Source organism: Homo sapiens, chromosome 9 (genome assembly GCF_000001405.40).
Source record: "Homo sapiens chromosome 9, GRCh38.p14 Primary Assembly".
Classification (NCBI taxonomy): Eukaryota; Metazoa; Chordata; class Mammalia; order Primates; family Hominidae; genus Homo; species Homo sapiens.
This window is the reverse complement of record NC_000009.12, coordinates 105689341-105833519: the sequence shown is the minus strand read 5'-3', so window position 1 is coordinate 105833519 and position 144179 is coordinate 105689341. Positions and strand designations below refer to the sequence as shown.

General features: G+C 39.2%; 1 protein-coding gene, 1 long non-coding RNA gene and 2 pseudogenes across 5 annotated transcripts, besides 6 other annotated features; 2 read left to right on the top strand and 2 right to left on the bottom strand.

Annotated features, from left to right (window-relative positions):
- Positions 50122-50772: an enhancer, noted in NCBI's record as "H3K27ac-H3K4me1 hESC enhancer chr9:108545029-108545679 (GRCh37/hg19 assembly coordinates)". NCBI's record gives its function as "activates a minimal SCP1, AML or CMV promoter by ChIP-STARR-seq in naive H9 embryonic stem cells {active_cell/tissue: H9 hESC(naive)}" and the evidence as "EXISTENCE:reporter gene assay evidence [ECO:0000049][PMID:30033119]".
- Positions 50773-51423: an enhancer, noted in NCBI's record as "H3K27ac-H3K4me1 hESC enhancer chr9:108544378-108545028 (GRCh37/hg19 assembly coordinates)". NCBI's record gives its function as "activates a minimal SCP1, AML or CMV promoter by ChIP-STARR-seq in primed H9 embryonic stem cells {active_cell/tissue: H9 hESC(primed)}" and the evidence as "EXISTENCE:reporter gene assay evidence [ECO:0000049][PMID:30033119]".
- Positions 56891-138979, bottom strand: TMEM38B (transmembrane protein 38B). Of its 4 annotated transcripts, XM_011518831.3 has the most exons (7): positions 138748-138979; positions 127767-127923; positions 111799-111983; positions 110899-110986; positions 88881-88908; positions 85330-85447; positions 84409-84444 (listed from the first exon to the last, which is right to left on the bottom strand). In XM_011518831.3, exons 1-6 carry the CDS (start codon positions 138857-138859, stop codon positions 85370-85372), a joined length of 648 nt encoding a protein of 215 aa, XP_011517133.1. In that variant the 5' UTR covers positions 138860-138979; the 3' UTR covers positions 84409-84444; positions 85330-85369. The 4 variants fall into 4 exon arrangements, with proteins under 4 accessions (NP_060582.1, XP_005252132.1, XP_011517134.1 ...); NM_018112.3 differs by lacking the exons at positions 84409-84444; positions 88881-88908 and adding an exon at positions 56891-59655; XM_005252075.3 differs by lacking the exons at positions 84409-84444; positions 88881-88908; positions 138748-138979 and adding exons at positions 56891-59655; positions 131877-132562.
- DEPDC1P2 (DEP domain containing 1 pseudogene 2) lies at positions 71715-75439 on the bottom strand (annotated as a pseudogene).
- Positions 119146-119346: a silencer, noted in NCBI's record as "peak7316 fragment used in MPRA reporter construct". NCBI's record gives its function as "represses an SCP1 promoter by STARR-seq MPRAs in K562 erythroleukemia cells {active_cell/tissue: K562}" and the evidence as "EXISTENCE:reporter gene assay evidence [ECO:0000049][PMID:32103011]".
- Positions 119718-120012: a silencer, noted in NCBI's record as "tiled region #1451; K562 Repressive non-DNase unmatched - State 14:Gen5'". NCBI's record gives its function as "represses a minimal TATA promoter and a strong SV40 promoter by Sharpr-MPRA in K562 cells {active_cell/tissue: K562}" and the evidence as "EXISTENCE:reporter gene assay evidence [ECO:0000049][PMID:27701403]".
- Positions 119718-120012: an enhancer, noted in NCBI's record as "tiled region #1451; HepG2 Activating non-DNase unmatched - State 23:Low". NCBI's record gives its function as "activates a minimal TATA promoter and a strong SV40 promoter by Sharpr-MPRA in HepG2 cells {active_cell/tissue: HepG2}" and the evidence as "EXISTENCE:reporter gene assay evidence [ECO:0000049][PMID:27701403]".
- LOC107987107 (uncharacterized) lies at positions 121538-127221 on the top strand. The gene is made up of 4 exons (XR_001746868.2): positions 121538-121651; positions 125328-125475; positions 126119-126193; positions 127050-127221. It is a non-coding gene; the product is annotated as an uncharacterized LOC107987107 (long non-coding RNA).
- LOC100421293 (serine and arginine rich splicing factor 10 pseudogene) lies at positions 122667-123587 on the top strand (annotated as a pseudogene).
- Positions 138876-139145: a silencer, noted in NCBI's record as "silent region_20154". NCBI's record gives its function as "represses an Ori minimal core promoter by ATAC-STARR-seq in GM12878 lymphoblastoid cells {active_cell/tissue: GM12878}" and the evidence as "EXISTENCE:reporter gene assay evidence [ECO:0000049][PMID:35858748]".

The window sequence follows — 144179 nt, the reverse complement described above, 5'->3', positions numbered from 1 at the left end:
CAGAATGTGTCCTATGAGATCACCGGACATCAGAAATTTGTAACCTGTATCCTAGCATCATTTTAATGTAAACTCTTAAAAGCTAGGAAGTGTGACTAAGGCTGCTTGAGGAAGCCGTAGGTACTAGGATTCAGCCACCCCTCCAACCCTTGCTTCTGAGAAATTAAGCCCTTTGAAGAGCATAACTGGGTGCCCTTCTGGAAAAGAGAGGCCTAAGGAGAATTTCAGCATAAGGACCATCCCCAAACTAACCCAGAGCCAAGCCAAGCAGTTCTAGACACACTGACAATGGAGACCTGGAATGATGTCTTAATGTCAAGGCAAGTCCTCACATGTAAGCCTTTGTCTAAATCTCTGTCCACATTATTGGCCTTCAATATCATCACTAGAACCTGGACTTGAATCTTAGTCCTTGTGATTTAGGTTCAGGAACTCCACCCTACTTCATTCTTGCAATCCCTTTCCCCAGGGCCTGGACATTAACATCCATAACATTCCCACCACCAAAACAATTTCCCACACCTGCAACTGGCTAGGTCTTACTCTAAGCCAGGCAGAACCATTCAAAAGAAAATGCTGCCTCTTGTCTGAATTTCAGCCAAATCTTGTCTTTAGCTCCTGCTGCCCTAATCCAGACAGCACATCACCATCCCTTGGGCACAGACACTGTGTAAGAGATTGCTGTTCCTCATGAAATTTATTTCCTCTTCTTCTTGGGCCTATATCCCAGTCTCCCTGGCAGTTGGATGTGGACATATGATTCAGTTCTACCAAAGGAATATGAGAAGTAGTGTTCCAGGTCTGTCCCATAAAAACCTCCTATGTGACCTCTTTTCCCTTCTAGTGGCTTGGTGTTGTTGTCCAGGGCAACCTTGAAAGTCATGTATTAAAGATGGTAGATCCTGTCAGCCTGGATCCCTGGATTTCTGGGTGAAGCATAGTTATCCACCAACTGGAACTATTTTGGACTGTTCATGAGTCATCATACACTCACGAACCTTAGTTACTGCAGTCGGCCTATCCAATTAATACAAGTGGTTATGCCCCAATTAAATAGTAGTCTTTGAAGTGTCCTTCACAAGGAGCCTCCTCATTGATGAGTTAATCTTCCTGGCTTGTACTCAGCCCCAGCTTGCTTATATTTTCTACCATGCATGGCTGAGATCCCAGCATCTTTCTGCCAATGCCATCTAACTAAGAACAGTAACTATGGGCTCGGGGATGGGAAAGGCAAGATTTCTGGCAAGGAAATGGGAGAGTGTACACAGCCACAGCCCTGAGTCTATTTCTCTCAGTCTGTCCATCCAGAGATGGTTTGACAAGTCTTCCTCAATGAGGGAGGATGTAAGTCTGTAACTTCAGTGCCACCCTATGAAGAGATGAAAGAATCCAAAAGCAGGCTGCGATGTTACTGATTTTCCTTGCTTTTTCTAGAGTAGATTTTTCAAACTGGTTTTTTATAAGACATGGAAATTGCCTTCTTTAAGGTAATTAGGAACTGCTGAAACTAAAACTTCTGTAACCCAGTTTTAAAATGTTGTAAAGGGTGTTCTGAGTCCCTATCTGAAATGTGCTCTTTCTACAACACTTGGGCTTAGGACCTTAGGTCCCTGAATCAGTAAAGAGCAGAGATGAGACACAAGAGAGAAACATGGGGGACATGGTAACACCAGTGAATTTCATGAGCATGGGCCTACTGCTGCACCTTGTTTGCTCTGAAGTGACTTCCCTGATCAGAAACAATGCCATGTGGAATTACACATATAATGGAATATGCATATAAGGCATTCTGTAAGTCCACATGATATGGTTGGCTTATTTCTAACACCCAAATCTCACATTGAAATGCAATCATCAAGGTTGGAGGTGGGGCCTGGTGGGAGGTGTTTCAGTCATGGGGGCAAATCCCTCATGGCTTGGTACTGTCCTTGAGATAATGAGTTCTTGGGAGATCTGGTTGTTTGAAAGTGTGTGGCGCCTTCCCCCTTTCTGTCTTGCCGTGTGATGTGCCTGCTTCCATTTTGCCTTGTGCCATGAGTAAAAGCTCCCTGAGGCCTCCCCAGAAGCCTGTGCCAGAGCCATGCCTCCTGTACACCTGCAGAACCATGAGCCAACTAAACCTTATTTCTTCATAAATTACTCATCCTTGAATATTTATTTATAGCAACAAAAGAATGGCCTAACATAGCACAGACAATAGTTTTGGTAGAAGCATTGCAAGCAAAGATGTCAAATCTTCACTCAGACTAACATCTATTCTGGTAAGAACAAAATGCTGCTCCTTCCATAATGGAAACAATCCAGTGTAATCAACCTGCCACCAGGTAGCTGGCTGATCACCCTGGGGAATGGTGACACAATGGGAACTCAGTATTGTTCTCTGGCTGTTGGCAAATTGGGCACTTGGCAGTGCCTGTAGCCAAGTCAGCCTTGGTGAGTGGATGCCCACGTTACTGAACTCGTGCGTAACCTCCACATGCATTTAGAATAAGCTTTTCAAATTCTGCAAAAGTAATTATTGATATTTTGATAGCAATTTCTTTGAATCTGTAGATTGCCTTTGGAAGTATAATCATTTAAAAAATGGTAAGTCTTGTTATGCATAACCATGGAATATATCTTTTCATTTATTTAGATCTTCTTTAATTTTTTCAGCAATGTTATAATTTTCAAGCACAAATCTTTTACCTTATTCATTAAATTTATTCCTAGGGATTTTATTCTTTTGGATGCTGTATCAGTCAGGGTTCCCCAGAGAAACAGAACTTATAGGATAAATGGATGGATGGATAGATGAATGGATACATACAAACATACATACATAGATTTATTTTAAGGAATTGGCTCACACAGTTATGGAGCTGGCAAGTCTAAAATCTTTAAAGGCCAGGCTAGAAACTCAGGCAGCAGTCGATTTGCAGTGTTAAGGCAGAATTTCTTCTTCTCTGGAAAAATTCAGTTTTTATTCTTAAGCAGTTAACTTGATTGGATGAGGTTCATCCACATTGTCAAGGGTAACCTCTTTTAATTAAAGTCAACTAATTGTAGATGTAACCTACATCTGCAAATTGCCTTCATAGCAACATCTAAATTAGTGTTTGATTAAATTAGTGAATATTATAGTCTAGCCAAGCTGGCACATAAAACTAGCCATATTAACCATCATAGCAGCTGAATTGTGTGAATACCCAAGTATGAGAGCCACTGAGCACACAATTACCATTATTTAATATTGTCCTGGAAGTTCAGGTGAATTTTGTGAATATATTGGTAAAAATGAAAAAAAATCACAAGAGAATCAACTGAAAAACAATCATTGAAAACATAAAAACATGGTTGCCAAAAATGTATATTACTGGAAAGCTACAATAATAAAGAGACCGTACTGGCAAAAAGATAGATGCATATATCAATGGAACAGTATAGAAAGCCCAGAAATAGACCTACACAAATAGAGTCAAATGATCTTTGACAAACAAACAAAGGCAGTTCAATGGACAAAGAATCATCTTTTCCACAAATGCTGCTGGAAAAAAATGGACATACACATGAAAAAATAATAATAATAACAAAGTCACAGACCATACAGCTTTCACAAATATTACTTCGAAATGAACCATAAATCTAAATGTAAAATGCAAAACCATCAAACCTCTAGAAGAAAGCATAAGAGAAAAACTATGTGCCCTTGGGTTTAATTATGTCTTTTTAGATGTAACGCCAAAAGTATAATCCATGAAGGAAAATAATGTTGTTGGAATTTATTAAAGTTTAAAATTTCTGGAGGAAGGCAGAACAAGATGGCCAAATAGAACCCTCCAGAGATCATCTCCACTGCAGGAACACCAAACTGAAAAACTATCCACAGTGGGGGGAAAAAAGTCCCTTCATAAGAACCACAAAACAGGTGAGCGATCACAGTGCCTGGTTTTAACATCATATTTAGGAAGGAGGCACTGAAGAGGGTAGGAAAGGCAGTCTTGAATTGCTTATACCCTCTCCCATCACCTGGCAACAGCCACGTGGTGCAGAGACAGAATCTGTGAACTTGGGGGAGGGAGACAGCACTGATTGCAGGACTTTGCATTGGAACTCAGTGCTGCCCTGTCACAGCAGAAAGCAACACCAGGCAGAGCTCAGCCAGTGCCCAAGGAAGAAGCATTTAGACCAGCCCTAGCCAGAGGGTAATTATCCATCCCAGCAGTCAGAACCTGAGTTCTAGCAAGCCTCTCCATCATAGGCTAAAGTGCTCTGGAATCCTAAATGAACTTGAAAGGCAGCCTAGGCCACAAGTACAATTCCTGGACAAGTCCTTGTGCACTGCTGAGCTCAGAGTCAGTAGACTAGGGATGCATGCGACCTGGTGAGACACCAGCTGTAGCAGCCAAGGGAGTGCTTCTGCCACCCCTCCTCAACCCCAGGCAGTGCACCTTGCAGCTTTGGGAGAAACTCCTTTCTGCTTGAGGAGAGGATGGGAAAAGTAAAGAGAACTTTGTCTTACAACTTGGATACCATCTCATTCACAATAGAATAGGCCATTGGGCACAGTTGTGAGGCCCCTAGCTCCCAGATGACATTTCTAGACATACATTGGGCCAGAAGGGAACTTGTTGCCTTTAAGGCAGAAAGAGAAAAGGAAGGAACCAGTCCTGGCAGGATTCATCACCTGCTGACTAAAGAGCCCTTGGGCCCTGAATCATGAGCAGGGGTAACCATGTAGCACTCACTGTGGGCCTTGGGGGAGACTCAGAGTCATGCCAGTTTCAGGTGTGACCTAGCACATTCCCAGCTGTGAAGTCTGTGGGAAGAGACTCTTCTACTTAAGGAAAGGAGAAGGAAGAGTAAAGGGCACTTTGCCTTGTAGTTTGGATACCAGCTCAGCCACAGTGGGTACAGTACCAAGCAGGCTCCTGGGGTCCTTAATTCCAGGGCTTGGCTCCTGGACAGCATTTGTGGACCTGCCCTGGCACAGAGAGGAGCCCACTCCTCTTAAGGGAGAGCCCCAGGCCTGGCAGCATTTGCTACAAGCTGAATGAAGACCCCTTGGGCCTTGAGTGAACATTGGCAGTAGCCAGGCAGTACTCGCTGTGGGCCTCGGGCAGTGGTGGCCACAGGGAGAGACTCCTCTGCTTGAGGAAAGGGGAGGGGGAAGGCTGGGGAGAACTTTGTCTTGCAGCTTGGGTGGCAGCTCAGTAACAGTATAATAGAGCACCAGATAGATTCTTAAGGTTCCCAATTTCAGGTCCTGGCTGCTGGATGGCATTTCTGAACCCACCTGGGTCTGAGGGGGAACTCTCCACCATGAAAGGAAGGATACAAACCTGGCTAAATTCATGACCTAATGATTGTAGAGCTCCTTGGTCTTGAGTGAATATAGGCAGTAGCCAGGCAGTGGTCACTGTAGGACTTGAGTGAGACCCAGTGTTGTGCTGGCTTTGGGTCTGACTTTGGAAGGCTAAGGTGGGCAGATCACTTGACCCCAGGAGTTCAAGACCAGCCTGGGCAACATGGTGAAACCCCATCTCTACAAAAAAAATGCAAAAATTATCCGAGTATGGTGGCATGTGCCTGTAGCTCCAGCTACTCATGAGGCTGAGGTGGGAGGATCACTTGAGCCCATGAGGTCAAGGCTGCAGTGAGCCATGATCACATCACTGCATTCCAGCCTGGGCAACAGAGCAAGATCCTGCCTGAAACAAAAACAAAAACTGACAAAAGAAAATACACAGTCAGAGGAGACAAAAGAAAAAAAGATTTAAAAAGAAAGAAGCACACCCACAAGATCTAGAAAATAGCTTCAAAAGGACAAATCAAAGACTTATTGGCCTTAAAGTGGAGGTAGGCAGATCTGGGTTCAAAGTTTATTCAAAGGGATGATAACAGAGAACTTCCCAAACCTAGAGAAAGATATCAATATTCAAAGTACAAGAAGGTTATAGAACACCAAGCAGATTTAACCCAAATAAGACTACCTCAAGACGTGTAATAATCAAACTCCCAAATGTCCAAGATAAAGGACCTTAAAAGCAGCAAAAGAAGAAAAACAAATAACATACAAAGGAGTTCCAATACTGGCAGCAGACCTCTCAGTGGAAACCTTATAGGCCAGGAGAAAGTGGCATGACATATTTCAAGTGGTGAAGGAAAAAAACACTTTTATCCTAGATTAGTATATCCAATGAAAATTTCCTTTAAACATGAAAGAGAAATAAAATCTTTCCCAGACAAACAAAAGCTAAGAGATTTCATCAACACCAGACCAGTTCTACAAGAAATGCTAAAGAAAGTTCTTCAATCTAAAGAAAAGAATGTTAATGAAACAATAAAATATCATCTGAAAGTACAAAACTCACTGGTAGTAGTAAGTGCACAGAAAAACACAGAATATTATGACACTGTAATTGTGGTGTGTAAACTACTCATATCTTGAGTAGGAAAGCTAAAAGATGAACCTAACCAAAAATTACAACTACGACAACTTTTCAAGACATAGACAGTACAATAAGACGTGAATAGAAACAACAGAAAGTTAAAAAGCAGAGGGATGAAGTTAAATTTTAGTTTTTATTAGTTTTCTCTTTACTTGTTATTTTCTTTGCTTGTACAATGAGTGTTAAGTTTTCATCAGTCTAAAATAATGGGTTATAAGATATTTGCAAGCCTCCTGGTAATGTCAAATCAAAGAGCACAAAAAGGAAAAGCAAGAAGTTAAAACATACCACCAGAGAAAATCACCTTTACTAAAAGAAAGACAGGAAAAAAGGAAAGAAGGAAGACCACAAAACAACCAGAAATGAATAACAAAATGGCAAGAGTAAGTCCTTACTTATCAATAATAACATTGAATGTAAATGGACTAAACTCTCTGATCAAAAGACATAGAGTGGCTGAAATAGATTTAAAAAAAAAGACCCAATGATCAATTATCTATTGCCTACAAGAAACACATTTCATATACAAAGACACATAGAGACTGAAAACAAAGGGATGAAAAAAGATATTCCATGCCAATGGAAACCAAAAAAGAGCAGCAGTAGCTATACTAACATCAGACAAAATAGATTTCAAGACAAAAACTATAAAAAGAGACCAAAAAAGTCACTATGTAATGATAAAGGGGTCAAGAGGATATAACAATTGTAAATATACATGCACCCAATGCTGGAGCACCCAGATTATAAAGCAATTAGAGCTAAGGAGAAAGAGAAACTCTGATACAATAATAGCTGGAGATTTCAACACCCCACTTTCAGCACTGGGCAGATCATCCAGACAGAAAATCAACAAAGAAACCTCAGACTTAATCTGCACTATAGACCAAATGGATCTAATAGATATTTACAGAATATTTCATCCAACAGCTGCAAAATACACATTCTTCTCCTTAACACATGGATCATTCTCACGAATAGACCATATGTTAGGTCACAAAACAAGTTTTAAAAACTTCAAACAAAATTGAAATTATATCAAATATCTTCATTGACTACAATGGGATAAAACCAGAAATCAATAGCAAGAGAAATTTTGGAAACTACACAAACACATGGAAATTAAACAATATGTTCCTGAATGAGCAGTGGGTCAATGAAGAAATTAAGAAAAAGATTTAAAATTTTTCTGAAACAAATGAAAATGGAAAAAAAAATACCAAAACCTATGGATACAGCAAAAGCAGTACTAAGAGGAAAGTTTATAGCAATAAGTGCCTACATCAAAAAAAGTAGAAAAACTTCAAACAACCCAACAATACATCTTAAAAAACTTAAAAAGCAAAAGAAAACCAAACCCAAAATTAGTAGAAGAAAAGAAATAGGCTGAGTGCAGTGGCATAGGCCTGTGGTCCCAGCACTTTGGGAGGCCAAGGCGGGCAGATCACTTTAGCTCAGGAGTTCAAGACCAGCATGGGGAACTTGGTAAAACCCCATCTCTGCACACACACACACACAAAATACAAAAATATTAGCGAGTCATGGTGGCATGTGCATGTAGTCCCAGCTACTCAAGAGGCTGAGATGGGCAGATTGCTTGAGCCTGGGATGCAAAGGTTGCAGTGAGCTGAAATTGTGTGACTGCACTCCAGCCTGGGCAACAGAGTGAGAACCTGTCTCTAAATAAATAAATAAGAAATAAATAATAAAGATCAGATTCAATGCTGGAATAAAAATTGCAAAAAAAAGGGGGGAGGGAAGAAAAAGAAAAAAGAAAATTAAAAAGATCACAGCAAAAACAAAATTGAAACAAAAAACACAAAATATTAATGAAATGAAAAGTTGTTTTTTGAAAAGATAACAAAATCAACAAATCTTTAGCAATACTAAGAAAAAAAGAGAGAAGACCCAAGTACATAAAATTATAGATGAATAAGGAGACAGTATAAGTGAGGCTGCAGAAATTCAAAGAATCATTAGAGGCTGCTATGAGCAGCTATATGCCAATAATTAAAGAACCTAGAAGAAATGGGTAAATCCCTAAATGCATACAATCTACCAAGATTGAACCATAAAGAAATCCAAAATCTGAAGAGACCAATAACAAGTAATGAGATTGAAGCTGTAATAAAATGTCTCCCAGCAAAGAAAAGCCTGGGACTCAGTGGCTTCACTGCTGAATTTTACCAAACATTTAGAGAATAACTAATAGGAATTCTACTCAAACTATTTCAAAAAAACAGAGGAAGGAATACTTCCAAACTCATTTCTCAAGGCCAGTATTATCCTGATACCACAACCAGACAAAAATACATTAAAAAAAGAAAACTACAGGCCAATATCCCTGATGAATATCAATGCAAAGATCCTGAACAAAATATTAACAACCAGTAGTCAATAATACATTAAAAATGTAATTCATCATGATCAACTGGGATTTTCCCAAGAATGCAAGGATTGTTCAATATATGCAAATCAATCAGTCATAAATCATATAGACACAATGAAGAACAAAACCTACATAATCATTTCAATTGATGCTGAATAGGCATTTGATAAAATTCAACATCCCTGCATGATTAAAACGCTGAAAAAACTGGGTATAGAAGGATATACCTCAACACAATAAAAACCATATATGACAGACCCACAACTGGTATCATACTAAACAGGGAAAAACTGAAAGCCGGTCTGACCATAAGATCTGGAAAAAGACAAGAATGACCATTTTCATCACTGCTATTCAACATAGTACAGGAGGTCCTAGCTAGAGCAAGCAGACAAGAGAAAGAAACAAAGGGCATCCAAATTGGAGAGGAAGAAGGCAAATTATCATTGTTTGCAGATGACATGATCTTATATTAATATTTGGTAAAACCTAAAGACTCCACCAATTCTATCAGAATTGATGAACAAATTCAGTACAGTTGCAGGATACAAAATCAATATACATATATCAGTAGCATGTCTAGATGCCAACAATGAACAATATGAAAAAGAAATCAAGAAACTCATCCCATTTATAATAGCTACAAATAAAATAAGATACCTAGGAATTAGCTAAATGAAAGAAGTAAAAGATTTCTACAATGAAAACTATAGAACATTGATGCAACAAACTGAAAATGACACCAAAAAATGGAAAGATATTCCATGTTCATGGATTGGCAGAATCAATGTTATTAAAATGTTCATCTTACCCAAAGCAATCTACAGATTCAATGCAATCCCTGTCAAAATACCAGTGACATTCTTCAAGAGATAGAAAAAGCTATCCTAAAATTTATATGGAACCGCAGAAGACCCAGAATAGCCAAAGCTATCCTGAACAAAAAGAACAAAACTGATGGAATCACATTACCTGACTTCAAATTGTATTACAGAGTTATGCTAACCAAAATAGCATGATACTGACATAAAAACAAACACATGGACCAATGGAACAGAATAGAGAACCCAGAAATAAATCCATACATCTATGGTGAACTCATTTTCAACAAAGATGCCAAGAACTTACATTAGGGAAAGGACGGTGTCTTCAATAAATGGTGCTGGGAAAACTGGATTCCCATATGCAGAAGAATGAAACTAGACCCCTATCTCTCATCATACACAAAAAGTCAAATCAAAATGGATTAAAGACTTAAATCTAAGACCTCAAACCATGAAACTACTAAAAGAAAGCACTGAGGAAACTCTACAAGACATTAGTCTGGGCAAACATTTTTTCAGTAATACTCCACAAGCACAAGCAACCAAAACAAAAAGGTTCTGCACAGCAAAGCAAAAAAATCCATCAACGAATTGAAGTGACATCTGATAGAATGGGAGGAAATATTTGCAAACTGCCCATCTGATGGGGATTAACAGCCAGGGTGGGAGACGGGGGTGCTATTACTCCCCATATCGCGGGGGGTGCCTAACTCCCCCACGATGTGAATCGTAACAGCCAGCAGGGGAGAGGGGGGTGCTATTACATCCCATATCGCCGGGGGTGCCTCACACCCCCGCGATGTGGATCGTAGCAGCCAGGGGGGCAGAGTGGGGTGCTATTACTCCCCATATCGCAGAGGGGTGCCTCACCCCGCTGAGATGTGGATCGTAACAGCCAGAGGGGGAGAGGGGGGCGCGATTACTCCCCATATCGCAAGAAGTGCCTCACCCTTCTGAGATGTGGATCGTAATAGCCAGGTGGGGAGAGGGGGCTGCTATTACTCCCCATATCGCGGGGGATGAGGCACCCTCCGCGATGTGGAACGTCGATTAATAGCATTCTCTTTCCTCCTGGATATTAGGAACAATTTCACAAGGTGTGTGTACACAGCGTGCGATATTGAAACTAATATCATCCTCTCCACCTTCGTATATTAGGAACAATATTACACAATGGGTGTACACTCTGCGAGATTTGGGGTTTATCATCCTGTGTTTCCCTGAATATTCGGAGAAATATCACAGGCCGGGGGTACACCCACTACTATATTGGGAGGAACATCACACTCTACCTTCTGGAAATTAGGAGCAATATCACAGAAGGGGTGTTACACCCCCTGCTATATTGGGAGTGATATCATCCTCTCCGTCCCTGGATATTAGGAACAATATCACTAGGGAGCGTACACCTCCTGCGATATTGAGACTAATATCATCCTCTCGCCCCCTGGATTTTAGGAACAATATCACAGGGGTGGTGTACACCCCCTGCGAAATTGGAAGAAATATCATCCTCTCCATCTTTGGATATTAGGGACAATATCAGAGGGGAGGTCTACGCCCCCTGCGATATTGGGAGTAATATCATCCTCTCCTACCCAGGGTATTAGGAAGAAGATGACCGAAGGGATGTACACCCACAGCGATATTTTGAGTAATGTCATCCTCTACCCCCTGACTATTAGAAATAACATCATAGAGGGGTGTACACTTTCTGCGATATTGGGAGTAATATCATCCCCTTGCCACCGGGTATCAGGAAGAATAATATTAATTATTAATATTAATAAATATAATAAAAACTAATAGTAATCTTTGATATTAATAATTATAATGATAGTAAAATTAATATTGATTATAAATATTAGTGATTACTATTAATAGCGATATCATTATTAATAAAATAATATCAGTAATTAATGTTACTTAAATCAATAAATAACATTGATAATAAAATAATATTTAATATTAAGATTAATAATTAATGTTTTGATGACTAATATTAATATTTAAAGTCATACAGAATGTAATTAAAATAATTACTAATCATTAATAATATACTAGTAATTAATATTAACATTGATATTATTAAAATTGATCATTGATGGTTAATAATAATAATATTACTCCTAATACTTCAGGGGGTGTACACCTACCAGTGATATTGTTCGTAATATCCAGGGATGGAGAACATGATATTAGTTTTAATATCGCAGTAGGTGTACACTCACCCTGTGACATTGATCCTAATATCCAGGGGATAGAGTATGACATGACTCCCAACATAGCAGTGAATGTACAGCCACCCAGTGATATTGCTCTTAATATTCACGAAAGAAGAGTATGATATTACTCCCAATATTGCAGGGAGTGTTCACCTCTTCTGTGATATTGTTCCTAGTATCCGGAGGGGGAGAGGATGATAATAATTCCACTATTGCAGGCTGTGTTCACCCACCCTGTGATATTGTTATTAATATCCTGGAAGGGAGAGGATGATATTACTCCCCATAGAGCAGGAGGTGTACAACCACCCTGGGATATTGTTCCTAATATGCATGGAGGGAAGAGGCTGATATTACTCCCAATATGGCAGGGGGTGTACATCCACCTGGTGATATTGTTCTTGATAGTCAAAGGCCGAGAGGTTGATATTACTCCCAATATCATAGAAAGTGTACACCCCCGTGTGATATTGTTCCTGATATCCAGAAGGGGAGAAGATGATATTAGTCCTCCTATCACAGGAGGTGAACACCCACTCTGTGATATCTTTCCTAATATGCAGGGGGAGAGAGGATACTATTGTTCCCAATATTGCAGAAGATGTACACCCCCCTGTGATATTGTCCTTAATATTCCAAGGCGGAGAGGATGTTATTACTCCCAATATCCCAGAAAGTATACGCCCCCCAGTGATATTGTTCCCATGATCCAGAGGGCAGAAGGTGTTACTTTCAATATCGCGGGGGGTGTACATGCCTCCAGGGACACTGTTCCTAATTTCAATGTGGGAGAGGATGATATTACTCCCAGTATCTCAGGGGTTATAAACACTCCTTTGATATTATTCCTAATATCCAGGAGGGGAGAGGATGATATTCCTCCCTATATTGCCGAGGGTGTACACCCGTCTTTGATATTGTTCGTAATTTCTAGAGAGGGAGATGATATTACTCACAATATCATAAACACGCTGTGTGTTCACCATGGATCATAATATCCAGGAAGCGATATTACTCCCCACATCGCAGGGCGTGTCATATTGTTTCTTATATCCGGGGGGAGAAGATGATATTACTACCAACATCGAAGAAGTGTACATGCCCCCTGTGATATTGTTCCTAAAATCCACTTTGGGAGAGGATGATATTACTCTCAATATCACAGGGGTTGTACACCCCGCCTGGAATATTATTCCTACTATCCAGAATGAGAGAGAATGAAATTACTCCCAATAGAGCAGGGGGCGTACCCCTCCCATGTGATATTGTTCTTAATAGCTAAAGGAAGAGAAGATAATATTATTCCTTATTCTGCAGGGGGTGTACACCCACCTGTGATATTGTTCCTAATATCCAGGGAGGGAGAGCATGATATTACCCCCAATATCGCCGTGGGTGTACACCCACTTTGTGATATTGCTCCTAATATCCAAGGGGTAGAGTATGACATTACTCCCAATATAACAGTGGGTGTACATCCACCCGGGGATATTGCTCCTAATATTCATGGAAGGCGAAAATGATATTACTCCCAATATCGAAGACAGCGTACAATCCTTCTGTGATATTGTTCCTAATATCCGGAGGGGGACAGGATGATATTACTTTCAATATCGCAGGCTGTGTACACCCACCCTGTGATATTGTTACTAAAATCCAGGAAGGGAGAGGATATTACTTTCCATATAGTAGGAGGTGTACAACCACGCTGGGATTTTGTTCCTAATATCAAGTTGGGGGAGAACATAATATTACTCCCAATATCTCAGGGGGTGTACATCCTCCCTGTGATATTCTTCTTGCCATTCAAAAAAGGAGAGGATGACATTACTCCAGATATCGAAGAAAGTGTAAACCCTAGCGTGATATTGTTCATAATACCCAGAAGGGGAGAAGAGGATATTAATTCCCATATCCCAGGAGGTGTACACTCACTCTGATGTTTTTCCTAATATGCAGGGGGGTGAGAGGATAATAATATTCCCAATATCGCAGGTGTTGTACACCCCCGTGTGAGGTTGTTCTTAATATGCAAAGGCGGAGGGGATTATATTAATACATATATCGCAGCAAGTCTACACGCTCCAGTGATTATTGTTCCCATGATCCAGGAGAGAAGAGGATGATACTACTTTAAATATCACAGAAGGTGTACACGCCCCCAGTGATATTGTTTCTCATTTCAACGTGGGAGAGGAGGATATGACACCAAATATCGCAGGGAGTAGAAATACTCCTGGGATACTGTTCTTAATATTTAGGGAGGGAGAGTATGATATTACTGCCAAAACTACAAAGGGTGTACACCCGTCTGTGAAATAGTTCATAATTTCCAGAGGGGGAGATGATATTACTCGAAATATCGTTAACAGGCAATGAGTCCACCGTGGATCGTAATAGCCAAGGGGGGAGAGGGGGGTGCTATTACTCCCCATATCGCGGGGGGTGCCTCACCCCCCTGCGATGTGGATCGTAATAGCCAGGGAGGGAGAGGGGGTGCTATTACTCCCCATATCGCGGGATGTCCATCTTCTGCGGTATTGGGAGTACTATCATCATCTCTTCCTTTAGATGATAGGAACCATATCACGGGGGGGTGTACACCCCGTGTATTTTTGTAAGCAATGTCATTCTCTCCTCTTCTAGATTTTATGATTCATATCACAGGCGGGGTGTACACTCCTTGTTATATTGGGAGTAATCTCATCCTCTTTCAACCTGTATATTTAGAACGATATCCCATGGGGGGGCTGTACATCTCTTCAATATTGGTAGTAATACCATCTTCTCCTTTCCTGGATATAAGAAACAATATCACGGGTGGGGTGTACACCCCTTGCAATATTGGGAGTAATATCACCTCTCCCCATGTGGTTATTAAGGACAAAATCAAAGGGTGGGTGTACAGTTCCTACGTTATTGGGAGTAATATCATCCACTCACCCCCTGAATATCAGGAACCATATCACTGAAGAGGTGTACACCCCCTTCGATATTGTCAGCAATATCATCCTCTTCCCACCTGGATATTAGGAATAATACCACAGCGGGGGGTGTACACCCACTGCAATATCGAAAGTAATATCAGCCTCTTTCCCACTGGATATTAGGAACTATATCACAGGTGTGTGTGCAACTTCTGCAATATTGGGAGTAATATCAGCCTCTACCCCGCTGCATATTAGGAACAATATACGGGGGGGGGGGGGGTTACACCCCCTACGATATTGAGAGTAATATTATTCTCTTTTCCCTGTACATTAGGAACTATATCACAGGGGTCTGTACACCTTCTGCGATATCGGGATTAGTGTTATCCTCTCCCCCACTGAATATCAAAAACAATATCACAGAAGGGTGTACACCCCCTGCGATATGGCCAGTAATATCATCGTCTCTACCTTTGGATACTAGGAACAACATCACAGAGGGTGTGTACACCCCCTGCAATATTGGGCACAATGTTATCCTCTCTTCTCCTGGATATTAGGAACAATATCCCTGGTGGAGGGAGGTGGAGTACATTAAGAACAATATTAACTGGGTGGCTGTACACCCCCTGCGACATTGGGTGTAGTATCATCCTCTCTTCCCTAGGATATTAAGAACAATATCACAGGGGGGGTGTACAGCTCCTTCGATATTGGGAGTAATATCATCCTCTCCCCCTCTCGATATAAGGAACAATATCTCAGGGTGGGTGTACATCCCCTGCAATATTGGACGTAATGTCATAGTCTCCCAACGTAGATATTGGGAATAATGTCACAGGAGGTTGTACACCCTCTTCGATATTGGGAGTAATATCATCCTCTCCCCTCGGGATTGTAGGCAAAATAACTAAGGGGTTTTACGACTCGTGCGATATGGGCAGTAATATCATCCTCTCCCCACCTAGATATTAGGAACTATATCACAGGAGGCTGTACACTTCTTGCGATATTGGGAGTAATATCATCCTCGCCCATCACGGCTATTAAGAACACTATTACAGAGGAGGTGTACACCCCCTGAGATATTGAGAGTAATATTATGCTCTCCCCTTTGGGATATTAGGAACAATATTGCAGGGGGTGTGTACATGCAGGGGGAGTAATATCATCCTCTCCCCCCGAATATAAGAAACAACATCACAGGAGGATGTACACCCCCTGCGATATTGGGAGTAATATTATTTTCTCCCCCTCTGGATATTCGGAACAATATCACAGTAGGTGTGTACTCCCCCTGCGATATTGCCACTAGTATCATCATCTCCCTCCCAGGATATAAGGAACAATATCACAAGGGGGTGTACACCGCCTGCAATATTGGGGGTAATATCTTCCTTTCCCCCGCTTGCTGTTAGGAACAGTGTCACAGAAGGGGTGTACACCCCCTGCTATATTGGGAGTGATATCATCCTCTCCATCCCTGGATGTTAGGAACAATATCACTAGGGATTGTACAACTCCTGCAGTATTGAGACTGATATCATCCTCTCACCCCCAGGATAATAGGATCGATATCACAGGGGTGTTGTACACCCCCTGCGAAATTGGAAGAAATATCATCCTCTCCACCTTTGGATGTTAGGGACAATATCACGGGGAAGGTCTATGCCCCCTGCTATATTGGGAGTCATATCATCCTCTCCCACCCAGGATATTAGGAACAAGATGACTGAAGGGATGTACACCCACTGCGATATTCTCAATAATGTCATCCTCTACCCCCCCTGGCTATTAGGAATAACATCATAGAGGGGCGTACACTTTCTGTGATGTTGGGAGTAAGATCATCCTATCCTCTCCGGATATCAGGAAAAATTATATTATTAATATTAATAAATATAATAAAAATTAATAGTAACCATTATATTAATAATTGCAATAAACATAGTAAAAATTAATACTGGTTAAAAATATTAATGATTACTATTAATAATAGTCATATCACTATTAAATCACTATTAATAATAAAATAATGATATCAGTAATTAATATTACTTAAATCAATAATAAGTAATGTTGGAAATAAAATAATTAATATCAAGATTAATAGCTAATATTATTGATAAATGACGTTAATATTAATAATTTTATTCATGCATAATAATAAATTTAAAGTAATTATTAATAATTAATAATGTTACAATATTGATTAATATTAACATTGATATTATTAAAATTGATAATTGATGTTTAATAATTAATAATATTATTACTCCTAATACCACAGGGGGTGTATACCTACCTGTGATATTGTTCCTAATACCCAGGGACAGACAGCATGATATTAGTTTTAATATCGCAGTAGGTGTACACTCACCCTGTGACATTGATCCTAATATCCAGGGAGTAGAGAATGACATGACTCCCAACATAGCAGTGAATGTACAGCCACCCAGTTGATATTGCTCCTAATATTCACGGAAGAAGCCTGTGATATTACTCCCAATATTGCAGGGAGTGTACTCCTCTTCTGTGATATTGTTCCTAGTATCCGGAGGGGGAGAGGATGATAATAATTCCAGTATTGCAGGCTGTGTTCACCCACCCTGTGATATTGTTATTAATATCCTGGAAGGGAGAGGATGACACTACTCCCCATAGAGCAGGAGGTGTACAACCACCCTGGGATATTGTTCCTAATATGCATGGAGGGAAGAGGCTGATATTACTCCCAATATGGCAGGGGGTGTACATCCACCCGGTGATATTGTTCCTAATATTCAAAGGCCAAGAGGTTGATATTACTCCCAATATCATAGAAAGTGTACACCCCCGTGTGATACTGTTCCTGATATCCAGAAGGGGAGAGGACGATATTACTCCCCATATCGCAGGAGGTGAACACCCACTCTGTGATATCTTTCCTAATATGCAGGGGGAGAGAGGATAATATTATTCCCAATATTGCAGAAGATGTACACCCCCCCCGTGATATTGTCCTTAATATTCCAAGGCGGAGAAGATGATATTACTCCCAATATCGCAGAAAGCGTACACCCCCCAGTGATATTGTTCCCGATCCAGGAGGGAAGAGGATGATATTACTTTCAATATCGCAGGGGGTGTACACGCCCCCATTGATACTAATTTCAACGTGGGAGAGGATGATATTACTCCCAATATTGCAGAGGTTATAAACACTCCTTTGATATTGTTCCTAATATCCAGGGGAGGAGAGGATGATATTCCTCCTTATATTGCAGAGGGTGTACGCCCGTCTTTGATATTGTTTGTAATTTCTAGAGGGGGAGATATTACTCACAAAATTGTAAACACGCTGTGTGTCCACCATGGATCCTAATATCCAATGTGGGATATTACTCCATATCGCAGGGGGTGTCCACCCCGTCTGTCATATTGTTTCTTATATCCAGGGAGGAGAGGATGATATTACTACCAATATTGAAGAAGTGTACATGCCACCTGTGATATTGTTCCTAATATCCACGTTGGGAGAGGATGATATTACTCTCAATATCACAGGGATTGTACACCCCGCCTGCGATAGTTTTCCTACTATCCAGAATAAGAGAGAATGATATTACTACCAATAGAGCAGGGGGTGTACACCCCCCATGTGATATTGTTCTTAATAGCTAAAGGAAGAGAAGATAATATTATTCTTTGTACTGCAAGGGGTGTACACCCACCTGTGATATTGTTCCTAATATCCAGGGAGGGAGAGCATGATATTACCCCCAATATCGCCATGGGTGTACACCCACTTTGTGATATTGCTCCTAATATCCAAGGGGTAGAGTATGACATTACTCCCAATATAACAGTGGGCGTACTGGGGATATTGCTCCTAATATTCAGGCAAGGCGAACATGATGTTACTCCCAATATCGCAGAGAGTGTACAACCCTTCTGTGATAGTGTTCCTAATATCCAGAGGGGGAGAGGATGATATTATTTTCAATATTGCAGGCTGTGTACGCCCACCCTGTGATATTGTTCCTAAAATTCACGAAGGGAGAGTACGGTATTACTTTCCATGTAGTAGGAGGTGTACACCCACGCTGGGATTTTGCTCCTAATATCAAGAGGGGAAGAGCGTAATATTACTCCCAATATGGCAGGGGGTGTACATCCCTCCTGAGATATTGTTCTTGCCATTCAAACTGGCTAGCCATATGTAGAAAGCTGAAACTGGATCCCTTCCTTACACCTTATACAAAAATTAATTCAAGATGGATTAAAGACTTAAACGTTAGACCTAAAACCATAAAAACCCTAGAAGAAAACCTAGGCATTACCATTCAGGACATAGGCATGGGCAAGGACTTCATGTCTAAAACACCAAAAGCAATGGCAACAAAAGCCAAAGTTGACAAATGGGATCTAATTAAAATAAAGAGCTTCTGCACAGCAGAAGAAACTACCATCAGAGTGAACAGGCAACCTACAAAATGGGAGAAAATTTTTGCAACCTACTCATCTGACAAAGGGCTAATATCCAGAATCTACAATGAACTCAAACAAATTTACAAGAAAAAAACAAACAACCCCATCAAAAATTGGGCGAAGGACATGAACAGACACTTCTCAAAAGAAGACATTTATGCAGCCAAAAAACACATGAAAAAATGCTCATCATCACTGGCCATCAGAGAAATGCAAATCAAAACCACAGTGAGATACCATCTCACACCAGTTAGAATGGCAATCATTAAAAAGGCAGGAAACAACAGGTGCTGGAGAGGATGTGGAGAAATAGGAACACTTTTACACTGTTGTTGGGACTGTAAACTAGTTCAACCATTGTGGAAGTCAGTGTGGCGATTCCTCAGGGATCTAGAACTAGAAATACCATTTGACCCAGCCATCCCATTACTGGGTATATACCCAAAGGACTATAAATCATGCTGCTATAAAGACACATGCACACGTATGTTTATTGCAGAATTATTCACAATAGCAAAGACTTGGAACCAACCCAAATGTGCAACAATGATAGACTGGATTAAGAAAATGTGGCACATATACACCATGGAATACTATGCAGCCATAAAAAATGATGAGTTCATGTCCTTTGTAGGGACATGGATGAAATTGGAAATCATCATTCTCAGTAAACTATCACAAGAACAAAAAACCTAACACCGCATATTCTCACTCATAGGTGGGAATTGAACAATGAGAACACATGGACACCGGAAGGAGAACATCACACCCTGGGGACTGTTGTGGGGTGGGGGGAGGGGGAGGGATAGCATTGGGAGATATACCTAATGCTAGATGACGAGTTAGTGGGTGCAGCGCACCAGCATGGCACATGTATACATATGTAACTAACCTGCACATTGTGCACATGTACCCTAAAACTTAAAGTATAATAATAATATTAAAAAGGAGAAGATGACATTACTCCAGATAGCGAAGAAAGTGTAAACCCCCGTGCGATATTGTTTCTAATATCCAGAAAGGGAGAAGAGGATATTAATCCCCGTATCGCAGGAAGTGTACACTCACTCTGATATTTTTCCAAATAAGCAGGGGGGTGAGAGGATAATCATATTCCCAATACTGCAGGGTTGTACACCCCCGTGTGAGAGGTCCTTAATAATATTCCAAGGCGGAGGGGATGATATTACTACATATATCACAGAAAGTGTACACCCCCCAGGGATATTGTTCCCATGATCCTGGAGGGAAGAGGATGATATTACTTTAAATATCACAGAAGGTGTACATGCCCCCAGTGATACTGCTTCTCATTTCAACGTGAGAGAGGAGGATATGACACCCAATATTGCAGGGAGTAGAAACACTCCTGTGATACTGTTCTTAATATTCAGGGAAGAAGAGGATGATATTACTCCCAATACAGATGGGTGTACACCCTCTTTACACTGAGGGTGTACACCCGTCTGTGAAATAGTTCATGATTTCCAGAGGGGGAGATGATATTACTCAAAATATCATTAACAGGCTATGAGTCCACTGTGGATCATAAAAGCCAGGGTGGAAGAGGGGGGTGCTATTACTCCCCATATCGCAGGGGGTGCCTCACCCCCTGCAAAGTGGATCGTAAAAGCCAGGGCAGGAGAGGGGGTGCTATTACTCCCCATATTGCGGGGGGTGCCTCACCCCCCTGCGATGTGGATCATAATAGCCAAGGGGGAGAGGGGAGTGCTATTACTCCCGGTATCGCGGGAGGTGCCTCATTCCCCTGCGAAAATAGCCAGGGGATATATTAGGAACAATATCTCATGGGGGGTGTACAGCCCATTCCATTTTGGGAGGAATATCGATTTCCTCATTGTTTGAACTAAGAAGCAATATAACAGTGGTGATGAACACACCCTGTGATATGGCCAGTAATATCATAGACTCTCCTCCGGGATATTAGGAACAATATCAAAAAGGGGTGTATACACTAGCGATATTGGGATTAATACCATGCTCTCCTCCCTGGATATTAGGAACAATATCGAAGAAGGGGTGTCCACCCCTGGCTATATTGACAGCAATATCATCCTCTCCCTCCCTGGATATTAAGAACAATACCACAGAGTTGGTGTACACCCACTGTGATATTGGGAGTAATGTAATCCTCTCCCTCCTGGATATTAAATACAACATCACAGAAGGGGTGCACACCCCCTGCCAGTAATATCATCGTCTCACCCACTGGATATTAGGAACAATTTCACAGAGGTGTGTACACCTCCTCCACTATTGGGAGTAATATCATTCTCTCTTTCCCTGGATACTAGGAGTAATACCACAGGTGCAGTGTACAACTCCTGCGATATTGGCAGTAATATAATTCTCTCCCAACCTTGATATTAGGAAGAAAATAACAGGGGGTGTATACCCCCTGCAATATTGGGAGCAATATCATCCTCTCCCCCACTTGATATTAGAAACAATATCCCAGGAAGGGTGTACACCCTCTGAGATATTGAGAGTAATATCATCCTCTCCCCAACCTAAATATTTGGAACAATATCACAGGGGGCTGTACGCCCTCTATGATATTGGGAGTAATATCATTCTAATCCCCCCTGGATATTAGGAACAATATTATGGAGAGGCTGTACACCCCTCGCCTTATTATGAGTCATATTTCTCTTCCCCTGGATATTAGGAACTATATCACAGGGGGTGTGTCTTCTGTGATATTGGAATTAATATCATCCTCTCCCCCACTAAATATTAAAAACAATATCAAAGGGGTATTTTCCACCCCTGCGATAGGGACAGTACTATCATTGTCTTCCCCCCTAAATATTAAGAACAGTATCACAAGATGGGTGTACACCCCCTGTTGGGAGTAATATCATCCTCTTTACCTTTGGATATTAGGAACAATATCACAGTGGGGGTGTACATCCCTTGCAATATTGGGCAAAATGGGCAAAATGTTATCCTCTCTTCCCCTGGATATTAGGAACAATATACCAGGGAGTCAGTACCACCTCTTCGATATCAGAAGTAATAACATCCTTTCCCTTCCTGGACATTAACAACAATATCACTGGGTGGGTGTACACCCCCTGCGATATTGGGTGTAATATCATGCTCTCTTCCCTAGGATATTAGGAACAATATCATAGAAGGGGTGTACAGCTCTTGTGATATTGGGAGTAATATCATCCTCTCCCCCCTCTCTATTAGGAACAATATCCCAGAGTGGGTGTAGATCTCCTGCGATATTGGGCATAATATCATCATCTCCCAACGTGGATACTGGGAACAACGTCATAGAGTGTGTGTACACCTTCTTCAGTATTGGGAGTAATATCATTTTCTCCCCCATGGATTGTAGGGAAAATATCTAAGGGGTTTTACAACTCCTGCGATATTGGGAGTAATATTACCCTCTCCCCACCTAGATATTAGGAACTATATCACAGGAGGCTGTACACTTCTTGCAATATTGGGAATAATATCATCTTCTCCCATTGTTGGGAACAGGCCCCCAAATCTGGCCATAAACTGGCCCCAAAACTGGCCATAAACAAAATCTCTGCAGTACTGTGACATGCTCGTGACGGCCTTGATGCCCACACTGGAAGGTTGTCAGTTTACCAGAATGAGGGCAAGGAACACCTGGCCCACCCAGGGTGGAAAACTGCTTAAGGTGTTCTTAAACCACAAACAATAGCATGAGCGATCTGTGCCTTAAGGACATGTTCATGCTGCAGATAACTAGCCAGAGCCCATCCCTTTATTTTGACCCATCCCTTTATTTCACATGAGGAATATTTTGAGTAAATTTTATGACTGGCTTGCTGTCGATAAATATGTGGGTAAATCTCTGTTCGGGGCTTTCAGTTCTGAAGGCTGTGAGACCCCTGACTTCCCACTCCACACTCTATATTTCTGTGTGTGTGTCTTTAATTCCTCTAGTGCTGCTAGGTTAGGGTCTCTCTGACTGGGCTGGTCTCAGCATCCCATCATGGATATTAAGAACAATATCACAGGGGAGGTGTACACCCCTTGCGACATTGAGAGTAATATTATGCTCTCCCCTCCGGAATATTAGGAACAATATCCCAGGAGGTGTGTACAGCCCCCACAATATTGGCAGAAATATCATCCTTTTCCCCCAAATATAAGAAACAATATAGCAGGAGGATGTACACCCCCTGTGATATTGGGAGCAATATCATATTCTCCCCCTTTGGATATTCAGAATAATATCATGGGGGGGGTACACCCCCTGCGATATTGCCACTAGTATCATCATCTCCCTCCCAGGATATAAGGAACAATATCACAAGGGGGTGTATACCCCCTGTGATATTGGGAGCAATAACTTCCTCTTTCCTGCTGGCTATTAGGAACAATGTCACAGAAGGTGTACACCCCCTGCGATATTGGGAGTAATATCATTCTCTACCCTCCTGGATATTACAAAAAATATCACAGAAGGGGAACACCCTTTGAGATATTGGGAGTAATATCATCCTTCCTACACTGTATATTATCAAAAATATCACAAAGGGTGGTACACCATCTGCAATATTAAAAGTAATACCATCCTCTTCCCCCCAGATATAACAAACAATACCACAGTGGGGTGTTCACTTCCTGCGATATTCACAGGAATATCATCCTCTCCCCATCTGGGTATTATGAAGAATATCTCATGGGAGTGTACACCGTCTGTGATATTGGAAGTAATATTATTCTTTCTCCACTGGACATTACAAACAATGTCATAGTTGGGTGTACACCCCCTATGATATTGCGAGTAATATCATTCTCTCCCTTCCTGGATATTATGAACAATATCACAGGAAAATGTACACCCCCTGTGATATTGGGAGTAATGTTATTCTCTCCCCCCTAGATATTATGAACAATATCACAGGGGGGTGTACACCGACTGTGATATGGGGAGTAATATCATCCCTTCCCTTCTGGATATTATGAGCAATATCACAGGGAAGTAATATCACCCTCTCTCCTTCTGTCTATTTTGAATAATATCACAGGGGGATGTACACCACCTGCGATAAGGGAGTAATATTATCCTCTCCCCTTCTGGACATTATGAACAATATCACAGTGGGGTGAACACCCCCTTCAATATGGGGAGTTATATCCACCTCACCACACCTGGATATTATGAACAATATCACGGGGGGGGTACACCCCCTGCAATATGGGGAGTAATATTATCCTCTTTCTCCCTGGATATTACAAACAATATCAAAGGGTGGTGTGCACCCCCTGCAATATGGGGAGTAATGTTATTCTTTTCCCCCCTGGATATTACAAACAATGTCACTGGAGCGTGTACACACCCTGCGATATGGGAAGTAATATTTTACTCTCCCCCCTGGATATTACAAACAGTATCACTGGAGTGTGTAAGCCTCCTGTGATATGGAGAGTAATATAATCTTCTCCCCCCTGGATATTACGAACAGTATCACCAGGGGGTGTACACCTCCTGCAATTATGGGGAGTAATATTATCTTCTCCTTCCCCGGTTATTACGAACAATATCACAGAAGGGTGTACACCCCCTGCGATATGAGGAGTAATATTATCCTCTCCCCTCCTGGATATTAAGAAAAATATCACAGGGAAGTCTACACCCTCTGCAATACTGAGGAGTAATATCATTTCCTGCCCCGTTGGATATTATGAACAATATCACAGGGGGGTGTACACCCCCTGTGATATGAAGTGTAATATCATCCTTTCCCGCCTGAATATTAGGAACAATACCACAAAGGGGTGTACACCAACATGGGAAGTAATATTATCTTCTCTACCCCTGGATATTACAAACAATATCACCGATGTTGTACACACAGGGTATTTACATTATCAAAAATAATATCTTTTCCCCTGAATATTACGAACAATATCACAGGGTTGTTCACACCCCCTGTGATATTGTTCCTAATATCCAGGGGGAGAGAGGAGGATGTTACTTCCAATATTGCAGGGGGTGTATATCCTCCTTGTAATATTGTTCCTAGTATCACAGGGGAGATGTACACCTCCAGTATTATGGGTAATAGAGATATTACTCCCAATAGCACAGGAGATGTACACTCCCCCTGTGATATTGTTCCTAATATCAAGGTGGGGAGAGAATATTACTCTTAATATTGCAGAGTGTGTACACCACTCCTTTTTATAGTTCTAATATCAATGGAGGAAAAGATGATATAACTCCTAAAATCCCAGGGAGTGTACACCCCTTCTGTGATATTGTTTCCAATATCCAAGGGGGAGAGATGCTGATATTACTACCAATATTGCAGGGGGTGTACACCATTTCTGTGATATTGTTTTTAATATTTAGGGGGGAGAGGATGATATTACTCTCAATATCGCAGGGAATGTACACACCCCCTATGATATTGTTGCCAATATCCAGGTGGGAAGAGGATATTACACCCAATATCTTAGGAGGTGTACATCCCCCTGTGATATTGTTAGTAATATCCAGGTGGGGAGAGGATGAGAGTACTCCCAATATCGAAGGGGGTGTATGCCTCCCGTGTGATATTTCTTCTAATATCCAAGGAGGGAGAAGATGATATTACTGTCCATTTCACGGGGGGTATACAGCCCGCTGATATTTTTACTAATATGCGAGGGTGGAGGAAGGGGATATTACTCTTACTATTGTAGGAGGTGTAAACCCTTCATGTAATATTGTTTCTAATAATCAGAAGGGAGAGAATGCTATTACTCCCAATATCACAGAAGGTGTAAACCCCCTCTGTAATATTGTTCCAACTGCCCCGGGATGGGGGGAGAAGTTGATATTACTCCCAGTATTACAGGGAATGCACATCGCCCCTGTGATATTGTTCGTAATAACCAGGTTGGAAGAGGGTTATATTACGTTCAATATCGCTGGGGGTGTACACTGCCCCGTAATATTGTTCCTAATATTTAGCGGGGGAGAGGATATTACTCCCAATATCACAGGGATTGTACACACTCCCTAAGATATTGTTCCTAATATAGAGAGGGTGAGAGGATGATATTACTCCCAATAGCACAGGAAGTGTACACCTTCCTGTGATATTGTTCCTAATATCCATGGGGGGGGAGACAATGATATTATTCCCAGTATGACAGAGGGGGTACACCCCACCTGCGTTATTGTTTCTAATATCGAGTGGAGGAGAGGAGAATATTATTCTCAATATCAGAGAAACTGTACAGTTCTTCTGTGATACGTTTCAAGATATACAGGAGGAAAGAGGATGACATTACTTCCAATATCGCAGGGGGTGTACACCTCCCCCCTCGTGATTTTGTTTATAATATCCAGGGGGAGAACAAAGGATATTAATTCCACTATCACAGGGTTGTATACCTATTTTGTAATATTGTTCCTAATATCCACGGCTGGAGACGACAATATTATCCCCAATAGCGCAGGAGGTGTACACCCCCTCTGTGATATTGTTCCTAATATCCAGGGGCGGAGAGGATGACATTACTCCCAGTATCACAAGGGGTTTACAGATCCCTATAATAATGTTCCTAGTATCCTATGGGTGAGAGGATAATATTCCCAATATTACGGGCCATGTACACCCTCCCTGTGATATTGTTCCTAATATCGAGGGGGGCAGAGGATAATATTACTCCCAATATCGCAGGATGTGTATGCCCTCTTTGTGATATTGTTCCTAATATCCAGGGCGGAAGATGACAATATTACTGCCAAAATCGCTGGGGGTGGGGGTGTATAAGATATTACTCCCAATACCTCAGGAGGCATACACACCCCTGTGATATTTTTCCTAGTAACAAGTGAGGAAGAAGATGATATTATTCCCAATATCACAGTGTACATCCCCCCTGTGTATTGTTCCTAATATTAAAAATTGAGAGGATAATATTACTCACTATATCGCAGGGAGTGTAAACCTCACTTGTGATATTAGTATTTTTCAATGTGGGAAATGACGATATTACTGTAACTATCACAGGGGGTTTACACCTACCCTGTGATATTGCTCCCAATATTCAGTGGAAGAGAGGATAATATTAATACAAATATCGAAGGGAGTGTAAACCTCACCCCCATGATATTGCTTTTAATATCCAGGCATGGAGAGGATGCTGCTATTCCCAATATAGCAGGGAGTGTTCACCCCCTTTTTCGATATGGTTCCTAATACCCAGGAGGGGAGAGTATGATATTACTCCCAATATCGCAGGGGTGTACACTCCCTTTGTGATATTCTTTTTAATATCCAGGAAGTAGAGGATGATATTACTCCCATCTCGTAGGGGGTAATATTTGTTCTAATATCCAGGTTGGAAGGGGATGATATGTGATATTGTTCCTAATATCCAGATGGGGAGAAAATAATATTTCTCTCAATAGAGCAGGGAGTGTACTCCCTTTATGATATTGTTCCTAATATCCTGGGGAAGAGCGAATTATATTACCTCCAATATCACAAGTGGTGTACAACCCCCAGTGATATTGTTCCTAATATTCAGGGGGTAGAGAATGATATCATTCCCAATATCACAGTTGGTGTACAGCTCTCCTATAATATTGTTTCTAATATTCAGTGGGGGAGAAAAAGATATTACTCTTAACATAGCTGGAATTGTACACCCTCTCTGTGATATTGTTCCTAATATCCAGAGGGGGAGAAGATGATATTACTCCCAATGCCGAGGAAGTGTACACCCCCCCCCGTTATATTGTTCCTAATATTTAGGGGGGAGAGGATGATATTACTCCCAGTATCACAGGGAGTGTACACCCCCCCGTGATATTGTTTTTAATATCCAGGGGAGAGAGGATGATATTATTCCCAGTATCCCAGCAGGTGTACACACCACCTGTGATATTCTACCTAATATCCAGGGGAGGAGACGATGATACTACTTTCAATATCGCAGAGGTTATACACATCCCTGTGATTTTTTTTAATACTCAAGGGGGAGAGGATGATATTACTCTCAATATCACAGGGGCTGTAGATCCTCTTTGTGATATTGTGATATTGTTCTTAATATTTAGGGGCTAGAGGATGATATTACTTCCAATATCAATGGGGGTGTACTGACCCCGTGATATTGTTCCTAATATCCAGGTGGGGAGAGGTTGACATTACTTCCAATATTGAAGGTGGGGTACACAACCCCTGTGATATTGCTCCTAATATCCAAGGGGTAGAGGATGACATTACTCCCAATATTACAGGGATTGTGCATTCCCTTTGGGATATTACTCCTAATATTTAGGGGTGAGAGGATGATACTACTACTAATATCACATTGGGTGTACACCCTTTTGTGATATTGTTCCAAATATCCCAGGAGGTAGAGGATGATATTCCTCCTTATATCACAGGGGGCATACACCCCCTTGTAATATTGTTCCTAACATTTAAAGGGGGAGACTATGATATTACTGTCAATATCGCAGGGGGTGTATAACGCCCTGTGATACTCTTCCTAATATTCCGGGGTAGAGAAAATAATATTACTCCCTATTTTGAAGAGGGTGTACACTTCCCCGTGATATTGTTCCTAATATCCAGTTGGGGACAGGATGATATTACTCCCAATATCGCAGGAGGTGTACACACCGCCTGAGATAGTGTTCCTAATAACTACGGGAAAAGAGGATGATGTTACTTCCAATATGGCAGGTGGTGTACACCTTAAATATGATAGTGTTGCTAATATCCAGGGGAGAGGATGATCCTACTCCCAAATATCACAAAACCCCCTGTGATATAGTCCCTACTGTCCGGGAGGAAGAGAATGCTATTACTCCCAATATTGCAGAGGGTGTACACCTCCCTTGTGACATTGTTCCTACTATCCAGGTTTGGAGAGGATGATACTACACCCAATATTGCAGAGGGTGGACACCACTTCTGCGACATTTTTTCTAATATCCAGGTAGGAGAGGATAATGTTACTCCCAATATCGCAAGCGGTGAGCATCCCTGAAGATATTATTTCTAATATCCAGGGGGGAAAGAGATGACATTACTCCCAGTATCGCAGGGAGTGGACAGTTTTTTGTGCTATTGTTCCTAATATCGAGGCCGAAAGAATACGATATTACACTCAACATCTCAGGGGGTGTACGCCCCTCTTGTGATATTGTTTTTAATATCCAGTAAGAGAGAGGATGATATTAATTCCAATAACACAGAAGGTGTACACGCCCCCTGTGATACTGTTCCTAATATACAGGGGAAGAAAGGATATCACTCCCAATATCTCAGGAGATGTACACACCACCTTGTAATACTGTTCCTAATATCGACGGGGGAAGAGGATGATATTACTTTTAATATCTCAGGGGGTGCACACATCCCTGTGATATTGTTCCTAATATCCATGTGGGGAGAAGATGATATTACTCCCAATATCACAGGGTGTGTACACCCTCTTTGGGATATTGTTACTAATATTTAGGAGGGAGAGAATGATACTACTTCCAGTATTGCAAGGGGTGTACACCACCCCTGTGATATAGTTTCTAATATTTAGGAGGAGAGAGGATAATATTACTCCCAATATCACAGGGGGTGTACACCCCTTTTGTGATATTGTTCCTAATATCAAAGTGGGGAGGCGATGATATTACTATCAATATCGCAGAGGGTGTACACTCCCGCTTTGATATTGTTCCTGCTATTTAGAGGGGCAGAGGATGATATAATTCCCAATATTGCAGGGGCTATACACCCCCCCCGTGATATTGTTTCTAATATTCTGAGGAAGGGAGGACGATATTACTCTCAATATCGCAAGGGGTGTACAGAATCCTTCTGTGATTCTGTTTCTAATATTCAGGTGGGGAGAGCATGATATTATTCCAATATTGCAGGAGGTGTACATTCCCCCTGTGATATTGTTCCTAATATCCAGAGGGGAGAAGGATGATATTACTCCCAATTTCGCAGGAGGTGTACACACCCTGTGATATTGTCCCTAATATGCGTGAGGGGAGAGGATGATATTACTCCCAATATTGCAGAGGGGTACACATTTCCTGTGCTATTGTTTTTAAAATCCAGGGAGGAGAGGATGATATTACTCCCAGTATTACAGACGGTGTACACACCCCTGTGCTATTATTACTAATATCCATGGGGGGAAGAATGATATTACTTTCAATATTGCAGGCGGTGTATTCATCAATGCGATATATTGTTCCTAATATCCAGGAGGGGAGAGGATGATATCACTCCAAATATCACAGGGGGTGTACACCCACCCTGTGATATTCTTCCTCGTATCCAGGGGGAGAGAGAGAAGACGATATTACTCCCAATATTGCAGGGGTGTACACCCACCTGTAATATTGTTTCTAATATCCGGGGGGGGGAGAGGATTATACTATTCTCAATAATGCATGGGGTGTACACCTCCCCTGTGATATTGTTCCTAATATCCAGGGTGAGAGAGGATGATATTACTCCCAAAATCGCATAAGGTGTACCCAAACCCTGTGATATTGTTCCTAATATGCAGGGAGGGAGAAGATAATATTACTCCCAATATCTCAGAGTGTGTACACCCCCCCCGAGATATTGTTCCTAATATTCAAGGGGGGAGAGGATGATATTACTTCCAATATCGCAGGGAGTGTACAAACCCCTGGTATATTGTTCCTAATATTCAAATGGGGAGAAGATGATATTACTTTCAATATCGCAGAGGATGTACACCCCCCAGGTGATATTGTTTTTAATATTTTGGAGGGTAAAAATGATATTACCAGCCGGGCGCGGTGGCTCACGCCTGTAATCCCAGCACTTTGGGAGGCCGAGGCAGGCGGATCATGAAGTCAGGAGATCGAGACCGTCCTGGCTAACACGGTGAAACCCCGTCTCTACTAAAAATACAAAAAATTAGCCGGGTGTGGTTGCAGGTGCCTGTAGTCCCAGCTACTCGGGAGGCTGAGGCAGGAGAATGGCTTGAACCCGGGAGGCGGAGCTCGCAGTGAGCCGAGATCGCGCCACTGCACTCCAGCCTGGGCGACAGAGCGAGTCTCCGTATGAAAAAAAAAAAAAAAAAGATATTACCCCCATTTTCACAGGGGATGTACATGCCTTCTGTGATATTGTTCCTAACATTCAGGGGAGAAGAAGATGATATTACTCCCAGTATCGCAGGGGTTGTAAACCCCCCTGTGTTATTGTTTCTTATGTTCAGGGGAAGACAGGATGACATTACTTTTAATATTGCAGGGGGTGTACAACTTTTCTCGTGATATTGTTCCTAATATGCAGGCGGGGGAGAAGATGATATTACTTCCAATATTGCAGAGGGTGTACAACTCGGTATGATATTGTTCCCAATATCCAAGGTGGGAGAGGATAATATTACACCCAATATTGAAGGAAGTGTACACTTCCCTTGTGATATAGTATTTAATATCCAGGTGGAAATAGGATGATATTACTCCCAATATCGCAGTGTGTGTACACACTCTGATACTGGTCCTAATATCCAGAAGGGAAGAGGTTGATATTACTCCCAATATTGCAGGGGATGTTCACACCCCTTGTGGCATTTTTCATAATATCCAGAGGGGAGAGTATGAGATGACTCCCAGTATCGCAGGGGGTGTACAAACTCTTTGGGATATTGTTCCTAATATTTATAAGGAATGAATGACATTACTCCCAATATTGCAGGGGGTGTACCTTAACCCTGTTATATTGTCCTAATATCCAGGGAAGGAAAGGATGATATTCCTCCCAATATCGAAGAGGGTGTACACCCCCCTTATGATGTTGTTCCTAATCCAAGGGGGAAGAGGATGATATTATTGTCAATATTGCAGGGAATGTACACTCTTCCTGTGATATTGTTCCCGCTATTCAGGGGGGACAGAATGATATTACTCCAATATCGCAGGAGGTGTACAACCCTCCTGTGATATTATTCCTAGAAATATCCAGAGGGGAAGAAGATGATATTACGTCCCTGTGATTTCATCCCTAATATCCAGCGGGTGAGAGGAGGATATTACTCTTAATATCGCAGGAAGGTTTCACACATCCCGTGATACTGTTTTTAATATCCAGGGAGGAGAGGATATTACTCCCAATATCGCAGAAGGTGTACACCAACCTGTGATCTTCTTCGTAATATCCAGGGGGCGGAAAGGATGATATTACTTTCAATATCACAAAGAATGTGCACATCAATGTAATATTGTTCCTACTATTTAGAGGGTGAGAGCATTATATTACTCCTAATATCGCAGTAGGTGTACACCCACCCTGTGATATTCTTCCATATACCCAGGTGGAGAGAAGATGTTATTACTCTTAATATTGCAAGGGGTGTACACGCCCCTGTGATATTGTTCCTAATATCAGGGTGGAAGGGGATGTTATTACTACCAATATGGCAGGGGATGTACACCTCCCTTGTGATAACGTTTTTAATATCCAAGTTGGGAGAGGATGATATTACTCCAAATGTCGCAGAAGATGTACACCACCCTTGTGATATTATTTTTAATATCCAGGGAGGAAGAAGAAAATATTACTCCCAATATCACAGTGGGTGTACACCCCCCGTGTAATATTGTTCCTAATATCCAGAATGAAAAAGAATGATCTTACTCCCAATATCACAGAGGGTGTACACTCCCCTTTTGATATAGTTTGTAATATCCGGGGGAGAAGAAGATAATATTACCCCCAATATCACAGGGTGGGTACACCCTTTTGTGATATTGGTCCAAATATCCAGGGGGGAAGATAATATTACTCCCAATATCGCAGGGGGTGTACACCCTCGTGAGGTATTTTTCCTAATATACAGGGAGGAGAGGATGACATTACTCCCAATATCACAGGGGGTGTACACACCCTTTGTGATACTGTTCCTAATATTTAGGGGGGAGAGGATGATATTACTCTCAATATCAAAGTGGGTGTACACCACCCGTGTGATATTGTTTGTAATATCCAGGTGGAACGAGGTTGACATTACTTCCAATATTGCAGGTGGTGTACACACCCCCTGTGGTATTGTTCCTAATATTTAGGGGGTAGAGCATGACATTGCTTCCAATATCGCAGGGAGTGTACACCCACTTTGTAATTTTGTACCTAATATTTAAGGGTGAGAGGATGATACTACTACCAATATCACAGGGGGTATATACCACTCTGTGATATTCTATCTAGCATTCCAGGGGGAGAGGATGATACTATTCCCAATATCACATGGGATGTACACCACCCCTGTGACATTGTGTCTAATATCCAGGGGGGCAGAGGATAACATTAGCCCCAATATTGCAGGGGGGGTACACACTTCCTGTGATATTTAATATCCAGGGTAGAGAGGATGATATTACTTCCAATATTGCAGAGGTTGTACACACCCCTGTGATATTCCTCTTAATATCCAGTGGGGGAAAGGATGATATTACTTTCAATATGGCAAGGGGTGTACACACCAATGTGATATTGTTCCTAATATCCGGGGGTGTTGATATTACTCCAAATGTGGCAGGGGGTGTTTATCAGCCCTGTGATAATCTTCCTCATATCCAGGGGGAAAGAAGAGGATATTATTCCCAACATTGCAAAATGTTGGGAATAATACATCCCAACTGTAATATTGTGATATTGTGATATTGTTCCTAATATCCAGGTGGGGAGAGGATGTTATTACTCCCAATATCGCAGGGGGTGTACACCTCCCCTGTGCTATTGTTTTTAATATCCAGGTTAAAAGAGGATGATATTACTCCAAATTTAGCAGAAAATGTACACCACCTCTGTGATATTGTTCCTAATATCCAGGGAAAGGGAAGATGATATTACTCCCAACATCTCAGAGGGTGTACACCACCCCCATGATATTGTTTATAATATCCCAGGGGGAGAAGGTAATATTTCTCCCAATATCGCAGGGTGTGTACACCACCTTCGATATTGTTCCTAATATCAAGTAGTAGACAAGATGATGTTATTCCCAATATCGCAGGGGGTGTAAACCCCCTGATATTTTTCCTAATATCCAGGTAAGGAAAGGTTGATATTACTTCCAATATTCCAGGTGGTGTGCACACTTCCTGTGAAATTGTTCCTAATATCTAGGTGGTAGAAGTTGACATTACTCCCAATATCCCAGGAGGTGTACACCCCCTTTGTGATATTGTTTCTAATATTTAGGGTGAGAGGATACTACTACCAATATCTCAGGGGGTGTACACCCCTCTGTGATATTTTTCCTAATATCCCAGGGGGGAGAGGATGATATTGCTTCCAATATCGTAGGGGGCATACACCCCTCTTGTGATATTGTTCCTAATATTCAAGGGGGGAGACGATAATATGACTGTCAATATCGCAAAGGATGTACACCCCCCTGTGATATTGTTTATAATATCCCCGGGGGAAAAGGATGAAATTCCTCCCAATATTGAAGAGGGTGTATACCCCCCCGTGATATTGTTTCTAATATATCCAGGTGGGGACAGGATGATATTATTCCCAATATCGCAGGAGGTGTACACACCGCCTGAGATATTGTTCCTAATAACCATGGGAAGAGAGAATGATGTTACTTCCAGTATGGCAGGGGATGTACACGCCAAATGTGATAGTGTTCCTAATATTCAGGGGTGAGAGGATGTTATCACCCCCAATATCAGAGGGAGTGTACGCCCCTCTGTCATATAGATTGTCCTGTCCAGGGAGAAAAAGGATGATATTACTACCAATACCGCAGGGGGTGTACACCCACCTTGTGATATTGTTCCTAATATCCAGGTTCAGAGAAAGTGATACTACCCCCAATGTCGCAGAATGTGTACACCCCATCTGTGATATTTTTTCTATTATACAGGGGGGCAGAGGATGACATTACTTCCAATATTGCAGAGGGTGTGCACCCCCCTGAGATATTGTTTTTAATATCCAAAGGGGGAGAGGATAATATTACTCCCAATATCGCAGAGAGTCTACACCTCCTCTGTGATATAGATCCTAATATCGAGGTTGAAAGTATATAATATTATTCACAATATCACAGGGGGTGTACACCCCCTACATTCCCTCTGCGATATTGCTTTTAATATCCAGTAAGGGAGATGGTATTAATTCCAATATCGCAGGGGGGGGGGGTACAGGCTTCCTCTGATATTGTTCCTAATATACAGGGAAGGAAAGAATGATATTACACCCAATATCGCAGGGGGGTTACACCCCGTCTTTGGGATATTGTTCCTAATATTCACAATGAAAGACGATAATATTACTTCGAATATCGCAGGGGGTGTACACTCCCCCCCATTATATTGTTTCTTATATCCATGGGGGGAGAAAATGATATTACTCCCAATGGCGCAGAAGGTGTACACATTTCCTGTGATACTGTTCTTAATATCCAGAGGCATAAAGGATAATATTACACCCAATATCACAGGATATGTCCACCCCCGATATTGTTCCTAATATCCAGGGGTTAGAGGATGATATTACTTCTAATATTGTGATATTGTTCCTAATATCCAGGTGGAGAAAGAATGATATTACTCTTTATATCGTAGGGTGTGTACATTACTCCTTTGATACAGTTCCTAATATTTAGAAGAGGAGATGATGATATTACTCCCAGTATCACAAAAGGTGTACACCCCTTCTGTGATATTGTTTCTAATATCAAGTAGGGGAGAGGATGATATTACCACCAATATCGAAGGAGGAGTACACACCCCCTGTGATATTCTTTTTAATATCCAAAAGGGAGAGGGTGATATTACTCTCAATATCGCAGAAGGTGTACATACCCCGTCTGATGTTCTTCTTAATATCCATGGGGGGAGAGAATGATATTACTTTCAATGTCGCAATGGGTGTACACATACCTGTGATATTGTTTCTAATATCCAGGGGGAGAGGGGATAATATTACACCCAATATTGAAGGGGTTGTACACCCGCACTGTGATATTTTTCCTAATATCCAAATAGGGAGAGGATGATATAACTCCCAATATCACAGGGAGTGTACAGCCCCCCTGTGATACTGTTTTTAATATCCAGGTTGGGATGCTATTCCTCCCAATATCGCAGAGTTTGTACACCCCTCTCGTGGTATTGTTCCAAATATCCAAGGATGGAGAAATCATATAACTGTCAATATCACAAGAGGGAATACACCATCCCATGATATTGTTTCTAATATCCAGGGTGGGAAAAAGAATGATATCACTCCCAGTATTGCAGGATGTGTACACCCCCATGTGATATTGCTCTTAATATCCAGAAGGTGGAGTAATATATTACTCCCAATTTTGAATGGAGTGTACACACCCACCCTGCGGTATTGTTCCTACAGTCCGGTGCGGGGAGAAGATGATATTACTCCCAATATCACACAGGGTGTAACTCCTTCCTGATATTTTTTCTAATATTCAAATTGGGAGTTACATTACGCTCAATATCGCAGGGAGTGTACACTCCCCCTGTGATATTGTTCCAAATTCCAGGGTGAAAGAGGATGATATTACTCTTAATATCGCAGGGGTTGTACACCCCCTCGGGACATTGTTCCTAATATCCAGGGAGGGAGAGGATGATATTACTCCCAACCCAATAGCGAAAAGGATGTACACCTTCCTGCGATATTGTTCCTAATATCCGGGGGGGAGAAGATGATGTTACTCCCAATATCGCAGGGGGGCTGTACACCCCCCTGTGATATTGTTTCTAATATTGAGCAGTGGAGAGGATGACTCCCAATTTCCAAGAAGATATACACTTCTTCTGTGATATAGCTTCTAATATTTAGGAAAGGAGAGGATGACATTACTTCCAATATCACAGTGGGTGTACACCTTTTCTGCGATATTGTTCCTAATATCCACGGGGGGAAAGGATGATATTACTTCCAATATCACAGGAGGTGTACACCCACCTTGTGATATTGTTCCTAATAGCCAATGGGGGAAACGATGATATTACTGTGAATACCACAAAGGGTGTACACCACCCCCCATGATATTGTTCCTAATATCCAGGTTGGGAGAGGTTAATATTACACACAATATCGCAAAGTTTGTACACCTCCTTTGTGATATTGTTCTCAATATCCAATGGGTAAGAAGGTGTTATTACTCCCAATATCGCAGGGGTTGTACACACCTCCTGAAATATTGTTTTTAATATCCAGTGGGAAAGAGGATGATATTACTCCCAATAGTGCTGCGGCTGCACACTCCTCCTGTGATATTGTTTTTGATATTCACGGGGGGCAGAGGTTGATATTACTTCCAAGAGCGGAGGCTGTGCACACCACCATTGTGATATTGTTCCTAATATCCAGGGGCGAAAGAAGATTATATTACTCCCAATATCGCAGTGGTTGTACACCCCCGGCCTGATATTGTTCCTAATATCCAGGGAAAGAGAGGGTGATATTACATCCAATATCGCAGGGGGTGTACACCCCCCCGTAATATTGTTCTTAATACCCAGGGAAGAAGAATATGATATTACTTTAAATATCGCGGGGAGTGTACAATCCCCTGTGAAATTGTTTTTAATATTCAGGGCGGAGAAGATGATATTACTCCCAATGTCGCAGAGGATGTACACACACCCCTGTAATATTCTTCCTAACATACAGGGGAGGAGAGGATGATATTACTTACAATATCCGAGGGGTTGTACACATCCCTGTGACTTGTAATTAATAATCACGGGAAGGCGGAGTGGATGTTATTACTTTCAATATTGCAAGGGGTGTACACCACCCCAAAGATATTGTTCCTAATATTTAGGTAAGGACAGGATGATATTAATTTCAATATTGCAGCAGTTGTAAACCACCTCTGTGATATTGTTGCTAATATCCAAGGGGGGAGAAAATGATATTACCCCCAATAACGCTGGGGGTGTACATCCCACCTGTAATATTACACTTAATATTCAAAAACAGAGAGGAGGATAATATTAGTCCCAAAGCTGCAGGGTGTGTACACCCCACCTGCCATATAGTTTGTAATATCCAGCGGTGGAGAGGGGGGTGATATTATTCCCAATATCGCAGGGGAACGTCCACCCCCCGCCATATGGGGAGTAATATCACCCCCCCTCCCCACCCTGAGTATTACGAGCCATATGCCAGGGGGCTGTCCACTCCCTGCCATATGGGGAGTAATATCACCCCTGTCTCTCTCCATGGGTATTAAGAGCCATATGCCAGGGGGGTGTCCACCCCTCACCATATGGGGAGTAACATCAGCCCCCTCTCACCCCCTGGGTATTAAAAGCCATATGCCAGGGGGTGTCCACCCCATCCGTATGGAAAGTAATATCACCCCTCTCTCCCAGCCCTGGTTATTAAAAGCCACATGTGATATTGAGGGTAACATTATCCTTTCCATCCCTAGATATTAGGAACAATATCACAGGGGAATTGTACTCTCCCTGCGATTTTGGAAGTAATATTATCCTCTCCCCCGCCTGGATATTAGAAACAATATCACAGAAGGGGTGTACACTTTCTGCGATATTAGGTGTCATATTACTTTCTCCCCCCATAGATATTAGGAACAATATCACAGGAAGGGTGTAATATCAGTCTCTTCCCCCCTCCCCCCGCTGAATATTAGGAAAAATATCACAGGGGTGTGTACAACCCTTTCCATATTGGGTTTAATATACCCCTGGATATTACGAACAATATCACAGGGAAATGTACACCTCTTGCAACACTGGGAGTAATATCCTCTCCCCCCCTGGATATTAGGAACAATATCAAAGGGGGGCTGTACAACCCCTGCGATATTTGGGGCTATTACTCTCAAAATCGCAGGGGGTGTACACCCCCCCCCCCCGTGATATTGTTTTTAGTATCCAGGGGAGAGAGGATGACATTACTCCCAATATTGATGGGGGTGTACAGACCCCCTGGGATATTGTTTCTAATATCCACGTGGGGACAGGTAGATATTACTTCCAATATTGAAGATGGGGTACAAACCCCCTGTGGTATTGTTCCTAAAATACAGAGGGAAGAGCATGACATTACTCCCAATATCGCAGGGGATGTACACTCCCTTTGTGATATTGCTCCTAATATTTGAGGGAGGGGATGATACTACTCCAATATTGCATTGGGTGTACACACTTTTGTGATATTGTTCCTAATATCCCTGGAGGGAGAGGATGATATTCCTCCTTATATCGCAGGAGGCGTACACCCCCTTGTGATATTGTTTCTAATATTTATAGAGAGAGACTATGATATTACTGTCAATATCGCAGGAGGTGTACAACCCCCTGTGATACTGCTCCTAATATCCCACAGGGGAGAGGATGATATTAATCCCTATATTGAAGAGGGTTTACACCCCCCCGTGATATTGTTCCTAATATCCAGGTGGGGACAGAATGATATTACTCCCAATATCGCAAGAGGTGTAACCACCACCTGAGATATTGTTCCTACTGTCCAGGGGTGCAGAGGATGATATTACCCCCAACATAGCAGGGGGTGTACACCTCCCTTGTGACATTGTTCCTACTATCCAGGTTTGGAGAGGGTGATACTATACCCAATATTGCAGGGGGTGGACATCCCTTCTGTGATATTATTTCTAATATCCAGGGGGGAGAGGATGATATTACTCCCAATATCACTGGGGGAGTGCACCCCCGAAGATATTATTTCTAATATCCAGGGGGGAAGAAATGATATTACTCCCAATATCTCAGGGGGCGTACGCCCCTCCTGTGATATTGTTTTTAGTATCCAGTAAGAGGATGACATTAATTCCAATAACGCAGGGGGTGTACACAACCCCTGTGATATTGTTCCTAAAATAAAGAGGGAGAAAGAATGATATTATTTCCGATATCGCAGGGGATGTACACACCATCTTGTAATACTGTTCCTAATATCCAAGGAGAAAGAGGATGATATTACTCCCAATAGCGAAGGGGGTGTACACCTTCCTGTGATATTGTTCCTAATATCTGGGGTCGGGGCGGAGAAGATAATATTACTCCCAAAATCGCAGGGGGTGTACACCCCCACTCTGCAATATTGTTCCTAACATCGAGCAGTGGAGAGGATGATGTTACTCCCAATTTCCGAGAAGGTGTACACTTATTCTGTGATATAGTTTCTAATATTTAGGAAAGGAGAGGATTATACTACTTCCAGTACCACATGGGGTGTACACCTTTTCTGTGATATTTTTCCTAATATCAATGGGGAAAACGGATGATATTACTCCCAATATCACAAGAGGTGTACACCCCCCTTGTGAAATTGTTCCTAATATCCAATGGGGGAGACAATGATATTACTGTGAATACCACAAGTAGTATTCCTTCTGAAACTATTCCAAAAAACTGAGAATGAGGGACTCCTCCCTTACTCATTCTATGAGGCAAGCATCATTCTGATACCAAAACCCACCAAAAACACACAAAAAAAGAAAACTTTACATCAATATCCATGATGAACACAGATACAAAAATCCTCAACAAAATACTAGCAAAAGGAATCCAGCACCACATCAAAAAGCTAATCCACCATGATCAAGTAGGCTTTATTCCACAGATGCAAGGTTGGTTCAATATAAACAAATCAATAAATGTGACTCGTCACATAAACAGAACTTAAAAAACACATGATCATCTAAACAGACACAGAAAACACTTTCAATAAAATTCAATATACCTTCATGCCAAAAATCCTCAACAAACTAGGCATCGAAAAAACATACCTCAAAATAACAAAAGCCATCTATGACAAACCCACAGCCAACATCACACTAAACAGACAAAAGCTGGAAGCATTCCCCTGAAGAACCAAACAAGACAAGGATGCTTGCTCTCACCATTCCAATTCAACATAGTACTGGAAGTCCTAGACAGAGCAATCAGGCAAAAGAAAGAAATAAAAGACATTTGAATAGGGAAAGAAGAAGTCAAACTGTCTCTCTTTGCAGATGATATGATTTTATACCTAGAAAACCTCAGAGTCTCTGCTGAAAGCCTCCTAGATCTGATAAACAACTACAGAAAAGTTTCAGGCACCAAAATCACATACAAAAATTAGTGGCATTTCTAGATGCCAATAATGTCCAAGTGAGAGCCAAATCAAGAATTCAGTCCCATTTGCAATAGCCACAAAATAACAATAATAAATAATAAAATACCTAGGAATACAGCTAATCAGGAAGGTGAAAGATGTCTACAGTGAGAATTACAAAACACTGCTGAAAGAAATCAGAGACAACACAAATGGAAAAACATTCCATGATCATGGATAGGAAGAATCAATATTGGTAAAATAGCCATGCTGCCCAGAGCAATTTGCAGATTCAATGCTATTCCTATCAAACTACCAACAACATTTTTCACAGCATTAGAAAAAAGTATTCTAAAATTCATATGGAACCAAAATAGAGCCCAAATAGCCAAAGCAATCCTAAGCAAAAACAACAAAGCTGGAGGCATCACGCTATCTAATTTCAAACTATACTACAAAGCTATAGTAACCAAAACAGCATGATACTAGTACAAAAACAGACACACAGACGAATGGAACACATTGGAGAACCCAGAAATAAAGCTGCACACCTACATCCATCTAATCTTAGACAAAGTTGACAAAAACAAACAACGGGGAAAGGACTCCCTATTTAATACATGGTGTCAGGATAACTGGTTAGCCATATCCTAAAGATTAAAACTGGACCCCTTCCTTTTACCATATACAAAAATCAACTCAAGATGGACTAAAGAAGTAAACGTAAAACTGAAAACTAAAAACTCTGGAAGATAACCTAGGAAACACCATTCTGGACATCTGCCTTGGGAAACAAAAGAAACTATCAAGAGAGTAAACAGACAACCTACAGAATGGGAGAAAATATCTGCAAACTATGCATCTGACAAAGGTCTAACATTCAGAATCTACAAGGAACTTAAACAAATTGACAAGCAAAAAACAATAAAGGGTTCCAAGATGGCCGAATAGGAACAGCTCCAGTCTACAGCTCCCAGCATGAGTGATGCAGAAAACGGGTGATTTCTGCATTTCCAACTGAGGTACTGGGTTAATCTCACTGGGGCTCGTTGGACAGTGGGGGCAGGACAGTAGGTGCAGCCCACCGAGTGTGAGCCGAAGCAGGGCGAGGCATCACCTCACCCGGGAAGTGCAAGGGGTCAGGGAATTCCCTTTCCTAGCCAAGGGAAGGGTGACAGACGGCACCTGGAAAATCAGGTCACTTCCACCCTAATACTGTACTTTTCCAATGGTCTTAGCAAACAGCACACCAGGAGATTATATCCCGCACATGGCTCAGAGGGTCCCACACCCATAGAGCCTCGCTCATTGCTAGCACAGCAGTCTGAGATCAAACTGCAAGGCAGCAGCGAAGCTGAGGAGAAGGTCGGCCACCATGGCTGAAGCTTCAGTAGGTAAACAAAGCAGCCTGGAAGCTCGAACTGGGTGGAGCCCACCGCAGCTCAAGGAGGCCTGCCTGCCTCTGTAGACTCCACCTCTGGGGAAAGGGCATAGCCGAACAAAAGGCAGCCGAAACCTCCGCACACTTAAATGCCCGTCTCACAGCTTGGAAGAGAGTAGTGGTACTCCTAGCACGGAGTTTGAGATCTGAAAACGGACAGACTGCCTCTTCAAGTGGGTCCCTGACCCCAGAGTAGCCTAACTGGGAGGAACACCCCAGTAGGGGCAGAATGACACCTCACACTGCCGAGTACCCCTCTGAGATGAAGCTTCCAGAGGAACGATCAGGCACCAACATTTGCTGCTCACCAATATTCGTTGTTCTGCAGCCTCCGCTGCTGATACCCAGGCAAACAGCGTCTGGAGTGGACCTCCAGCAAACTCCAACAGACCTGCAGCTGAGGGTTCTGACTGTTAGAAGGAAAACTAACAAACAGAAAGGACATCCACACCAAAACCCCATCTGTACGTCACCATCATCAAAGACCAAAGGTAGATTAAACCACAAAGATGGGGAAAAACCAGAGCAGAAAAGCTGAAAATTCTTAAAATCAGAGCACCTCTCCCCCTCCAAAGGAACGCAGCTCCTTGCCAGCAACGGAACAAAGCTGGATGGAGAACGACTTTGACGAGTTGAGAGAAGGCATCAGACAATCAAACTTCTCCAAGCTAAAGGAGGAAGTTTGAACTCATTGCAAAGAAGCTAAAAACCTTGAAAAAAGATTAGACGAAAGACTAACTAGAATAACCAGTGTAGAGAAGTCCTTAAATGACCTGATGGAGCTGAAAACCATGGCACAAGAACTACATGACGAATGCGCAAGCTTCAGTAGCCGATTTGATCAACTGGGAGAAAGGGTATCAGTGATTGAAGATTAAATGAATGAAATGAAGCGAGAAGAGAAGTTTAGAGAAAAAAGAGTAAAAAGAAACGAAGAAAGCCTCCAAGAAATATGGGACTATGTGAAAAGACCAAATCTACAACTGATTGGTGTACCTGAAAGTGACAGGGAGAATGGAACCAAGCTGGAAAACACTCTGCAGGATATTATCCAGGAGAACTTCCCCAATCTAGCAAGGCAGGCCAACATTCACATTCAGGAAATACAGAGAACGCTACAAAGATATTCCTCGAGAAGAGCAACTCCAAGACACGTAACTGTCAGATTCACCAAAGTTGAAATGAAGGAAAAAATGTTAAGGGCAGCCAGAGAGAAACGTCGAGTTACCCACAAAGGGAAGCCCATCAGACTAACAGCTGATCTCTCGGCAGAAATTCTACAAGCCAGAACAGAGTGGGGGCCAATATTCAACATTCTTAAAGAAAAGAATTTTCAAACTAGAATTTCATATCCAGCCAAACTAAGCTTCATAAGTGAAGGAGAAATAAAATCCTTTATAGACAAGCAAATGCTGAGAGATTTTGTCACCACCAGGCCTGCCCTAAAAGAGCTCCTGAAGGAAGCACTAAACGTGGAAAGGAACAACCAGTACCAGCCACTGCAAAAACATGCCAAATTGTAAAGACCATTGATGCTAGGAAGAAACTGCATCAACTAACGAGCAAAATCACCAGCTAACATCATAATGACAGTATCATATACACACATAACAATATTAACCTTAAATGTAAATGGACTAAATGCTCCAATTAAAAGACACAGACTGGCAAATTGGACAAAGAGTTAAGACCCATCAGTGTGCTGTATTCAGGAGACCCATCTCATGTGCAGAGATACACATAGGCTCAAAATAAAAGGATGGAGGAAGATCTACCAAGCAAATGGAAAAGAAAAAAAGGCAGGGATTGCAATCCTAGTCTCTGATAAAACAGACTTTAAACCAACAAAGATCAAAAGAGACAAAGAAGGCCATTACATAATGGTAAAGGGATCAATTCAACAAGAAGAGCTAACTATCTTAAATATATATGCACCCAATACAGAAGCACCCAGATTCATAAAGCAAGTCCTTAGAGATCTACAAAGAAACTTAGACTCCCACACAATAATAATGGGAGACTTTAACATCATTAGATGTTATCATTAGACAGATCAACAAGACAGAAAGTTAACAAGGATATCCAGGAATTGAACTCAGCTCTGCACCAAGCGGACCTAATAAACATCTACAGAACTCTCCACCCCAAATCAACAGAATATACATTCTTCACAGCACCACATCACACTTATTCCAAAATTGACCACACAGTTAGAAGTAAAGCACTCCTCAGCAAATGTAAAAGAACAGAAATTATAAGAAACTGTCTCTCAGACCACAGTGCAATCAAACTAGAACTCAGGATTAAGAATCTCACTAAAAACCGCTCAACTACATGGAAACTGAACAACCTGCTCCTGAATGACTACTGGGTACATAATGAAATGAAGGCAGAAATAAAGATGTTCTTTGAAACCAACGAGAACAAAGACACAACATACCAGAATCTCTGGGTCTCACTCAAAGCAGTGTGTAGAGGGAAATTTATAGCACTAAATGCCCACAAGAGAAAGCAGGAAAGATCCAAAATTGACACCATAACATCACAATTAAAAGAACTAGAGAAGCAAGAGCAAACACATTCAAAAGCTAGCAGAAGGCAAGAAATAACTTAAGATCAGAGCAGAACTGAAGGAGACAGAGATATAAAAAACCCTTCAAAAAATCAATGAATCCAGGAGGTGGTTTTTTGAAACGATCAGCAAAATTGATAGACCGCTAGCAAGACTAATAAAGAAGAAAAAGAGAGAAGAATCAAATAGATGCAATAAAAAATGATAAAGAGGATATCACCATCGATCCCACAGAAATACAAACTACCATCAGAGAATACTCTAAACACCTCTATGCAAATGAACTAGAAAATCTAGAAGAATTGGATAAATTCCTGGACACATACACTCTCCCAAGACTAAACCAGGAAGAACTTGAATCCCTGAATAGACCAATAACAGGCTCTGAAATTGAGGCAATAATTAATAGCTTACCAACCAAAAAAAGTCCAGGACCAGATGGATTCACAGCCAAATTCTACCAGAGGTACAAGGAGGAGCTGGTACCATTCCTTCTGAAACTATAGCAATCAATAGAAAAAGAGGGAATCCTCCCTAACTCATTTTTTGAGGCCAGCATCATCCTGATACACCAAAGCCTGGCAGAGACACAACAAAAAAAGAGAATTTTAGACCAACATCTCTGATGAACGCTGATGCAAAAATTCTCAATAAAATACTGTCAAACCGAATCCAGAAGCACATCAAAAAGCTTATCCACCATGATCAAGTGGGCTTCATTCCTGGGATGCAAGGCTGGTTCCACATATGTAAATCAATAAACGTAATCCAGCATATAAACAGAACCAAAGACAAAAAACCACATGATTATCTCAATAGATGCAGAAAAGGCCTTTGACAAAACTCAACAACCCTTCATGCTAAAAACTCTCAATAAATTAGGTATTCATGGGACGTATCTCAAAATAATAAGAGCTATTTATGACAACAAACCCACAGCCAATATCATACTGAATGGGCAAAAACTGGAAGCATTCCCTTTGAAAACTGGCACAAGACAGGGATGCCCTCTCTCACCACTCCTATTCAACATAGTGTTGGAAGTTCTGGCCAGGGCAATTAGGCAGGAGAAAGAAATAAAGGGTATTCAGTTAGGAAAAGAGGAAGTCAAATTGTTCCTGTTTGCAGATGACATGACCGTATATTTAGAAAACGCCATTGTCTCAGCCCAAAATCTCCTTAAGCTGATAAGCAACTTCAGCAAAGTCTCAGGATACAAAATCAACATACAAAAATCACAAGCATTCTTATACACCAATAACAGACAAATAGAGAGCCAAATCATGAGTGAACTGCCATTCACAATTGCTTCAAAGAGAATAAAATACCTAGGAATCCAACTTACAAGGGATGTGAAGGACCTCTTCAAGGAGAACTACAAACCACTGCTCAAGGAAATAAAAGAGGACACAAACAAATGAAAGAACATTCCAGGCTCATGGACAGGAAGAATGGATACCGTGAAAATGGCCATACTGCCCAAGGTAATGTATAGATTCAATGCCATCCCCATCAAGCTACCAATGACTTTCTTCACAGAATTCGAAAAAACTACTTTAAAGTTCATATGGAAACAAAAAAGAGCCCGCATCACCAAGGCAATCCTAAGCCAAAAGAACAAAGCTGGAGGCATCATGCTACCTGACTTCAAACTATATTACAAGGTTACAGTAACCAAAACAGCATGGTACTGGTACCAAAACAGAGATATAGACCAATGGAACAGAACAGAGCCCTCAGAAATAATACCACACATCTACAACTATCTGATCATTGACAAACCTGACAAAAAAAAGAAATGGGGAAAGGATTCCCTACTTAATGGTGCTGGGAAAACTGGCTAGCCATACATAGAAAGCTGAAATTGGATCCCTTCCTTACACCTTATACAAAAATTAATTCAAGATGGATTAAAGACTGAAATGTTAGATCTAAAACCATAAAAACCCTAGAAGAAAATCTAGGCAATACCATTCAGGACATAGGCATGGGCAAGGACTTCATGTCTAAAACACCAAAAGCAATGGCAACAAAAGACAAAATTGACAAATGGGATCTAATTAAACTCAAGAGTTTCTGCACAGCAAAAGAAACTACCATCAGAGTGAACAGGCAACCTACAGAATGGGAGAAAAATTTTGCAATCTACTCATCTGACAAAGGGCTAATATCCAGAATCTACAAAGAACTTAAACAAATTTACAAGAAAAAAACAAACAACCCCATCAAAAAGTATGCAAAGGATATGAACAGACACTTCTCAAAAGAGACATTTATGCAGCCAACAGACACATGAAAAAATGTTCATCATCACCGGCCATCAGAGAAATGCAAATCAAAACCACAATGTGATACCATCTCACACCAGTTAGAATGGCAATCATTAAAAAGTCAGGAAACAACAGGTGCTGGAGAGGATGTGGAGAAATAGGAACACTTTTACACTGTTGGTGGGACTGTAAACTAGTTCAACCATTGTGAAGACAGTGTGGCGATTCCTCAGGGATCTAGAACTAGAAATACCATTTGACCCAGCGATCCCATTACTGGGTATATACCCAAAGGATTATAAATCATGCTGCTATAAAGACACATGCACACGTATGTTTACTGCGGCACTACTCACAATAACAAAGACTTGGAACCAACCCAAATGTCCAACAATGATAGACTGGATTAAGAAAATGTGGCACATATACAGCATGGAATACTATGCAGCCATAAAAAGGATGAGCTCATGTCCTCTGTAGGGGCATGGATGAAGCTAGAAACCATCATTCTCAGCAACCTTTTGCAAGGACAAAAAACCAAACACCACATGTTCTCACTCATAGGTGGGAACTGAACAATGAGAACACTTGGACACAGGAAGGGGAACATCACACACTGGGGCCTGTTGTGGGGTTGGGGGACAGGAGAGGGAAAGCATTAGGAGATATACCTAATGTAAATGACGAGTTAATGGGTGCGGCACACCAACATGGCACACGTATACAAATGTAACAAACCTGCACGTTGTGCACATGTACCCTAGAACTTAAAGTGTAATTAAAAAAAAAGAAAATGTACATATACACCATGGAATACTAAAAAGCAGTAAAAAAGAATGAAATCATGTCCTTTGCAGTAACATGGATGCAGCTTGAGGTCATTATGCTAAGTGAATTAACACAGGAACAGAAAACCAAATATATATACTCACTGATAAGTGGGAGCTAAGCATTTGGTACACATGGACACAAAGATGGGAACAATAGACACTGGGGACTATTAGGGGAGAATTGGAAGTGGGCAAATGCTAAAAAACTACCCTGGGTGATGGGATCAATCATACCCCAAACCCCAGCATCATGCAATATACAAATGTATCAAACATGTACATGTACCTCCTGAACCTAAAATGAAAATATCTATATATCTATATATATAGTTAGATGACAGATACAGATAGAAGTTGAAACATATATATGCATGCATGTATGTATGTTATGTATGTATGTATATATTGATGGCATTAATGAGGAGATTCACCATTGCTTACAGAAAAACTTAAGATTTCCGTTTGGAACACAGTGGCATTAAATGAGCATTTCTCTTAAAAAAAAAAAAATGGCCAAAGGACTGGGTTGGTGGTGGCTCACACCTGTAATCCCAGCACTTTGGGAGGCCGAGGTGGGTGGATTGCTTGAGCCCAGGAGTTCAAGACCAGCCTGGGCAACATGGTGAAACGCCGTCTCTACTAAAAATACAAAAATTAGCCAGGCACGGTGGTGCATGCCTGAAATCGCAACTACTCAGGAGGCTGAGGCACGAGAATCACTTGAACTCGAGAGGCAGAAGTTGCAGTGAGCAAAAATTGTGCCACTGCACCACTGCACTCCAGCCTGGGCAACAGAGTGTGACTCAGTCTCAAAAAAAAAAAAAAGGGGGGGGGGTGCAGGGTGGTGGCAAAGAACTCAACACTTTTCAAAAGACGACAAACACGTGGCAAATATGAAAAAATGCCCAATATCACTAACCATTAGAGAAATAGAAATCAAACCCATAGCGAGATACCATCTCACATCAGTCAGAAAAGCAACTATTGGATGGGTGTGGTGGCTCACGCCTGTAATCACAGCACTTTGGGAGGCCAAGGTGGGTGAATCACCTGAGGTCAGAAGTTCAAGACCAGCCTGGCCAACATGGTGGAACCCCATTTCTATTAAAAATACAAAATTAGCCAGGTGTGGTGGCACACCCTGTAATCCCAGCTACTTGGGAGGCTGAGGCAGGAGAATCGCTTGAACCCGGGAGGCGGAGGTTGCAGTGAGCAGAGATTGTGCCATTGCACTCCAGCCTGGGTGACAGAGTGCGACTCAAAAAAAAAAAAAAGAAAGGCAATTATTAAAAAGTAAAAAAAATAACAGATGCTGGTGAGGCTGCCGAGAAAAGAGAACACTTACATACTGCTGGTAGGAATGTATATTACTACAGCCATTGTGGAAAGCAGTTTGGAGATTTCTCAAAGAACTTATAACTACCATTCAATCCAGCAATCCCATTACTGGGTATGTGCCCAAAGGAATATAAATCATTCACCAAAATGTTCACCAACGACTTATACAAAAATGTTCAGAGTAACCTATTCAGATAACTCCAAACAAGAAACAGAACTGATGTACATCAATGGATAAAAATTGTGGTATATCCATAGAGTAAAACTACTAAGCAATTATAAAGGAATGAACTACTGATAAATGCAACAAGACGGATGATTTCAAAGGCATTATGCTGAGTTGTAAAGAAATCTACACAAAAGAGAACATATTGCATGACTCAGTTATATTAAGTTCAGTTGTAGGGGAGTTAACTGGAAAGGATCTTCCAGAAGTGCTAGTAACATATCTAAGTAGAAGTTTAGGTTATAAAGTTGTATGCATTTTTCAAAACTCATGGTATGCACACTTACTATTTGTGCATTTTATTTATGCAAACCTTACCTCAACAGAAAAAACTGTAAAAAAATAAATTGTTTAAGAAGTATGTCTGTTACAAACTACAGAGTAAAATTGGAGGAGCCAAGATGGCCGAATAGGAACAGCTCTGGTCTACAGCTCCCAGAGTGAGCTACACAGAAGATGGGTGATTTCTGCATTTCCATCTGAGGTACCCGGTTCATCTCACTGGGGAGTGCCAGACAGTGGGTGCTGGACAGTGGGTTCGCGCACCGTGCGCGAGCCGAAGCAGGGCGAGGCACTGCCTCACTTGGGAAGCACAAGGGTCAGGGAGTTCCCTTTCCGAGTCAAAGAAAGGGGTGACGGACGCACCTGGAAAATCGGGTCACTCCCACCCGAATATTGAGCTTTTCGGACAGGCTTAAAAAACGGCGCACCACGAGATTATATCCCACACCTGGCTCGGAGGGTCCTACACCCACGGAGTCTCGCTGATTGCTAGCACAGCAGTCTGAGATCAAACTGCAAGGCGGCAGCGAGGCTGGGGGAGGGGCGCCCACCATTGCCCAGGCTTGCTTAGGTAAACAAAGCAGCCCGGAAGCTCGAACTGGGTGGAGCCCACCACAGCTCAAGGAGGCCTGCCTGCCTCTGTAGGCTCCACCTCTGGGGGCAGGGCACAGACAAACAAAAAGACAGCAGTAACCTCTGCAGACTTAAATGTCCCTGTCTGACAGCTTTGAAGAGAGCAGTGGTTCTCCCAGCACGCAGATGGAGATCTGAGAACGGGCAGACTGCCTCCTCAAGTGGGTCCCTGACCCCTGACCCCCGAGCAGCCTAACTGGGAGGCACCCCCCAGCAGGGGCACACTGACACCTCACACGGCAGGGCATTCCAACAGACCTGCAGCTGAGGGTCCTGTCTGTTAGAAGGAAAACTAACAAACAGAAAGGACAGCCACACCAAAAACCCATCTGAACATCACCATCATCAAAGACCAAAAGTATATAAAACCACAAACATGGGGAAAAAACAGAACAGAAAAACTGGAAACTCTAAAACGCAGAGCGCCTCTCCTCCTCCAAAGGAACGCAGTTCCTCACCAGCAACAGAACAAAGCTGGATGGAGAATGACTTTGACGAGCTGAGAGAAGAAGGCTTCAGAAGATCAAATTACTCTGAGCTACGGGAGGACATTCAAACCAAAGGCAAAGAAGTTGAAAACTTTGAAAAAAATTGAGAAGAATGTATAACTAGAATAACCAATACAGAGAAGTGCTTAAAGGAGCTGATGCAGCTGAAAACCAAGGCTCGAGAACTACGTGAAGAATGCAGAAGCCTCAGGAGCCGATGCGATCAACTGGAAGAAAGGGTATCAGCAATGGAAGATGAAATGAATGAAATGAAGCGAGAAGGGAAGTTTAGAGAAAAAAGAATAAAAAGAAATGAGCAAAGCCTCCAAGAAATATGGGACTATGTGAAAAGACCAAATCTACGTCTGATTGGTGTACCTGAAAGTGATGGGGAGAATGGAACCAAGTTGGAAAACGCTCTGCAGGATATTATCCAGGAGAACTTCCCCAATCTAGCAAGGCAGGCCAACGTTCAGATTCAGGAAATACAGAGAACGCCACAAAGATACTCCTCGAGAAGAGCAACTCCAAGACACATAATTGTCAGATTCACCAAAGTTGAAATGAAGGAAAAAATGTTAAGGGCAGCCAGAGAGAAACGTCGGGTTACCCTCAAAGGGAAGCCCATCAGACTAACAGCGGATCTCTCGGCAGAAACCCTACAAGCCAGAAGAGAGTGGGGGCCAATATTCAACATTCTTAAAGAAAAGAATTTTCAACCCAGAATTTCATATCCAGCCAAACTAAGCTTCATAAGTGAAGGAGAAATTAAATACTTCACAGACAATCAAATGCTGAGAGATTTTGTCACCACCAGGCCTGCCCTAAAAGAGCTCCTGAAGGAAGCGCTAAACGTGGAAAGGAACAACCGGTACCAGCCGCTGCAAAATCATGCCAAAATGTAAAGACCATCGAGACTAGGAAGAAACTGCATCAACTAACGAGCAAAATCACCAGCTAACATCATAATGACAGGATCAAATTCACACATAACAATATTAACTTTAAATGTAAATGGACTAAATGCTCCAATTAAAAGACACAGACTGGCAAATTGGATAAAGAGTCAAGACCCATCAGTGTGCTGTATTCAGGAAACCCATCTCACGTGCAGAGACACACATAGGCTCAAAATAGAAGGATGGAGGAAGATCTACCAAGCAAATGGAAAACTAAAAAAGGCAGGGGTTGCAATCCTAGTTTCTGATAAAACAGACTTTAAACCAACAAAGATCAAAAGAGACAAAGAAGGCCATTACATAATGGTAAAGGGATCAATTCAACAAGAAGAGCTAACTAGCCTAAATATATATGCACCCAATACAGGAGCACCCAGATTCATAAAGCAAGTCCTGAGTGACCTACAAAGAGACTTAGACTCCCACACATTAATAATGGGAGACTTTAACACCCCACTGTCAACATTAGACAGATCAATGAGACAGAAAGTCAACAAGGATACCCAGGAATTGAACTCAGCTCTGCACCAAGCAGACCTAATAGACATCTACAGAACTCTCCACCCCAAATCAACAGAATATACATTTTTTTCAGCACCACACGACACCTATTCCAAAATTGACCACATATTTGGAAGTAAAGCACTCCTCAGCAGATGTAAAAGAACAGAGATTATAACAAACTATCTCTCAGACCACAGTGCAATCAAACTAGAACTCAGGATTAAGAATCTCACTCAAAACCGCTCAACTACATGGAAACTGAACAACCTGCTCCTGAATGACTACTGGATACATAACAAGATGAAGGCAGAAATAAAGATGTTCTTTGAAACCAACGAGAACAAAGACACAACATACCAGTATCTCTGGGACGCATTCAAAGCAGTGTGTAGAGGGAAATTTATAGCAGTAAATGCCCACAAGAGAAAGCAGGAAAGATCCAAAATTGACACCCTAACATCACAATTAAAAGAACTAGAAAAGCAAGACCAAACACATTCAAAAGCTAGCAGAAGGCAAGAAATAACTAAAATCAGAGCAGAACTGAAGGAAATAGAGACACAAAAAACCCTTCAAAAAATTAATGAATCCAGGAGCTGGTTTTTTGAAAGGATCAACAAAATTGATAGACCGCTAGCAAGACTAATGAAGAAAAAAAGAGAGAAGAATCAAATAGACACAATAAAAAATGATAAAGGGGATATAACCACCGATCCCACAGAAATACAAACTACCATCAGAGAATACTACAAACACCTCTACGCAAATAAACTAGAAAATCTAGAAGAAATGGATAAATTCCTCGACACATACACTCTCCCAAGACTAAACCAGGAAGAAGTTGAATCTCTGAATAGACCAATAACAGGAGCTGAAATTGTGGCAATAATCAATAGTTTACCAACCAAAAAGAGTCCAGGACCAGATGGATTCACAGCCGAATTCTACCAGAGGTGCAAGGAGGAACTGGTACCATTCCTTCTGAAACTATTCCAATCAATAGAAAAAGAGGGAATCCTCCCTAACTCATTTTATGAGGCCAGCATCATCCTGATATGAAAGCCGGGCAGAGACACAACCAAAAAAGAGAATTTTAGACCAATATCCTTGATGAACATTGCTGCAAAAATCCTCAATAAAATACTGGCAAACCGAATCCAGCAGCACATCAAAAAGCTTATCCACCATGATCAAGTGGGCTTCATCCCTGGGATGCAAGGCTGGTTCAATATACGCAAATCAATAAATGTAATCCAGCATATAAACAGAACCAATGACAAAAACCACATGATTATCTCAATAGATGCAGAAAAGGCCTTTGACAAAATTCAACAACCCTTCATGCTAAAAACTCTCAATAAATTAGGTATTGATGGGACGTATTTCAAAATAATAAGAGCTATCTATGACAAACCCACAGCCAATATCATACTGAATGGGCAAAAACTGGAAGCATTCCCTTTGAAAACTGGCACAAGACAGGGATGCCCTCTCTCACCACTCCTATTCAACATAGTGTTGGAAGTTCTGGCCAGGGCAATTAAGCAGGAGAAGGAAATAAAGGGTATTCAGTTAGGAAAAGAGGAAGTCAAATTGTCCCTGTTTGCAGACGACATGATTGTATATCTAGAAAACCCCATTGTCTCAGCCCAAAATCTCCTTAAGCTGATAAGCAACTTCAGCAAAGTCTCAGGATACAAAATCAACATACAAAAATCACAAGCATTCTTATACACCAACAACAGACAAACAGAGAGCAAAATCATGAGTGAACTCCCATTCACAATTGCTTCAAAGAGAATAAAATACCTAGGAATCCAACTTACAAGGGATGTGAAGGACCTCTTCAAGGAGAACTACAAACCACTGCTCAAGGAAATAAAAGAGGATACAAACAAATGGAAGAACATTCCATGCTCATGGGTAAGAAGAATCAATATCGTGAAAATGGCCATACTGCCCAAGGTAATTTACAGATTCAATGCCATCCCCATCAAGCTACCAATGACTTTCTTCACAGAATTCGAAAAAACTACTTTAAAGTTCATATGGAACCAAAAAAGAGCCCGCATCGCCAAGTCATCCTAAGCCAAAAGAACAAAGCTGGAGGCATCACACTACCTGACTTCAAACTATACTACAAGGCTACAGTAACCAAAACAGCATGATACTGTTACCAAAACAGAGATATAGATCAATGGAACAGAACAGACCCCTCAGAAATAACGCCGCATATGTACAACCATCTGATCTTTGACAAACCTGAGAAAAACAAGCAATGGGGAAAGGATTCCCTATTTAATAAATGGCGCTGGGAAAACTGGCTAGCCATATGTAGAAAGCTGAAACTGGATCCCTTCCTTACACCTTACACAAAAATCAATTCAAGATGGATTAAAGACTTAAACGTTAGACCTAAAACCATAAAAACCCTAGAAGAAAACCTAGGCATTACCATTCAGGACATAGGCATGGGCAAGGACTTCATGTCCAAAACACCAAAAGAAATGGCAACAAAAGACAAAATTGACAAATGGGATCTCATTAAACTAAAGAGCTTCTGCACAGCAAAAGAAACTACCATCAGAGTGAACAGGCAACCTACAAAATGGGAGAAAATTTTCGCAACCTACTCATCTGACAAAGGGCTAATATCCAGAATCTACAATGAACTCAAACAAATTTACAAGAAAAAAACAAACCACCCCATCAAAAAGTGGGCGAAGGACATGAACAGACACTTCTCAAAAGAAGACATTTATGCAGCCAAAAAACACATGAAAAAATGCTCACCATCACTGGCCATCAGAGAAATGCAAATCAAAACCACAGTGAGATACCATCTCACACCAGTTAGAATGGCAATCATTAAAAAGTCAGGAAACAACAGGTGCTGGAGAGGATGTGGAGAAATAGGAACACTTTTACACTGTTGGTGGGACTGTAAACTAGTTCAACCATTGTGGAAGTCAGTGTGGCAATTCCTCAGGGATCTAGAATTAGAAATACCATTTGACCCAGCCATCCCATTACTGGGTATGTACCCAAAGGACTATAAATCATGCTGCTATAAAGACACATGCACCCATATGTTTACTGCGGCATTATTCACAATAGCAAAGACTTGGAACCAACCCAAATGTCCAACAATGATAGACTGGATTAAGAAAATGTGGCACATATACACCATGGAATACTATGCAGCCATAAAAAATGATGAGTTCATGTCCTTTGTAGGGACATGGATGAAATTGGAAATCATCATTCTCAGTAAACTACTGCAAGAACAAAAATCCAAACACCGCATATTCTCACTCATAGGTGGGAATTGAACAATGAGATCACATGGACACAGGAAGGGGAATATCACACTCTGGGGACTGTGGTGGGGTGGGGGTAGGGGGGAGGGATAGCATTGGGAGATACACCTAATGCTAGATGACGAGTTGGTGCAGCGCACCAGCATGGCACATGTATACATATGTAACTAACCTGCGCAATGTGCACATGTACCCTAAAACTTAAAGTATAATAAAAAAAATAACAAAAAAAAATAAAAATAAAAATAAATTCAATTATTTGGGGGGAATATATGCTTTAAATCAAGTATATGAAGGATCAGTATGAACCTTACATTTACCCACAAGTCTACATGGTGTGCTCCCTCATGTCCTTCAGGTCTCTGCTAAAATGCAATCTTAACAGAAAGGCCTGGCAGTCCTATTGTAACAAACAATCCCACTCCCCTCACTTTCTATCCTTATGTCCTACTTAATATTTACTCGTAACTTTTATTGCCACCACAAGAGTATATTTGTTTATTATCTGTCTCTCCGCCACTGGAATATAAACTCCAAGGGAGAAAGCATTTTTCTTGTTTTCTGTTATCTTCAGAGCCTAGGACAATGATTGACCCATAACTGGTACTCAATATTTGTTGAATAAACAACTGAATGAATATTACCAAGGATGTGAATTACACCTGGGGCAAACACTATAAAGGGCTTTATTGGGGGAAAGAAAGAGCATTCTGAACACATTATTCCATTTACAACATGGGATGTTCCACTCAATTGTAATCAACTTGTGATTTGAAGTAGATTTTAATGGAAAGGTGTCTGGGCTTTAAGGAATAGACAAAAAAAAAATACACTAATCAGAGTCTCCCTTCTGTCATCTCTCTACCTTTTGGTCTCTACCCACAGGGAGGCTACCATTTCCACTGAAAGCCAACAACTCCACATATCTGGTCTCTCTCCAGCCCTTACTTGATACTCCCTCAGTAAGGAAGAGTGACTAATCTGATAAACCAGTTTGATATTCATTTGGCCATGTTTTACTTGAGAGTGACAGCACTGAGGGAAGCTGGCTCATGTTCTTGCCAGCTTTTTGTCTCCTTTTTTTTTTTAAGGAGACCTATTAGGACTTGACTTTCTCAGTGCCACCTCTGATTAGCTGTGTGAGGCAGGCCTATAGGCCTTATTCACACTTCACATTGGGTAAGGAGTCTAACAATCTGCTTTGCAAATCCAAGTCAAGACTCTACAGGTGACCTGAATAGATTCAGGATGGGTTTCAGGCCTAAGCCATGTTCTCCAGTACATTTTTTACAAAAGAGCCTTGAATTGAGGGTTATAGGATACTTGCATAGATTAATAAAGTTTCTACCAATGTCCCATTTGAACAGTAATCACTGAATATATACTATATTAGTCAAAATACTAGATGAGTTCTGAAACTCTACCTCAAGAAAAATATAAAACATAAAAATAATGTAATACTCCATTGGTGCTAAATAACTTATTTTAATAAATTTATCTTTAATACAAGTGTAAAACAAGAGTCCTTCCATTTCAACTACAGTTAAACCCAAACTTCAAAACTGGTCAATAATTAACAATGTATTAATTTTGAAAAGTTTTTAACTGTAAGAGTATCAAATATAATACAGAGCTCTTAAATACTTAAAGCTTTCTGTCACAATATTAAAAATAAAACTTCTTAGCATTCCAAGACTATGAAAAGTGCCCCCTCCCAATTTTTTAAGCAAGTAATAGTATCTGCTGGTGTTTATATTTGTTAAAAATTTAAAATAACAACAACAAAAAAAAAACTTCTAACTTGAATGTGATGTGACTTGAGTACTTCTAAACCATCGAAAATACCTGATACGGGGAGTAGGTTCATGGTTTTGGTAAAAGAAACTATGTCACAGAGTTTTAATATTATAACTGGACTTCTAAATCATAAAGTAAGAAAATTAACATCATTTAGTATCTTTTCTTGTTTGTTTTTTATTTTGCTAAGAAGGAACCAGATTTTATATCATCATTCTTCATCTAAATGGACTGCCATATGAAGTTCTGGTTTCTCTGTTTCTTCTTGGTTAGCTGGTTACTACCAAATGCCTAAGGACAATTCTCAGAGCATTTCCACATGAAGGTGATTAGTTTTCATTTAATAAAATTAATAACACATTACATGTAGATGAAAATATAACAAAACCATACGAAAGCTTGTCAGAGATATTCAACTAGAAAACTAAAACAGTAGCCACTAGAAAAAAGACATAGTGGAAAAATTTTTGAACGGATATGCTTTTTGTTGAATAATTACAGTAATTACTACCAATATATTCAGACCAACAAAGATTAGAAAGAACATGCAAAATGCTGAGAAAATTTCTCCTACAATTAAAACAAATGTGTTTTTATGAGAGAGAAAAAAATAAGTCAAGCTCCTAAAATGAAAATTACAAAACATAGGATTAACAATTTATTAAAAATTACACCCTTGATTTTTTTGAGGCCAAAAAAAGTAGTTTTTTTAAAACAAGGGCATGAAAAAGACTTCAGATTAAGACTCATACTCTGTTCTAAATGAAAAGTAGTAAAACTACTTCTAGTAGAAAATACCTGCTATGGAAAAAAAATTTCAGATATTTTCCATTTGATGTAGGTATTAATAAAAAATATGATGTTTATATCTAAAATATAAACTAGCAATTTATTTTCATTTATAATATAAAGTGTTTTAGGAAAAGTTTACTCTTCTCAGTGTTCAAAATAAAATAGGAATTGTTCTCCATACCTAGCAATTTTAATGATAATGTCAAGTAAAAATTTAATTCTGCTGAACTAAAGCTCAAATAGATTCAAATTTTAAAAATATGAAAAATCTACATTTTTAAAAGCTTAAAATTTTTGTTACTTTGCAATGACAGATCTGCTTTTTCTAACATTTAAAAAATTTTGTCTTCTTTTATTAATATAAAACTATTCAAATAATCACAACAGAATCTCTTATACCGGTAAAGCATAATCACATGATACACTCGTAACACTCTACAAATACAATCCAGAAAGGGGAAGTCTCCCTCAAACAAAGAATTTCTTTCTTTCTGTCACCTCCATTCCATATATATAGTCTTCATTTCACATCACATACATAGAAAAATTAGCACAATATAACAGGTAGATAAGAAAAAAAATTTTTGGCCTTGTAGAGCTCATCACGTAAATTTATTCATTCTTCTTAGTATGTTTCTTTTTAACATTATCTGAGGCAACATCTACCGGCTTTGAGGCCAATGACCCAACGCCATTGGAAGGTGACTTTGCTTCACTTTTCTTCTCACATGATGAAAACGGCTGCTGCCAGCCAAATAGCATCCAACTCAATGTATCCTCAAAAGGAGCAAATGTCATAGTAGAAGTCTGTGTAGTCATCATGGTTATCTGGGGGAAAAAAGTTTAATTTTGAATTTAAATACAAATGATTTCTGTTTCTCAAGAGAGAGAAACAAAAGGAAAAAAAATCAAAATGCATTATTAATGTAATCTGCAGGGGAAGCAATCTAAGCTAGATTCTGGTAAAATCTCTGTTCTCCATGAGATTCTACTTAATGGAAAATAACACAACTCATTAAAAATAATACAAGGTACCATATTTTGGGGTGCCAAATGAGTAGAATAACCACTTTCACAAAAATGCATTTAGTATTCAAAGGAAGTAAGATAAAATATCAACATCACTATGCATTTAACATGTGTCAGAACGAAGATAAGTGCTTTACATTGTCGTTCTCTTTAACTTTAACCCAACAACTATTCTATTATTACCCTCATCATTGAGATGTGGAACCAAGGCTCTGAGAGGTTAAATAACTTGCCCAAAATCACAAAGCTAATAAGTGGTAAAGAAGTTTGCAATATCCAGATTCTGAGTTCGATTACTAAATACACTGACTATCATCATCTAAAGTCACAGACTTTTAGTGACTTGCAGAATGCTACCCTCAACAGATTGTAGAATGTCCCCCAATTTTTTCCACATATATTTTTATATAAAGGAACCAAGACCTCAAGGGGTAGAGAGTGCTCCTATTCCTTTATGTGGCAAAATGCACAGTGTTCACAGATGTTTAGATATACTCAAGAAATTAGGCTAATGCCAAAATAAATCTGGGAGGAGAACTTTCAAGTCTAGAACAGCTCCAAAGAATCCAGGAATTTCCCCAAGAGTCAGTTCCTCCAGAACACAGATAATGACTTAAACTAGAAATTCTGGGGATCAAATTTTCAAAGAAGACCCCTACATAACCTACCTGCTTGGGGAAAATGGTATCAAGAATAAATTCTTACTAGTTGCAATACAGTGTGGGGAGGTGGAAGAAAAGTATATATTCATCACAAAAGGAATAGATAAGTTAAATGCATGCTATGCAATATTTAGAATAGAAAAGAAAAAGTGAAAAATTCTTAGAACATACTGTTAGGTGAAAATGAGACACAAAACAAGAGCCATAGTGTACTATCATTTATATAAATTAAAAACACATCCACACACAACATTGTGAGAGTACTAAACGTCACTGAAATGTGTATTTTAAAACAGCTAATTTTATGTGAATTTGAACTCAATTTTTAAAAAAAAAATTTTTTTAAATACATGCCCATGGACTTCAGGCCAGTCATGATTAAATAGCTTATATCAGGACTCAGTCTCTCACCAAAATCAACAAAAGACAGAAGTACATAAAGTAACTGCTAAAAGACACTGGGAAACAACTGAAATAGGCAGAACCTGATGGGGCTACTATTCAAGAGAAAAAAAGCTGAATAAAGTGAGTTCCACATTTACCCTTGCTTTTTCTTGTGAAGATATGTACCTAAATTCACAGCACAGGGGAATAGAAAGCAGAAGTCCAGGGGGGATAAGGAGCCATAGGTTGGAATGTGAGAAGGCCAAAGCTGTAAGGACCTGAGGTCAATACAGCCCAAAGAGGAGGATGTCGCATGGAAGTGAGCCCTAAAATCCTCGTGCAATTTGCCCTGGGGGAATTTACCAATCCCTAAACTCTGCATACATAAGAAGGATGAGAATCCAAAAGCCTAGCAGACAGCAATAGCTGAGAGGCCAAAGAGCTGAGCAGATACTTTAGCAGCCAGCTGCCTGGTACTGGGAAGATAAGTTGGAATTCAAGGTCAGACAAGGTGAAACTGCCCAGGGATGTACTTCAGGCTTAAAGTAAGACCCCAAAAGGGTTACACTGTAGAAGGGCAAACTGAAGTACAATACAGCACTAAGTCTAAAACTAACAATATGATTAAAATATTCTGCTTGTGCATTAACTGTCTTCCAGAAGATGTTGAATGTAATCCCTGCCCTCAAGGAGCTTACAGACTAGCCAGAGACAGGCAAGTAAATCAGTAATTACCAAACAGTAAAGAAGAGAAAGGGCAGTAATAGAGATTTCCCAGGAACATTTAAATAATAGATATAGATCTGGAAGTCATTTATCATACAAGCGAAAGGTAAATGCATAAATGAGTGTACACACCTGGAGAGAATGTAAAACGAGGAGTCCAAATATAACATTAACCTCCAAGTTTATGCCATTATTGGATAAGATCTAAGGACTTTTTTATATTAAATTATTCCTTAGAATAAATAGTTACAATGAGATACACTAGCATAATTACCTTGGTCATAGCTTGACTTAAGGAACTGCAAATAAAAGATAATAGAATTCCAATCAAAAACAATGGTCTACTGTCAGGAAAACAGCAACGTCTTTTTTACAAAATCCAAAAGAGAAGAGTGTCAGGGTTTAAAATATTTTCTGAGAACATGAACTATAATAAGTATTTTTCAAACTCAAGTGTTTTAATAGAATCTCCACTCCCAAAAGACTCATCACTCAGTTGAGAAGTATTGCTGGCATCAGAAATTACAGCTGAGATAGACACATGAAGTTCAAGGACAAAATTTTGTGAATTCAGCCTCTTATCAGACCTTGATTTAACAAGGTGACAAATGTACTTGTGACAAATAGAATAAATCCTTATTCTTTTACAAATAAAATATAAAACTGTCTCCTTATTTAGCAAACTATTAAAAGAAAAAGTATATTACCTAAATTAAATAGTATTTGGCTTCATAGTCTCTTACTTAAAAAGGAGATGAAACAAAAGAAAATAGAAGCCCTAAAAATATTTTGGCATTTTTAACATATCCCAAAATATAAATTAATTCAGGTAAAGAAATTTGTTTAAAGCTCTGCCACATTCTTTATATCTCAAGTTACACCATTTCAAAATGTCCAGTAAAATGTGACACACAATATGGCACTTATACCTACTTTGATATTCTCTATAGTGCCTAGCACTGAGAATACACTGAATGAATAAATATAACATCTACTTCATAGCAATAATTCAAAGCATACTGAAATATATCTATAAAAGAAAAATTTGCACAATTAATCTCTCTCTTCATCCAGAACATACTTCTTCCTGTCTCCACCTGCCCAAATTCAAATAATCCTTTTCAGTGTAACTCGTGTCTATTCCAATAGGCCCTTATCAGTATCTTCCAATGAAAGTCACCTGGCCCTAAAATGAATCCCTAACGGCACATGGCATATTCAAGTAGGTTTTCTGATCACTCTATGCTTTCTCCATAGATTATGTTATTCCCTCAGACTTCGCTAATTATTAACATGAATGATTCAAATAAATTAAAATCATAGGGTTTACATTTTTACAAATGTAAAAAAAAACCTAGGTGAATGAACTGTTCATTTCTGGTATATATCTTTAAGTGTGGAATAATATTCAATGCATCAATGAATAAAATGTATACATTATACCTTATTCAATGTATATCTTTAAGTGTGGAATAATTAAATAAACCTGTGAAAGAGCATTTTGATCATTTATTAGTCAGTCAACAAATATATATTAAAAATCAACTATATACACTAGACTCAATGCTAAGGATGCAGTGATGAATACTGCAAACTTAGTACCTCTCCTCATAAAGTTTAAAAGTCAAGTTAGCATATCTCCTGCTCCTTTTTAGACAATAATGTCTTAAGAATAGGATTTGGGTCTTATTCAATGTTTATATAATCATTCATATCCCCAAAAGCACCTAAGAACAGTGTCCCTCATTCATGTGTTCAATAATACATCTTATTCAATACATCAATGAATAAAATGTATACATTACACCTTATTCAATGTATATATGATTATTTGGATCCCCAAAAGGGCCTAAGAACAGTGTCCCTCATTCATGTATTAAACAATACATTACCTGAAGACACTTCTCATCAGTATTCAGCACATCTACGCTCTTTAAAACTATCTCCTCCTCCTTAAAACTCTCATCAACCACCCCTTTTCCATTTCCCATTCTAGATTTCCCTTCTCTAAATATTAGAGAACTTTATGGCTCTGTCCTCACTCCTGTCTCATTCCATGCTTTTCTTCCTATAACTGCCTCCCTAAATTAGCTTATAAATTGCAATAAACAATAAACACAATTGCAATAAAAATATCAACATGGTTTTTTACAGAGCTAGACAAACTATTAAAGTTCATATCAATATACAAGAATAGCTAAAAATATATTGAAAAAACACAAACACAGAAGAAATCCAGAAAACACTGAAAAAGAACATTTGCAGGAGTGCCTGATTCTCCACAGCCTCATCAACAGAATGTGTAGCCAGACTTGTAAATTTTTCGTTTGCGGGAAGGTTGCTTGAGTCCAAGTTTGAGACCAGCCTGGGCAACATAGTGAAACCAAAATTGTACAAAAAATACAAAAATTAGCCAGGCATGGTGGCACACACCTGTAGTCCCAACTACTCAGGAGGCTGAGGTGGGAAGATCACTTGAGCCTGGGAAGTCAAGGCTGCAGTGAGCCGTGATCATGCCACTGCACTCCAGCCTGAGTGACAGAGCGAGACCCTGTCTCAAAACTAAAATAAAATACAAATTTAAAATTTTGTGCCAGTTTTGATGAATGAGAAATGGTATCTCAGTGTTATTTTAATTAATGTTTCTCAAGTATGAGTTCCACATTTTTTAATATGTTTGAGGAACATTTCCTGATCTTTTCTGTGTGAATTGTCTGTTGATAACTTTCCTTTAACTTTTCCATCAGGTTTTGGTCCTTTATCCCTTAATTTTTAAGAGGTTGTTATATATCAGGCATACCAGCCCTCTGATATATGTTGTAAGTATTTTATCACAGCTATTTGATAGCTATATTTTGACTTTGTCCACAGTGGCTTTTGCCATGCAACTTTAAAAAACAATTTATGGAGTCAAATTTATCAATATTTTCTTTATAGTAAAGGAAGAACCAAGTAAACCCCAAAGTAAACAGAAGGAAGGATATAAAAAAGACCTGAAATTAATGAAATCTAAAACAGAAAAACCAATGAAACCAAAAGCTGGGTCTTTGAAACAAATCCATGAAACTGACAAACCTCTAGGTAGAGTGATTTTAAAAGACAGAAAAAGAAAACACAGATCACCAATATCAGGAATGAAAGTGGAGACATTACCACAAATTCTACAGACATTAAAGGGATAACAAAAAACTATTATCAACAATTTCATGCCAACAATAAAAAACTTAAGTGAAATGGCAAATTCCGTAATAAATACAACTTAGTAAAACAGACACAAGTAAAATAGAAAATCTGCATAGCCCTATATCTATGTAAGAAATTGTTATCAAAAACCTTCCTTTAAAGAAAATTCTAGGCCCAAATGACTTCATTAGTGAATCTATCAAACATTTACCAATAAATAATATCAAACCTACATAAACTCAGAGATTAGAGAAATTATTTTCCATTTATTTAATGAGCCCAATTTTATGTTAATACAAAAAGGAGAAAAAAATTACAGAGAAAACTACAAACCAATATCCATTAGCACACTGGAAAAAAATCCTTGAAAATATTTTAAAAAATGGATTCAGTAATATGCAAAAAGGATACCGCATCATGACTAAATGGGGTTTATCACAGGAATGAAAGATTTATGTAACATTTTAATAATCAATCAATGTAATCCACTATATTAACAGAATATAAGAGAAAACCCCTATGATTATTTTAAATGATACAGAAGAAAGCATTTGACAAAATCCCACACCCATTCATGATAAACACTTTCAGCAAACTAGAAATAAAAGAGAACTTCCTTAACCTCATAAAGGATATCTATAAGATGCTTAATAGCTAATATCTTATTTAAGTTAAAAGGCTGAATGTTTTCCCACTAAGGTCACAAACAAAACAAAGATGTCTACTCTCACCATTTCTCTTCAACATTGTACAGGACATTCTAGCCAATATAATAAGGCAAGGAAAAAAACAGCATCCGGGTTGAAAAGGAAAAAGTAAAACTATCTTTATCATAGACAAAACCATGTATATAGACAATGCTAAAGAATCTACACAAAAGCTACCAGAACCAACAGGCAATTTAGCAAGGTCACAGGATACAAGAACAATGTGTAAGATTATTCTTACAAGCAATGTACATAGAAGCAATGTAAAATTCCAAATTGAAATTTGAAAAACTACTATTTCTAAAGGCATCCAAAAATATGAACTACTTCAGGATAAATTTAAATTTAACAAGATACATATAAAACAATGAAGACCACAAAATAGTACTCCAAAAATTTAAAGGCCTAAATAACTGGAGAAACATACCATGTTCAGAGATCAACAGACTAAATCTTTTTAAGATCTGATTTCTTCCCAAATTAATCTATAGATGCAATCTCAAAAACAATTCCAGAAGGCGTTTTTTCCATAGGAAGTGACAACTTTATCATAAAACTTATTTAGAAATATAAAAGATGTAGACTATCCTAAGAAATATTGAGAAAATAAAGTTGGAGAAACTGTACTACTTGATTTTAAGACTTACTATAAAGTTATGGTAATTAAGACAGTTTAGTATTGGCTAGAAATAGACATATAAATCAATAGAACAGAATATAGTCTAGAAATAGACCCACATAGGTCAAGCCAACTGATTTTCAACAAAGGTGGCAAGATCATTCAATGAGGGAAAGAACTGTCTTTTCAACAAACAGTGTTGTAACAACTTCCTACTCATATGGAGGAAAAAAAAAAAACCTGACCCTTACCTTGTAGGACTCATAAAACTTAATTTGAAATGGTTCACAGACTCTAAAAGTAAAAAGGATGAGTTCATGTCCTTTGTAGGGACATAGATGAAGCTGGAAACCATCATTCTGAGCAAACGATCGCAAGGACAGAAAACTAAACACCGCATGTTCTCACTCATAGGTGGGAATTGAACAATGAGAACAATTGGACACAGGGTGGGGAACACCACACACCGGGGCCTGTCGTGGGGTGGGGGGAGGGGGGAGGGATAGCACTAAGAGATATACCTAATGTAAATGACTAGTTAATGGGTGCAGCACACCAACATGGCACATGTATACATATGTAACAAACCTGTATATTGTGCACATGTATCCCAGAACTTAAAGTATAATAATAAAAAAAAACAGAAAAAAAAGCAAAAATTATAAAACTTTTAGAAGAAACAGGTGAAAACTCTTCAAAACCTTGAGGAATAAAATAGTTTCTTAATAGGACACAAAAAGAAGGGCCATGAAAGGAAAATCTAGTAAAGTAAACTTCATCAAAATTTAAAACTTCAGCTCTTCTAAAGACAACACTAAACAAAGAAAAAGGAAGAGCATAAACTGGGAGAAAATTATTTGCAATACATATATCTCACCAAGGATTGACATCCTGAATATACAGAGAACTGTTACAACTCAATAATAATACAATTTTTAATGGACAAAATATTTAAACAGACACTATTCAAAAGATCACATGTGAGTGGCCAGTAAACACACGAAAAGACGCTCAAATCTCTAGCCATCACAGAAATGCAAAAGAAAACTATAATGCGATATCACTTCATACCTACAAAACGCTAAAATTAAAATGACTGATAATACCAAATAATTAACAAGGATCTAGGACAATCAGAACTCTCATACATTGCTAGTGGGAATGTAAAATGATACAACCATTTTGAAAAATAGTGTGGCAGTTTCTTAAAAAGTTAAACATATGCTTTTCAGATGACCTAGCAATTCTCCTCCTAGTTATTAAGTGAAACGAAAATACATGTCTGGCTGGGCACAGTGGCTCACGCCTGTAATTCCAGCACTGGGAGGCCGAGGCAGGCGGATCATGAGGTCAGGAGATTGAGACAATTCTGGCTAATATGGTGAAACCCCGTCTCTACTAAAAATATGAAAAATTAGCCAGGCGTGGTGGCATACACCTATATTCCCATCTACTCGAGAAGCTGAGGCAGGAGAATCACTTGAACCCATGCGGCGGAGGTTGCAGTGAGCCAAGATCACACCACTGCACTCCAGCCTGGGTGACAGAGCAAGACTCCGTCTCAAAAAAAATAAAAAAGAAAAAAAAGAAAATATGTGTCTGTGTACAGACATATATGTACACATATTCATAGCAGCTTTATTTATAACAACCTTATTCAAATAATCAAAAGCTGGAAATACACCAAAACCCATCAACAGATAACTGGAAAAACAAATTGTGGTACCTAATACTACTCAGGAATATGTAATTACATGGATAAATCTCAAAAACAAAATGAGTACATACTATATGACTCCATATGAAACTACAGAAAACACTAATCTGTAGTGATATAAAGTGGATAAATGGTATACTGGGGCTATGGGTAGTGGCTGGGATTTACTAGAGTAAGGTACAAGGAAATGCTCCAAAGTGATAGAAATGTTTCATACATTGACTGTGGTAGTAGTTACACAGGTATACAAATTTGTCAAAACTCATCAAAATGTACTCCTAGACTGAATGTACTTTATTATCCATGAATATAGTTTAATATGCATAAATTATACTTCTAAAAAGTTGACTTTTAAAAATTTTTAAAGGAGCTCATTTCTAATGATTTCGTCAATAAATATTAAATGCTACTTTGCTAAAGCATTTTTTAAATTGTAACTAAACCCCAAATAATTTTAATCTCAATTTGCAAAATAATCCACATTTTACAAATCTATAAACAAAAAAAGTTTCAGCATACAAATGCCTTAGAAAGAATTCAATTTGGTCCAATAATTTTATAGCCAGTTTCTTTAATCCATCTTGAATTGATTTTTGTATAAGGTGTAAGGAAGGGATCCAGTTTCAGCTTTCTACATATGGCTAGCCAGTTGTCCCAGAACCATTTATTAAATAGGGAATCCTTCCCCCATTGCTTGTTTTTCTCAGGTTTGTCAAAGATCAGACAGTTGTACATATGCGGCGTTATTTCTGAGGGGTCTGTTCTGTTCCATTGATCTATATCTCTGTTTTGGTAACAGTATCATGCTGTTTTGGTTACTGTAGCCTTGTAGTATAGTTTGAAGTCAGGTAGTGTGATGCCTCCAGCTTTGTTCTTTTGGCTTAGGATGACTTGGCGATGCGGGCTCTTTTTTGGTTCCATATGAACTTTAAAGTAGTTTTTTCGAATTCTGTGAAGAAAGTCATTGGTAGCTTGATGGGGATGGCATTGAATCTGTAAATTACCTTGGGCAGTATGGCCATTTTCACGATATTGATTCTTCTTACCCATGAGCATGGAATGTTCTTCCATTTGTTTGTATCCTCTTTTATTTCCTTGAGCAGTGGTTTGCAGTTCTCCTTGAAGAGGTCCTTCACATCCCTTGTAAGTTGGATTCCTAGGTATTTCATTCTCTTTGAAGCAATTGTGAATGGCAGTTCACTCATGATTTGGCTCTCTGTTTGTGTGTTGTTGGTGTATAAGAATGCTTGTGATTTTTGTACATTGATTTTGTATCCTGAGACTTTGCTGAAGTTGCTTATCAGCTTAAGGAGATTTCGGGCTGAGACAATGGGGTTTTCTAGATATACAATCATGTCGTCTGCAAACAGGGACAATTTGACTTCCTCTTTTCCTAACTGAATACCCTTTATTTCCTTCTCCTGCTTAATTGCCCTAGCCAGAACTTCCAACACTATGTTGAATAGGAGTGGTGAGAGAGGGCATCCCTGTCTTGTGCCAGTTTTCAAAGGGAATGCTTCCAGTTTTTGCCCATTCAGTATGATATTGGCTGTGGGTTTGTCATAGATAGCTCTTATTATTTTGAAATACGTCCCATCAATACCTAATTTATTGAGAGTTTTTAGCATGAAGGGTTGTTGAATTTTGTCAAAGGCCTTTTCTGCATCTATTGAGATAATCATGTGGTTTTTGTCATTGGTTCTGTTTATATGCTGGATTACATTTATTGATTTGCGTATATTGAACCAGCCTTGCATCCCAGGGATGAAGCCCACTTGATCATGGTGGATAAGCTTTTTGATGTGCTGCTGGATTCGGTTTGCCAGTATTTTACTGAGGATTTTTGCATCAATGTTCATCAAGGATATTGGTCTAAAATTCTCTTTTTTGGTTGTGTCTCTGCCCAGCTTTCGTATCAGGATGATGCTGGCCTCATAAAATGAGTAAGGGAGGATTCCCTCTTTTTCTATTGATTGGAATAGTTTCAGAAGGAATGGTACCAGTTGCTCCTTGTACCTCTGGTAGAATTCGGCTGTGAATCTGTCTGGTCCTGGACTCTTTTTGGTTGGTAAGCTATTGATTATTGCCACAATTTCAGCTCCTGTTATTGTCTATTCAGAGATTCAACTTCTTCCTGGTTTAGTCTTGGGAGAGTGTATGTGTCGAGGAATTTATCCATTTCTTCTAGATTTTCTAGTTTATTTGCATAGAGGTGTTTGTAGTATTCTCTGATGGTAGTTTGTATTTCTGTGGGATTGGTGCTAAACGTTAGACCTAAAAGCATAAAAACCCTAGAAGAAAACCTAGGCATTACCATTCAGGACATAGGCATGGGCAAGGACTTCATGTCTAAAACACCAAAAGCAATGGCAACCAAAGCCAAAATTGACAAATGAGAGCTAATTAAACTAAAGAGCTTCTGCACAGCAAAAGAAACTACCATCACAGTGAACAGGCAACCTACAAAATGGGAGAAAATTTTCACAACCTACTCATCTGACAAAGGGCTAATATCCAGAATCTACAATGAACTCAAACAAATTTACAAGAAAAAAACAAACAACCCCATCAAAAAGTGGGCAAAGGACATGAACAGACACTTCTCAAAAGAAGACATTTATGCAGCCAAAAAACACATGAAAAAATGCTCACCATCACTGGCCATCAGAGAAATGCAAATCAAAACCACAATGAGATACCATCTCACACCACTTAGAATGGCAATCATTAAAAAGTCAGGAAACAACAGGTGCTGGAGAGGATGTGGAGAAATAGGAACACTTTTACACTGTTGGTGGGACTGTAAACTAGTTCAACCATTGTGGAAGTCAGTGTGGCCATTCCTCAGGGATCTAGAATTAGAAATACCATTTGACCCAGCCATCCCATTACTGGGTATATACCCAAAGGACTATAAATCATGCTGCTATAAAGACACATGCACATGTATGTTTATTGCGGCATTATTCACAATAGCAAAGACTTGGAACCAACCCAAATGTCCAACAATGATAGACTGGATTAAGAAAATGTGGCACATATACACCATGGAATACTATGCAGCCATAAAAAATGATGAGTTCATGTCCTTTGTAGGGACATGGATGAAATTGGAAATCATCATTCTCAGTAAACTATCGCAAGGACAAAAAACCAAACACCGCATATTCTCACTCATAGGTGGGAACTGAACAATGAGAACACATGGACACAGGAAGGGGAACATCACACTCTGGGGACTGTTGTGGGGTGGGGGGAGGGGGGAGGGATAGCATTGGGAGATATACCTAATGCTAGATAATGAGTTAGTGGGTGCAGCGCACCAGCATGGCACATGTATACATATGTAACTAACCTGCACATTGTGCACATGTACCCTAAAACTTAAAGTATAATAATAATAAATTTAAAAAAAAAATTTATAGCCAGTTTCTAGGATAAAGTCATATTTATAATTTTCTGTCCAGATTTTTAATAAAAATCAGTAATGTTAAATGGAACACTATCACTTTATAGAGAAATATTATGAAATTATATTGAGAAATGAGAATAGTCATTAAACATTAAGATTTTATTGCAACCCAGGCATTATATATTTCTTTACACTTAAGGAATAGATATTAAACAACCTTGGAGTAAAAAATAGAAGGCGACTTGCTTCAAGTTTGTACCAAGTCGATCAAGCAGAAACCTGAAGAACCTTGTTTTAAGATGAGAGGCATTTATACTCGGCAAGCATTTTCTTCTAATGAAAAAATAAAGTCAATGTGCCACTATCTTGACACTTATAAAAATGTTTATAAAAAGCATTTAGGACATTGATTCTCACAGTTGGCTGAATACTGGAATCACCTAGATTAAAAGAAATACTAATCCCTAGACAACATCCCTAAAATTCAGATTTAATTAGTATAAGTTAGGCCCTGGGCATATAGGCTGTTTTAAAACTCCTCGGGTGAGTCTAATGTGCACCAATTTGAAAACCACTAGCTTAGAGACCTGTTCCATCATCATAGAAGTCAGTCTTAGGCTGAATGATTCTATATGCCCTGATTGCAGTAGGTAATGTTGTTATTTTAAGCATCTGATAGGTGTATCTCCCTTGATTAAAAATAAATACCTTACAGAAGAGATTATATGTTTTATTTATCACTGTCTCCGCATATCTGGAACAATGAAAGGCACATAGCAGTTGCTAAATAAGTATCTTTTAAATGAATATATGATTGCCTTATACTTCTTTTACGTCCCCATCTTCTAATAGATTATGCAAATTAGAATTCAAAACATATATATATTAAACAAATGAATGACTGAAGCAGTTGGGGATAATATTTAAGGCAAAACCAAATCTGATAAAATATACACATATTTTAAAAACACATACATATATATAAATAGATCAAAAGTGGAAAAAGAATATACAAAAGAGTGCAACATTTGGCAGCTGAGAATTATCTCACTGAGTTTTCAAATATTCTTCACATTCTTATACTTAGAAACAAAGAAGTAACCCCAAACAACTAATTCATTAGCTAATATCTCAGAACTTGCACATATGCAGATAAATTTTCTTTTAAAAACAGAATTATAGTTTAATCTTGATGAACATAGCTCAATTTTGAAAATTCAAGCAAATAAAATTTTAGCACATATCATGATAGCCTTACTGGATAGCTGTGTTAAAAACAAAAAGTATTTGGTATCACCTATTGTTACGTGTTCTCAGTTGAGATCTAGTTAGTCTCCTAGGAGTCTCACATTGATAAACAACTATTTTGGTACTTCCTTACATAATGTGCTTATTTAGAAATACCTTATTAATAACAGACTTCCTTTTGATTAGCTACATTCTCAGATATGGCTTCATTTATCAAAGTTCCACAAGTATTACATAATTTTTAATTCAGTTAGTATCTTAGACTACAAAACTTTGGTTTTCTTAAAATCAGCATTGGTTGCTTGATTGTAGGTTTGTCACCAAAAAGTGCTGCTTCAATCTCCGTGGTTGGAAATCTTTTCTGATATATCAAGGGGTATTCCTTCTGAAACTGTTTTAGTTTTTTTCTTTTCTCCTTTAGAGGTAAACTCTTGTTTTTAATAACATTTTCTATAAGTTCTGTAACTGCAGCTTGAGAGGTAGAAACTTTTTGCTTTTCAAAGTCCTGAGCACTAATCTGCTTACAGTATGAATAAGTTGGCAAAGGAACAAATAGTCCATCTCCAGGATTTTCAATATGTCCCTTTTTTAAGTATTCAAGATGTTTTTCCACTGCAGTCTGTAAATAAGTTGGTACTTGAAGAATTTCCTGATGATGATCCAGTAAGAAAGAAACTAATCTTCCAGCCAGAAGCTTATCAAGATCCACTTTTTCAGCACAGCATAGCACACATCGAGAAAAGGTATGTATCATCGGTGATTTCATGCCCATTGCATCATGAAGTTTGGACATATCAACATTTTGACTCATTTGGGAAATCATACGCATTAAAAGTTGAAGCTTTCTACAATTTGGTGGCGGAAGTAACAAACGACACAATTGTAGCGCATCGATGGCAACCCTCTCTAAATGAGGTTGCAGCAAACTTCGTGTACCAGTCAACACAGAAGAAGCTGGAAGTAAAGAATTTTCTGAAAATTCTATTGAACTTTTGCAGAGTCTTTTATTGATTGCAGCACTAGACTCTCCGAGTTCACTTTGCATAGCTGTTTGCACACTTGTGCTGCTTTGTCCAACATTTGGTTTCATGATCATTTCAGCCACTGGTGTGTTGATACAACTATTCCTTCTTGTACTACTTCTTAAAAGCAAACTCTGAGACCTACAAAGCTGTTTTGACTTGCATTTCCCATTACACAACTCCTCTTGGTCTTGAGCAGTCAAAGTAGTGGTTCTCTTAAAACCAGCACGGAATGGCTTTTGAATATTTTCCTCTGAATGAAGATTCAACAGGAATTCCTGTTTGGGCTTAGACTCTAAAAACAGTTTAGTATTTTGTCCTTCTATGTTTGGAAAAGATTGATGCCTCTTTACACTGGATGCCTCTTTACTTGAATTCCCTGACACATCTACAATTCCTTCCAAAGAACAGCAACTTGGTTTGCTATTAGAGGACAGATCATGCATACCACTTAACCCTATTAAATTATGACAGCTTCCTCCCATTATGTCATTAGCACTCACTCCTCTGTTTCTTAAATTAACTAGCTGCATTTTCTTAGCACATCTTTCTTGAAATCCTGGATTGCTTATCCGTAGTCTCTCAGTAGAATCTTATTCTTCTTTTTTCTCTATGAAGCAGACTGAGAAGAAGGCACTCCATTGATTTGAAGGAATTCAAATTGTGAAGGAATTTTTAAGACTGTGGATCATCTTGGATTCTATGTATCCCACTGGATCTATCTGAAACTATGACATAGCCACAAACAACCAAAATGTTCACAAATAATTCATAATATTCAAAAGTAAGGAGAGGTTCAAGGAGATCTAGAAAATAATCTGTGATTGTGCTGAATATATCTTGTTCAAATCCAACATAAGTTGGATTATTCGTATCATCACTTCTTGGCCAATTTGCTAGGCACTTCATGGCAGATAATACCCAGTGAGGGAGGTCATCTGATTTGTTTTGTAGTGTAACTACTCCATGTTTACTTGTATTGGCCATGTTGTACATTATATATTGGGGAATTACTTGTTTTGGATTTATGACTTCTTCTAGGGATGGCACACCTAAAATGGTTTGCAGGTAGATCAGAATAACATATCTCCAAATTTCTTCAACATCTTCCTGGCTTAGTTTTCTATTATCAACTGCATTTTCTTGATCTTCATTGATTATTTCATGCTTTATTTTCTCGGAATTTTCCTGAGATAAATGTAATCCATGCTTTTTAGGAGTTCTATGAGATAAGTTTCATCATTTAAAAATACTATCTTTATCTTTGGAAAAGTTCTCTATGTTGTTTTTTCTCAATTCTGGATGTCTTCGTGGCAGAGTTTTAAATGGCTAAGTTGCAGGAAATCTGAAGAGCTGGTTAGTACCATCAACATTTTCTGATCCCCACCTGCCTTTGATATCTTCAATTACATGATTCTTAAGAAATTTCCTCAACAGTTGGATAGTCTGTTGTCTTGTAACTTTAGGACCAAAACTGTTATTATTTCTTAATAGGTCATAAAGCCAATCCACTGCTTCTCCTGCTGTGAAACAACTGCCATATTTTTTAAAGTGTTGTCTGTGTTTTCTTAGAGGCATTCCTGCTCGAAAAGATGTGGTAATTTCATTCCATAAGTAGCAGAATCCATGTAAGATCGCCATACCAGGAAGATCTGAATTCTAGCTCTGCCACTTGCTGTAGATGTGTCTTTAGAAGGATTTAACGTCTGTGAGCCTCAGTGTCCACACTGGTAAAGTAGGACGAATAATACATGCCCGCCTGAAGGGCATTCCAGTTTGGTGGCCAGATAAGGCCTGGGAGGCACACCCCAACTCTCCATAGGTCTGTCAGTGCCCACTGGCGTCCATGGCAGCGAAGGCAACACTCAGGCCCAGCGGCCTGGGCAGTGGCGAGTCTCAGCACAACCACTGGCCCTGCCGCCGATTTGAATAGCATCTGCTAAAGAATTTTTTTAAAGTGGTTCTGATAAAGTTGTGCCCCGTACCATACCTTGGGAAACACTGCTGTTGGTTATACCTAAAAATAGAGTTAACAAGTCACAAGATACGTGGATCTTCAACCTTGTCAGATATTGCCAAACTGCTCTCCCAAGTTTTATTCCTGTTTATACTCCCTCCAAATCCCTTTAAAATAGTTTATACTCTTCATCTTCACTTTTTTATTCACCTCAATTGATTACAATCATTTTTCTATCCCTTACCAGTCCACTGAAATTGCTTTTACTAAGGTCACCAAGTATCTCTTAATTTCGAAACCCAACAGCCTCTTTTCAGTTTTAGTCATTCTTTACCGTTCCTTATGCTTTATTTCACAACAGCTCTATTTCACAATTACTCCTTTTACTGAGCAGCCAATAGATAACCCACACTTCTCAGTGTTTTTTCAAATAATTTTTATTTTTAAATATTTTTAAAATATTGGTGTAGATGTGTTGAAAAGGGAACACTTTTACACTGCTGGTGGGAATATAAACTAGTACAATCACTATGGAAAACAGTATGGAGATTCTTCAAAGAACTAAAAGTAGAACTACCATTTGATCCAGTAATCCCACAACTGGGTATCTCCACAAAGTAAAAGAAGTCATTATATGAAAAAGACACTTGCAAACTCATGTTTATAGCACAATTAGCAATTGCAAAAATATGGAACCAGCCTAAATGCCCATCAACCAACAAGTAGATAAAGAAAATGTGGTATGTATACACCATGGAATACTAATCAGCCATAAAAAGGAACAAAATAATAAAATAATGGCATTTGCAGCAACCTGGATGGAGTTGAAGACCATTATTCTAAGTGAAGTAACTCAGAAATGAAAAGCCAAATATCATATGTTCTCTATAAGTGGGAGCTAAGCTGTGAGGATGCAAGGGCATAAGAATGATACAATGAACTTTGAGGACTTGGGGGGAAGGGTGGGAGAGAGATGAAGGACAAAAGACTACACATTGGGTACAGTATACACCGCTCAGGTGACAGGTGTACCAAACTCAGAAATTAGCACTAAAGAACTTATCCATGTAACCAAAAAAACACCTGTCCCCCAAAAACTATTGAAATAAAATTTAAAAGATAAAAAAATCATTATGATTATCAAATATATTATCAGTATCAGTAAAATCTAAATGGGATTTAGGCAAATGAATTAGTTAAAAATGAATATTCTATTTAGAAACTGGTGGATATACTTTATAATTAGGAAAATGTTGAGAAATATTATAAGAGATGTTCAACATTGTACGTTTTCCTATTTTTAAATATCTTTATTATTATTACATTGCAGTATGGTGTTTAAGTTTGGGTGTTAAAATACAGAACTTTACATCCAGCAACAATTGTAAGAAAAATTATCATTTTTATTCCACAAATTAGACTATGAACAAAAATTGATGCTGTAACTCAAGAAAATGTAAGATACCAGTGCTATTTATTCTTACCAAACCCATAATACACATTCATTTTCTTTAAAGATTAAAGTTAGAAACTCAAAAATAATACAGCTCCCACCCATTCAGCAAACTAGGAGTAGAAGAAAACTTCCTACTCTGCTAAAAGTCATCTAGGAAAAACCCACAGCCAACATTATACTTAATAGTGAAATACCAAATGCTTTCTCCCTAAGATCAAGAAAAAGACAAGAATGCTCATTCTCTCCATTTCTATCAACACTATACTGAAGGTTCTAGCCAGGACAACTGGGCAAGAAAATTAAAGACATGCAGATTGAAAAGTAAAGAGTAAAATTATCTCTATCTGCAGATGCCATAATCCTGCATATAGAAAATCCTAAGGAATCTACCTTCTATTTTATTATTTATTTATTTGTTTTTTGAGACAGAGTCTGGCTCTGTTGCCCAGGCTAGAGTGCAATGGCGCGATCTCGGCTCACTGAAACCTCTGTTTTTGTATTTTTAGTAGATAGGATTTCACCATGTTGGCCAGACTGGTCTTGAACTCCTGACCTCTAGAGATCTGCCAACCTTGGCCTCCCAAAGTGCTAGGATTACAGGCATGATCCACCATGCTCAGCCAGGAATCTGCCTTTTAAAACATCTATTAGAACTAATAAATGAGTTCAGCAAGGTTGCAGGATACAAAATCAATATACAAATATCAATTGTATTTCTACATATTTGTAATAAACAGCCTGGAAGTGAAATTTTAAAACAATTGTATTTAGTATAAAATCAAAGAAGAATAAAATACTTAGGTATAAATTTAACAAAAAAAGTGTAAGACTTGTATATTGAAAACAAAGATGGCCCAACTAAATCAAAAGAACTCTTGTGTTAATGAATTGGAAACCTTATTGTTAAGATGGCAATTATTCTCAAGTCAATTTACAGATTTAAAGCAATCCCTATCAAAATAAGAGCTGGCTTCTTTGCAGAAACTGTGAAGTTGTTCCTAAAGTTCATATGGCAATGGTAGTGATCCAGAATAGTCAAACAATTCTGAAAAAGAACAACAAACTCAGAGGAGTCACACTTCTTTTTTATTATCTATTTTTCTTCATTCTTCAACTTTTATTTAACATCGGGGTACATGTACAGGATGTGCAGGTTTGTTACACAGGTAAATGTGTGTCATGATGGACTGCTGCACAGATCATCCCATCACACAGGTATTAAGCCCAGCATCCATTAGCTATTTTTCTGATGCTCTCCCTCCCTCCACCTCCCCGACAGGCCCTAGTGTGTGTTAGGGAGGAGTCTCTCCTTTTCAATATTTTGGACTAGATTCAGTAGAATGGTACCAGCAATTCTTTGTACCTCTGGTATAATTCAGCTGTGAATCCATCTGGTCCTGGGCTTTTTTTGGTTGGTAGGCTATGTATTACTGCCTCAATTTAAGAACTAATTACTGGTCTATCTGGAGATTCAACTTCTTCCTGGTTCAGTCTTGCAAGGGTGTATGTGTCCAGGAACTTATCCATTTCTTCTAGATTTTCTAGTTTATTTGCATAGAGGTGTTTCTAGTATTCTCTGCTTATAGTATATAGTACAGTATTCTCTATATAGATGGTTGTTTGTATTTCTGTGGGGTCAGTGTTATCATTTCTGATTGTGTTTATTTGATTCTTCTCTGTTTTTCTTTATTAGTCTAGCTAGTAGTCTATTTATAAACGTTTTCCAAAAACCAGCTCATGGATTTGTTGATTTTTTTGAAGGGCTTTTTGTGTCTCCATCTCCTTCAGTCCAACTCTGATCTTGATTATTTCTTGTCCTCTGCTAGCTTTGGGGTTTCCTCTTGGTTCTCTAGTTCTTTCAGTTGAGGTGATAGGTTGTTAACTTGAGATCTTTCTAGGTTTTTATGTGGGCATTTAGTGCTATAAATTTCCCTCTTAACACTGCCTTAGCTGCATCCCAGAGTTTCTGGTATGCTGTCTCTTTGTTCTCATTAGTTTCAAACAACTTCTTGATTTCTGCCTTAATTTCATTAATTACCCAAGAGTCGTTCAGGAGCAGGTTGTTCAATTTCCATGAAGTTGTCTGGTTTTGAGTGCATTTATTAGTCTTGAGTTCTAATTTGATCTGTGGTCTGAGAGACTGTTATTATTTCAGTTCTTTTACATTTGCTGAGGAGTGTTTTACTTCCAATTATGTGGTCAGTTTTATATTAAGTGCTGTGTGGCAATGAGAAGAATGTACATTCTGTTGCTTTTGAGTGGAGAGTTCCGTAGATATCTATCAGCTCTGCTTGATCCAGAGCTGAGGTCAGGTCCTGAATATCTCTGTTAATTTTCTGTCTCAATGATCTAATATTGTCAGTAGGGTGTTAAAGTCTCCCACTATTATTGTGTGGAAGTCTAGGTCCCTTTGTAGATCTCTAAGGACTTGCTTTATGAATCTGGGTGCTCCTGTATTGGGTTCATATATATTTAGAATCCTTTACCATTATGCAATGCACTTCTTTGTCTTTTTTTACCTTCATTAGTTTTAAAGTCTGTTTTGTCTGAAACTAGGATTGCAACCCTGCTTTTCTCTGTTTTCCATTTGCTTGGTAAATTTTCCTCCATCCCTTTATTTTGAGCCTATGTGTGTCTTTGCATGGAATATGGGTTTCTTGAAGACAGAATACTGATGGGTCTTGGCTCTTTATCCAGCCTGCCATTCTGTGTCTTTAAATTGGGGCCTCTAGCCCATTTATATTTAAGGTTAGTATTGTTGTTATGTAAATTTGATCCTATCATCATGATGCTAGCTGGTTATTTTGCAGACTTGTTTATATGGTTGCTTCATAGTGTCACTGGTCTGTGCTTCAGTGTGTTTTTGTAATGGCTGGTAATGGTTTTTCCTTTCCATATTTAGTGCTTCCTTCAGGAGCTCTTGCAAAGCAGGCCTGGTGGTCATGAATTCCCTCGGCATTTGCTTGTCTGAAAAGGATCTTATTTCTCCTTCAATTATGAAGCTTAGTTTGGCTGGATATGAAATTCTGGGTTGGAAATTCTTTTCTTTAAGAATATTGAATATTGGCCCCCAATCTCTTCTGGCTCGTAGGGTTTCCACTGAGAGGTCCACTGTTAGTCTGCTGGGTTTCCCTTTGATGGTGACCTGGTTTTTCTCTCTGGCTGCCCTTAACATTTTTTCTTTCATTTCGACCTTGGAGAATCTGATGATTATGTGTCTTGGGGTTGAACTTCTCATGGAGTATCTAACTGGGTTCCCTGGATTTCCTGAACTTGAATGTTGGCTTGTCTTGTTAGGTGGGGGAAGTTCTCCTGGATGATATCCTGAAGTATGTTTTCCAACTTGGTTCCATTCTCCTCGTCTCTTTCAAGTACTCCAATCATAGGTTCTGTCTCTTTACATAATCCCCTATTTCTCAGAGATTTTGTTCATTCTTTTTCATTATTTTTTCTCTATTTTTGTCTGCCTGTCTTATTTCAGAAAGATAGTCTTCAAGCTCTGAGCTGCTTTCCTCTGCTTCATGTATTCTGCTGTTGATACTCGTGATTGCATTGTGAAGTTCTCATGTTGTGTTTTCCAGTTCCATCAGGTCAATTATGTTCCTCTCTAAACTGGCTATTCTAGCTATCAGCTCCTTTATCGTTTTATCATGATTCTTAGCTTCTTTCCATTGGGTTAGAACATGCCCCTTTAGCTCAGTGAAGCTCATTATTACTCACCTTCTGAAGCCTACTTTTGTCAAGTCAGGCATCTCAGCCTCAGCCTAGTTCCATGCCCTTGCTGCAGAGATGTTGCAATCATTTTGGGGAGAAGAGGCACTCTGGCTTTTTGAGTTTTCACCATTTTTGCATTCTTTCTCATCTTTGTGGGCTTATCTACCTTTGATCTTTGAAGTTGCTGACTTCTGAATGGGGTTTTTGTGGGGCCTTTTTTGTTTATGTTGTTGTTGTTTTCTGTTTGTTTTTAACAGTCAGGCCAGTCTACCACAGGGTTGCTGCGGTTTGCTGAGGGTCCACTCCAGACCCTTGTTACCTTGGTTTTTCCCAAACCTGGAGGTATCATCAGTGATGGCTATGAAACAGCAAAGATGGCAGCCAGCTCCTTCCTCTGGAAGCTCTGCCCCAGGTGGGTTCTGACCTGCTGCCAGACCGAACACACCTGTAGGAGGTGGTTACAGATCCCTGTTGGGAGGTCTCACCCAGTCAGGAGGAACAGGATCAGGGACCCGCTTAAAAAAGCAGTCTGGCTGCTTTTTGGTAGAGGTGTGCTGCACTGGGGGAGACCTTCCTTGTCTGAACCATTTGGGCATTCCAAAGCCGGCAGCCTAGAATGGATGAGTCAACTGAGTCACAGAGATGGTGACTGCCCCTCCCTCTGGGAGCTCCATCCCAGGGAGAGATGGAGAACCCTGGCTGGAATGGATGAAGTCCCCGTAGGGAGGTCCTCTCCAGTGAAGAGGAATGGATCATGGCCCGGCTTAAAAAAACAGTCTGGTAATGATCTAGCAAAGCAGCTGTGCTGCATTGTGGGGAAACTCTTTCTCATCTGTAACATTTGTATTCTCCAAAGCCAGCAGACTACAGCAGCTGAGTCTACCAAACCACAAAAATGGCGGCCACTCCTCCCCCTGAGAGCTACGTCCCAATAGAACCCTTCTGAAGTGGCTAAAGGCCCCACAGGAAGGTCCTGCCCAGTGAGGAGGAATGAATCAGGGTCCTGCTTAAAGAAGCAGTCTGGCCATGATCTGCCAAGGCAGCTGTGCTGCATTGTGGGGGACCCTTCCTCATCTGGACTGTTTGTATTCTCCAAAGCTGGCAGGCTGGAACGGCTGAGTCTACCAAACTGCATAGATGCCAGCCGCCCCTCCCCCCAGGAACTCAAGACCTGTCTCAGACATATTCCAGCCTATTGCTGTTGGCAGGCTGGAACCCAAGCCAGTGGGTCTTAAATTATGAGATGCCATGGAAGTGGGGCCTGCAGCACAATGCTGCTTGGTTCCCTGGATTCAGCCCTCTTCCTAGGAATATGTACGGATGGATTTCCTCACTTGCTAAGGACTCCAGGGCCAGAGTATATAAACTCCTGGGTCTCTGTGTATGACTGAGCAGCTGCTCTGCCAAAACTCCACACAGCTGTGTGTATTGGACCCAAGACCCTGGTGGCATGGGCTCACGATGGGATTTCCTGATCTACGGGTCGCAAAGGTCCATGAGAAAAGCGTGGTTCCCTGGGCAAGGTTGCATAATCACTCACTGCTTCCCTTGGCTGGCAATGGGGGTTCCTTTGGCCCCATGCTGCTCCCAGGTGGGCCATGGTCCCCCACCCCACTGCTTTTCTTCCTTCTCCATGGGTTAAGCTGTCTGCCTAGACAGTCCCAATGCAAGAACTTGGCTATTTCAGTTGAAGGTGCTGAATTCACTTGCCCCTTTTCACTTCTCTCCATGAGTGCCATGGACCACAGCTGCTTCTAATCAGCCATCTTGGATCCTACCAGAGTCACACGTCTTGATTTCAAAACTAACTACAATGCTACAACAATTAAGACGTAATGGTAATAGCATAAGGACAGGCACACATATGGATGGAATAAAATTGAGAATCTAGAAATAAACCCTCAAATTTACAGTCAACTGATTTTTGACAAGATTGTAAAGGCAATTCACAAAGGAAAAGAACGGTTTTTACAATAAATAGTGCTCAGACAACTATATATCCACATGAGAAAACTTGGACTGTTCGTCATACCATACACAAAATTTAACTCAAAACAGATCATAAAAACTAAATACAAGAGCTAAAACTATAAAACTCTTGAAGAAAATATAGAGGTAAATCTTCATGACCTTAGATTTGGCAACGGTTTCTTAGCTATGACACACAAAGAATACATAATAAAAGAGAAAATAGGTAAATTGGACTCATAAAAAAAATGTGTGTTTTTTGTTTTTTGTTTTTTGAGACAGAGTCTTTCTCTGTTGCCCAGGCTTGAGTGCAGTGGCACAATCTCATCTCACTGCAGCCTCTGCCTCCCTGGTTCAAGTGATTCTACTGCCTCAGCCTCCTGAGTAGCTGGGATTACAGGCGCGCACAACTAATTTTTATATTTTTAGTAGAGATGGGGTTTCACCATGTTGGCTAGTCTGGTCTCAAACTCCTGACCTCAGGTGATCTGCCCACCTCAGCTTCCCAAAGTGCTGGGATTATAGGTGTGAGCCACTGTGCCCGGCCTTCAACAAAATTTTACCAGTTTGTGCTTCTAAGGGCACTATCAGTGAAAAAAAAAACTTACAGAATGGAAGAAAATATCTGCAAATCATTAAGTCTGGTAAGATTCTAGTATCCAAAATATGAAAAGAATTTTACAACTCAACACTAAAACAAAATATAAATTGAAAATGGGCAAATGATCTGACTAGATATTTTCCCAAAGAAGATATACAAATACCTAACAAGCACAAAAAAGATACTCAGATGTACATCAAAACCACAGTGAGATGCCACTTCACACCCACTAGGGTGGCTATAATAAAAAAGACAATAATATGCGCTAGTAATGGTGTGGTGAAATTGGAAATCTCACACATTGCTGGTGGGAATATAAAAAGATAAAGCCACTTTGGAAAACAATGCATCAGTTCCTCAAAAGGATAAACAGAATTAACATATGGCCTAAAAATTCCATTCACAGATGATATACTCAAGAGAAATGAATCACATGTCCACACAAAAATTTTTACATGAATGTTCACAGCTCATTATCCATATTAGCCAAAAAGTGACACAATCAAAATGTCCATCAACTGATGAATGGATAAATAAAATGGCCTATAGCTGGAAGTATTGGGGAAAATGTGAAATGACTTCTAAAGAATACGATGTTTCTTTTTGGAGTGATAAAAATGTTCTAATACTGATTTGTAGTGATAATTGCACAAATCCATGAATATACTAAAAAACTATTCAATTATACAGTTTAAGTGCATTGTATGATATGTGATATGGTTTGGCTCAAACCATACATCACTCATATCTCCACTCTCAAATCTCACCTTGAATTGTACAAGGGCGGGGCCAGATGAAGGTAACTGAATCATGAGGGTCTTTCCTGTGCTGTTCTTGGGATAGTAAGTCTCACGAAATCTGATGGTTTTATAAATGGGAGTTCCCCTGCACAAGCTCTCTTGCCTGCCACCATGTAAGATGTGCCTTTGCTCCTCCTCCACCTTCCACCATGATTGTGAAGCCTCCCCAGCCATGTGGAAATGTGAGTCCCTTAAACTTCTTTTTCTTTATAAATTACCCAGTATCAGGTATGTCTTTATTAGCAGCATGAGAACAGACTAACACAGTATGGAAAATATATCTCAATAAAGCTGTTAGAAAAAAATATACACGGCTCAACATTTGAGGACTGGAAGAGACTACATGTGAAGAGATTTTGCCTCCAATATTTGTTACCTGAATTACAGCCACAGATCATCTCCAATTCAGAGACTACTGAAACAAAAATAAATGATTCACACAGTGACTTCATTCTAAGACACATATTTATATAATCTATCCTGTTTTCCTTTTAAAAATCCTGTAGATAAGTTTTTAGCCAAAAATATCTAGTCTAAAACAGAGGTGGCCATAAAATTTTCTAGACTTAAATAATAATCTTATTACAAAATCAATTGTCTACTTGCGAATAGGGAACAATACTTAATCATGGTATGAACAGTCAGAATTAGCCTCATGATACAGCTGCAAACAAAATTCGTAAGATACATGAGATACAGTGACAGAAAGACATGCATCCTCTCCAATCCTCTCAACAATCATACAATGAAGATGAGAAAATCAGGATTCAGAGACATTAAGTGGCTTGCCTATTCAGGGACTAGGCAGCAAAACTGGGATTTGAACCCAAGACTGCCTGTCTCTAACCTATCTTCAGGAAGGAATAAAGCTTCCAACCAGGCAATAGTAATAGAAAAGAATGACTACAAATATGTCCTAATATAAAATATTTGAAATTTTAGAGCTTAAAGGAAATTCAGAGAATATCTATCTCAAGTGCCTCATTTTACAAATGAGACAGTATCATCTTCGCAGTCTCTGATCAGCCTTGGCTATTTCCACTACTCTGTCTTCTCCAATATACTACTAGGCTATCTGCCACTGTGTCCTGATAGCCCTAGCATAAAGCAAATGAGAAATCACAGAAAAGCTAAGTTTCAGAAAGTCATGGATGTGCTGAGTAAAGCTCCCCAAATTATTCCTCTTAGATAATAATAATAAATAAATGTTCCTCTTACTTGCCCAGCATGCAAAATTGTATCAAAGGGGAATAGTTATACAGGATTTGTAATAATTATAGGTACTTTGAATTCTTACCTTTGTGGCCACAATAAAGATGGTATAAAGGAACATAAGATTATGCTTTGATATTGCCAGATGCTGGGTGTGCTGGAATGTGAAGATAACTGACCCCAGCAGGGTTACCTTGGCAGGGCTGAAAATAAAACACATTTTAAATCAGCAAGTAATAAATATGACATATCTCTAACTTTCTCAAAGAGTGCACTGCAAAACATTAACTTAATGGGTTATTAATAGATGTAATGCAAAAATGAGTTTTGTTAAAACACTTTAAAAAGTGTTGAAAGTGCTGAGTTACAGGATTAAGAAACTCACTCAAAACTGCTCAAATACATGGAAACTGAACAACCTGCTCCTGAATGACTACTGGGTGCATAACAAAATGAAGGCAGAAATAAAGATGTTCTTTGAAACCAACGAGAACAACGACACAACATACCAGAATCTCTGGGACACATGTAAGGCAGTGTGTAGAGCGAAATTTATAGCACTAGGTGCCCACAAGAGAAAGCAGGAAAGATCTAAAATTGACACCCTAACATCACAATTAAAAGAACTAGAGAAGCAAGAGCAAACACATTCAAAAGCTAGCAGAAGGCAAGAAATAACTAAGATCAAAGCAGAACTGAAGGAGATAGAGACACAAAAAACCCTTCAAAAAATCAATGAATCCAGGAGCTGTTTTTTTGAAAAGATCAGCAAAATTGATAGACCGCTAGCAAGACTAATAAAGAAGAAAAGAGAGAAGACTCAAATAGACGCAATAAAAAATGATAAAGGGGATATCACCACCGATCCCACAGAAATACAAACTACCATCAGAGAATACTATAAACACCTCTACACAAATAAACTAGAAAATCTAGAAGAAATGGATAAATTCCTCGACACATACACTCTCCCAAGACTAAACCAGGAAGAAATTGAATCTCTGAATAGACCAATAACAGGCTCTGAAATTGAGGCAATAATTAATAGCTTACCAACCAAAAAAAGTCCAGGACCAGACGGATTCACAGCCAAATTCTACCAGAGGTACAAGGAGGAGCTGGTACCATTCCTTCTGAAACTATAGCAATCAATAGAAAAAGAGGGAATCCTCTCTAACTCATTTTATGAGGCCAGCATCATCCTGATACCAAAGCCTGGCAGAGACACAACCAAAAAAGAGAATTTTAGACCAATACCCCTGATGAACATCGATGCAAAAATTCTCAATAAAATACTGGCAAACCGAATCCAGCAGCACATCAAAAAGCTTATCCACCATGATCAAGTGGGCTTCGTCCCTGGGATGCAAGGCTGGTTCCACAAACGCAAATCAATAAGCATAATCCAGCATATAAACAGAACCAATGACAAAAACCACGATTATCTCAATAGATGCAGAAAAAGCCTTTGACAAAATTCAACAGCCCTTCATGCTAATAACTTTCAATAAATTAGGTACTGATGGGACGCATCTCAAAATAATAAGAGCTATTTATGACAAACCCACAGCCAATATCATACTGAATGGGCAAAAACTGGAAGCATTCCCTGTGAAAACTGGCACAAGACAGGGATGCCCTCTCTCACCACTCCTATTCAACATAGTGTTGGAAGTTCTGGCCAGGGCAATCAGGCAGGAGAAAGAAATAAAGAGTATTCAGTTAGGAAAAGAGGAAGTCAAATTGTCCTTGTTTGCAGATGACATGATTGTATATTTAGAAAACGCCATCGTCTCAGCCCAAAATCTCCTTAAGCTGATAAGCAACTTCAGCAAAGTCTCAGGATACAAAATCAATGTGCAAAAATCACGAGCATTCTTATACACCAATAACAGACAAATAGAGAGCCAAATCATGAGTGAACTCCCATTCACAATTGCTTCAAAGAGAATAAAATACCTAGGAATCCCACTTATAAGGGATGTGAAGGACCTCTTCAAGGAGAACTACAAACCACTGCTCAATGAAATAAAAGAGGATACAAATGGAAGAACATTCCATGCTCATGAGTAGGAAGAATCAATATCGTGAAAATGGCCATACTGCCCAAGTTAATTTATAGATTCAATGCCATCCCCATCAAGCTACCAATGACTTTCTCCACAGAATTGGAAAAAACTACTTTAAAGTTCATATGTAAACAAAAAAGAGCCCGCATTGCCAAGTCAATCCTAAGCCAAAAGAACAAAGCTGGAGGCATCATGCTACCTGACTTCAAACTATACTACAAGGCTACAGTAACCAAAACAGCATGGTACTGGTACCAAAACAGAGATATAGACCAATGGAACAGAACAGAGCCCTCAGAAATAATACCACACATCTACAACTATTTCATCTTTGACAAACCTGACAAAAACAAGAAATGGGGAAAGGATTCCCTACCTAATAAATGGTGCTGGGAAAACTGGCTAGCCATATGTAGAAAACTGAAATTAATTTTTGTAATTATACAAAAATTAATTCAAGATGGATTAAAGACTGAAATGTTAGACCTAAAACCATAAAAATCCTAGAAGAAAATCTAGGCAATACCATTCAGGACATAGGCATGGGCAAGGACTTCATGTCTAAAACACCAAAAGCAATGGCAACAAAAGTCAAAATTGACAAATGGGATCTAATTAAACTCAAGAGCTTCTGCACAGCAAAAGAAACTACCATCAGAGTGAACAGGCAACCTACAGAATGGGAGAAAATGTTTGCAATCTACTTATCTGTCAAAGGGCTAATATCCAGAATCTACAAAGAACTCAAACAAATTTACAAGAAAAAAACAAACAACCCCATCAACAAGTGAGCGAAGGATACGAACTGACACTTCTCAAAAGAAGACATTTATGCAGCCAACAGACAGATGAAAAAATGCTCATCATCACTGGCCATCAGAGAAATGCAAATCATAACCACAATGAGATACCATCTCACACCAGTTAGAATGGTGATCATTAAAAAGTCAGGAAACAACAGGTGCTGGAGAGGATGTGGAGAAATAGGAACACTTTTACACTGTTGGTGGGACTGTAAACTAGTTCAACCATTGTGAAGACAGTGTGGCGATTCCTCAGGGATCTAGAACTAGAAATACCATTTGACCCAGCGATCCCATTACTGGGTATATACTCAAAGGATTATAAATCATGCTGCTATAAAGACACATGCACACATATGTTTATTGCGGCATTATTCACAATAGCAAAGACTTGGAACCAACCCAAATATCCAACAATGATAGACTGGATTAAGAAAATGTGGCACATATACACCATGGAATACTATGCAGCCATAAAAAATGATCAGTTCATGTCCTTTGTAGGGACATGGATGAAGCTGGAAACCATCATTCTCAGCAAACTATCGCAAGGACCAAAAAACCAAACACCACATGTTCTCACTCATAGGTGGGAATTGAACAATGAGAACACATGGACACAGGAAGGGGAACATCACACACCAGGGCCTGTCATGGGGTGGGGGAAATGGGGAGGGATAGCATTAGGAGATATACCTAATGTTAAATGACGAGTTAATGGGTGTAGCACACCAACATGGCACATGTATACATATGTAACAAACCTGCACGTTCTGCACATGTACCCTAAAACTTAAAGTAAAATAAAAAATAAAAATAAAAAATAAAAAAATAAAAAAAAGAAATTACATTGCTAAAACAGTCAATAAATATCTTTTCTTAGGACTAGATGGAAAGTAAAAGCAGCTTGAGTATATATTCATCCCAAGTATGCCTTCATACTTGGATACGTAGACAGTGCTACGATCCTATTCTTTGCAAAAATATTCAGATTATTGATGCAAAATAACACGTTCTAAGTTAAAAATGGCAGGTTGACAATACTCATTTATTGTCTTCCTATATACTCCTCATATTCAACTGAAAGAATAGAAAATCTATGAAAACATGTCTCATTTTTTACTCCTATAAATTTCAAGTTATTCAGGATTATCTTTTGTAAATTGTTCACAGCCTTCATCCATTCTTCTATTGTTTATATTTTTCTTGTTAATTTATGATTTTATATATAAATTATATTTTACATACGAATTCTTTGCTGGTTTTAGCCATTATAAATATTTTATCCCAACCCATGGTTTTGGTATTTATTTATGATGTCTTTTGTCAAATAAAGGAATTAAACTTAGCAAAAATAAAAAAAAAGAAAATGCTGAGTTATACAAAGTTAAATACCTTTCTTCACATCATAAACTATAGATTTTAGAATAACCATACATATTCTGACTCTCCAACAAAAAGAGTACATTTCTATACACAATATTTCTGAAACATATTTGGGTATATAACAATTTTTTCATAAAGGATTTCAAAGTTCCACATTGTATAGCATGATTTGGAATTAGTCTTTAAAAACCTTACAGTGCTAAAAAGCTCACAGGGTGGAATGCAGGAAAAGAAAGCCCGGATTTTTAGCATTTGCCCATTTCCATGATGTAAATACTCACATCATGGCCAATGTCAGGGTGCTCTATGGAAGAGGAGAGATGTACACAACTGGTTCTCATAAAACAATAAAAGCCATCTGCAGCCCATCATTTAGCTAACTCCAGGACAGCATATTATTTTTAGCTAATATATTAATGCTTAAATTGTAAAGTCTAAAATAAGATGCTAATTTACCAAATAAGAAGCATCACTTCATGTTATATATTTGCCACATATTTAAAGTATATCTCAGTAACAAATTATTGTCTAACTCTCTATCTTACAAGTAAAAAAGATAAATGATAAACTCTAAGAATGCCACACTGCAAAACAGGACAAATCTAAAGGTTCCTATAAGCCATTTTATTATTTTATTTATTTAATTATTGCAAGCTAAGGACTGAGTTCAAAGCAGGATGAGGTTTGGACAACAGACCAAACTTGTATTACTTTCCTGTGGCTATGGCAATAAATTACAACAAATTCAGTGGCTTAAAATAGAAAAATCTAAAATCAGTATCACTCAGTTAAAATCAAAGTGTCAGTAGGGCCACACTACTTCCAGAAACTCTAAGAAAGAATCCATTCCTTGTCTTTTTCAGGTTCTGGATCTCGCTTAACAATATGATTGGGTAACAGTCATGTTTTATTTTATTGTTTTCTTCTTCTTTGTTTTTTTCTTTAGTCCCCAGATCTGTTCCATCCAAACACTGTTGAAGCAAGGAACAGATCCGCGGGACCACCAAATGCACCGCCAACAGTCATGTTTTAGAACGGTGGTCTCTAAACCTTTTTGATTGTACATTCCTATTGGTTAAAAAAAAAGTTTTACAACATTCCCAAATTATGGTTATCAATTAATTTGGAAATTATATGTGTAACTGTATTATAAAATGTACACAAAATTAAAAATTTAAAAGGATAAGATAAAAACATGGAATTATATCTGTTTTAAGGTTATTCTGCTACTCTTTCTTTCTCACTGTTTGTTTTCTGCACCACAGTGGCTCATTATGCGCATCACCTTGGCATACACATCTACCATTTTGGATTGTATTCTCTTAAGGGTTGAGTCTAAGGAACAAGGATTTCATAGAAAATGCACTGGGGCAAGGCATTGGAGAAGGGCTTAAATTTAGGAAGAAGTCCATTTTAAATTGGAGTATGGATTTGTTTAAAAGATTAGAATGCATTTAGAAAATTCTTATGCTTACTATATTAGTTTCCTCTGAAACTAGCAAACAAGTTATCTGCTTCCAAAATGCAATGGTGAAATAAGCATTGAATAACAGTTAAAGATATTGCCATTCCAAAAGGGAGAAAAGAGGAGGAAAAAGGTTCAACAGTCCCAAGCCATTTTGAAATCCAGAAGGGCAAATTCCATTAGGATTCAAAGCCTGGGAATAATCTTCTGTGGCTTGAGGTGAGTCCACAGCTTCAACCTCTACATTGGTGGTTCTGACCTCTGCACCTGAATCCAGCCTATGGGCCTGGCCACAGGCCTCTAGGCCTGTAGCTCCTACCATGAAGTCATTCTTCCTTTTCCTTTCTTTTTCAAGCATATGTTTGCAGCTGAGCAGTTTTATCAGCCTGATTCTGGCATGCAGAATTTTAAAAGTCTGACAGCCTTCTTTCATTTAATCCTGTCTTTCTCCTTTCAGTCCAAGCTGGCAGTGTTTCTTCTGATTTAATATTTCCAAATCCCCAGTGGGTCTCCTGTGTATGCACAGCAATCCATGTCACTAGGCAAAGAGAGTCTTCCACAGATCTTTCTTGTATAACCTCCTCTCTATCCCTGGCTTCTGCTATAACAATTGAATGGATCCAGGAGTCAAACATCCAATCCCTTCAACACTAGGAAAAGTTGACCAGTCACACCCTCACTTCTCTCCAGAGTGAATCTCAGTTTTATCAACTTTGCAATCTCAATAGGCTGAGAATTTCCCAAATGATTGAGTCCTGGTTTTGAGGGGTTTTATTTGTTTGGTTAGTAGCATTTATTCCCTCAATTTAACTCTTTCCTCTTGCACTTTATTATAAGCATCAGGAAGAAACCAGGCTGTACCTGGAACACTTTGCTTGGAAATTTCCTCAGCAAAAACATCCACATTCACTGATCACAAGTTATGCTTTCCACACAACTGTGGCAAACAATTGTGCAGCTAAGTTTCCACCACAATATAACAAGGATAACCTTTCTCCAGTTCCCAATATCATGTTCCTTATTTCCTTCGAAGTCTTCACCAGCACCTTTAACAATATTCCTACATGTACATTTTGCTTATAACAATATATGTATTATCAAAGACTATATATTTATAGGCTCTAATATGCTCCTCACTTCCTTCGGACCCCTCACCAGAAATGCCTTTAACATCCATAATTCCACTGTGCACTTCAAAATTCCTCTAGCCTCCACCAATTATCTAATCCCAGGTATCTGTTACAGCAGCACACCATATCCTGTACCAAAATCTCTATTACTTTCCTGTGGCTAGTGTAATAAATTATAACAAGCTCAGTGGTTTAAAAACAGAGAAATTTAAAATCAGTATCAGTCAAAATCAGCGTCAGTAGGAGAGAATCCATTCCTTGTCTTTTTCAGCTTCTGGTGGCTAACTTGGCTTGTGGCTATAGCATTCTAATCTCTCAGATGTGTGGTCAAATCTCCCTCTGTTTTCCTCTTATAAGGATACATGTGACTGCATTCCGTCCCACCAGAAATCCAGGAGGACCTCTTCATCTCAAGATTTTTAATTTGCAGATATGCAAAGAACATGTTCCCATATCGGTAACATTTCAGGTTCCAGAGGTTAAACACCATTAGAACTTTAGAAACCATTGTTCAGTCTTACTGCATTTATTTACTGTAAAAATATATTTATGCAGAAAAATATAGAAATATACTGACACATTAACAGAAATTGTCACTAAACAATAGATTAGAAGTTTCTTTTATGTTAACATTTCCCCAAATTTTCCACAATACGTATATTTTACTTCTTAAAACTTGGAGGTGGAGAAGGAAAAGAAGGAAAACACTCTAAAAGAGTTACTTGTGGGGACAGGGGACAACTTGACTTCGTTTTTGGCAGGACTAGATTTTTTCATTAAATGAACTGGCAGCAATAAGCAATATGAAAGGCAATTAAGAAACAATTCCACGTACTAGCATTTAAAGAATACCTAGGGGCCGGGCGTGGTGGCTCACGCTTGTAATTCCAGCACTTTGGGAGGCTAAGAGGGTGGATCGCTTGACCTCACGAGTTCAAGACCAGCCTGGGCAACCTGGTGAAACCTGGTCTCTACAAAAAACACAAAAATTAGCTGGGCACAGTGGCATATGCCTGTGGTCCCAGCTACCTGGGAGGCTGAGATGGGAGGATCACTAGAGCCTGGGAGGACGACAGGGAGATTGAAGAGAGCCAAGATCACTTCACTGCACTCTGGCCTGGGCAACAGAGCAAGACCCTGTTTCAAAAAAAAAAAAAAAAAACACCTAGGAATAAATTTAATGAAGGAAGTGGAAGACTTGCACACTAAAAACTATAAAACATTACTGAAAAAAGTTTAAGGCCAGGAGTGGTGGCTCACACCTGTAAGCCCAACACTTTCGGAGGCCAAGGCGGGTGGATTACCTGAGGTCAGGAGTTCGAGACCAGCCTGGCCAACATGGTGAAACCCCGTCTCTACTAAAAATACAGAAACTAGCTGGGCATGGTGGTGTGCACCTGTAATCCCAGCTACTCGGGAGGCTGAGGCAGGAGAATCACTTGAACCCGGAAGGCAGAGGGTGCAGTAAGCCAAGATCGCACCACTGCACTCCAACCTAGGTGACAGAGCAAGACTCTGTCTCAAACAAAAAAAAAGTTTAAAAAGACGTAATTAAATAGAAAGCTATCCCATGTTCATACATTGGAAGACTTAAAACCGGCCAGGCATGGTGGCTCATGCCCATAATCCCAACATTTTAGGAGGCCAAGGTGGGCAGATCACTTGAGGTCAGGAGTTCGAGACCAGCCTGGCCAACATGGTGAAACGCTTTCTCTACTAAAAATACAAAAATTAGACTGGCGTGGTGGCACCTGCCTGTAATCCCAGCTACTTGGGAGGCTGAGGCAGGAGAATCACTTGAACCCAGGAGGCAGAGGTTGCAGTGAGCTGAAATCACGCCACTGCACTCCAGCCTGGGGACAGAGTGACACTCTGTCTAAAAAAAGAAAAAGGAACACTTAATATTGTTATAAGACAGCAATAATTCCCAAAGCCATCTACGGGGTCAATGTTATGTCTATCAAAATTCCATCACTATTTTTGTTTTTCACTTGATTACTTTTTTTTGTTTTGCAGAAATGGAAAAAATTACCTAGGATTTTTACGGAAGCCTCAAATTCACGTGAAATTACTAGGGATCCTGAATGGCCAAAACAATCTTGGAAAAAAAAAAAAAAGAACCAAGTTAAAGGACACACACTGCCTAATTTGGGGACTTAACTAAAATGCTACAGTAATCAAAATGGTATGGCACTAGCACAATGATAAACATATAGACAATGGAATAGAACAGACAGTCTAGAAATAAACCCATACATCTATGCTCAGTTGATTTTCTAGTAGGGTACCAAGTCTATTCAGTGGGAAAAGAATTCAATAAATGGTGCTAGGACAACTATACATCCACATACAAAAGAATGAAGGTGAGCCCCTATTCATATGATATATAAAAATTAACTCAGGCCAGGCACAGTGATTCACACCTATAATCCCAGCACTTTGGGAGACTAGGCAGGAGTATCACTTGCATCCAGCAGTTTGAGACTAGCCTGGGTGACGCAGTAAGACTCCATCTCTACAAAAAATAAAAAATAAAAATTACCTGGGTGTGGCAATATATGCCTGTAGTCCCAGCTACTCAGGAGGCTGAGACGGGGGGATTGCTTGAGGCTGGGAGGTCGAGGCTGCAGTGAGCTGTGACAGCGCCACTGCACTCAGCCTGGGCGACGGAGTGAGACCTTGTCTCAAAAAAAAAAAAAAAAAAAAAGGAAAAAATTAACTCATATGGATCTGTGAGCTTCTTTTAAGTTAACTCTTAAAAGAAAACACGGGAAAATCTTCATGACCTTAGATTTGTCAATGGATTCTTCTTGACATCAAAAATTGACATCAAAAGCATAAGAAACAAGAAAATAGAGTGATGTTAGCAAGGTGGCCAACTACAAGTTCCTAGCACTGCCCCCCACACCAAAACAAACAAACAAAACAATAAATAACAACTACATCTTGATGAAAATAACTAAAGGAAAGTACCAGAATGCAGCAAAGGAGTAGAAGCAACTCTATATATAGAGCACAAAAACAGAGTATGGCCATGTAGAGAAGGGAAGAAAAGACCTTGTCTCCACCACTACTTCCCCTGACAGGGTCAGCTTGAAACCAGGAGGGACTTCTCTCTTCCAAGAAAAGGTAAACAAAAGAACCCCAACAACCCTCACCACCACCGTGAACACCCACAGTCTTCACCACTGTGGACTTCTGCAGACCTCATAGGTACTGAGCCCAGCTGAGGGAATTGTTCAGAGTCCATACGGCTGTGTTCACCCCAAGGAAGAATCCTACACCTCCCTCATCTTCTGTAGCCCAACCTGCTACTGTGCTACACCATCTTGAAAGCAGAGCCTCTCTGGGAGTGCATCCTGCTCTGTAGGCAAATAGCTACTGTACCCTTCCATCCCTGAGGTTTTGTTATCACTGCACCATGCCTGTCTGGTGACCTGCCATCCTCAAGCCTACCTGCTACAATGCCCTACCCTTGGGGTCAAGCTGCTATGGAGCCACTCCATCCCCTGCATCCCAGTTGTTTCTGTGTCCTACTCCTCAGGGTCTAAGCTAATGCAGCACTTCACCTTCTGAGAAATAAGGACTTTGGCCAAGCAGAGCAGTCACACCTCTGACACCTGAGCCAAAGCAGCACCGGAGCTGACGTGGCACTCCAATTCCCAGGGAACCTGTGCACTGGTCTAGCCAAGCAGTTGATCCCCCTTGGCACCTGAAACATGCAGGGTCCCGCATCCCAGGGAAATAGAGCATTGGTTGAGCTGAACCACCCTGTCTTCCAGGTGGAACGGATGCAACACCCTACTTCCACAGAACTGGACTAGTCCCCAGCGTCTACGCTGCTGAGGCATCCCACTTCCTCAGAGAGTAGAGTCGTCATTGTGCTACTGCTTGCCCTCCAGGGCCCAAGACACAGCTGTGCTCCACCATTACTGGGTAACTGTTGTTGCTGCACATGGCCTGACAAAACTTGGGCCTCTGCCATATACTACCAGCCCAGGGTCCAGAGTCCCCACTGCATAGTGCCTCATGCCCCAGGGCTGAGTTTCTGGTGTGTACTCTTGACTCTGGGACTCTTACTCCCTGCGACTCAGGCCTCTGGAGCACCCCTTCTTCTCCAGAGCTATGCCAGTTCTGTGCCCTGCCCCCAGGATTAGAGTCACAGCTACATCCCTGCCCCATGGGAACAAACTGCTGTGGTGAACCTCAGCATCACAGACCCTAACTTTGTGGCCGATCTGCATCTACTCTGACCTCATAGAGTAAATGTGTAGCCCAAGGTGCTACAGAAGTTTCAAGCTCAGCACATTGGCCCCACGGCCAATCCAAGCACGCACCCTGCAGCCCAGCACTGCTGTGACTGCCTGTGGGCCATGTCAGATCAGACACCAAGAAGGATCCCCTCAGCTAGGATCCATCCCGTTGCTGGGAAAACAAGAACTAGAGGACCCCAAAAGTCCTTGCAACTGAGGATCCTAACAACTCATGCTGCCAGTACTGCTGCCACAAGCTCTTAAAAGCTTAAGCCACTTAGGCACCCAAGGTCATCAATGACATTGATTATAGTTAAAGAAGCTGCACAGAAACTACACCAGTGTGCCCACTCAGAACAAGAGTCACCATAACCTGCCCAACTGGTACACACAGGTGAAAGCCTTTCCCTATGAAAACCACTATGTAAAGTTTGGAAGAGGTGATTGTTCCATGAGATGTACAGATATAAATGCTGGACAGGACACACAAAATAGGAAAAAGCAAGGAAATGTGACACCACAAAAGAAACACAGTAATTCTCCAGTAACTGACCCCAAAGAAATGAAAAGTTATAAACTGCCTAAAAAGGAATTCAAATAATGATCTTAAGGAAACTCAGTGAGACACAAGAGAATACAGATAGATAATTCAACAAAACCAGGAAAACGATTAGTTATCTGAATGAGAAGCTCAACAGAGACAGAAATCATTTAAAAAGAACCAATCAAAAATCTTGGAGCTGAAGAATCCAATGAATGAATTTAAAAAAAAAATAGAGCTGCAATAGCAGATTAGAAAAGTAGAAAAAAGAATTGTGACTTAAAAACAAGTGTTTGAAATTAACCAGTCAGGAGGAAAAAGGAAAAAGAATGAAAAAGAGTAAAGAAAGCCTATGGGACTTATAGGACACTATCTGGCAAACAAATTTTCACATTATGAAAGCTACAGAAGGAGAAGGGACAGTAAAAGGGACAGAAAGCTTATTTAATAAAATAATCCACATGTAATCCCAGCACTCTGGAAAGCCAAAATGAGAGGGCTGCTTGAGGCCAGGAGTTCAGGACAAGCCTGGGCAACATAGTGAGATCCTATCTCTACCAAAAAAAAAAAAAACAAAAAAAATGTGTTTTAGTTAGTCAGGCATGGTGCAGCAATCTCTAAATACCAGCTATTTTTGAGAGGCTGAGGAGGGGAAGATCACTTGACCCCAAGAGTTCGAGATTACAGTGAGCTATGTCCATGCCACTGCACTCCAGCTTGGGCAACAGAGCAAGACACTGTCTCTAAAAAAATTTTTTTTAATAAATGAAAATTGCTGAAAATTTCCCAAGTCTTGGTTGAGATACTGATATCCACATCCAGGAAGCTCAAAACTCCCCAAACAGGTTCAACCCAAAGACATCTTTACCAAGATGCATAATCACCAAACTGTCAAAAGTAAAAGGCAAGGAGAGAATTCTAAAAACATCCAGAGAAAACTGACATGTCACATACAAGGGAATCTCCATTATATCATTAGTTGACTTCTCAACAGAAATCTTACAGGCCAAGAGAAAATGGGATGATACATTTAGACAGCTGAAAGAAAACAACTGCAGCCAAAAATACTATACCCAGCAAAGCTATTCTTCAGAAATTAAGGTTACATAAAGACCTTCCCAGATAAGCAAAAGCTGAGGGAATTCATCACCACTAGACCAGTCTTACAAGAAATGCTTAAGAGTGCCACAACTGAAAGCAAAGGGACAATAATTACTATCATGAAAGTATGTGAAAGTATATAATTCACCACTAGAAGTAACTTCAAAATCAAACTCAAAATACCCCAGTGCTGTAATGGTGCTATATAAATCTTTCAATCTTCTAGTATAAACATAAAAAGCCAAAATGGTCAAAAACAACATCTATAATTCAAAGTTAAGGAACACACAAAAGGTAAAAAAGTAAATTAAGGCAACAAAAATATAAATTAAGGATAGGGAAAATGTCTAGAGTACTTTTATGTGAGTAAAGTTAAGTTGTTATCAGCTTGAAATAGTCTAATAGTCTGTTTTAACTGAAAGATTCTTAATGTTAGCCCAATGGTAACCACACAAAAAATACAGTAAATATGCAAATTAGAGAGAAAAATGAAATAAAGCTAGGTAAACAACAAGAGGAAGAAAGGAACAAAGGATCTACAAAATAAACAGAAAACAATTAACAAAATGGCAGGAGAAAATCCCTTTTCTAGGATGAATGTAAATGGATTAAATGCCCTAAAAAAGATATATAATGGTTGAACTGACAAAAAAAAAAAAAAAGATCCAACTACATGCTGCCTACAAGGAACTCACTTTAGCTTTAAGGATGCACACAGGCTGAAAGTAAATGAATGAAAAACATATTCCATGCAAATGGTAACCAAAAAAGAGCAGAGGTGGGTATACGTATATCAGATAAAACAGATGTCAAGTCAAAAACTTTCAGAAAAGACAAAGGTCAGTATTTAATGATAAAAAAGTCAATTCATCAAGAAGACATAATAATTATAAATATATATGTTCCCAACATTGGAGCAACTAAATATATAAAACAAATATTAATAGACAGGAAGGGATGAAACAGCAATACAATAATAGTAGGGTACGTCAATACCTCACTTTCAACACATATCAACCAGAGAAAGCATTAATAAAGAAATACTGAATGTGAACTATACTTTAGACCAAATGGACTTAATAAACATCTACAGAATATTCCATCCAACAACAGCAAAATACACATTCTTCTCTAGTGCACATAAAACATTCTCCAGGATGGACCACATGTTAGGCTGCAAAACAAGTCCTAACAAATTTAATAATATTAAAGTCACATCAAGTGTCATTTTGACCACAATAGTATAAAACTAGAAATCAACAACAGGAGGAATTTTGGAAAATTCAAAAATATGTGAAAATTAAACAGGATGCTCCTGGGCAACCAACGGGTCAAAGAAGAAATCAAAAAGGAAATTTAAAAATATTCTGAAACAAATGACAATGGAAATAAGATATACCAATACTTACATGATGCAGCAAAAGTGGGTCTAAGAGGGAAGTTTATAGCAATAAATAACTACATTAAAAAAAGAAATATTTCAAATAAATAACTAACATTATGCATCAAGGAAATAAAAAAAGAACAAAGTAAACCCAAAATTAGCACAAAGAAGGAAAGAATACAGAAATAAATCAAATAGAAAAAACATAGGGGAAAAAAATCAATCAAACTGAGTTGGTTTTTTGAAAATCTAAACGAAATTGACAAATGCTTAGCTACGCTCAGCAAAAAAGATAGAAGACTTAAATAAAATCAGAAACAAAAGTAGAGACATTACAACAGACACCACAGAAATAAAAAGAATAATAAGCAACTACTATGAACAATTATATGCCAACAAACTGGATAACCTAGAGTAAGTGAATAAATTCCTTAAAAAAATAACCAACCAAGATTAAATCAGGAAGAAGTACAAAGCCTGCACAGGTCAATAACAAACAAAGAGACTGGAATATAAACTTAAAGTCTCCCAAGGGAATAAAAAGCCCAGAACTAGATGGCTTCACAGCTGAATTCTACCAACTTTCAAAACAGAATTAATACCAATATTTCTTAAACTCTTCCAAGGAAACACAGCTAGAGGGAATATGCCTAACACACTTTCAGAGGCCATCATCAGCTCATGCCTAATACAGACAAAGACACCGCAAAAAAAAAAAAAAAGAAAAAAGAAAACTGCAAGCCAATATCTCTCATGAAAATTGATGTAAAAAACCTCAATACCATATCAGTAAACCAAATTCAAATAGCCAAGATGGAGAACCACCTAGGTGTCCATCAAGAGATGGCTGTTTGTGTTGCTATAAAGAAATACATGAGGCCCAGAGCTGAGCAGACCTAATAGATAGCTACAGAACTCTCCACCCCAAATCAACAGAATATACATTCTTCTCAGCACCACATCGCACTTATTCTAAAATTGACCACATAACTGGAAGCAAAACACTTCTCAGCAAATACAAAAGGACAGAAATCACAACAAACTGTCTCTCAGACCACAGTACAATCAAATTGGAACTCAGGATTAAGAAACTCACTCAAAACCGCACAACTACATGGAAACTGAACAATCTGCTCCTGAATGACTACTGGGTAAATAACGAAATGAAGGCAGAAATGAAGATGTTCTTTGAACATTCCATGCTCATGGACAGGAAGAATCAATATTGTGAAAATGGCCATACTGTCCAAGGTAATTTATAGATTCAGTGTCATCCCCATCAACCTACCAATGACTTTCTCCACAGAATTCAAAAAAACTGTTTTAAAGTTCATACAAAACCAAAAAAGAGCCCACGCTGCCAAGACAATCCTAAGCAAAAAGAACAAAGCTGGAGGCATCACGCTACCTGACTTCAAACTATACTACAAGGCTACAGTAACCAAAATAGCATGGTACTGGTACCAAAACAGAGATACAGACCAATGGAACAGAACAGAGGCCTCAGAAATAACACCACACATATAAAACCATCTGATCTTTGACAAATCTGAGAAAAACAAGAAATGGGGAAAGGATTCCCTATTTAATAAATGGTGCTGGGAAAACTGGCTAGCCACATGTAGAAAACAGAAACTGCATCCCTTCCTTACACCTTATACAAAAATTAATTCAAGATGGATTAAAGACTGAAATGTTAGACCTAAAACCATAAAATCCCTGGAAGAAAACCTAGGCAATACCATTCAGGACAAAGGCATGGGCAAAGACTTCATGACTAAAACACCAAAAGCAATGGCAACAAAAGCCAAAATTGACAAATGGGATCTAATTAAACTCAAGAGCTTCTGCACAGCAAAAGAAACTACCATCAGAGTGAACAGGCAACCTACAGAATGGGAGAAAATTTTTGCAATCTACCCATCTGACAAAGTGCTAATATCCAGAATCTACAAAGAACTTAAACAAATTTACAAGAAAAAAATCAAACAACCCCATCGAAAAGTGGGTGAAGGATATGAACAGACACTTCTCAAAAGAAGACTTTTTTGCAGCCAACAGACATATGAAAAAATGCTCATCACTACTGGTCATGAGAGAAATGCAAATCAAAAACACAATGAGATACCATCTCATGCCAGTTAGAATGGTGATCATTAAAAAGTCAGGAAACAACAGGTGCTGGAGAGGATGTGGAGAAATAGGAACACTTTTACACTGTTGGTGGGACTGTAAACTAGTTCAACCATTGTGGAAGACAGTGTGGCGATTCCTCAGGGATCTAGAACTAGAAATACCATTTAACCCAGCGATCCCATTACTGGGTATATACCTAAAGGATTATAAATCATGCTGCTATAAAGACACATACACACGTATGTTTATTGCTGCACTAATCACAATAGCAAAGACTTGGAACCAACCCAAATATCCAACAATGATAGACTGGATTAAGAAAATGTGGCACATATACACCATGGAATACTATGCAGCCATAAAAAAGGATGAGTTCATGTCCTTTGTAGGGCCATGGATGAAGCTAGAAACCATCATCCTGAGCAAACTATCACAAGGACAGAAAACCAAACACTACATGTTCTCACTCATAAGTGGAAGTTGAACAATGAGAACACTTGGACACAGGGTGGGGAACCTCACAGACCAGGGCCTGTCGTGGGGTGAGAGGGAGGGGGAAGGGATAGCATTAAGAGAAATACCTAATATAAATGACGAGTTAATGGGTGCAGCACACCAACATGACACATGTATACATATGTAACAAACCTGCACTTTGTGCGCATGTACCCTAGAACTTAAAGTATAATAATAATAATAATAATAATAATAAAGATGTTCTTTGAAACCAATGAGAACAAAGCTACAACGTACCAGAATCTCTGGGGCACATTTAAAGTGGTGTGTAGAGGGAAATTTATAGCACTAAATGCCCACAAGAGAAAGCAGGAAAGACCTAAAATCAACACCCTAAGATCACAATTAAAAGAATTAGAGAAGCAAGAGCAAACACATTCAAAAGCTAGCAGAAGGCAAGAAATAACTAAGATCAATGCAGAACTGAAGGAGATAGAGACACAAAAAACCCTTCAAAAAATCAATGAATCCAGGAGCTGGTTTTTTGAAAAGATAACAAAATAGATAGATGGCTAGCAAGACTAATAAAGAAGAAAAGAGAGAAGAATCAAATAGACGCAATAAAAAATGATAAAGGGGATACCAACACCGATCCCACAGAAATACAAATTACCATCAGAGAATACTATAAACACCTCTACTCAAATAAACTAGAAAATCTAGCAGAAATGGATAAATTCCTGGACACATACACCCTCCCAAGACTAAACCAGGAAGAAGTTGAATCTCTGAATAGACCAATAACAGGCTCTGAAATTGAGGCAATAATTAATAGCTTACCAACCAAAAAAAGTCCAGGACCAGATGGATTCACAGCCAAATTCTACAGGAGGTATAAAGAGGAGCTAGTACCATTCCTTCTGAAACTATTCTAATCAACAGAAAAAGAGGGAATCCTCCCTAACTCATTTTATGAGGCCAGCATCATCCTGATACCAAAGCCTGGCAACAACGAATAAAGAGAATTTTAGGCCAATATCCCTGATGAACATGGATGGAAAAATCCTCAATAAAATACTGGCAAACCAAATCCAGCAGCACATCAAAAAGTTTATCCACCACGATCAAGTTGGCTTCATCCTTGGGATGCAAGGCTGGTTCAACATACGCAAATCAATAAACGTAATCCAAACAGGACCAACGAAAAAACCACATGATTATCTCAATAGATGCAGAAAAGGCCTTCAAAAAAATTCAACAGCCTTTCATGCTAAAAACTCTCAATAAACTAGGTATTGCTGAAACGTATCTCAAAATAATAAGAGCTATTTATGACAAACCCACAGCCAGTATCATACTGAATGGGCAAAAACTGGACGCATTCCCTTTGAAAACCGGCACAAGACAAGGATGCCCTCTCTCACCACTCCTATTCAACATAGTATTGGAAGGTCTGGCCAGGGCAAAAAGGAAAGAGAAAGAAATAAAGCGTATTCAAATAGGAAGAGAGGAATTCAAATTGTCTCTGTTTTCAGATGACATGATTGTATATTTAGAAAACCCCATCGTCTCAGCCTAAAATCTCCTTAAACTGATAAGCAACTTCAGCAAATTTTCAGGATACAAAATCAATGTGCAAAAATCACAAGCATTCCTGTACACCAAGAACAGACCGAGAGCCAAATCATGAGTGAACTCCCATTCACAATTACTACAAAGAGAATAAAATACCTAGGAATCCAACTTACAAGGGATGTGAAGGACCTCTTCAAGGAGAACTACAAACCACTGCTCAACAAAATAAAAGAGGACACAAACAAATGAAAGAACATTCCTTGCTCATGGGTAGGAAGAATCAATATTGTGAAAATGGCCATACTGCCCAAGGTAATTTATAGAGTCAATGACATCCCCATCAAGCTACCAATGACTTTCTTCACAGAATTGGAAAAAACTACTTTAAAGTTTATATGGAAACAAAAAAGAGCCTGCAGAGCCAAGAAAACCCTAAGCAAAAAGAACAAAGCTGGAGGCATCACGCTACCTGACTTCAAACTATACTACAAGGCTACAGTAACCAAAATAGCATGGTACTGGTACCAAAACAGAGATGTAGACCAATGGAACAGAACAGAGACCTTAGAGATAACACTACACAGCTACAACCATCTGATCTTTGACAAACCTGAGAAAAACAAGCAATGGAGAAAGGATTCCCTATTTAATAAATGGTGCTGGGAAAACTGACTAGCCATATGTAGAAAGCTGAAACCGGATCCCTTCCTTACACCTTATACAAAAATTAATTCAAGATGGATTAAAGACTGAAATGTTAGACCTAAAACCATAAAATCCCTGGAAGAAAACCTAGGCAATGCCATTCAGGACATAGGCATGGGCAAAGACTTCATGACTAAAACACCAAAAGCAATGGCAACAAAAGCCAAAATTGACAAATGGGATCTAATTAAACTAAAGAGCTTCTGCACAGCAAAAGCAACTACCATCAGAGTGAACAGGCAACCTACAGAACGGGAGAAAATTTTTGCAATCTACTCATCTGACAAAGTGCTAATATCCAGAATCTACAAAGAACTTAAACAAATTTACAAGAAAAAAATCAAACAACTCCATCAAAAAGTGGGCAAAGGATATGAACAGACCCTTCTCAAAAGAAGACATTAATGCAGCCAACAGACATATGAAAAAATGTTCATTATCACTGGTCATGAGAGAAATGCAAATCAAAACCACAATGAGATACCATCTCACGCCAGTCAGAAGGGCGATCATTAAAAAGTCAAGAAACAACAGATGCTGGAGAGGATGTGGAGAAATAGGAACACTGTTGGTGGGAGTGTAAATTAGTTCAACCATTGTGGAAGACAGTGGTGATTCCTCAAGGATCTAGAACTAGAAATACCATTTGACCCAGTCATCCCATTACTGGGTATATACCCAAAGGATTATAAATCATGCTGCTGTAAAGACACATGCACACGTATGTTTACTGCGGCACTATTCATAATAGCAAAGACTTGGAACCAACCAAAATGTCCATCAATAATAACCTGGATAAAATGTGGCACATATACACCATGGAATATTATGCAGCCATAAAAAAGGATGAGTTCATGTCCTTTACAGGGACACGGATGAAGCTGTAAATCATCATTCTCAGCAAACCATCACAACAACAGAAAACCAAACACCGCATGTTCTCACTCATAAGTGGAAGTTGAATAATGAGAACACATGGACACAGAGAGGGGAACATCAAACACGGGGGCTTGTTGGGGGCTGGGGGGCTGGGAGAGAGATAGTGTTAGGAGAAATACCTAATGTAAATGACGAGTTGATAGGTACAGCAAACCAACACGGCACATGTATACCTATGTAACAAACCTGCACGTTGTACACATGTACCCTAGAACTTAAAGTATAATAATAATGATTTTTAAAAAAGAAATACATGAGGCTTGGTAATTTATAAAGAAAAGTGGCTTAATTGGCTCACAGTTCTGCAGGAGGTACAAGAGTGGCACCAAAATCTGCCCAGCTTCTAGTGAGAGCCTCAGGAAACTTACAATCATGGCAGAAGGCAAAAAGGGAGGACATCACATGGTGAGACTGGGAACAAGAGAACGAGGAGGGAAAGGAACCAGACTTTCAAACAACCAGATCTTGTGTGAACTCAGTGAACAAGAACTCACTTATCACAAGAGGATGGTAATAAATAATTCATGAGGGATCCACCCCCATGATCCAATCACCTCCCACCAGTCCCCACCTCCAACATTGGGAATCACATTTCAACATGAACTGGAGGGGACAAACACCCAAACCATATCAACAGATGAATGGATAAAGAAACTGTGATATATACAGGTTGAGCATCCCTAATCCAAAAATCTGAAATTCTAAATCTTCTAAAATACTAAACTTTTGGAGTACCAACATGATCAAAAGAAAGGCTCATTGGAACATTTTGGTCTTCAGGTTTTTGAATTTGGGATGCTCAACCAAGTAAGTATATAATACAAATATTCCAAAATCCAAAAATATCTGAAATCCACAACACTTCTGGTCCCAACCACTTCAAATAAGAGATAGTCACCTTGTATATGCAATGGAATACTATTTAGCCTTATAAAGGGAGATCTTGCCATTTGCTACAACATGGATGAATCTAGAGGACATTATGCTGAATGAAATAAATCAGACACAGAAAGAAAATTACTGCATGATCTCACATGGGATCTCGGGGAAAAAAAGTCAAATATACAAGGACAGAGAATACAACAGCAATTACCAGTGGGCAGGGTCGGGGGAGGAAATGTGAAATATAGGTCAGTGGATACAAAGAAGCACACATGTAGGATGAACAAGTCTAAAGATCTAATGTATAACACAAGGACGATAGCTAATTATAGTGTAATGTATTCAGGATTTTTGTTAAATGGGTAGACTGTGGCTGCTCCTGCTGCACACACACAAAATAAGAAACTATGTGAGATGATGAATATGAAGCAGTATAATGTTCTCAGTAGTCTATGAAAAATTGAAGATATAATTGCTAGTACAACCAGTAAAAATAATAATTCAAGGAGGTATAGCTAATAAGCCAACAAGTAAATTAAAATGGAATTCCTACAAATACTCTCTTGGATTCAACAGAAGGCAAAAAAAAGGACTAGAGGAAACAATAAATAATAAAATCATAGACCTAAATGCAACCATATCAATAATTATGTTATTTTAATACAATTTATATATACTCATATATTTTATCACCCCAAGTTACAAATTAATTGGACCAAGCCCTCCAATTAAAAGATAGAGATTGCAACAGCCTCCCATAGTACTAGGATTACAGACATGAGCCACTGCAGCTGGCCTCTTTCTATTATTTATTTATTTATTTTTTAAGTGAACTGTAAAACAGCCTCAGTCAGATCCTTCAGGAAATATTCCAGAAGAAGGCACTGTTATTATAGGAGATGAAAGCTCCATGTGCATTATTGCCCCTAAGACCTTCAAGTGGGACAAGATGTGGAGGTGGAAGATGATGATATTGATGATCCTGACCCTGGGTAGGCCGAGGCTAATGTGTGTGTTTATGTCTTCATTTTTAACAAAAAAAGTTTAAAAAGTAAAAAACAAATCTTAAAAACAGAAAAACACTTATAGAATAAGAATACAAAGAAAATATTTTTATACAACTGTATAATGTTTGTGTTTAAGCTAAGTGTTACTACGAAAGCTTCAAAAAGTTTTTAAAAATTTAAAGTTTATCAAGTAAAAATATTACAGTTAGAAGGAATAAGATCTAGTATTTGGTAGCATAGTAGTACAATATAGTTAACAATAATTTATTGTACATTTCAAAATAACTAAAAGAGTAGAATTAGAATGTTCCTAATACAAAGAAATGATAAATGCTTGAAGTGATGGATATCCCAATTACCTTGATGTCGCTACACACTGCATGCCTGGTTCAAAATATCACATGTACCCCATAAATATGTACTATTATGTACCCATAATACTTAAAAATTTTTAAAAATAAGTAAAGGGAAATTTTTTAAAAAAGAAAAAAGTTACAGTAAGCTAAGGTTAATTTATTATTAAAGAACAATTTTTTCTATACATTTAGTGTTGCCTCAGTGTACAGTGTTTATAAAGTCTACAGTAGTGCACACTAATGTCCTAGGTCTTCACTTACCATTTGCTCAGTGGCTCACAGAGAGCAACTTCCAGTCCTGCCACCTTCATTCTTGCTAAGTACCCTATACAAGTGTATCATTTTTTATCTTTCAGACCATATTTTTACCACATCTTTTCTCTTTAGGTATGTTTAGATACACAAATACCTACTACTACGTTAAAATTGCCTATAGTAGTCACTACAGTAACATGCTGTAAAGGTTTGTAGCCTAACAGAAATGGGCTATACCATATAGCCTAGGTGTGTAGTAGACTATACCATCTAGGTTTGTGTAAGTATACTTGATAACATTCACATAATGATGAAATGACACATTTCTGAGAACATATCCCCATCGTTAAGCAACACATGACTATATACATAAACACAAACCATCATAATGAACCAGTGATCTATCTCACTTGACCCAGTTGTTGATAATTCATACAGTCATCTAGTATGTATTATCTACTATGTGCTAGGTGCTTGGGACACAAGAGCATTCAAAAGAGACAAAAATATCTGTCCCTAGCATTTTATATTCGTTGAAGGGTGGGAGGAGGAGCCAAGGGGAGGGGAGAATAAACATAATGATTAAGTAAATTACATAACATGTTAGAAGGTGATAAATGTTGTAAAAAAAGTAAAATAGAACGAGGTGTTGCAATTTTAAGCAGGTTAGTCCTCACTGAGAAGGAAGCATTGAGAAAATACTTTGAGCAAAGTAAATAAGGGAGTTAGCCATCTAAGAAAAATCGTTCTAGGTAGTGACAAAAGCTAGTGCTAAACTAGACCATACTTGACTTGCTCAAGCATGGAGTAGAGTGAGCAAGGGAAATAATAACAAGAGATGAAATCAAAGCAAACTGGAAAGGAGGAAAGGCACATTTGGAGGGACTTATAGGCCGTTTGGAGGAATCAATGCAAGGTTTCTGAACAAAGTAGAAACATAATTTGATTTTGGTTATAAAAGCCCAAAAAAATGTTTTATGGAAGGTGTTTCAAGGCATATACTCAAAATGAGAAAAATCTCCCCTGAATATCAAGAGTATCTTATTTATAACTTATCGTTAATCAAAGCTTCCTTTGTTCTATTTCTAAACTACTTCATTCAAACTTAAAGGGGTATTTTTCAAGTTAAATATCCCGAAATTTGTTAGTTCACACAAATGTACTTCATCACTTGTACTGCCTTTCCACCTTCTTCTTTTTTTTTTTTTTGAGACAGAGTCTCACCTCTGTCACCCAGGCTGGAGTGCAGTGGTGCGATCTCAGCTCATTGCAACTTCTGCCTCCCAGGTTCAAGTGATTCTCCTGCCTCAGCCTCCTGAGTAGCTGGGATTATAGGTATATGCCATCACGCCCAGTTAGTTTTTGTATTTTTAGTAGAGACGGGGTTTCACCATGTTGCCCAGGCTCGTGTCGAACTCCTGACGCCTGCCTCGGCCTCCCAAAGTGCTAGGATTACAGGCATACGCCACCGTGCCCAGCCTCAACCTTCATTTTCAATCCATTATAATCTATTTTTAATCCAATTTAAATTAGAAAATGAGCTTATTTTTACATGAAGTCTTTCCTCACCTTGCTTATTACAGCCACCATTCTCTAAGTCTTTTCCTTCTTGAATTATGGGAACAGTAACTATACTTCTCTACCTCATTTTTAGGTACATGAGAAACGTATCTGTGACTTATTTAAGACTGAGTCTGGGCCAGGCACAGTGGCTCAAGCCTGTAATCCCAGCACTTTGGGAGGCCAAGGTGGGTGGATCACCTGAGGTCAGGAGTTTGAGGCCAGCCTGGCCAACATGGTGAAACCACATCTCAACTAAAAATACAAAAATTAGCTGGGCATGGTGGCACACGCCCAAAATCCCAGGTACTTAGGAGGCTGAGGCAGGAGAACTGCTTGAACCTGGGAGGCGGAGGTTGCAGTGAGCCCGAGACCACACCATTGCACTCTGGTCTGGGTGACAACAGCGAAACTCTGACTCAAAACAAAATAAAGACTGAGTTCGGCCAGGCACAGTGGCTCATGCCTGTAATCCCTGCCCCTTGGGAGGCTAAGGAAGGAAGATCACTTGAGGCAAAAGTTAAGACCAGCCTGGGCAACACAGCAAGACCCCATCTCTACAAAAATAAAAATACTGGCTGGGTGTGGTGCTTCACATCTGTAATCCCAGCACTTTTGGAGGCCAAAGTACAAGGATCGCTTGAGCCCAGGAATTCAAGACCAGCCAAGGCAACATACTGAGATGAGACCCTGTCTCTACAAAAATTTTTAAAAGTAGCAGGGCATGATGGCAGATGCCTGTAGTCACAACTACTCAGGAGGCTGAGGTGGAAGGATCACTTGAGCCCAAGAGATCAAGACTGCAGTGACTGCACTCTAGCCTGGGTGACAGAATAAAACCCTGTCTCAAAAAAAAAAAAAAAATACAATTACAAAAATTAGCCAGGCATGATAGCACACACCTGTAGTCCCAACTATTAATACTTGGGAGGCTGAAGTGGGAGGATTACTTGAGCCTAAGAGGTCTAGGCTGCAGTGAGCTATGACTACACCATCGCACTAAAGCCTGAACAACAGAATCTGTCTCTTTAAAAAAGTAATAAATAAGACTAAGTCAGTGTCTTCAGAGAACAGATTATCTTAAATAGATGCAAAAGGCAGTTTGTATCACACAATGGGTTATTTCTCTAATCTTTCTCTTATTTTAATCTGTAATTAAGCTCAACTGACATTTTTTAAAGCAACTCAAAGCACTTTATGATAATGTATTGATTTGATCCCATAAACTTAACATTTTACTATCAGAACTACATATATAGCCTGAAATCTGGATGATGTCATAGTCATTAATGAAAATGCCAAGAGCCTATCACCGATTCATTTTCATCCAGAGAAGTCTATTCCTACGTAGCTTTCACTTTATAAATATATACTTTTCCCACAATTCTACTATAATCTAGAGGTTTTTGTTTGATTTTGTTTTCTAAGGAGAGAAACCCACAGAGAAGGAAAATATATATTTTAAACTACATTTGAGAAAGCAGACTTTTTAAAAGAACAAAATTTGCTAGTTCTCTTCCCATTATCATTACTATTTATATTTTCAGCTATATTCCACCCACATTTAAAGTCCCTAAAATGTTCTTAAAAAGGAATTTGGTAAGATCTAAGGATAAACATCTAGGTCTCAGTATAATTTATACCAACTTACTATGACATCTTCAGCCATTCATCACCTTCTGGTTTCCAATCTCCTTTTACCAACCTCTCAAAATTCGTTATAATGGTACCACCTGCACCTAAAAATATGAAAATAAAACAAGAATATTTGGCCAAATTTTCCTGTAAAACATATTTAAAGGGAGCCATAATTCTATCACCTGATAATACATTCCAAGAGGATTCCCAAAATATAATTCTTGGAAAGAAGAAAAAAGTTGCCTTGTACATTTAGGGTACTAAAACAACTGCAATTCTTCCCTTTCACCAGCATGTCAACTGTTAAAACTGGGGCCTCGGGCACAAAGATATGGTTAGAAGTTTGTTTCAGAACTGAAAAATAAAATCCTCTGCTTTATCATTTCCTTTCCTGATACGACCGGTTTCAGGTGCAGTATACTGTAAAAAGAGGTTACAGAGATTTGTTCAATTCCTACATGCAAAACAAAAAGGCAAGTGATGTAAAGTTCAATGATCATGAACCCATAGTCAATCATATTTATTATTTCTAGTAATTCTGAATGAAAAAAACACAGAAAAGACAGAGCAATATTTTTTATTCATATGTACCACATAATTTCTTATGTAAACTTATTTTATTTACAGAGGCACTATACCTTAATTAACTATAAATCTTTCTGGTTCTGGGGATCTTAATCAAACCAATCATAAAAATTTTCTATCATAAGACACTCAGGCTCAAAATAATGGCTTAGGACTAGTACTAGTTTTGAATTAACTTTACCAGCCAACAGAAACAAGGTTTTTACCTTCCAAAAAGTCTCTGTTATTAAAGTATGTGATCCATTAATGTAACTAGAGAATTGTTCAGTAATGGTATTAATAATACACCAACAACAGAATATTTATGAACACATATTGTCAATATTACCTCGGGCCCATCCAATAGCTATCATGACTATCCAGCCATTTTTGTAATAGCTATTAGCATGTGTGACTCCACCTACTATTTTCCAAGTTCTGGTCACTTCCTTCATTCCCGAAGCCAGTAGTTGAACAGGTAGATATGAATAGCCCTGGGAAACTAGGTCATGCGGGCAAAAAAATGTAATATACCTGAAAATGAAATGTAAACATTTTAATATATTAATGGAATCAGAAGAACAGAAATTAAAATCTAACCTAACAGCAACAACAATTTGGCAAAACACAACAAATGGAATTTTCCATATAAACATTTAACTTGATTTCAATAAAAGCACAACTTGGGTAGGGAGGCAATTTTTTAAATCACATGAAACATATGTCATCTGCCAAAAAGTCATGATCAGAGAAGAATGTAAACTGTGGACTTCTGAATACTTTATAGATATATGAAATATTTAGTGAGCTCTTAATTTGTGCCTATATTGTTCTAGAAGCTAAGTGCTGAATCCAGTAACAAAACAAATGTATAATCATTTCCAGGGGTAGGAACTCCTACACAGTGTCTTTGTCCTCTGGGAAAATGAATTAGAGAAAGGGTCCTTTGGTAAAAGCAAGGGCTACATTTCAATCTCAAATAACATATTCACCTGTGCCCCACTGTGCAGGACATAAACTACAATCTATACAAAGGTACATGACGGCTCACAAGGAGGCAGATTTGTATTAAGGAAAAACACATTTCTATACAGCTGAAAGAATATGAAGCTGTTCTTTAATTTAGTTCACTAAGCTTAAGTTTTAACCAAATTAAACTGTGATTAAAAATAATTCATCCCATCTATGGTAAATTATTTTTTTAAACTTCATTTGTTCTAAGCATCTATTCGAATACTAGCAGTAAGATCTATTGGAAAACATACTGCTTTTTTCTCTCCATTCTCCAAATACTCTGGCTGACAATTTTGTGCTTAAAGTAGAACATATCTTCTTTCTAACGGGGTAAATAAAAGACATGGCATGAAAGAATATCATATCTCTTTTAAAAGAAGCTATTAATCTTATTGCAATTCACGATTTATAAAGTCAGAATTCTTCAATGTTCATGAAATATGAAATGTTTGCCAAAATACTGCTTCAGCGACTAAATAAAAAGATACAATAGTCTGTTTAGCCTAAAGCACCCTTTCTTCTTCATCTCCACTTACCAATTCCTTCCTACTCTTCAAGGTGCCACTCAAATATTACCATAGTCATTGACTTTGGGATTCTTATTTTATTTTAACATCTCAGCTCAGACTACATTCTGATGGCTCTGTAAAACTAAACCAATTGGTTCCTATGCCTAAAAATAGCTCTTTATACATTATTCTTTATAATATAAAATAAAGGCTATAATGCTCATAATGAACTACAATAGTTCTTAGATGACAGAAATCATTCATCTTGTTACCCTCTAACCTAAAACTCAGCATGATGAAAAGTAGCCCTGAATTAAATCATTTATTAGCAGTCAATCTGGATTCAAAATCCAAAATACAGCAAATCAAAGCATTAGTTGATAATTAAAGAGTTTGAGAAAAAAGAATAAACTATCTGAGAGTAGTAAAAAGATTTCTGAAGACCATTTGTATGGCTTTAAAATTGTACATGTTCTATAAGATTTTTAAAAACAACTAGTATGATTTAAAATTTTTACACATTCATAGAAAATTTGAAAGTCTGTATAGTTCTCTCTTTGAATATAGAACTAATTTCTAAGAAGTTGGTTAGGTAATGGGGGAAAAGTATACACACTTAATTTTTAAATGTATTTTTATATCTATTATAGATTACATTAAGAAAGGGGGATTTGTTTTCACCTTAGCAGTAATGAGCACCCAAAAGTAAAATATTCAGAAAAACAACCAAAAGAATGTTATAAATGACCCATTTTCATTCCTTACACTAAGCCTAACTTTAACGTGAGTTAAAAACCTATACTATTACAATAGCAATCTTGGACTTCGGTATTCAACTATGTGACATTATAGTATAAGACATTAAAAAATTTGCAATTATTGCAACTCTTCTATTTAATCAGATCTTTCTAAAGCACACCTACAATAAGTTAACATTTTAAACAAAAAAACTGTTTTCATTTGAGAGTTAAGTAGCCACAGGGCAAAAGAACAATTGTTTATTGTGCTCAGTAGACTTACAAGTAAACATATCAGACCAATGGCACACTCAACAACCATTCCTGCTCTATAACAAATTAGCCTTTAAAATTCTTTTAATAAATCCCTCAACCAACACTTATTAGGTAATAACCTTGTAACCCTTCTGTAAACATAATTTCACCTTTAACTAAAATTATCATATCCAAGGTAACTTTAACTTGTAAAGTGCCTAAAGAAAACATATCACAAAATGAGAGAGGAAGTGGAATGAGAAAACAACTGACTTCTCATACATTTAACTATAGGTTAAGTTAATGGAGAGAAAAAATAACGAAAGAATAAACGTCTCAAACGGGATACAAACAAGACCCTAGGCCACAAACAAATGAAATCTCAACCAGTTTAAGAAAAAGTGAGAGTAGAATTTAGGTATATACAAAAAGTTAGGCAGAGAGAAGCTTCCCAGGCTTAGTCATTGAGAACTCTGTTTTCACTCTACTATCAATTCCACTCCTCTATCGAAGACAGTATCACTTAACTAAGACAAAACACAATGATAAACTAAATACAGTTCATGTTAGTCCAGTATGACAGCTTTGTTCTTGCTCTTATCACTCCAACAAATTGAAAATTTTTTGTACATGCTTTGAAAAATACAGACAGAATGACAACTATAAAATGATACCTTTTGTTGTATTTTTCCTCATCTAAATGTAGTCTCGGTTACACAAATGTGCCATATATAAGTAATTGATACTTGGAATTTTAAGAAAAATATATAGGAAACAAAAATAAACATACTAAAAAATTATAAAATATTTATTTCCCCCGGGAACAGCTTTTCAAAACAAATAAAACCTATGAAAGTGTACACAATACTATGACATACCAAGTTATTGTTTCTCTTTGCCAGTAGATGGTGCTAATTTCCAGATGTATACACTATGAGCTACTGTACTAAAGATTACCTTGCTTGCTTGTTTAAAAACATTTCTAACATCATTTTATCTCTCAAATTAAAATCAAATGGGCAGGGCACGGTGGCTCATGCCTGTAATCCCAGCACTTTGGGAGGCCAAGGCGGGAGGATCACGAGGTGAAGACTTCAAGATTAGCCTGACAAAACATGGAGAAACCCCATCTCTACTAAAAAACACAAAAATTAGCCAGCATGGTGGCGGGCGCCTATAATCCCAGCTACTTGGGAGGCTGAGGCAGGAGAATCACTTGAACCCAGGAGGCGGAGGTTGCAGTGAGCTGAGATCGTGCCATTGCACTCCAGCCTAGGCAACAAGAGCAAGACCCCATCTAAAAAAAAAAAAAAACCTCAAATGAAGCAAAGATTACAAATTTGTTCTAAATATGAAAACTTTGAAAAAGAAAATAGTAAAATACACTATGTCTTTAAGCCATAATTTTTTTATATTTAAGGATCTCTGAAGACAAAGGTAACATTCCTGTTTCCAGAGTACAAACCAATATACTGTGTAAGTACAGATTAAAGGACTAGCTGCGCCAGGTTGGAATCCCAGCTTCAACTACTCAGTAACTGTGACACCTTAGGCAAGTTATTAACCTCTCCATGCCTCAATTACATGCTTTTTAACACGTAATTGAATAAAATAATACCTACGTCTCAGGGTTCTTGTCAGGTTTAAGTGAGATAACATAAGCAAAACACTTAGAAAACTGGGACACAGTAAATGCTATGTAATTGCTATTATTGTTGTTTTGTAATGCCTAACTAAACACCTAGAACCAAGAAAACTGCCATCAACAAAAGAATAAAATATAGATATTAATATAATGGACTATACAGCAGGGGGAAGTTATGTTCTACAGCTACATACAAACAAACAGATGAATCTTAGTAACATAATGTTGAATACAAATCTTAGCTTTTTTATGTAGTTTTAGCATATGTTTATATCCATAAACAATATAGTTGTTAAAGGTTTTATAAATAGAATCATATGTATTTTTCTGTTTAAGCTCTATTCCTGAGATTTATTCTTATTGTGTGTGGTTATAATTACTAATTTTCACCAGTATTTACCGTAACAGAATTAATATGCCATAATTTATCCATCATTTCTCTGCTGACAGAGAGTTGTTCCCAGTTTTCCCTATTATAAATAGTGTTTTAAAAACATTCTTGCACATATCTGTACATAAGCAACATTTTCTCTTGTTATATGCTTAAAGATTTATTTTAGGAAAGTGATTCTTAAACTCTATTAGATAATGCCATTATATTAATATCCATATTTTTTCTTCTGTGGATGAGCATTTTTATTGCTTCTAGTTATTTCTCTGGGCATCATGAAGTTGAAGATAATGGTTACTTCTGAAGGCGGAAGAAAAGAGATGGAATGGGAGGAGACCATAGAAGTGACATAAAAACTAATGGTAAGGGTTCTGAGAAGATGGTAGTGGCTGCATACATTCTGATACTCTTCAAATTCCCATAAAAACATACAGAGAAACAAGACAGGAAAACCAAAATCCCACGCACAATAGTTGACTCTTCAACAACATGGGGGTTAGGGATGCCAACCCCTATGCAATCAAAACACCACATATAACTTCTGACTCTCCAAAATCTGACTATTAATACCTTACTGTTGACCACAAGCCTCACCAATACTATGAACAGGTGATTAACAGATTTTTTTATGTCATATGTATTACATAATTTTTTCACTGTCACCTACCTGTCCCTGATGTATTCTTATAATTAAGCCACAGAAAATGTTTAAGAAAATGTTAAGGAAGAGATAATGTATTTATTATTCATTAAGTGGAAGTGGATCATCATGAAAGTCTCCATTCTTCTTCATCTTCACAAAGAGTAGGCTGACGAGGAGGAGGGATTGGTCTTGCTATCTCAGGGGTGGCAGAGGCAGAAGAAAATCTGCACATAAGTGGATTCACACAGTTCAAATTCATGTTGTTCAAGGGTCAACTGTACTTACAACAAAACTATGTGACAAGGTATCCCCTCAAACCCCAAAATGCAAGTGGGTAGAGAAAAATCACTAACACCCACAACACTGTACTACTTGGCAGAAAGAAGAAAGCAACAAGGTGGCAACTGATGAACTTAAGACCAAAATCATACCAAAATAGCTAACGGGTATTCACTGGAAAGCAGAGCAGACTCATTTGGAAATATACACACACACACACACAAATGCTACAACTGACAGAGGTTCTGGCATCTCTAATACCAGATAAGACAAAGAGCCCATGATAAGAAGTTCTGAAAGGGTTGGAACAATTTAGTCCCTCTGAGCTTTAAGCTTTTGAAACTGACCCACCAGGGCTCTCTTCTATAATAAGCCCCACACTGAGAAGAAACTGAGAAGAATCAAGCCTGAGCTCCCCACACTGAGAAGAAACTGGGAAGAATCAAACCTGAGCAGAATAGAACAGAAGAAAGAAAAGGTCCACACCAAGCCAAGGAAGGTAAGAGATCCAAGAAATATCAAAAAGCAGGTCCTCATCTTTTGAACACTACATAAAAACAAAAGCAGGAGCTCTGTGAAGTCAAGAAAATATTTCCACCACATTCTGCAAGTTTATGAAAGCCAATTTCATATAAAAATGACCAAAAGTATCAAGATCAAATCCTATACAAAGTTATTACAAGAAAAAAAATAAGCAGAATAAATCCCTATAGACAATGTAAGCACTCAGGAAAATGTGCAAACAAAACAGATCAAAACTGTAAACTATGATTTCAAAACAAGCTAAAGACATTAAGAAAGTCATGTAAGACATAAAAGAACACACATAAGAATAAGCAAAACTGAGAACCAAAGATTCAACACTCAGGAGAGAGTAAGAGATAAAAGAAAAAAAATCATTTCCAAAATAAAAAACAAACCAGAAAACACAAAGAGAAACATAACAGATAGTGTCTTCAAAGAAACAGCAGGAGAAAAGAGAAAAGAGAAAAACAAGTGAAAAGCAGGTTAATTTTTTTAGAAATATAGATTTTTAAAAAATCCTTGAAGAAAGGCAAAGAAGAGCCAATATACCAATAATAAGAGTTCTTAACCAATGCAAAGGAAGAATACAAATACTAGTATTACTTTCTCAATTAAAAAAAAGTGTAGGTACCAAAAAGAACACACCATGTAGAAGAGAATACTGTCGCACAACAACGAACACCAAGATATTTTATTTAAATGACTGGACCTTAATGAAAAAATAAATCTTTAGGGATCTAGAAAAAAAAGATCTTAAAAGAGAAAGAAAATTAAAAGATCACCAGACTTTCACAGCAGTGCTTTAAGCCAGAAGAAAATGGAGTAATATATTTAAAATGACAGTGTAAAATAGTACATTTATTGTTAAAATGGGAGAATTAATAGAACATATGCAATAATAATTTTCTGTAATCATTTCTTTGGTAGTCTTTAACATTACTCTAAGACTACTGTGTGCATAATACAGAAAAAAATCAGTAATGTTAGAATATATTAATTTAATCACATCCTATGTCCTTAAGAAACCAAATTCTTAGGGTGGAAGAAAGGAGATATATATGTAACAGGGAAAAAATTTTAAAAAGCTATATGGTCCTGAATTTGAATTAGAAATATGAATATAAAGTCATGAGTTATTTTATCTTCATTTTTCCTAGCTCTGTTCACTAAAAAGGCCTAGACATAATGATCAACCCAATAACAGTGAGCGTCTCTAGCACTCAAATTGTGGTCTTGAAATGCCATTGCTCACCAAAAGAAACCAGAACGTCTTAGAGAAACAAGTGATTCCAGAAGAAAAGCACACAATGAATCTTACAACACCAGGTAGAAAGTAAACTAATTCAAAATCTGTCTCAGGAGTCTATCTGAAGAGGCTTCCACTGGCTGAAGATGGGATAATTTGAGCTTCGATATGAAAATAACTGAAATTTTATTGAAACCAATGAAATATAGTTAGTCCATGAGCTCATAATTATTTTATTTAAGCTGGTATCTTTAGACAATGACAGACATCCAGTTCATTATACTGAAAACTGGTAAATGAAGGGAAAGAACCAAGCATTACCTTTCCAGTATGAACTGTATAGCTGGTTTCCAAATAGATGATAAACAGGAAGTATCTATTTGTATTTTGGGATCTTTGGGATGTCACTTTTCTGGGCAGAAACCTTTGTGGCTGGTGGCACCCTTGACCAAGCTCTTGTCCTGCGTCCAGGAAGAATGAAGTATTCAGACAAGTGGAGGGTGAGCAAGACAAAGAGAAGCTTTGTTTAGTGTTAGAGCAGCTCAGAGAAGACCCACAGTGGGTAGCTCCTCTTTGTAGGCAGGTCATCCTGTTGAGTGTGCAGCTGTCAGCTGAGAGGAAGGTGGGTGGCTCCTCTCTGCAAGCAGGTCCTCCCATTGTCTCTGCAGCTCTCAGCAGGGAGGAGGCTCCTCTCTGCGGTTTGTAGGCAGGTCATCCCAACAAGTGCTCGGCTCTCAACAGAGAGGGTAGCTCCTCTCTGCAGCTGGTCATCCCCACATCTGCAGCTCTCAGCAGAGAGGAGGCCCTGCAGAGAGGGTAACTCCTCCGTGCTCAGCTCTCAGCAGACAGGGTAGCTCCTCCCTGCAGCTGGTCATCCCCATGTCTACAGCTCTCAGCAGAGGTGGCCCCAAAGAGGGTAGGTCCTCTCTGCAACTGGCCAGTCAACTCTTCCTACTCTGCCCTGCCCTGGCTGAGCCCAGAGCTTTTATGGGCCTCAGAGGAGAGAAATGCATGCTGATTTGTCCATGAGCAGCCATGGGAAGCCATGGGTGGGCCCAGGAAAAGGCACTATGAGTTCCGCCTCTGGTGGCAGGACTGGCAGCCCAGCTCCAGGCTTCAGACCTGCCCAAGCCTGAAGGTGGGGCTTCACTGGGAACCCGCCCCCTTCCACCAAGAAGCCTGTCTGCCTCCCACGTCATCCATCATGTCCAGGCTGTTGGCACCAAGGGGCACCTGCAGGCCAGCGCCTGGCCACCCTCAGCCACCCCTCAGTTTCCCCTCCCGCACTCTTCAGCACCCAAAGTCCAGAGGGGGCCAAGGTGGCAGGGGGCTGGCACGTCAGCACTGCCCCAAGCAATGGCACACCCAGCCAGGCTGTGACAGCGCCTAGGCTCAGCCCCAACCCAGCCCCAACCTTGCTCCAAGATTGGGGAGAGGCCAGGCAGCGGGAGCAGGCACCTCCAAGCCTGCAACAGCAAGGGGGCCCTTCCCAGACCCCACAAGAGTGCAGGTATGCCTGGGTCTGCAGCCCCGGTTTGGGGGGCTGCAGCTGTCGGGGAGGGGTTTGGAGTGGGGATCCTGCCTGCTCCGTGGAGCGGCAGGTCAGGGATTGCAGCCACTACTTGAAGGCTGCAGCCCTGCCCTCTACTGCCTACTCCTGGCTCCCAAGAGCAGAGGGGTGCCTGGGTTGCAGCCATGACTTGGGCAGCTGCAGTTGCACCTGGGGAGCTCCAGCCCCACCAACTTGGAAGGGGCAGGGCTCCCGCATGTCCCCAGCTCCCTCTGCTCCGTGGTGCATGGCACTGGGCCAAGTCCCCTCACAGCCTAGGGTGGGGGCTCCAGGTCCTCACTGGGCCTGGGCTGGCATCCAGGACAGGGGCAACATTGCCATGCAAGCTCCCTTTGTGGCCCCAAAGCTCAGGGGCGACCTGAAGCTCCCCCTTGGCCGGTGCAGGAACCAGCCTGGCCCAGCCCCATCGTGGAGACCCCAAGGGTGGCTGGTGGGCTGTGGGGGGTGTGGGGCTGTCCGCCTTCTCCCTGTGCCCTCCCTGAAGCAGCTGACATGATGGCAGCAGCCACACCAGATGGCCTGCGGCTGTCATCATTTATAGTAATATTCCAACTAATAAATAAGAAGAAAAGATAAAACTAGACTATCTTCATTTTGCAATTTCTAATTAATAGGCACTAAATGTAAAAGGGTGCTAATGTCACAAAATGGGACCTCTTAGAAGTCTTGGTAAAGGGATCTAGCCTAAATCTGATTTGGATTCTGCATCAATCTTCCAACTGTGAGGAAACACAAAGAACAGAAGAATATAATGATCTATACCATGATTATGCAATCAGCAAACTCTGGACTATGGAAAACTGCAAATCGACTGGCTCTGGTTCTTCAACAGATAAAGTTTAAGGAAAAGAAAGAAATTAAGGGTTAACCATTTTTTTAAAAAGCTTAAGAAACAAATGAAATTTTTGAATAGGCATGACTAAACTATAGTATCTAAGGATAAGCACTGAGTGATAAAATTATTAAAATATTCAAAAAAGTGATTACCATAAAAGTCAGGATACTGGTATGTTATCATAATGGTTATTTAAAGTGGGAAGTCGGTCGGGCACAGTGGCTCAAGCCTGTAATCCCAGCACCTTGGGAGGCCAATGCAGGCAGGTCACTTGAGCTCAGGAATTCGAGACCAGCCTGGCCAACGTGGTGAAACCCCGGCTGCACTAAAAATAGAAAAATTAGCTGGGCATAGTTTCATGCACCTTTAGTCCCAGCTACTCAGGCTGAGGCAGAAGAACTGCTTGAACCTGGGAGGCAGAAATTGCAGTGAGCCGAGAGCCACTCCACTCCAACCTGGGCAACAGAGCAAGACTCCGTCTCCAGAAAAAAAAGAGAGAGAAGGGGGTTAGGATTGGAATGGGACACACAAAAAGGACTTCTAAGGTAAGGAGGTAAGTGACAAAGTTGTATTTCTTTTCTTATCTTTTTTTTTTTTTTTTGGAGACAGGGTCTCACTCCTACGTGCAGGCTGGAGTGCAGTGGTGCAATCACAGCTCACTGCAGCCTCGACTTCCAGGGTTCAGGTGATTCTCCCACTTCAGCCTTCCAAATAGCTGGGACTACAGGCATGCGTCACGACACTCAGCTAATTTTTGGTAGAGACCAGGTTTTACCAGTTGTTCGAACTCCTGGGCTCAAGCGATGCCTCAGCCTCCCAAAGTGCTGGGATTACAGGCATGAGCAACTGTCCCAGGCGCAAAGTTGTATTTCTTGATTTGGGTAGTGGTTACAAGGATGTACCTTATAATAATTCATTAGGTCTTATGTTTGGCTTTGTGGTTTTCTGTATTTTCCTTTTTCTTTTCTTTTCTTTTTTTTTGAGACAGAGTCTAGGTCTGTTACTCAGGCTGGAGTGCAGTGGCACGATCTCGGTTCACTGCAACCCCCACCTCCCAGGTTCAAGCTGTTCTCCTGCCTCAGCCTCCCAAGTAGCTGGGACTACAGGCACAGGCCACCACGCTCAGCTAATTTTTGTAATTTTAGTAGAGACAGGGTTTCACCATGTTGGCCAGGCTGGTTTCGAACTCCTGACCTCAGGTGATCCGCCCACCTCGGCCTCCCAAAGTGCTGGGATTACACGCCTGAGCTACCGTGCCCAGCTATTTTCACTTTTTAATACAAAGATTTATTTAAGTGACAATTTTTTTCCTAATCTAAATGATGGATATATAACTTCATTATATCACAATTCTATTTTGCATAACTTTATAAATACTTTTTGTAACTAATTCAGTATTACTTGAAATTTTGCATTTAAAAAAATCACCAGCTGCCTGGTGATCTTGCGGGAAAGAACCACCGTGGTCCCAGCTTTGCGCAGAGGTAGGAGGTGGGCAGTGGAGGTGGGAGTGAAGTCTCAGGAAAAGAGGCGGTTGCCATAGCGGAGCCCTCTGGCTGTGTGTGTCTGAGGCTTGGCAGCCAGAGCCATGGACGGTTTGCTGGGCCCGTTAGTGCACCCAGTGGAGACACGCAGCCTTCATGTCCCGCTACCTGCCGTCTCCCCAACATGTCTCTGTTTGTCAGGAACATAGCCAACGACACCAGGTCTGAAGATTTACGGTGTGAATTTGGTCGTTATGATCCTATAGTTGATGTGTATGTTCCACTTGATTTCCACACTCACCATCCAAGAGAGGATTTGCTTCTGTTCAATTTGAGGGTGTTCCTGATGCTGAAGACACTTTATATAATTTGGACAGAAAGTGGATTTGTGGAGGGCAGATTGAAATACAGTTTGCCCAGGGGGATCGGAAGACACCAAATCAGATGAAAGCCAAGGAAGGGAGGAATATGTACAGTTCTTCACGCTATGATGATTATGACAGATACAGACGTCCTAGAAGCCGAAGTTATGAAAGAAGGAGATCATGAAGTCAGTCTTTTCATAACAACTATAGAAGATCATATAATCCTAGAAATAGACTGGCTGGAAGACCACAGAGTAGCAGAAGCCATTCCGACAATGACAGACCAAACTGTAGCTGGAATATCCAGTACAGTTGTGCTTACTAGACTTCAAGAAAGATCTGAAAGTGGAAAAAGAACCAAAGAAGGGCAGTTCAAGTGACAAAGGGGTGTGTGGAAGGTGCTGCAGTATGAATACTGTACAAATATTTTGACTCTGGTCTGAAAAGATAAAAGAATGTTATCGAAAACTACATGGAATAATTGAAGTCCCCTCAAGTTTGAAAGTAAGCATTTTAGGACAAATAAAAGGACATTCAACTTTGTACTTGCGGAAACTAATCCCTAAATATGAATAAGCGTATATTGATTCATGGGTAATAGGTCCATAATAAATTATTGGAAACTAGGATGTCTGAATATCAAGGAAGACAGCCGTAGTCTCTTACAGTGCCTCTGTTGGTCTGCCTCAAACTGATTTAGGTGGGAAAAGTTATGGTCCAATATAAAAGTTCCATTTTCGCCATTATTGGCAAATCTTGCCTTTGTTTATTTTGGTGTCAGTGTTTTCTGCTTAATCATTGGCTTTGTTGGCATCTGCGTTTATTTACTTGTACACCACATGCAGTTTACATCTTCCTTAACTACTCTCCTTCCCAGGTAAATTCCAATTATATTCGACATCCAGCTAAGAGGGCCCATCTCTTCTCACCTCTATCCTAGTCAGTATGTTCAGCAAATATTTATTGAGTGCTGACACTGTGGGCAAAACATTGTACTGGTTAATTGAGGAGAAAAGTAGATAATTCCCTTATTCAGTAAATGTCTACTGGGTACAATCTAGTGAATGATTACAGTATGGCCTAATTGTCTTGTTTGAGATGTATTATTCGTTACAATATTTTACACCATTCATATCTTAATATAATTATAGAACCCAATATACTATCAAAGATAAGTAATTGTGTGGTTATATGCCATTTAAAATTATCCCGTGTTTGTCTGATCCCATTATTACAAATAATTAAAAAATGATTTGTTTTAATCTGTAATAAACTGATTTATTGTGCAGTGACTGTAATATACTGGAGTTATATTAAATTGTTTACTCAGCCTCACCAAACACATACTAGGAAATAACCCCCAAAATAAGTATTTAACTTTGCATTAGATATAAACGAGACTGGGTGCTATAATTAGATTATTTTAAGGTAGACAGCTATTATCCCAACTGATGTAGTATGTTCTGTAATTGAGAAAATGTTCACCAAATTTTACTTTTTAGTGATTTACATGTACATTTTATAGGGGACATGTTCTATGTATAGTGAATAAATAACTTTGACAGTAAAAAAAAAAAAAATAGCCAACGTGGGAAACATAGTGAGACCTCATCTCAACAAATATAAAAATTTTAAACATTAGCCAGGGGCCAGGCATGATGGCTCACTCTCTGATGGGCTATTATTCCAGTATAGTTAGAGCAACATAAAAAAAAAAATCAACAGATAACATGTTGGATAGCAATAATTCTAAGAAGAAAAATAAAGAAGGATGATGTGATAGTCATGGGAGAGGAGGTGCTACTTTAGTCAGGGAAGGCCTCTCTGATAAAACAAAATATGAGACTTCTGAGGAAAAAAAGATTACAAAGAGAAGAAAGAAAGTACAAAGGCATTGAGGTAGAAGAATACCTTACGTTGGAACATTCAAGAAATAGCAAAGCTCATGTGACTAGAGCAAACTGAGCAAGAATAGAGTTGTAAGACGTTACATAAAAGAAAGTGAAAGCGAGTATTTTGCAGGGTTTTACAGGCCATGGTAAAAGTTTGGGATATTGTTCTTAATAAGATAAGAAATTACTGAGCACATGAGTGACATGTTCTAACTTAAGTTGTCCCTCAGTATCTGTAGGGGACTGGTTTCAGGATTCTCCTTCAAAATCTGTGAATGTGAGAGCCCCTATATAAAATAGCAGAGGATTTGTACATAACCTACACACATCCTCCACTACACTTTAAATCATCTCTAGATTATTTATAATACCTAATACAGTGTAAATACTATACAAATAGTTGTTACACATTATTGTTATTTGCATTATTTTTATTGTTGCATTGTTATTTTTTATTGGATTTTTTTCCAAATATTTTTGATCTGCAGCTGGTTGAATTCAAGCATGCAAAACCCATGGGTATAGAAGGCCAACTGTAATAATTTTGTCTGCTCCATGAAGAATAACGAATAGACTCAAAGGGATAATCAAAGAAGCAGCAAGACCACTTAGGAAGCTCCTGCAATCATCCAGGAGGTTAGTATTATAGGAACAGAAGTAGAAATAACAGAAAGTATCAAATTCTGGATATCTTCCTTTTTGTATAGTTTCAGCATCTATACACATCAAAAAATTCTTCCAAAATGCTAATAACTTTTAAAAATATTGTTATAGAAATAAAAGTCTTTGGGAAAGTTTTTTAAAACACATAGCAACTGGAAGACTACACTTTAAGAGATGGTTAAACAAATCTGTGAGAGATAGTGGCTACAAAGTGTGAAGACTCTAAAGTTAAAAACTTCTTGTTTTGATTCTAGCTCAACCACTTACTAGACAAGAAAGTTATAGCAGCATTTCCCTATGCCTCAATTTTATCATTTGTCAAATGGAAATAATAATAGCTACCTTATAGTACTCCTCTGATTAAATATAACAATGAATATAAAGAACTTAACTGACATATCGTAACAACTCAACATTGCCATAGGTTCCCAGGATTACTTTTTCCCATTGCTACTATTATTTGTAATATCCCTTTTAGAACTGGTTACATATTCATTTTAAAATTATCACAATAAAAATGAACTGTAAGTGTTCCTGTTATATATTTAATGATATGGTTCTTAACAGAAAACAGTTTCTGCTTTATACATTAAAAAAACTATAATTTTTATTATAGATTATTTTAAACTTGATGGATCAATCCTCTTAAGGATAACGAATTTGGATTTGCAAGAATTCAAGGCAATTCCGGGTAACATTTTTTTCTTCACTTCAAAATTATAAAATTTAAAGATCTCATAAAATCAACAGAGTATGAGAAGAATAATTAAATATGAGCCATAATTATTTGGACTTTTTGGTTAGTTTCAGTTGGTCACATACATGATTTTATCATGTTGTATATCTGCGTGTATCAGTTAGGTTCACAAGATAAACTCTAGGGCCAAATACTTAATGCCCTTTCATATTGGAAATGCTTCTATTAAAGATACATAAGACAGGCTGGGCATGGTGGCTCACGCCTGTAATCTCAGCACTTTGGGAGGCTGAGACGGGCAGATCACTTGACATCAGAAGTTTGAGAACAGCCTGGCCAACATTGTGAAACCCCGTCTCTACTAAATATACAGAAAATTAGCCAGACGTGGTGGCGCATGCCTGTAATCTCAGCCACTTGGGAGGCTGAGACAGGAGAATCGCTTGAACCCAGGAGGTGGAGGTTGCAGTGAGCCTGTAATAAGGGTTAAAAAGAAAAAAAAAAAAGTTTTCCTCTGCTTAGCAGCTCAATTCAAGAACAGTTATAACACTGTCCAAAAAGCCAAGGACAGAGGAATGGGCTCCAGACACCCCCGCCCCCTCCAGAGCAAGGTTAAGGAAAAAAAAAAGAGAGAGAAAGACAAATTCCTTTATTGTTACTCCTTTCCCTTGCCTCTTAAGCATAACGGTGTTTTACAAATGCCTGTATTTAGCCAATTCTTGTTTTTCTTTTGACACAGCTAAAAGGCCACCAGCTATGCAAGGCCACAAGTTATGCACTATATGATTAACTACCTTTGTTTTGCTCTTATGAGCCCACTTATAAAAACCTCGCTCTGTCTTTATTCAAGGCCCAGCTTTTTGGAGGTAAATCCACTGAGCCGGTGTGTACCTCACAATAAATATCCTCCTGTATTCACGCATACTGGTCTCTCTAATCCTCTGCGTCCCGCAACAAGCTGAGAGCGCGCCACTGCACTTGCAGTCTTGCACATAGCAAGACTATGTCTCAACAACAACAAAAAAGGTACATAAGACAATGGCAGACAATAATTGCTTCTGGGAGAAGATAAGGGAAAATAAAAAAGAAAGAGATATACTTTACACTTAAAGCCTTTGGCATGGCTGGGTGCGGTGGCTCACACCTGTAATCCCAGCACTTTGGGAGGCCGAGGCGGGCAGATCACCTCACGTCAGGAGTTCAAGACCAGCCTGGCCAACATGGTGAAACCCCGTCTCTACAAAAATACAAAAATTAGCCATGCGTGAGGGCGGGTGCTGTAATTCCAGCTACTCCAGAGGTTGAGGCAGAAGAATCACTTGAACCCAGGAGGTGGAGGTTGCAGTGAGCCAAGATTATGCCATTGCACTTCAGCCTGGGCAACAGAGTGAGACTCCGTCTCAAAAAAAAAAAAAAAACCCCTTAGCATTATTTGGGTTCCTTCCTTGCAGATGCATTAACTTTTCAAGCACGTAAAATATTGTTCAAAGAAAAAAAAATTCATTTTACTAACAATTTACAACACAATTGTTTAAATGTCACATAGGTCACCATACTGGCAGCTTACCAGATTGAAGATGCCAGTAATATGTTAGTGTGGTTTGCAAGAAACTTCAATGGAGGCTCTGCAAGCAGTAGACAGGATAAAATTCCTCCACCAAAACAGTGGAGCATAGCAGTAAACCAGCTTGAAATAGGATTCTTCCATGCCAATGCAGCTGCTCCTGAAATGGTAAAGTAAAATATGGTCTGTGATCATTATACATTTATTAAACAAGCCCCAAAGTACAAGTTGCACTAAACAAATAAACTTCTTAAATTCATAATTTTCAACAACTATTATTCATAGGTGTGCCAGTCAAAATCATTAAAAATCATACCTTTTATTCTTTAAAGCAAGACTGGAAACATTTTGTTAATGGGTGATTTTTGGCACTTTGGCACCTTTAAAATACTCTGTTCTGTTTAGGCTGTCATTGCCAGTTTCCTAGTAATGGATTATTATAAACGATATTCTCACTTATTGTCTCCTTCCATCCCAAACCCTACAGTAAGCACTCCCAGACAATATGTCAAAGTGATTTATTAAGAAAAATTTACAATCTTAAGTATATTGGAAAATAAAGAAGTTGAAATAAATAAACTAAGCTTTCAACAAGACAGGTGAGAAACAGAGTAACAAAATAAACCTAAAGGTGAAAGGTTTCTTAGGAATAGATATTTATACTACCTCAACACGAGTCTTAACTAATTACTTATTAATTGTAGAGGAAAATAATAACTTGAGAGTGGGGGAAACCTTTCAGACATCACTGTAAATAACATCAAGTGACTCCTGATATGATACACTGAGAACACATCATCACTTCTGTGGTATCTCTTTTTTTTTTTTACTTTGAGATAGAGTCTTGCTCTGTTCCCCAGGCTGGAGTGCAGTGATGCGATCTTGGCTCACCACAACCTCCACCTCCTGGGTTCAAGCAATTCTCCTGCCTCAGCCTCCCAAGTAGCTGTGACTACAGGCACCTGCCACCACGCCCAGCTAATTTTTGTATTTTTAGTAGAGACGGGGTTTCACTATGTTGGCCAGGCTGGTCTCAAACTCCTGATCTCGTGATCCACCCACCTCGGCCTCCCAAAGTGCTGGAATTACAGGCGTGAGCCACCGAGCCCGGCCACTTCTGTGGTTATTTCTAACAAAAATATACAACCTGAACTAATCGAATCAGACAAACCCAAACTGAGGGCTACTCTGAGAAAACAAAAACAAACAACAAACAACAACAACAACTGGCTTATATTTTTTAAATGTCAAAGTCAAAAAAACACCCAAAAAAAAGGCCAATAAAACATTCTAGATATGAACAATGTCTCTAACTCAAACTATATTTATTTATTTACTTAATTACTTATTTATTTATTTTGAGACAGGGTCTCGCTCTGTTGCCAAGGCTGGAGTGCAGTGGAGTGATCTCGGCTCACAGCAACCTCAGCATCCTGAGTTCAAGCACGTCTCATGCCTCAGCCTCCCAAGTAGCTGGGATTATAGGCACGCGCCACCACACCAGGCTAATTTTTGTATTTTTTTTTTATACTTTAAGTTTTAGGGTACATGTGCACATTGTGCAGGTTAGTTACATATGTATACATGTGCCATGCTGGCGCACTGAACCCACTAACTCGTCATCTAGCATTAGGTATATCGCCTGATGCTATCCCTCCCCCCTCCCCCTACCCCACAACAGTCCCCAGAGTGTGATATTCCCCTTTCTGTGTCCATGTGATCTCATTGTTCAATTCCCACCTATGAGTGAGAATATGCGGTGTTTGGTTTTTTGTTCTTGCGATAGTTTACTGAGAATGATGATTTCCAGTTTCATCAGAATCTACAATGAACTCAAACAAATTTACAAGAAAAAAACAAACAACCCCATCAAAAAGTGGGCGAAGGACATGAACAGACACTTCTCAAAAGAAGACATCTATGCAGCCAAAAAACACATGAAAAAATGCTCATCATCGCTGGCCATCAGAGAAATGCAAATCAAAACCACAATGAGATACCATCTCACACCACTTAGAATGGCAATCATTAAAAAGTCAGGAAACAACAGGTGCTGGAGAGGATGTGGAGAAATAGGAACACTTTTACACTGTTGGTGGGACTGTAAACTAGTTCAACCATTGTGGAAGTCAGTGTGGCGATTACTCAGGGATCTAGAACTGGAAATACCATTTGACCCAGCCATCCCATTACTGGGTATATACCCAAAGGACTATAAATCATGCAGCTATAAAGACACATGCACACGTATGTTTATTGCGGCATTATTCACAACAGCAAAGACTTGGAACCAACCCAAATGTCCAACAATGACAGACTGGATTAAGAAAATGTGGCACATATACACCATGGAATACTATGCAGCCATAAAAAATGATGAGTTCATGTCCTTTGTAGAGACATGGATGAAATTGGAAATAATTTTTGTATTTTTAGTAGAGACAGAGTTCCACCATGTTGGCCACGCTGGTCTGGAACTCCTGGCCTCAAGTGATTCACCCGCCTCAGCCTCCCAAAGTGCTGGGATTACAGGCATGAGCCACCACACCTGGCTTCCAACTCAAATTATTTTATTTTAATGTACTGGCATTTAGAAGAGAAAAAAGAAATTTCTCTGTCCTACCTTAAGATGTTTGAAATACGCTATCAATAGAATTATTTTCCCCAAAATTCTTAGCAACATTTGTCACATTGAGACCTAAATCTAATTCCAAATATAAGATGTTTAAAATGCAAATAATTACATATGAACTTTAATATCAAAATGCTTTCAGCCAGGCATGGTGGCTCACACCTGCAATCACAACACTTTGGTTTGGGAGGCCAAGCTGGGAGGATTGCTTGAGTCCAGGAGGTCGAGACCAGCTTGAGCAACATAGCAAGACTCCCATCTCCACAAAATATAAAAAATTAGCCAGGCTTGATAGTACACACCTGTAGTCTCAGCTACTCAGGAGGCTAAAGTGGAAGAATCACTGAGCCCAGGAGTTCCAGGCTGCAGTGAGCCATGATAGTGCCAATGCACTCAGCCTAGACAACACAGTGAGACCCTGTATCAAAAATAAATAAATAAATAAATAAATAACTTCATCATGAAACGAAAGCTACAAAGAAAAATAAAGTCACACTGTACTTCCATAAATACATTTAAAATCACATCTACAAAATAATCCCAAATTCTGGCAAAATGAATCATTAGACTACGCTTAATAGTTTTATGAACTTACAGTTATAACAAAAGTTAGAAAGATATTTTGTTAATGCACTGCATACATGACTTCTTTATTTTCTTGTACTCAGTCTATTTTAGTTCCAGAGTGTGTCCCTGTTTTTAAGAACTACTTGCACTGTAGCTATTTTCAAAACAGTTGACATTCAACTTGCTAGTGGCTGACATAACTTCTAGAAAGAAGCATGGGAATGTTCTAGCCTTCTTAAAACTTCAACTCTACATATTACATATTTTTAAATTGCATATTAGTTTACTTTTGCTTTAGTCTTTCCCCTTTATAGATTTATCTTCTTTTTAAAAAGAGAGAAAAATGAACAACATATCCTATATGCCTCAAGTATGCTTTTTCATCAAAATTATTTAAAAATAATCACGTAAGCAACAGAGGCTTACAGATTATCTATGACACAATTCAAGGAGTTTTAGATCAAGTTTGGGGGATTTTTTTGGTTTTTAAATTTTTTTAAATTTTTTCAGAGATGGGGTCTCACTATGTTGGCCAGGCTGGTCTCAAACTTCTGGCCTCAAGTGATCCTCCTGCCTCAGCCTCCCAAAGTGCTGGGATTACAGGCGTGAGCCACTGCACCCAGCCTTAGATCAAGTTTGAATCATAGTGGGCCAGGTAGATCCACATACTCACCTTGCAGTTATTCCCCAGTTCCTTAATGAGTAATTAGAACAGACATACTTGGCAACTGACTCAATGCCCATATAGATTCTCTGATTTATGGCATAAGGAGCAATATGGTATAATGGATCACATAGAAGCCCCTAGGTATTCCTCTCCTCACCAACAAAGTAACCAAAAACAATACCACAGAAATTGGTGCCACAACCAAAGACAAAAAGGTGGTGATAGCTACCACATTCCACTAACTTACCTGTTTGATCTAAATATAAGACAGATGGATCTTGGAGAATAGCTATGAATTATAAACACAGAAAGGTCGTGACTGTAATTGCAGCTAGTATTCAAGATGTAGTATTTTTACGGGGTCAAATCAACACAATTCTTATAACTTGGAAGCAAATGCTTTTTTCTTCCTATTAATTTGCAAAAAATCTCAGAAGCACTTTGTGCTTTGTTCAACCATTACAGTCTTGCTTCAGGTCTATGTTAACACTCTTGCTCTCTAAAATAGTCCAGAGATTTTGATCACATTGAGAAATCACACATCACACTGATCTGCTGCACTGATGACATTACACTGACCGGGTCTGAAGACTGGCAAGTAGCAAGTACTTTAGTTATCTTAATAAGATATATGCAAACCAGAAAGTAGGAAGTTCAAACCCTACTCCTGGGTATCTGTCCAGTCAGGAGATAGAAAATACCATTATTTAAATAGAACTCAGTAGGTATAAAATTGTTAACTAGGTTATTGAAAAGGCAAAAAGTAAATACTACATTATCACAGAGTTCAGTTCCAGAAAGCAGTTACTACTCTGGGGGAACAATAGGCTGAAATTATTAAAATTTAGAAACTTGGTGGAGGAGCTCTTTAGAGCCCAGACTGAGACCCCTGTGGAGGAAACACTGCTCAGGTGTTTCCTCCACAGGCCATGTGAACCCGTGCACATGGCCTCTGGCTCTTTAAATCATGTAACAAAGGGGCTTTGGGGAGTGTCATAAATGTTCTATTTTTATCTGCATATGGGTGTGTTTGAAAATCCACTGAGCTGTACATTTATGACTTTTGCACTTTTCCCTGTTTTTACATGGGGACTCATAAAGATATTGCAAAACTCAGCTGCCACCACTGCTGTCACCTTTCCAGGATGCCCAGAACTGATAAATCCTAGACTTACAAACTTTCATCTCCCACAAATTACAGGAAAGGAACAATGACAAACTTTATTCCAGGATTTAATTCATAGAAACGACAGAAATCATTGGAGAAAATAACCATGTCAAGTGACACCTTATTGAGAAATTGCTAATTATTGAAACCAGGAACAGTAAATGGTCATGCAAAGATAAGGCACAGAATAGTAAGAAATTTTGGAATGAACCAGATCTGGAGTCAAGAACTAGCTCCATAATTTACTAAACCATGTGACTTAAGGGAGGTTATTTTATCCCTTAAAACTATTCCTCATCTATAAAATGAGTTAAATAATACCTACCTTACAGGAATGTGTGAGGAATAGAATTAACATACTGAAATGTTCTCCCAGTATCTAAAATCAATGATGGCTACTATTATTGTGTAGAAAAGGTAGTGCAACCTTATGTGACACTATCAAAAATAAAGAAAAAGCACCAATAAGTCTCTTTAGGGCTATAACAGCATCTTTCATGGCGGTATCCTAAACATCTAATATAATGCCCAATACAGAGTTTCAATGAATATTTGCTAAAATTAATTATGTATGACTTCAGAGAGGTTAGCAGAATAGTCATGGCAGAATTTAGAGTAAAACAATACATTTTGTGTGTAATAGAAATTACTGTAGTCAGGAAGTCTTACACAAAATGGTGGTTTGATGTGAATGTAGGATTGAAGAAATGTGTTTATTTTAATGAAGACTTAAGAGACATTTAAAATGTAAGATAAGATAGATTAAAAGTAATGATGTAAACTTCCTGTTAAAATGGCTTCTCACTAGCAACCACCAAAACAGCATATTCCAACTTCCTAATAAAATGCCCAGGAGACAGAGAAAAGAAAAACAAACAAACAAAAAAAACTTATACTATCAGCCCAAACTGAAAACTATAGCCAATCACACGCAAGGGTTCAGGAGGATTCACATGTTTGTTCACGAGACAAATGGAGGTAAACAAAGAAAAAATTAATCCCACTTGTTGTATTACCTGATGTCTTTTATGTCTTTGCTTATGAAGCAAAAGTTACATAGAAGGCTGGAGGAGTATTATCTTTCCTGGGATTTTAAAGCCGAAAACCTGAACCAAACAAAAATGGGATGCAGTCCTTCACACCTTAGGCAGAAAAGAGTTAATCCCCTTTATCATTTTGCTTCTGGTGGCATTGTTTAAGATCTAGGCAGACAGTACAAAAGATCCGATATAAATGGTGGGAAAGTACGGAGTGAGGTATTGTTAGTGGCAGAGTGCATACCAAAATAAAGTCTCAAGGAGTAACACGTCTGAGAGGGTAAATATATGAAGAACTCTGGCAGTAGGATATATGAGAATTACAGTTTACTGTAGGTGTGAGTTCTAGAGAATCAATCACTGGGGGGATAGGAAAAAGTTGCCAATTAAGTAATGCATACATATTCTAAGTAAAAATCTAAAAGAAGTGGTGTTGGAGTAGGAGGAGTACACACATATTAGCTTCAGTTCTGACTATGAAAAAGGAATGCTGACCACATAAATAGAGAGTAATACAAGCTACTCACTCCATCTACTGAGCCTGAACAAATGTATCTTATTCAAAATGAGTTAGAAGAAAAAAAGACATATATGGAGTGTAAAAAAATTACCATAGGACATAAAGTGATTAAGATCCAGAAGATTCAAGTGAAATAGATAACATTTAAGAATTAACTACCAAAGAATCCAGAGAAATTTTCTACAATATAATGTAAACATTTACTCCAATAGACTTGGAAGTCTAAAAGAAATAGATGATTCCTGAGAGAGACATAAATTACCAAAATGACTTAGGTCTGGATTGGAAAAAAAATAAGATTTACCCATTAAAATATACCAAGAAACATAAAACTACATAGTTGAAGTCTACCAAATATCAAAGAACAAGCAATGCCTATTAAATAAACCATTCCAAGCTTAAAAAATGGAAAGCTTCCCAATCTATTTTACAAAAACAGCATAACCTTGGGCCCAAACTGAGGGTCACACAATAAAATAACCTAATAGGCTCATTTCTATTATAAACATAAATGCAAAAATTTTACATGAAGTACTGCCAAATCAAAATCCCTAATGAATTAAAATAATGTATCAAGTAGTTTAGTCCAAGAATATAAGGATGATTCATCATTTTTTAAAAAACGTAATAATGTAATTCACTACATTACATTTTTAAATGGGAAACACAATATGATCTCAATAGATTTTGAAAAAAAAATAGCACTTGATAAAATATGTCACCTTCTCCACCAGGATGGTGTAAAGATATAGGGATATCCTAGAAAGTTGGGAATAAAGTAAAACTTCCTTAAAGTGTCCCTCATAAAAACCTATAGCAAACATCACTCTTGAGAAAACTTTAAAAGCATTCTCATTAAATTCAGGAATATCAGGAGTAAGACAAAGTCACTCACTATCATTAGTATTCAACAAAACACTCTTTAATATATAAGAGGCTAGAAAAAGAAATGGAACCCGGGTTCTTGGCTACAAGCAGCAAAAACCAACAAACTTAAGCCATAAAGAATTCATTGGAAGGACTTCAGTAGCTCACAGAAAAAAAAAAAATGGGACGCTAAAGAAAACAAACAAGAACTAAGGACATTCCAGAGGTCTATGCACGTGGGATGATCTTAGTAAAGGTCTAGAGCAGAACCAGTTCAATGAGCATAGAGCATACTCTGCTGAGATCATTGAGTTCCAACTGTTCTATCCAGCCATGACCAGACTTGCAAAGGAACATCTATACAACAAAAAATACTGCAGATAGATTACGAACCTATACTTTTATAGAACTATAGAATTTTTTAAAAAAAGATCAAGGACGAGTATTTTTATAACCTTAGGCCTGAGAAACCCCTTCTTAAAATGCACAAATCCCAATAGTGACATAGGAGAAAAAAATTAATAGATTTTTTCATGGAAAAGTAAAAATATTATGAGATTTTTTAAACTTCTGCAATAAAAGACAATATAAACAAAGTTAAAGATAGCAAGAGTTATGGGAAAAAAGGACTACAGACATAAATAGAATGAATATCCATGATCCACAAAGACAGTAAATAGAAGACAATAACCTACAGCCCAATAAGAAAATGGACAAAAAAAAATTAAGCAATTTACATGAAATACAAATGACCAATAAGAGGCACAAACACATCAGTACCATGACAAACATAAATGAAAAATTGCTTTCTGATCATCAGAATGGCAAGATATTGAAGACCAATAATAGAACTGTCAAAGGAAATGGGCAGTCTAACACACTTCGGGTAAAAGGCTAAACAGGTACACTGTTCACTCTTGTGTCTGAATTCCATCATTTTTACCTCCTTACAAGTACTGGTACTGTATGATACTATATAAGTATTCAATAATCACGTGGTTCTCAAATTATGGAATCTCAGGAGCCCTCTACATCCCTAAAAATTAGTAAACAGATTAATGCTTGCCAAGGATAGGGGACAGCTTACACAAAAGTGCAGGAAGGAATTTAGGGTGGGTGAGGAAACCGTTCAGTATCTTGATTGTGATGGTAGTTGAATGACTGTATGTGTCTGTCCAAAAACACAGAACTTTTTATTAAAAATGGTGAACAGATTCTATGTGAATTACATCTTTTAAAAAATCGGACTTAAATTTCTTGACAACCCCAAAAGGTTTTGTTTATGTTGGCTACAAGTATCAATACTTAGCATCTTAGAAATTATAACTGAGAAAATTTTAAATAGTTGTGGCGGCTAAAGCAACTCCAACATCCGCCATGTTGACTTATGATTAACCCCAGTTCTGGGATTGCCTCTAAGATTTATATTTTATCTACTGTTCCTTGTGTAAAAGTATACACTTACCGATCTTGCCCTTAGGTCAAACAACCTTGACGCTATTTCACTTACCATAAATCCTGCTCTTAAGCAACTGTCCTACACATCTCTGGTTGGGGGTTGGGGGTCGGGTAATGGGGTGATCCACCATCTCCTTGGGGCCACCCAAGACATGGCTTCTGTTCTTAAGTCCCTTTTAAAGGTTTCTTTCTAAGAAACTGGATTCCTCAGCCTCTCAGCTTCCTCAGCCTTTGGGGATAGGACTGCATAGACCTGTCCACTATGCAACAATTGTTCTTCATGTTTTCATTTTTTAAAAAGTAAATGTATTAAATGTTAACATAAATAATGTATTCTTCAAGCCTGGCCAACATGGCGAAACCCCGTCTCCACTACTAAAAATACAAAAATTAGCCGAACTTGGTGGCAGGCGCCTCCCAGCTACTCCGGAGGCTGAGGCAGGAGAATCGCTTAAACCCAGGAGGCACAGGTTGCAGCACTGAGCCGAGATCGCGCCACTGCACTTCAGCCTGGGCGACAGAGAGACTCCGTCTCAAAAATAATAATAATAATAATGATAATGTATTCTTTATGAAAAATAACTTTTCCAAAACAAAAAACATTTAGTGAGAAGAATCACACTGTGTACATTCTAACAAATGTCTGGCTTCAAATAGAAAACTGTTAGATTCTCATATCTACTTCCTTCTGTTACAGTATCACAACTCAGGTAGCCTCTGGAAAACTCCACTGTACACTTCTGAAAAAATGAGAGTGAAAAAGATAACATCTGCATATTATTACGAAAGTAATTTTAAACTGGCAGTGTCAGAGAATCCCATGGGTCCCTGGACCACAATGTGAACATCTGATTCAGCCTATACAAAAAAAAATTTTTTTAATCAAATTCTGAACATGTAGTAGCAACAAAACTTACTTTTTTCAAATCAAAGAAATAATATCTTATGCAGATAATGTGTTCTACTTTAATGCAGTAATACCATCCTCATCCAGGTCAAAATTTGTACCAACGATTTAAACTGAGCTACAAACTTCAACATAAATGAAAAATATTTCTGAGGTCTAAGGATTTTTTAAAACCAGTAAGTAGTCCATAAGAAAGATACAGCATCATCCTCCAGACCTCACTCATCAACTATCCGTAGGGCAAGGCAGATGAAAGACAGCAAGAACACAAAGAAAGTAGGCAAAGAAATGTCTGACCTCAAAGAAAGAAGAGGTCCATACAACTAAAAGCACAGTAGAATAACTACAAAAGTAAAGCAGTATTAGAGCAAACGCACCCTGGTGTAAAATCCAATAAAATACAACTACTGTCCCTTGATCGCATTGCTAAAAGAACTCAAAATGCTGTTTCAAGACTATATCCCCATTCTGCAGATAGTGAAACTACGCCAGGTAACTCTTGCTTGTACAGTGTCCGTCGTGACTGTGAAAAGGGGAACGCACTCGCTTCTCACATGCTAGGCAGGGTGTTAGGACACTGCGTGAAGGGGAATCCTGGTCTGGCTACAGGAGGCTTTTTGTTTCAGTGCTTGTACAACTTTCATAACTGGAGAGTAGTCCGCAACCATCTATTACTCCAAGAGACTGAGTCAGAAACCTGCTGTCTCCTCACATGACTTTCAAACACTGCGAGCGAGTGGCGACACTGCGAGCGAGTGGCGACACTGCGAGCGAGTGGCGGTACCGCGAGGAGGCCGCCCAAGCCCTGGGCTGGCGCGGATATCTGTGGTTCCGAAACGCTGCGGCAGCTTCTGTCAGTCCTGGGACTTCTGCGGGCGGTTGGCAAGGTCGGCCCTGCTCGCCCAGGCTACGGCCTCGCGGACCCCAGGTCACGCCTCCTTTGAGGAGTACTAGAGCCTCCGTCCTCCCCCACGCTGTTTCCCCATCTGCACTCAGTAAGTCAGACCAACCGGCCCTTGGCGCCCCTCCAACTCTACCATCGAACTGTCTGGGCTAGCGGCCACTCAGCCGCCCACCCGACCCACCCGACCCACCCGACTTAGACGGTCCTCGCCGTCAGGAGCACTCTGAGGGGTCCGGCCCGCGGCGCCCCGCACTCACCCGGCTGACGTTTCACCGCCATCACTGACACTAGATAGTGCGCGATGTCAAAAAAGGGAAACATGGACGTGCGGGAGAAGGCCAGAGCCAACTCGTCCCATGGAGAATCCATAACGACCACCGACCGCGGCAACCGAAGCAGCCGCGGCTACTGGTTCCCCGCGCTCGCGCGGTGAGGAGTAGGAGAGGGCACAGCCGCGGCCGCCCGCTCCTCCGCGCCGGCTCCAGCTCCGCGCGTGCGCCCTGGCGCCGAGGGGGCGGGGCCGCGCTTCGCGGGAGCCGCAGGCTCACCGGCGCTAGGCGGGTGGGCGGGGCGAGCGGGTTCCCCGCGGCTCCAGCCGGCTCTTGCCTCGGTTCTCCTAGTAAGGGTCCAGCGTCTTCTTGGTCCTGGGCGCAGTGCAGGACCTGGAGAGCGTGCAGATGAACAAAACACGGTCCTCAAGGGGAGACGCTCAGAGTTGGATTTATTTCTGTAAATTGATGTCATTCACCTAACATTTATCGAGCAACCACAGTGCAAGTCACACTGTGACTTACTGGAGATATAAAAATAAAACAATAATATCCTGACCTCAAGAACTATGCGTTCCCTGAAAGAGATTTTTTATAAAAAGAGAAAAAACGCACATAATGGTACAAAAGCAGGTACTGAGAAGTATAGCTGCCGTGCGAGAGCAGTTCGAAACGAAGATTACAATTCTGGGAAGTGAGTAAAGTGACATGTGAGCTGGACTTTAAAAGTTAAGTGAGAAACACAAGCTAGGTGGGAGATGGAGGGAGGTGTTTTGGGTTGACTACAAAGTGAGAAATGAGGTTGGGAAAAGTCCTCGAATGGCAGACAAAGCCAGGCAGTTTGGCTCCAGAGGTTAAATTCTTGATCAATCACTATGTTAAGCTCAGAGCCAGAATCTCTTCTCCTAATCTCTACGCTAACTGGGTTGTTTGGTGGAAGGTGAGGGAGTAGAGGTGCAACGAAGCAACAAGATTAAGAATAGATTGATGAGAAGCGACTGACAACGGAAAATCAGAGGGTATTCACTGGTCCAAGCAAAAGGTAGTGGAGGCTGTGGCAGCAGAAATTGAGACCAATTGTGGGAAACATGGGTAGAAGCAGAATATCGTCAGTGAGTGTCAGTCTGTACAGGCGGGAAAGGAAGCATTTGTCAAATAAAATGAGGAACGGGTGAGTAGGAGGATTGTGGTTGCATTCTGATAAATAGGAAACAAGAAGGAATAGGTTTGGGTAAGAAAAAAAACTAGCTTGGCACACTTATTTGATGTGTGAACAGATTATGCTGGCACCAGGAAATTGGAGAAACGTGATTAGCTGCTAGGTAGGTGACAGCTTCACGGGTGTATGCACTGCAAAAGGAGAATTTTTTTTATCTGAATATGTATTCATTAATTTTAATTCATTTAACAAAATGTTTTTTGCGTGCCTACTATGTAACCAGCATTTTGCTGGATGTCAGAAATACTGCCCTAAACACTAAGTGTTTAAAACGTAGGAAAATTGTAGTAAATCTCTACACTTCATTACTTATCAAGAAAGAATAGACTTGTTCAAATACTTTTCACGTGTGGTTTTCTAAGCAAGCACTTCCCGTAGAGAAAAGTCTTTAGACCTGTAGCACACTTTCTAGCAAAACTAAGGGGAAAAAAACCACCTGTGAATATTTATACTTTCCTGTTTAAGTCTGTTCTTTCCATACTTTTTACACATTCGCTTATTTTTGGAATTTTAGTTTTGCGAATTTAGGCTCAGAGTTTGGATATTACTTCTTTTTTTTCTTTTCTTGTTTTTTTTTTTTTTTTTTTTTTTTTTTTTTGATATGTAATCTTGCTCTGTTGCCAGACGAGTGCAGTGGCGCGATCTCGGCTCACTGCAACCCCCAACTCGCTGATTCAAGCGATTCTCCTGCCTCAGCCTCCCGAGTAGCTGGGATTAAAGGCACGTGCCACCACGTTTTTTTTGTATTTTTAGTACAGACGGGGTTTCACCATGTTGGCCAGGATGGTTTGGAACTCCTGACCTCATGATCCGCCCGCCTTGGCCTCCCAAAGTGCTGGGATTACAGGCGTGAGCCACTCACACCCAGCCTGGATATTATTTCTTTAAATATTTTACATTTTAACAGTCTTAAATTTTGCAAAATATATGGTTAGTCTTTGGACTTAAAAAAATATATGATGTAATCTTTAAGACACTACTGAATTGTGTGTCTATACCAGTATTATTCTGGGGTACCATTAAATCCATTATTAACATCAATAAGGCAAAATGAATAACATCAGAGGTTTTTTTAAGGAAGTAAATCAAGCACTTTACTTGCTTAAACAGAATAATTCCAATAGAAAGGAATTAATTATCTCAGACTCTAAAGATAATTTGAAAATTGTTGCATTTCAAAACAGTAAGAATAAGCTTGGTCCTATCTGCCTAGAGCCTAAAGAAATTTCCTTATAAAGGTCTAGGGGAAATTAAATCCTAATCTCACAAAAAAGGCAAGTTCCATCTACATTTTAAATGCGCTCACCGTATTTGCTTCTGGTCAGTGGTTGAGTTATTTAGTCTATTAAAATGAGCATTGTAGGAGGAAATGGAGGATGGAAAGACCCCTTTCCTTCTTACCTTTAAATTACCATGCTATTGAACTTTTTAAAGTACCTTAGAGTCCACAATTAGGAAGTTTTACATTAAATGGACCAATTGCATTTTAATTACCAATTACCTTTAAATTGGTGAGAAGGAAAGGCAAGATTTGGGAGAATTACATGTGAAGATTCAAAGTTTTCCTGACTTTTGGAAGCAGTATACAAAATTACATAATTATTGGTGATAAAATGAATCCAATTTACAAAGTATAGCTTATTCATTAGGAAGCCAAACTGGTCTAATTGTATTAATATCCAAAAATGAGTTCTGTGGGGTGTTTTTTCGTTTTGTTTTGTTTGTTTGTTTGTTTGTTTACTTGAGACTGAGTTTCGCTCTTGTTGCCCAGGCTGGAGTGCAGTGGCACAATCATGGCTCACTGCAACCTCTACCTCCCAGGTTCAAGCAATTCTCCTGCCTCAGCCTCCCGAGTAGCTGGGATTACAGGTGCCTGCCACCACACCCAGCTAATTTTTTGTATTTTTAGTAGAGACGGGTTTTTACCATGTTGGCCAGGCTAGCCAGGCTGGTCGAACTCCTGAACTCAGGTGATCCACCTGCTCAGCCTCCCAAAGTGCTGGGATTACTGCGTAAGCCACCGCACCCGGCCTGAAGAAGAGTTTTGACTAAACCTGTTGGAGGCACTTTTTAGTTCAAAAATATGTGAATCTAATTTTTATAAACCAGGTTTTGCAGCACCAGCATGATTAACATTTGGGGCTAAACAATTCTTTGTCATGGTGGACTGTGCTTGCATTGTATGATGTTTAGCAGCATCACTGGTACTAGATGCCAGGACCATGCACACACGCACACACACACACACTCCACTTGCAACAACCAAAAATGTCTTGGCTTTGCCAAATGTCTTCTGGGGCAGGGGCAGGGGTTGGGGGACACAAGATCACCCCTGGTTCAGAACTACTGCTATAAATGAATAAATGCTTTCTTCAACAATATATGCCTCTATTAATACAAACAATATGGTCATGTCACTAATGTTCCTTATCTCTTTAATTCTAGAATAATTGTATAACCCTTCTTAGTTTCAGTTTACACATCCATCTTCCTGGGTCAAACTGACAATATCCTGAAACCCAGTATCATACACGCAATCCTAGCTGTTTCTTCCCTGCAATACTGCTTTCTACCCACTAAGTGGCATGCCTTTCACTTTGGGAAATCTATAATAATAACTTTTTATTTTATTTTTTTATTAATACATCATACTTGCACATATTTATGAGGTACATGTGATATTTTGATATGTGCACACAACGTGTTATAATCAAATCAAGGCATTTAGCCTATCCACCACCTCAAACATTTATCATTTCTTTGTGTTGGGAACATTTCAAATCATCTTTTTTGTTTTTCTCTCTTGAATCTTAAAGGTCTATCAATCAAATCATCTCATCTAGCCATTTTGAAATAAACAATATACTATCGTTAACTATAGTCACCCTACCACGCTATTGAACTTTTTAAGGTACCTTAGAGTCCCCGATTTGCAAGTTTCATATTAAAGGGACCAATTGCACTCCTAAACCTTAGTATCTTGGTCTGGCATTTTCATTCTAAAGTTGTTTTGATAAGCACTTGATAGCCACACTGTATCAAATGATAATGTATTAATATGTGACATTTAAGACAAAGTATATGTAATTTGAATTCAACCTTTTTTAATATTCAGGATTATCAAGGAGAATTAGCTAGAGAGCACCAATTGCCCTCAAAATACCCACTGAATTCAATCAGTACAATTAGATGCCAGTGCATGAGATTTAAGTGCAACCAATTCAAGTATACACTCAACTCTTTAGACTCAGCATGTATCTAATAATAGTGCCTTTGATATTGTGTCTTGGAAAACCTGACATGGCTCACTTATTTATTGCACTGGAAACTAAAATCCTTTTCTATAATCGTCATTCATACCACTAATATAAACTAGTAAACTAAAAATGTTCTCCATGTATAACAAGTACAAACTTACCAGATTAAAAACCTGATGTTATTATGGGAATACCTCTAACTTTCTTCAGCGTAAGGACTGCTAAAACTGTAGTCACCCACCAATGCCATAGCTGTCAGTTGTCTGTGGTCATCAGCACTTAAGTTCACCATATTGCTCTTCAACATCTCTGTTAAAGAGTAACAGGTACCATTAAATCACAGAGTAAATGAATTTTGGAAGTTGAATGGACCCTTTAAAAAAAATAGTAACATGGAGTCCAAGTAATAGAAAACCGTTCTGTGCAGCTTAAGCAAAATGAGCAATTTGCTGAAAGTCTACTAGGGAATCTCATGAAAGCCAGGAAAAGTTGAGCAGTCAAGACCCAAGGAAAGCAAGTAGAGCATTTCTGGGGCCAGCAGCAACAGGTGGGTGTGCACTTCTCTCAGTCACTGATGATACTCAGTGCCAACATCTCTTAGCCTCTGGGTCCCCCTATTGAATATTGCCAGGAGAAAGACCCTGTCCTGGCCTGGGACAGCTGTACACTCCTGGTTAATCAGTTCTGATGGGAGGCCGGGTCACGTGGTTCAGATCTGATGCATCCCTACATATCAGAGGCAATTTCCTGAAAAAGGAAGGAGCGGCTGGGTGCAGTGGTTCACACCTGTACTCCCAGGACTTTGAGAGGCCAAGGCAGGAGGATCGCTTGAGCCCAGGAGTTTGAGACCACCCTGAGCAACATAGTGAGACACTGTCTCAAAAAAAATAAAGAGAAAGGAGGGAGCTAGGCAGACATCCCAAGAGATGTCTAGTATAATCATT

Coding starts and splice junctions, on each gene's coding strand:
- TMEM38B (NM_018112.3), bottom strand. CDS start 138,859: ATGGATTCTCCATGGGACGAGTTGGCTCTGGCCTTCTCCCGCACGTCC. Junction 111,984..127,766: donor TTACTGGCATCTTCAATCTG/GTAAGCTGCCAG, acceptor TTTCATTTTCAG/GTATATTACATTTTTTTGCC. Junction 110,987..111,798: donor AGCTATTGGATGGGCCCGAG/GTAATATTGACA, acceptor TCATATTTTTAG/GTGCAGGTGGTACCATTATA.